A 144179-nucleotide genomic window follows, 5' to 3' on the forward strand; every position below is an offset into this window, starting at 1 on the left:
TTTTCAATCTGAGCATGTTCAAATTTACTTCAATATAAATCCATCTTCCATGGGACCTGTCTATATAAACCGCTATGTGTAATTTTGTTGTAAGAAAACAGTTGCAGGTTTCGGTCTCCTGTCCTCTCTATTACTATAAACCCTAAATGCCAGGTCCACTACCTGGGACGGACTCATCTCAGTGACGCCGTCCACCTTAGCTAACTTTTTTTTTTATGTCTGAAAGCCATAGTGATTAGACAAGTATTTTCTGGGGCATCTGGGTTTATATCCGTGTGGTTAGTGTAAGTTTGAATAATTCTCTCAAGGAACTCTGACAGATCCTCATTAGCTCCTTGCTCGAGTTGCAATATTTTGTTAAAGTTTTTTTGTTTGGGGATCCCCTGCTTCAGTCTACCAATAAGCATTTTTTATACAGTTCCTCCATTGTTAGGGTCCCATCCAGGATCTCTCTCTGGGACAACAACCTCCGGCTCTGGGGACTGCCTATCCTGTTGGTGGAGATGGTCAGCCTCCTCCCTGGCTTTTTTGAATACCATCCTCTGCTCATTCAGCGTTAATAAAGTATGCAGCATGGACTGTATATCTGCGCAGTTAGGGCGGTGGGAGACAAAGATAGAGGCAAACAAGTTCGCCATCCTCTGAGGAGCCTGCCGGTACGAGGGAACAGAGCTCCTCCAATTTAGGAGGTCCGCAGTACTGAACGGATGGTGCGACCAAAAGTACCCAGGTCTCCCATGTTCATTTAAGCCACCCATTGGCATCTGGCGAAGGGGAAACCTCCCTGCCTCAGGTTGATCCTTCCTGCCAAAATGGGTGCCGAGTCTAGTGTGGGGAGGAGACGCCATTTTAGTGTCCTCCCCAGAGGGCAGTGGAGGCTGTGCAGCCTCAGGGGTCCGCACGGGAGGGGCTTTGTCACGTGGAAGAGGATTTTGTCCTGGTGTATTTAAAGTATTTAAAATATGATGCTCCTCCTCTTTTAACTCTGCTCGCTGGCTGTCCTCATGGAAAGGGGAAGGTCTATCCTTTCTCTGCACCATTAGCCTAGCCTTCGCCTCCGCCATATCTAATTTATGGAGGGCGGCCTGCATCTGGTCCTGCATACCTTTAAAAGCTGACTCAAAAGTCCGATTTTGTTGTTGCACTTGATACAGCATGCTTTGATAAGCTGACTCAAAGATGTTACGATTTTCATCCCTTATACTCTTAATAGTTAAATTAAAGGCCTGATTTTGTTGTTGTATGGCCACGTTAAAAGCCTGAATTTGTTGTTGCATGGCTATGTTAAGAGCCTGAATGTGTTGTTGCACATTTTCAGTATGTGAAGTAGAACTTCTGCCTCTCACAGAAACAAGAATATAGCAAATTGCACTTACACATATTACCAAAAAAACACCCAGAAGCACAGTCTGTAAAGGGATGGCTTGTAAACCACCCATGTATGTATACAATAGTAAAATTGTTATAGGACAGGGAGAGGGGTAGCCCAAACCCCGCAAACCTGCCTATTCTAAATGGGTTCTGCCATCCGCTGCATCAACACAAAACATAGGAGACTTTAATGGGAAGGAACTTTAATAAAACTAGGAAACAATACAGGTAAGGCAAAGAATCTAGTTTCTAGATCAAGCACCCAAAGTTACCCATCCCCTTGTGGGTAAAAGTCCATCCAAATGGGATTGGCCCAGAGCAAGGCCCCAAGGCCTGCCACAAGTCTAAAGCATCTTCCAGTGGGGACCCACAGAAAAAGGGTCACAAACAACTGGACAAGCCCGGAAGGAAAAGAGCAAAATCAACATCAAGATAAAAGCTGCCATTGTCACCTCCCCACGGGTCTCACCCACATCTGTGTCACCCCGTCCATGACCAAAAGACAAGCGCAGCTTCTTCACGTGTCTCTAGGCTCCATCCTGCCTCCAGGTCTCCTGGCTCCATCCTGCTTCCTTCCTCAGTCTCTTCTGCAGCTTCTCCTCTTCCTGCTCAGCTCCACCCTCCCTTGGGTGGGGCAGGGAACCCCCCCCTTTCCTGGGGACCACCCTGTTACAAAATCACGTGCCATACACCAGGCTTCATCAAATTATTTATATTAATGAAACTGGTGGTGATATTTAATGGAAGAAGGCTGCTCAAATTCAAGGCCGGAAGGAAACTGAAAGAACTCAGGCTAGGGATGAAACTGTATAGGCTCATGGTTGAGGCCATATTTGAGTCAAAAATGCACCCACAAGGGCTGTATGCACAGGGTTAAAAACAGGCTTTTCAGGACTAGAGACAAATATTATACTGCTAGTCCTGCAGAACTAGTGCGCTTATGGTGACCAACGCAAGGAATGTTACTTTGGGCTGGTCAACCGCGGGTGTAACTTGGAAAAAACGCTGGGCTCCAAACTGTTGTAGAGCAACCCCGATACAAAACGGGGTGCCTGACTGTGGGTCCTCACCCGCGCGCTTAAAAGGACTTATCAATGCTCTACTGCAGGCACACGTGAAAGGTTAATAAAAAAGGTTTATTTACAAGGGAAGGGGAAATGAGGAAATGTACAGCTCTGGGAGAAAAGTGGGAGACAAAGTTTTAAATGAGTCCTACCCGATCCACCGATCAGGAATCCCAAAATGGTGCTCTCAGAGTTCGCCGCCAGCCAGGAGCGGTGAAGCCAGGAGGCGAGCGATCGCGAGCCAGAGAGAGCCCAAGGCCCACATGTTTGGTTTTTTATATCCAACCTGGCTGCCCAACTCCACCCTCAGGTCCCAGCCACCCTCCCTTGGTGGTGATGGGATTTGTCTTTCCCAGAGTCTTGATGGCTTTAGTCTGGAGTGGGGGTGGAGTCCACAAAGCCTGTATGGGATTAACTCAGGACATCACTTCCCCCTAACAATTTCACCGTAAAATAACAACACGAAAACTTAATCAGCTGAAAACCAAAATATTTGGGAAAACTTGGCTCATTATTGTTTCTCAAGGACTAAATCTAGTTGATTAAAACAGATTTTTTTTTTTATTAACTTTGTGCTCTCCCAAATACTGACTTATGTGGGTACTTGGGTATCAGAGGGTGGAGCACAGAGTATGAAAAGTAAGAAGAGGGAAACCAAATGAAATTATAAATAAACATAGATAAATATGTAACTGCCACTGCTATTACTGATAACGATACTAATATTAAGCAGATAACCAGCAGTACTATGAACAATAATCACCATTTTTTTAAGTTTACCTGAATAGATATTATGCTGGTTATTTTATGCATTGAAAGTCTTATTTGAACTACATTAAACAAAAAGAATAATGTATTTCTTAGGGGGAAAGGATGTCCTGAGCTAATTCCATGTAGGCTTTGTGGACTCCACCCCCACCCCAGACCAAAGCCATCAAGACATTAGGAAAGACAAATCCCATCACCACCAAAGGGAAGGTTGCTGGGACCTGAGGGTGGAGTTAAACAGCCAGCTTTGGAATAAAAACCAGACACATGGGCCTTGGGGATCTCTCTCACTCGCCTCCTGGCTTCACAGCTCTTGGCTCGCGGCGCTCTCTCCAAGTGCCATTTGGGATTTCAGATCGGTGGGTCAGGTAGGACACATTTAAGACTTTATCCCCCACTTTTCTCCCTGAGTTGTACATTTCCTCATTTACCCTTCCCTTGTGAATAAATCTTTTATTAACCTTTTGTGTGTGCCTGCAGTGGGGTATTAATTCCCTTTTAAGCACACGGGTGAGGACCCACAGTCAGGCAACCCGTTTTATATCGGGGCTGCCCTGTAACATATTGAATAATAACTAGTAAATAGGATTTAGTCAAGAAAATCAGGGATAAAATTCCACAAGATTTTGTTCATCTCTCATAGTTTAGCTGTTATTTTATTTGCTGCCTTCTTTCTCTATGGCTGAGGACTAATTTTTCTTCACGGGGCTGAGGGAAAAGATTTCCTTGAGGCTTACATCTCCTGAGATTTTGTTACAGGGCAACCACAATATAAAATTGGTTGCCTGACTGTGGGTCCTCACCTGTGTGCTAAAAGGGACTTACTAATACTCAACTGCAGGCACACACAAAAGCCTTATAAAAGGTTTATTTGCAAGGGAAGGGAAAATGAGGAAATGTATAACTCAGGGAGAAAAGAGGGAGATAAAGTCTTAAATGCATTCTACCCATTCTGTGGACCTGGAATCTCAATGGCACTCTGAGAGCTGTTGGCAAGCCACCAGCCGTGAAGCCAAGAGAGGAACCCCAAGGCCCACTTGTCTGATTTTATACCAAACCTGGCAGCTTAACTCCGCCCTCAGGTCCCAGCAACCCTCCCTTTGGTGATGATGGGATTTGTCATTTCCACTGTCTTGATGGCTTTAGTCTGGAGTGGGGGTGGAGTCCACAAAGCCTGTATGGAATTAGCTCAGGACATCCTTTCCCCCTAACCATTTGACAACAGGTAAACAAAACAAAAGGATTTACCATACCCCAACTCCACTGAAATGGAAATATTCTTAAGAGGGGCTACATCATTTTGTCCTAAAGTAGCTATTGTTAGGAGAATGCCAGAATGCTTACAATATTAAGGACTGGATATCTACCCTTAGAACAACTAACAAACTAGCATAAGCAGAATACAGCTCAGGTTTGTGTGTTTTGTTTTGTTTTTAATGTCAAGGTAAAGTATATGTATACCTTGATAGGCATGAGACAGTGAAGAATCCCATCTGAAACACTGGTTCAGGCCTGGCTACTGTGATCGAAGGCACATCTAAATTGGTTACTATTTTGATTTCTGAATCTCATAAGAATCATTTAACTACATATAGGATTTTACTATATGAAAAGGGAAAATAATTAATAAGTGAGTAAGTTACATCTGTTGTCTACTGCTGTCTACAGTGCCATTCTTTTTTTTTTTAAAGATTTATTTATTTATGCATACAAGAACTGGGGTACAGGCCAGCGGTGGGGAGCTGAGAGGATTCACCAGAGACAGTAAGGAACAGAACAGGCAGATTGACTGAAATACACTGCTGAGGGGAGCAGCGGGCGAGACAGGAGATGTCTGCTGCACCATGTGTGTAGCTCCCTGGGCAGGAATCAAACTGGCGCTTCAGTGGTTGCAGATAGCTTCATAGGTTGAGTATTTCCTACTTGCGCCACCAGGGAGGCCCTACAGTGCCATTCTTAAGCCAGAGCAAGCTTGGGTTGCTTCAGGCTATGCCTCAGGGCATTCCTGTACCTTGTTTTGTACTGAAATCTTGGAAGCCAGTATTCAAAGTGATGGAAAATTGTCAAGTGTTAGTAATGGCTATAACTTGATCTTGAACTGGTTAAACACTTTTGTTAATTCTATCAAGTTTTATCTGGATCTATGCTTTTAATTTATGTCTTTTTTATAGTATTTCATATTTCAATTAAAAGTTAATATAAAAATTTCTGATGTTAAGAGTGTTTATCAAAATTAATATATATTCATTATTTTGAATAATGGTGTTCAATATATGCAGTTTTGATCAAATGTACTACTAATAAATGTAATGGGGACTCTTTCCAGAATATTTTAAATGCCTACAGACTTATAATGATAGGAAGTACATTTTTAAAAAGAGAAGGTTTTATGCAATGGGAGACTGTAGATTGAATAGAGAAAAGAGACAGCTAGATGCTGTCTGTAAGTTACCAAATAGAGTTTTGCCAGGGAAGGAGAACACTGCATTTTCAACAGAGGATGCATCAAGAGCTAAGTATGGTGGTTAACAAAGGTGAACTTCATGATGTGGAATTGCTCCTGGTACACAGATGGACTCAAGAAAGGTTTGGAATAGAATAGCAAGTAGTTCTGAATCCCTAAGCCACATGGGAGGAAACTGATAAGGAATTAGGCACCAAGGAACATTTTCAAGTTGTAAAGGATATATAAAATAAACTTGAGAATTTGAGCATGGTTCTGAGATACCAAAAAAGAAAATTATTGCTTTAAGCTTTGCTTAAAATTCACTTTTCCTTTACAAAATGATAGACAGAGAGAGTCTTCTTGGTTACTGAAGAAGTAGAAAATGGAAATTTAATGGATATAAATGAATAAGCAGGATTTCCTTCTTTTTATGGGTGAGTAATATTGAATTTTATTGGAAATATATATCACATTTTCTTTATTCATTCATCCATTGATGGACACAGGTTGTCTCCATAACTTGGTTATTGTAAAAAATGCTTCCTGAACATAGGTATGCAGATGTCTTTTTGATTATAAGATAAAGTCAATCTTGATCTTTAGACGAGTCTATGCCAAATAACTTCTTTTATATGAGAAGTTCATACATAAAAGAAATTTAGAATCAACAAATAATTTTGAAGGACTGACTATGATAAGGTAGTCATCTATGAAATTTTGTAATCTCAATCCTGTGATAATTCCCAGTGGTAGTTAATAATGACCCCAATTCTAAATAAACTGTTGATTCTTCATTTCTTTTTGTAATGTATATGTACTCACAAAAGTAGTTAGTGATAAATGCACGAATGAGATCTAGATACAATATTTTTATTATATTATTCGTATTAAAATGTATTGATTTAAGTAAGTGGTCAATTAGTCATCAATCCAGTCTGATACATGGTTGAATTTCTTCATAACCATGGAATAGGAAAACTTTCCTGTGACTCAAAATTGAGAAGCCAATATAAAACAGTTATAGATATTTACTTGTATAAAAGTAAAAAAATAGGGCCTCCCCGGTTGTGCAACTGGTTGAAGCTGTCGCAGCCTCTGCAGCACCGGTTTGATTCCCCGCTGGCCAGGGAGAAACCCACATGGTGGGGCAGACCTCTCCTGCCTCGCCCACTGCTCTCCTCAGCAGTGTCTTCAGTCCGTCTGCCTGTTCTGCTCCCAACTCTGTCTCTGGTGAATCCTCTCACCCCCTGCACCTCTGACCTACACCCCAGTTCTTGTATAAATAAATAAATCCTTAAAAGAAACAGTAAAAAAATAAATTGCATGACAGAAAATTCAGAGGCAAAGCATATAAAACAAGCTGCAAGAAATATGTAGTTTGTAGTATAAGTTAATATTTAAGGACTTTAAAATAGAGGAAAATATTAACTATCTTAGAAAGAATGTGCTAGAAATATGAACATGACCTTCACAGAAACATATGCAAGTGGAACTTAAATACATTAAATATGCTAACCCTCAATTATAATAAGACAGATGCAAATTAATACTTCACTGATATAGCATTTCTCACTTATCAAATTTGCAAAAAGTCAAAATCTTGACAATTTACTCTGTTGGCAAAGCTGTGAAAAAACAGACTCAGATATTGCTAGTGGGAACACAAAATGGCATACTGCTTTTATGGAGGGGAATTGGCAATGTACATATAAATTACATGAGCAAAATTATGAAAAGGCTGTTCAGTAAACCAATAGTTCAAATTAAAAAAAAATTCTGAAGACAACTCAAAAGCCCACCAAATGGAGCCCATTGAAAAAATTATAAACCCATGCTATGTAGCTACAAGAAAATACAGTTGGCGGGTCTCCCCAGTGGCACAGCAAGTTAAGCACATTGCTGTGAAGCTTTCCGCAGCCCCTGCAGCACAGGTTTGATTCCTGGCTGGCCAGGGAGATACCCATATGGCACGGCAGACCTCTCCTCTTGTGCCCCCTGCTCCCCTCAGCAGTGCTTTTGGTCCATCTGCCTGTTCTGCTCCCCACTCTGTCTCTGGTGAATTCTCTTACTCTCCGGTGCCTCTGGCCTGTGCCCCATATATTGCATAAATAAAAAACAAATCTTTAAAAAAAATAAAACAAAGCGAACTATCTTAAAAATAAATACAGTTGGAAAAATAGAATGAGGTATATTTATGTATACTAAAATTGAAAGAAATTCCATATATAAGTGACACCATCAGTTATTTGTCTTTCTCCTTCTGACTTATTTTGATTAGCATACTCTCCTCCATTTCCATCTATGTTGTTGTAAAAGGCAAGATTTTTCTTTTTCAATAGCTAAGTAGTATATATACCACATCTTCTGATCCACTCTCATGTATTTGGGCACTTAGGTTGTTGTCTTGGCTATTGTAAATAATGCTGAAATGGACTTAGGAATGGACTTGGCAGAGGAGTGCATGTTTCCCTTCAATTTAGTGCTCTTGTATTATTTGAGTAGATACCTAGATCCTAGAGTACATACCTAGATAATAGAATTGCTGGATCATATGGTTGATCCATTTTTAATATATTGAGATACTTCATACTCTTTTCCATAATGGCTGGAACAGTCTACATTCCCACCACAGTGTATGAGACACAATACATGACAGTTAGCATTTTTTCATGAGGCTGCTGGCAATTTTATGTCCTTTTTAGAGAAGGGTATAAATTTAGCTCTTCTGCCCATGTTTTATTGGGTTTTTTCTTTTCTTTTTATTGAGTTGGTTGTATGAGTTCTTGTAAATCTGGGATATCATTCCCTTGTTGGATATAGAGTTTGCAAATATTTTCTTCCATTCAGGAGGGTATCTTGTTTTAGTGATAGTTTCCTTGTGCAGAAACTGATTAGTTTGATATAGTCCCAGTTTATAGTCTCTGTTTTCCTTGGTGTTGGGTATATCCTAAGCAGTGTATCCTAAGCAGTATATATTCAAGAACAAATATAAGTGCAAAAAATATTAATAAGTTTCCAGTAGCATTGGTGCTAGTGGTGTTTGTTTTTATTCTGAGACAATAGTAACTATCTTGTGGAATAAAGAAAATGCTTGTTCCTTTTGGCACCGTTAAGAACTGTTTTTTTACTTGGAGGAAAGAAAATACAGATGAAAGATGGAAAAGGTTAAGTGAAAACTCTGAAATCCAAAACTTAAGTTTGAAGCATCAATGTGATTTTAGAAGTCATTTCCCTGGGGGTAAATAATTCTAGCTCTCTTCCTGAAAAGTCTTCTAAATAATGACTAACTCAATGATAATAAATAACCCTAGTATCCAGATTTTGGATACTTATTATCCACTAAAATGAACCAGGTAACTTGCAAACATATAATTTGAGTTCTAAAGAAGGAAATGTATAAGATGAACAAGGAATATCTTGTCATATAGGAAGCAAGGAAAAATTCAAATTCTATTTTAGCAGAGTTGAGAGGATTCAGGAGCTAATTAAAGGAAGCTTGCCCTAGCCCAGGTTGAGATATTCTGATTATTATGATCAATAACTATGGTGGATTTATGCATATAATCTGGTTTTAGATCATTGAGTAAATAATAATATGAATTTTTAAAAAGCTGCTTTTTCTATCTCTGAAGGATGCAAGGAAAGCAACTTATTTTGAAAACCAGTAAATGAAAGTAAACTAAAAGTTACATACTTATCTTGATTTGCTGCCAAAAATGTAACTCAGGTATCCAAACTATTGAGGAGGGAGAATTGACCTGAAAGAACCATTTCAACCTACAGATAAGAAAGGCATGATTGTATTGGATAAGCACCCATATTTTTCAGAACCTAATGAATAAGTGGATCTAGGCAATGATCACCATTGGCTGATCACCAAGGGCCATGTCGCTCCTGCTGGAACTGGAACTATTCTTGCAAAAAAAAATCAAGTCAAACTCTGATTAAGTCTGGAGATCTAACTACCAATTTACAGGAAATGTAGGGAACAAACAAAAGCATAGTCAATACCACAGAGATGTATTCAGCACAATCTAGATTATAGGAATCTGTAGGATAAACTCAATTTCATCAATACATTTCAAGAAATAAAAAAGCATGGAGGTAGAAACTATGATTTAAAACATTATTCATGAGACAGCTCAACCAATCATAATAAATATTTTTTTTGGGATTGTATTTTAAACAAGAGGAAGTGTATGTACAAATATGTGTGGGAAGGGGAAAGAATATGTGGTTGGGTATGTATGTGTATGATTATTTGGGAAATTTGAATACCAACTGAGAAATTGATGGCATTAAGAAATTTTTAAGGTCATATTAGCGGCAAAGTACAATGGCTAGTTTAGCAAGTGTCCTTAGCTTTGAGAAACACCAATCAGGAATATTTATGAAGTGATATAATATTTTGGATTTTTTTAATCTTCCCTGAGTCAGAATACTTGGGAGTATGAAACAGTATTCGCCATGAGTTAAAGGAGAGTGGTAAGTACATGGGGTTTAGTGTACTGCTCCCCACATTTTCAAATATATTTTATATTTTTCACAAGAAATAATTTTTAAAAAATGCAGTTTTATTCTAAGGGTGACTGCACTAATGCAGTGACTCTTTCATAGCCATGGGGGTTAGAGGCATATCTCTTATGGTTCAAGGTCAAATGTTCCTCTACCCATTATCTTGCGAAGTTATAATGTATGCCCTGTGAATTTCTTTTCATTTGCATTTACAAAGAAACAATTGCAAAACTGAAATGAGAGCTGCCTCGGTCATTCTTCAATTTAATTTTATAGACAGTGTCTTTCTAGGTCTGAATTATAGGACTATCAGACACATTCTATTTTATGAGATCAGAAGATAATCCCATCTAAGAGTCAGACAGTAGCCAATGTGGCTAGCCATGACCTTAAATTAGAAGGATGCACATTTCCATTATAAAAAAGGAAATAATAGAACAATACCAATATGCAATTGTAGTCCAAGTCATTTATGGGTCAGCCATGTTTTTTCTCTAAGAAGCTTCTTTACAGCTGACCCTTTAGGATAAAGCTGTGAATTTCAAATAGGAACTAAGTGAGTCGCTCACACATAAATATACACTCTATCAGATTACCTGGTAAACTCAAGCCTCAAACGTGTCTTCTTTTATAGGAATTAAAGGTGAGAGTGTTTGACATTTATTGCTAGAATGATTGATTCCTTTGTGGAAATCTAAAAGCACCATCTTTGCTCCTTGTTACTAATTTAGAAACCAGTGGAGCTTCAGATGTGTTTGGCTTTTAATACAATATTTAAATTTATTTTTTAAAAACCCCTATATTTAAAAAGATATGACCCCTATGAGAAATGAATTTCATATCAGAAAGTAGCCCTTTGTTTAATATTTTTAATATATTCTGGCTTAAAACTAACCTGAAAAGTATCTCCTCGGCCTTTTTCATATACGTCAATTTTTTTTAGGAACTAAGTATATTAGAAAATCTCACTTCTGGGCCTCCCCGGTGGCGCAGCGGTTGAGTGCTGGGTTGTGAAGTTACCTGCAGTCTCTGCAGCGCCAGTTCGATCCCCGGCTGATCCCCAGCCACCAGAGGAGGGTCCCGCATGGCGCACAGACCTCTCCTGCCGCCCGCTGCTCCCCTCAGCAGTGTACTTCAGTCCTTCTGCCTGCTCTGCTCCCCGCTCTGGCTCTGGTGAATTCTTTCACCCTCCCGCGCTTCTGACTATACCCAGTGCTTGTATAAATACATAAATAAATAATCTTAAAAAAAAAAAAAGAAAATCTCACTTCTTTCACTTCCCAAATTTTTGGAATGACATATTGATACATGCAAAATTGAGTAAAGCAATTTACAAAGAACTAATATGAGTTTAAATGGTGGCAATAAGTTCAGGTTTTTTTTTTTTTTTATTGTGGTAACAATGATTTACAAAATTGTATATGATTCAGAGATACGGGATCACCCCCTTCAGGGTTTGTTACACCTGTAGTCCTCCACCACAGTCCATTGTGCTCCCCCTCTCTCACTCTTGGTAGCCTCAGATTTCTAAGATTTGTTATTGGTTTGACTTTATCTTACCCTTTGTTTTGTTTCTCTATATTCCACATATAAGTGACACTGCTGGTATTTGTCTTTCTCCTTTTAACTTATTTCACTTAGCATAATCAGGTTTTAAGATGTAATGTTACCTTTTGGATTTTATTAATAATCAGATTTTAAGGTATAATGTTACCTCTTGGATTTTATTAAATTTATATTGCAATTTTAAATAAGGAAAGCTAAAATATGACACTTTTATTCATAATTTTCTTTTCTAAAACATCAGACTTCTATCTTGATTATTAATTTAAAGGTAACCTGTTTGCTTTCCTACTGTAAGTTTCACCACATTAACAAATATATTAAAAAATTAAGAAGAAATATTTCTCTATTGATAAAACATAAGAAACGAATAGATTTATCTACATCTATGCATTGAACAATGCAAATGTTATTCAAATGCAAATAAAACCATCAAATTAGTGTGTTTAAAGTTTAAAATGGAAGGAGAAATAGCCTGGTATGGCTGTAATCCTCAAAGTAACCATGAGTGTGTGTATGTGAAGTTGCTTCTGACTGATTAATATACACCTGACCTTGAATAGATAAGTAATCCTATACATCACCTGTTTATTCATAATTGTTCACATCTTGGAAATTTTATAAATTAGCTAAAAGTAAAACAATTATTATGTCTATGGTACTCTGCTGAAGATTCCTAGAGCCCAGATGTTCTCACATCTCACTGTGCTTGAGAATCAACTGGGGAGTTTTGACAGTATACCTATGCCCTGGCCTACATTTTCCATAGATTCTCACTTTGTTGATCTGAACTGAAGCCAGAAATGTTTTAAATATCCCATGTAATTCCAGAACCTATGAAAGCCTCCAGCATGGGAGGCAGGAGGTAGTGTTCATGCAGTGGATAATAACCTGCTGCTGGTTTCAGGCTCCACAGGTTAATCTCAGATCTGCTATATATATCAATGCTCTGATCCCCATTTTCCTCATCTGAGAAATGGGGATTTTGAATCAACCTTGTAGGACTGTTATGAGAACTGCATATTTATGAAGTGCTTGGAATAGTGTCTGAATATAGTAACTGCTACATCAGTGATTTCTTGAAAAGACAAGGCCTGGAAACAGAAATAAGTTGGTTCAAGTGGACCTGACTCTGCTGTTGCTTTTGTGACACCGAGTACATTGCTTCTCTATGCCACAACCTTCTCACCAATAATGAGAAGAACTGAGGCTCTTCTTTACCTCTCTCTCCTCCTCCCCTTCCTCCATTTTATTTGAGTTTAATATTTTTTGTATAAAAATAATCAGCTACAGTGGTATATTCTGTTTTATTTTTTAAATATTTTGAGAAATTTGAACACTGATCTTTGAAACCCAAGATAAATCCTACAAGTTTTAACATTTAGTGTAAAGCCAAAGATAAATCCTATATGTTTAACAGTTAGAGTCATTTTTAAGTGTCTCACTTCATCTTCACTACTCACAAATCATAATTGGGGTTCACACCAAACTTTTTTTTTTTTCAGATTTGGTAATGAATTGCATAGTAAATGCAGGGGGATGTAGAACTTAGGATCCCTTGAATTTTAATCAACTCACTTAGAAAACAGCACCCGAAGAGATTGTAGCTGAAAAATGATAATTCTGATCTTCAGGGAAGATTTTTATTGAGTTGTATAATTTTTTCTTATAAAGGAAAATACAGGATCTAATATTATTCATGTCTGGGCAACTTCCCAGCAAAAGTTGCTGAGACTAGAAGACTTGTGATGGCTTTCGTTGTAGTGGAGGTAGAATAATTTCAGTTTGCAAGTATCTGCAAATATGGGTGGAGGGAGCAAATTATTTCCAGATCCAATATGAAAGACAAAAACTTTATGCGCTATGCTTTCTCTAGATGATCTGTTTGGAGTGATCCAACACAGATACAGGTAATCAGTTAAAACTTAGGTTTTGCTGTATTTATTTCAGGAGTTATTTTTCTACAGACCTCCTAGCACTGTTTTGTTATGGCCCAAATTTCTATGTCACATTATGATGCTTTATAGATATTTATTCAGATAATGTTTCCCCCAGGAGACTACAGCCTTTTTGAGGCTTCTGTCTGTGTTTTCCCCAGATATAAGCTAATGCATATGTGGATTTCTGTGCTGTGTGGTCAGATAACACATTTTTTTCTTCAAAAAGATAAATTATTGATATGCAAAGCTTATTTGCATTTCAAGGTGAGTGAGAAGGGAATGGGTTGATGTCATGAGGAAATCAAGGAAAGGAAAGGATATAAACTTTTAAACTGTTCTACCAGTAAGTCTTTCTGAAGGATTCAGGTTTTCCTAACCAAGATCCTTATGCAATGTATGGCAACAGGCTTCTAAAATAACAGCACCACCTGCCCAGGAAGAGTCAGGACCAACATGTAAGATGATGATTCCATAATGCTGCAGCAGTAAGGAAGCAGAGCCCTCTCCTGCCACACCTCCTAGGTACCCTGGGAGAACTGACTGCATGAATGAATAAAAAGAAATATAATGCTGAAGAACATTCTGGAATGAACCACTCTTTACTGAATGTTACCCTAAGGGAGTTGTCATATATCTTCTTCCTTGAGGAACTACAGTAGTAAGACAGTTATCCCCAGGAATTTACACTGAAAAGAGCAAAGATAGGCTCATGATCAGACATGACACATAAGAACTGTCTCTTAAACGTATTTCCCTTTTGGTGAGTGTTTTGAACATGAAAAGTTCACAGAAGAGAAATTCAGTTGTTATAGTCATCTAGCCATAAATAGATCATGAATATAGATTCCAAATTGATAGTGTTCTTCCAAGTTGAAAGTTCTTTCCTCTATGCTGCAGGGATTGCAAATGCGTGGTTTTGACTGGAATGCCTTAAAGTACTTAACCACTGTGAGCAGCCATCATCCTCCAGGAGTTCTGCCCAATCATCTGTCCATCCAATCAGTCAAAATTGGTTGAACTGCTTCTTTGTGCCAAGCAGAGTACTAGTCACTAAAAATTGAATTTGCATGTTAATTAGGTGGCATATCTGAGAATAGACTTTATCTCATTGCCTTTAGGGTAATGATGGACAAAGTCAACTTGAAAAGTTCAACATTAGAATGAAGGATTCTACATAAAGCAAAGCATATGGTGTGGTTCAGATGTTAATACCACCGCGTTAACCTAGCATCAAGTGAACAATGCTTGGATGCACATGGCCAGATCTGGAATCACCCTGATGCCAGCAACAATGTAGAGATAATTAGCTTGGGAGCACCGGCATATCCCTAGCATCACAGTGGCTGCTGTCAGCCTTAGAGATGGTGCCAAACTTGACTAGTCCTGCAGCTGCCTCTGCAGGCTGTGTCTTTCTGAATGTTCACAGCTTTTTCTTTTGGAACAGGCTTTGTAACATGTGGAATTGGAATTTGGGGGAACCCAAAAGTTTAGGGGAGTAGATCCAAGCACTAGATAGGCTTGGTACATCTGATGTTAATCAGCAGATTGTACATAAATCAATGAAGACTATGGGCAAATTTGTTCTCTCATCTCTTACTCTGTGGTTTGGGGCAAGTTTTAAAATTTCAGATCTCTTCTAGATGAATGAGTATAATCACTTTCTGACTAAGGTTGTACTAAAGATTAAATTGATGTAGTTGTGAATGATGTATGTATAACTAAGTAGAAGAAAATAAAAAAGCAAATTGTTGATTAACCTTCTCCTGTTTTGTTTTAGGCGAGACTATAAGGAAACAGAGTTGAATAGGTGTGCTGTATCTAAAAGTCTTTAGGAAAAGTCTTTAAGAATTTAACCAAAATGGGGGTGAAGTAGAATTGAAGGAACCACAGGAAGAGAATTTTACTTCATATTTTATATGCATTTTGAATACTGGTAATTTTTGAGTGGATTTTTACTCTGTGTGTGTGTTTCATATAATTACACAAATAGCCTATGTAAAGAGCCTATATCATAATACATATTCCCTAGCCTTTTCTTTAAGATCATTTAAAATGCTGAAACTGACATCCCTGGTTATGGTCTTTTCTAAAAGAGATGCCACAAAGTCATCTAATGGCCTAAGAAGTTAACCATTCAATGGCAATAGGTGTAGGATTTTGAGGAAGAACACACTCCTGGAAAATAGGTGCATATTCAAGGCTGTTTAAAATAACCAAGTGCAGAATTCCTGGCAGTGTATTGAGAAGCCTTCGAGCTATTGCCCCAGTAAACCTCAGAGTAAAATGGAAAGAGGAGCTTTCTAATCAAAATAGCTGTGCTCTAGCCTTGGCTCCACAACTGAAAATTCACAAGTCACCAAACTTGTGCTTCCTAACATTCTAAGCTAAACAGCTGACTTAACCTTCTTAAACTTTACATTACAAACATTTGTGATGGGGTGAAATGAGATGGTGAATTTGAATTATCTGTCAATTTTTAATTATTGACCCCTCCTTAAATTCATTCATTCATTCTAAACATCTTAAGAGGGTGGGGGCAAGGTAACAAAAGCCCAGTGAGGAAGGAAGCCTCCTTAAAATACAGTAAAAGCCACAGGGTTTGGGGGCACATAGAGAATGCCTACCTAACAGGAGTTTTGAAAATTGTAAGGCATTTTACAAAACCTAGATTCTAATCTCTTCTTTCTAATTAAACAAAACTTGGTTTATGTATCTACCAAAGAAAGGTATACCTCTTAGTTAACAATTTGTTTGTTTTACTTTCAGCTAAGAAAAAAAAATATTTTTATCCTATAGTTCTTTCATCGTTCCTTATAAACAGTTCAACAGAGGAACTATTTCCTCCACTTTTCCCATGAACACAAGTCTATATCTCTTGTATTCTTTATTCTGTTGTTTGAAATGTTCCCGCATATGTTGGCCTACAATTACCTTCCAATTACTGGTGTGAGGTGATATTTTCTAAACAATATTCTTTGTCTATTAGAGGTCCACCATACCAGCTTCAGATAATTGGGATGATTGCTTAGCTGCCAGGATTTTGCTACCAATTAGGTTTGACTTTACTGTACTAGGTATAAGATGGAGTTTCTCTGTCAACTCATATCTTTCTGCTAGGCAAGATCTGAGACCAAACAAATTACCATGGCAATCGCTGTTAGCAGATTTTCTGTCCAGGCCTTGATCAGACTCACAGATTTCTAGGAATACTCAAGAATATTTCTCATTTCAAACAGCAGCATGTGTGAAGTAAAAATCTACATCTTCAAACAGAGTCTCTCAAGGCAGAGTTAGTTAATACTCCTTTAATATACCTTAGGGAGTGAACTCAGAACCCCTGATTTTAGATGCTACAAACCTGCTGGCTTCTAATTGCCTGGATATATTATAGCAACCCCTTGTAAATTAACAGTTTTTTTTTTTTTAATTCAGGGAGAAAGGTTTCCATTCCATTAATCACATCTGACAAAGCAAAGGGGGGAGCCACCCTTCCTTACAACACACAGGCAATAAAAATCCATTTTGGTCTGGTTGTTTTATGTGTAAACAATTTTTTCTTGTTTTTAATTCTATGGAGCTTACAGCTGAAATGAATACCCAGATTTAACCATCTGGAGCCAAAGTGACATTGCTATATGATTTTTCTGTTGCTTCTGCCCTCATTTTTCCCTTTAAGCATGTGACTAAATTATCATTTTTTATTTGGATGTGGAATTGGAGTGGATTTTAGAAATTCAACCTCTAATAAGCTTTTTATTTAATGACATCATTATTTATAAAGTGCCACAGTTTAATGATAAAATTATCAAGAAATAGACATCTTCTGTTTATATGTGTCTTTCGCGTTTATGTTAAGTGGTAAAATATATTTAAAAATTTCTCACATCAGTCTGGAACTAAATGTGAGATGTGGGTGGAAATGAAATTGACATAATCTCAGTTCTACCCTGCTCCCTTCTTTTCCTTATTTTTGAAAATGGCATGACCATAATTGGAATATGATATAATTGGAATGCCACAAAAATACTACTCAGTTCTTCAGGCCAAAATTCTGGAAGTTTGCACTGATTTCTCATTTTCCCTCCCTCTTACTTCATCCAGTCAATTGTCAATTTCTTGCACAACATATCATGAAAGCAACCATATCCTCTATCTCTACTATCAACAAATCACCATAATCTCTCACCACAAATGCTCTAGAACCTCTAGTTGTAGAACCACTAGTTTAGAGGCTTGTCCTGCTTGTCTCTTCTCTCACTAAAATTCCTTCTGCAATTGCAGGCACTGATCTTTTAGAATCTCATTATTCTCAAGACTGACTTTGAACCAACAGCATCAGCATCACTTCGGAGCTTCTTGGAAATGCAGAAATCTCAGCATAAACCTACCGAATCAGAATCTGCATTTTGACAAGGTTTTAGGAGATTTGTGTGTACAATGAGCTTGTGAGTTACTGGTGTAGAATATATGCCACTCTTGCTGCCTTCAGATTGAAAGTCTTCAATAGTTTCTCATTTTGCATAAAATAATGTCAATAACCTGGAGTCTTGGCTCGTGAATCTGATTTCCTTTTATTCCAGTGCCCCCTACACTATACTCAACCACAGTACTCAATGGCAAGGACATTGCGTATTGTCTTGAGGGTATTTACACTGGCTATTCCATCTGCCTGGCATGTTGTCTCATGTTCTGGCTAGTTCCTTCTAGCATTTTGATTTTAAATTATATCTTATCTATCAGAGAGACACAAGAGAGTGTTCCCCACTACTAACTGCTCTCTTTTTTCATTCTCTAGTTCTCAACTTAAACTGTAGGGTTATATGCATTCACAAGTTCATTGATTGCATACTCTAGAGGAGAGCATCACTTTTTACCTTTGTGAGATGAGGAACTTTGATTCTTTCACTTTACTTTTCCAGGGACTGGGACAGAAAATGGCATGTAACAGAATCTCAATGAGTATTTATTGCATGAGTTGAATAAAGGTTGACTATAATTCTTGAAAAAAATTCCTAGGAGAGGCAGAAAGTGCTGGAATAGATGTTATAAAGAGAAAGGTTTTTCTCTTCAATGAGACAAAATGGACTTTTCAAAGTAACTATTACTCTACTACTGCATTTATAAAGGTCCATTTCTAATTTCTTAGTAGAAAAAAGAAATCTGCTAGAAACAACGCACATTCCATTTTAGCATGCACTATATGCCTCTAGCATAAATACACTCTGCAGGTCAAACTTCCGACTCTTAATTCCCCAAGATGTCGATATTCCTGCCTCTTTCAACACCAACTTTAACAGGTAGATGGAAATAGAGATAGGTTTCCTATTGGCAAGAGCTCAGTGGAGTCTTTATGTAAAAACTAACCATGGAGCAAAAGCTTGCCTGTAGAATTCCTTGTCTTAAGTGTGCCTGGAGACTAGAAAAGAAATCAATGGTTTATCTAAATGGCAAGTTACTGACAAAGACAATGTTCCAGCAATCTGGATCCTTGCCCTTGGTAAATAAAACTGTGTGAAAACACCATAAAAGTCTCCTAGGACAATGGCTTTAGATCACTGGAGATGCCATTACAGGTCACTTCTAAAAACAAATGAATAATTAATTAAACAACACACCTTAATTTGTAAATGTGGTACCAAGGCAAAGAGAAGAGATTAACCCATTTACTAATAAAATCAGTTTCAAGAAACTAAGAGGTTTCTTGGCCTCCTTGGTGATACAGGGGTTAAAGTCTCAGCCCTATTGCCTTCCACTGGGGCAAGAGTTTGATCCCCAGCCAGGGAGCTAACTCACATGGCGCAGCAGACCTCTCCTATCTCACCTGCTTCTCCCTTCAGCACTGTATTTCAGTAGATCTGCCTGTTTTGCTTCCTACTCTGTCTTTGGTGAATCCTCTCACTCCCTGCACCTTTGGCCTACAGCTCAGTTTTTGTATGTATAAATAAATAAAAATAAATCTTAAAAAAAAGAAATGAAGAGGTTCCTTAGACTTTAAACTTAGAACATAAATATTTACATGCCCCCCAATATTGATTATAAAATACAAGAGATGATTGTCTCTTCTATTCCAACAGCTTTCTGAAACAATGTAAAGGCAATAGGATTTACAATAGGACCAAAAGAAAAAAAAAATATATATATATGCATGTAAGCATTAGTTCTGGGGAATAAAGTCTAAATAAATTTAGACTGATGTCTCTGGGCTTTTGATTCCTTATTTTTATATAACATAGAAAAAGATAATTATATCATTGTGTATTAGTGGGGGGCAAGTGAAACATTATATGAGTATATAAGAGAATGAGAGAGAAAATGTGTATCAAAGCACCTCACACCTGTGAGAATGATCCATATGCAAAATATTAGAAACCACAGTGTTGGCAAGGATGTGGTGAAGAAGGAACTCTCATCCACTACTGGTGTGGACCTGTCCAGCTCCTGTGGAAAACAGTATGCAAAATGTTCTAGCTCTTAACCTGAAATGTAGGGGTGTGTGTATTTACAAGTTCATCGGTTCCCTCCTCTGGAGGAGAACATAATTTTTTACCCTAAGAGTAGGAACTTTATCTGCATAAAATAAAGTACTCTACCATGTGATTTCAGCAAATATCCTAAATATCTACATGAAGAAAACAAATCCACTTAATTAGAGGGATATATGCATTTATGTCTATCTATCTATAGATGCATATATGTTCATTGCTGCCCTATTTACAAAAGCTAAGCTATGAAAACAACCTAAGTGCCCAACAAAAGATGAATGGATCAAGTAAATGGTATGTGTGTGTGTGTGTGTGTAATACTATTCACCTATAAAAGAAAATTAAATCTTGCCATTTGTGACAGCATGGATGAAACTGGAGGGGATTATACTGAATGAAATAATTTAGAAGGAGAAAGACAAATACCAGATGCTTTCACTCATATGTGGACCATAAAAAAGCAAAGGAACAGACCAAAACAAAGAAAAACAAACCCTTGAAATCTGACTGCAGAACTGAGGCTACCAGGAGGGGAGGATGGAAGTGGGGTGGAAGCAAATGTTGGGAATTGCTCAGAGGACTATGTCGAAGGAATATTGGTGCTTTGGTGCTGGGTGTGATGTGATAACATACATTTGTAGACATATATAGTGTTGTAAATCAATGTTACCTTAGTAAAACTAACATAGAAAATATGCATCACACCCACAGTAGGTACCTAATAACTCTTGAATGTTGCTTTTGTTATGATTAAGTAAAAGTAATTCAAATGAAGTCAGTACTATGGTAAATTAATTAGTAGATACAAAGATACTGTATAATACATTAAAAAGACATGATTATGAATATCATTAAATATTATACAAAATTTTTGCTGTGTTTAGTATTTTCCAAATAAAGGAACAAAAGTTTTTAAAATCTAAGGGGGTCATAAACTCAGAAGTTATATTTGGACTAAATGAGAGAAAGATTGGCTATCATTATTTTAAATTACAATTCCTTGATATTTTGATTCATTGCATGAAGTTATGACTTTTGTGGACCCATCGAAATCTAACTTGGCCACATTATCTGAGTGCATTGGCCATTATTGTTGCAAAGCATATTACATTTTCTTCTTCCATTTTGAAAAGAAACTTTAATCTTGATAATTGTTGTGGGTTGAATATTTGTGTCTCCCACAAAATTCACATTTAAAACCCACCCATGGAAAGATACCCATGATATAAGGAGGGGGATACTTTGGGATATAAATAGAATTAGTTGAGGTAATGAGGGTAGAGCTTCATGAGTGAGATAAGTGTCTTTATTAGAGTCAGGAGAGAGCTTGCTCACCTCCTGCACTCTGCCATGTATGACACCACCTTCCCTAACACTCCCTTCAAGATTTATTTTCCAACTTGATTATTGCCTGTTCGACTTTTCTGATTCAAGGTGCATATTGCCTTGTCCCTGAAGCCTTCTGAGTTTCACCCAGACATCATCTAGCCCAGAATATCTTATTGTCACTTATAATGAGATCAGCCATAGTTTGCCCAGCCTGCTCTAAGTGCTTAGAATAGTAGGAAGTTTATTTCAAGAAATTATAACCTTAATGCTTATTGGAATAAGGGAGCAAAGGTCAGGATGATGACATTCAGAAGGTCCCCTGAGAACATATAATCCATTGTCTCTTCTACCTGAAGTGCTCACAGGGCAGTGCTCAAAAGCCTGTGGTTTGGTAGGGAAGTACAAACTGTACCTGAGCAGGAACTGTCTTTAAATTCATGAGGCTGAGAATCCTTGAGGTCACCATATCAACACCAAAGAGCAACTTCTCACCCCCTTGTTAGCTGTACTTCTGAAGGTAGGGACAAGTTTTAAATAACCCTATGCTGTAGTGATGACTGGAAAAAATACTTGGAGTATCTTTCCCCATGACCAGATTAACCTTGGACAATATACTTTCAAGTATTAACACATATTAAAAAATTGATACACCTTTTTCAATAACAAATGTATATTTACCTTCATTTTCAGTAACCAAATTAGACTATAATTCTCTTTAAAGTGATCTCAATTCACAAACACCCTGCCCTCCATTGTTAGAGAAAACAGAAGTGGAAGTTTTGATCCGTAATAATAATTCCTCCTGAGTATTTTTCTATTGAAATGCCTATTATGTAATTTTTATTCTGTTCCCCTTATTTCTCCTTTACATTACATTTCAGAATAGAAAAGAGAACTATCAGTCTACTTCTATAGCAAAGTAGTTAGTAAGAAATAGTAAGAAGACAGATTTTATAATGGAAACAAGCAATTGGATTTGAAGAGGTTGCTTTGAACCCTCCCTTAACTGGTAAAGAGCTATCTTTTTCATTGGTATACTTGTTCCTGTAGTATGCTTTCTCTATCACATTCACTCAGCATACTATTTTAAAATTATGTTTATGGGCTCACTTTCTCAATGAGATTTAAGAATCTTGATGGCAGAGATATTATTATTATTTTTATTATTATAACCACTTAGTACAGAAACTGGAATGTATTAGATGCTCAATTCATACTTGTTTATTTTTACGCATTTCATGGATCTGACAGCATCACGAAGTTTACTTTCAGGCTATGCCATAAGGAATTTTATTTTCAAACTGTTTCTTGGCAGTAGACAGAGTGTTAACTATCACGTAACAACAGGTATTCCTAGTTGAGATTTTTTTTTGAGATAGTTCCATGAGAAATGAATTCCCTAGAATATTAATGAGATTTATGAAAATACGGGGGTTCCCAGAACAAATCATTTAAGGAATCATCTAGAGGGTTTATTTCACAAAGGTCTATAACAGTCACATCTGAAATAACAGTCCCTAAAATGGGAATGTGGTAGCCAGTTTCCCACATGTTTTGACATAATGTGAAATGAATATGTTGTAGAAAGTACTATTGAAAAATGATTGCTGTTTATATATTAGCACAGTGTCATCATGTCAATGTGTTACAATAATCATCATTTCATGTGCTTCTCTGTGACTGGTGTTCTTCTTAATGTCAGAAACCAAGATTATTTTTCTTCCCTGCCCCCAGTTTTGAACATGGTTCTTATCATACAATCAATATGCCATAAATGATTTTGGAATATATGAATGGAGGAATCGATAGATAAATAGGTGGATAAATATAAAGCCCACTCAACAATTGCAAATTAAATATATATTCCTTGGAATTTGGACTGAGTACAATCCTGGTTCCTACATATATGAACTCTGGGTTTATAGTGTTCTTTTTCCTCAACTTCAAAACTGAGATAGTATTCTCTAATAGATGGAATTACTATGAGCACTACATAAAATATTGTACATATATGTATGTGACACTTAGCACAGTGTCAGCTACACAGTTAATATGCAATAACCTACGTTAAATGCTATCAATATAAAATAATTTTCTAGATTAGGACTCATAACAGTACTTAAAAATGATATAAAAATAAGTAAACAAGTTTTTGTTGACCTTGTCCATTTTTTAATAGGTTTAAGTACATTAATTTATAAGCTCTGTGTAAACTAGGATGTTCAAGAGTTAGATGAGCTAGAAGGGAAAGTACTAACAGTCTTTAATATGGTGCTTTGTCAAAATGTTTAATCTTGGTAGTATTGATATTAAGTAATAGTACCAGTTTCTTCTAAGGAAGAATGTTGTTGATTTAGTAATGCTCAGTATTACTCATTGCATTAAAAGGAATTTATTTAAACTTGAGAAGTTTAATACACAGCATTATGGGAAGAATTTTGAACTGGAGAAGTTAGCTTAGCACCTTCAAGGTTTCTTTTTTCCTAATTCTTAGAATGGGTGCACTTTTTCCCTCATGTGGCCTAGAATGGAGTCAGAGATTTTAAAGTAGTTTGCACCAGAAAAGATGTCATCTGTAAGTCATTGCATAAGTGATAATCAATCCAGGGCAAAGTTTCGAATCCTTCTGTCATTAACTAAAATGTGTGAAGACTTGGCCTCCTGAGAAACCCTTTATAATTAAGGGCATATATTTATAATGGTTCGTCTGGTAGCTATTGAAGGCCTAAAAGGTTTTCAACAACAGCACTACAAACAAAATTTATGTTTAAATTGATATTATAAAGAACGGTATGATGTATGACTTACCAGGGGCTATTAGAAGTTGATGCAGAATGTGACACTAATGCCTTAAGTGACTCAGAGCTCCTTTTCAAAATTTTGCCATCTTTCATCCATGGAAATTAACTTAGTAGCTTGTATGTATGTGTCAAAGCTGGCATTTCTTCGACCCTCATTCACAAGAAATTTGAAACTAAGTGAAATGCAGCTTTTAACTAAACTGGCTATCTGAGGAATCAGGAAAAATATTTTAATTTAATTCAGAGGAAACAGACCTGAGTTTGAATCTTGGCTCTACCATTATGTGGATGTGCCATCTGGGAGATGTGACTAACCACTTGCTACCTCAGTTTCCACTTCTATCATAAGAAGCTTTATTGTGAAGAGATTAAAGAATGTACCAAACTGCCATCATTTGAATCCCAGCTGTTGTGCATCCACACTGTGTATGTTCTGTGCATAGGCTACTAACCATGTAAGCTGCACATGCCACTTCGCTGTGCCACTACTTAATCGCCTGTTGCTATGGTGTGTTGGCACTGACAAAACACAATTCCACAGAGAGGTTGGTTTAAAGAACAGAAATTAATTTTCTCACACTTCTAGAGACTAGAAGTCCCTGATCAAGGGGTCATCAGGTTTGGTATCTTCTGAAGCCACTCCCCTTGGCTTGTTGATTATCACCTTCTCACTGTATCCTTCTTGGGCTGTCTTCTCTGGGCATGTGCCCAGGAGTGTCTCTTTATGTACGGCTTTCCTCTTATGAGGACATTATATTGGATTAAGACCTACACTAAGAGTCTCATTTTAATTCAGTTGCCTCTTTAAAGCCTTTGTATAGTTCAAATACAGTCACCTTCTAAGATACTGGGGTTTACAGTTGCAACATAATTTGGGAAGGGACACAATTCAGCTCATAATACTTGTAAAATGAGAAAAACCATAGACACTAATAGTAAGAAATAAATTATTTAACATATCTAATGACTTAAAATAGTGCTAGGTACTTGAAACGTACTCAATATATGTTGGCCACTATTATTGTTATTCCATTTTACTTTGTTAAAGTACTTTTTAAGCACTATTAAAATAGAGCTAGTAATAATACTTTCTTAAGGGTATTTGCATGGCTAAGGATCACACATTTAAAGTACATAGCTCATGGGCCTCCTCAGTGGCACAGCAGGTTGAGTGCAGCACTGTGAAGCTGTCCGCAGCCTCTGCAGCGCCAGTTCGGTTCCTGGCCTGCCAGGGAGATTCCCACATGGTGCAGCAGACCTCTCCCGCCTCGTCACTGCTTCCCTCAGCAGCATGCTTCAGTCCTTCTGTCTGTTCTGCTCCCTGCTCTGTCTCTGGTGAATTCTCTCACCCTCCTGTGCCTCTGGCCTGTACCCCAGCTCTAGTGTAAATAAATAAATAAATAAAATCTTTAAAAAAAAAATAAAGTACATAGCTCAGTGTGTGGCATAAATGAAATTCTCGCTAGCGATTAGTCGTTATTATCATCATCCTTCCAGAAAATCAGACCCAATTGAACTCGTAGTACTTTTTTTTTTCTGAATATACCTACATGTTCTAATCTATGGTGAATGTTTTCTGTGGATTGTTACTCACCTTCTGATTTGCTTTTTACTACCAGCTGTTTCACTGTTTTATAATCACATGATTATCTGTTTCTCCCAGAAGACTGTGAAAGGGACTGTTCTCCTTTGATTCTAAATTGCACAAGGTAGTCAACAGACATTTGTTTTGTTAATAAGTAGATGAATTATGATTAAAACCATGATATGCATTAAAATCTCTTAATCATGTTTTTGAGTTGAGTGTCTGTTATATGAGGAGTGAACAAGATTATGTGGTATCTTTACGCCTGCTTAGTATTTTTGATGCCCATACTCAAGCTATGATTGGAATAGGGGCTTGATCTGAGTAAAGACGGAATTTAGAAGTGAAGTTTTTCATATTCAGTAGCTCTTTGATAAGCCTGCTTATACTACTGAACATCAGATATATCATATTTCTCTTTAGATCAAGTTCACCAAAGGCATCACTCTTACTATATCTTTCACCAATACACTGTATACTATTTAGTAAATATGCTTACTATCCAAGACCTCTTGCCAGAAACTTAAATTGTAAAAGTTTTGCCTTGCTATCTCCAATGAAATCAACTTATTAAAGTCATTGAGAAGCAGAAAACTGATATAATTTTCATGTGTTCTGGGAAAAACAATGCTATCTATGAATCTTTTGCTAAAAATAATTTATTTTAATATGAATCAATAAAACTCGTACTCTTAAGTAGTTTATTCTTATAAATGGGGTTCCCAAGAAGAGTTATAGCTAGTGGAGAGTTAACTTTAGTAGATGCACTCTATGTGGAATATATAATGTTTATCCTTCTTAAGGAACAAAACACAGAGTTCATTGCAAGGATTTGGTGCCTGAAGTATTGGAAGGTTGGCAATGTTTTGATCAGATACAACCAGAAGTGTGCCAGCTGCTCTGTAAGCAACAATGAAGTTGGTATACAGTATATCTGTGAAAGATGCAGGAATAATGATGGTGTTAGTGAACTTGAATCACTCATTCAAACAACAGAAACTGATGATAAACTGATCCTTGCAGTGATTTCAACAGGAACATCTCTTTAGGAAGATTTAGTGGCATTGCTTAGAGGCCATTATTAACTCAAAATGCTCAGAATTGAGTTATTATTGTGACTACCTCTATAGATTATTGGCTTTGTCCAAATTCCATAAATAGTTAAAGGACCTCTCATCCCAAAGTAGTTCCAAAAGTAATGACAGTAACAGCTGCATATGGAGTTTTAGAAGACCCTTTGCTGCCTCATTCATAAATAGAATGAAATAAGAGGCCAATAATGGGAACATAGTGCTACTTTTTATGAAATATAAACTATATTTCTACTCCAAACTCATTATATATCCATCCTGTGGTATACATTTGGTAAGAAAAAAATTTATTACATTTTGACATAAGTAGCCCCACACTCAAGAACCCTCTTAGGTCTAGTTCTTTCTAACTTGAAATTTTTCTTTTCCTATGAACAAAACTCATAATTTCTTCTAAATATTATGCCTACTATAATATTTACTATGTTATTTCATGTTTGAAACCTCTTTAAAAAGCAATTTGATTTTGTCTCTTTAATCATGAAGAATATTTCTTGTGGAGAAATAATTGATGAACGTACATATTTATGAGTACTGTGAAGTATTTGGCTCTTTGGCTTAAGACATAATTACAGATACAAACATATTTAAATATTGCATCAATAAATATTGAGTCATATAGGCACACCCTGCACATAAGCAGTGCATGATCAGAGGAAGAGCTAAACTCCTCTGAAGCTTTCTCTTTTACCCTCACGCCATTGTACCTAATATTAACTGTATTTAAGTCTCCTCTGGCAGCTGAAATAGCACCTCCAGAAATCTGTTCTAAAATATATATATACAATACCTATTTAGGTAAATTTAAAGATGTCCTTTGTTTATTACTATTCATAGGAATTATTTTATTATCTTTATAACTGAAAACAATGTTACATAAGGGGTCACAGGATAATTACTTTTGATAGAGAAAAGGTAATGGAAAAGATTCTGGAGCATGACATGTGTTTATGGCAGAGAGGCAAGGATGGAAGCAATGATAGAGAGAGGATTACTGTCTGTGATGCCCACACAGGAAAGAGAAGGTTCAAAGTAGATGGTGGCATGGAAATAAATGTTGTATATTTTGCAAATGTGTCTGGAACTGTTTTGAGACCTCATAAGATAGCATATTAGGTATTTTCATAGCATAGAACTTAAGGATAGTACTATAATAAGCTCTAGCTTAATAAGATCCTAATGCTGTTGTTTGAATATATGATATCATCATGTTTAAAATGTAATATTCATTCCATTTATGTAATTTCTTTTCCCTGGATGTTTGTGCTTTCCAAGATGATATAATAAGAAAATAAACAGCTCAAATGGCTTTTCCTCTACACTTTTATCAGTTTAGAGAAATAGGATGACAATAAATGAAGAGATCTAACATTTATAAAGGGATAAACAGGGAGGAAACATTATGCTAGGTGGTCCGTATACATCATCTATTATATCTTACACCTCTCCTTCAAGGTAAGTATAATTATCTCCATCTTATAGATGAGAAAATAGAAACTTGAAGGTGTTAAATAACTTGCTTGCAGTCATATAGCTCATAAGGTAAAAACAGAGAATCAAATCCCAGACTAATTTCATAATCTTGTTCTTTACACAATGCTGCTTTTGGAGAATCATAAAATTTTAGTGTCCTAAGAAGTCATTGACCTTAAATCCCTTCCTGTGAGTAATTTTCTTAAATATTGCCATCTGTCAGGTTCTCAGAGGATGTCCTTTTTACTCAACCAAACAATAAAGCTGCAACAAAATAGTCCCACTTACCTTTCCCTATTACTAAAAGTTTTAAAGTATGGGGCTTCCAAGGCATAACCTAGCTAATGTGTTGCCCCTGGTGAAACAGCAAGAACATGAGAAAAAAGAGCTTCAATGTCTGTCAGACTAGAACAGCAAATCATCTCATCTGCCTCACCCACTGGAAATGAGCATGTGGAAGAGAGACTGTAGTCTGTACTAGATGGGATGGAGGTCAGACAACCACTGGTACCCATCAAACCAGAACATGGCAATTACACATTGTACTCAGAGATCTGGTAAACCATTTGGAAGCACTTCTTTGTTTTGGCTGGAGATACAAACATCTTCCTATTTAAGTAACTATGTAGTGTAGCCCTGGGATGAATTTACAGCAGAGCTTGTGTCAAAATTTGCAACTCTTGAAATATGGTCTGAGATACATCATTTAATAATCCCATCATACAAGTATTCCTTAAACTTCAGTATGTGTAGGACTCACTGGGGCATCTTGCTAAATTGCAGATTCTTTCTGGATTTTCTATTTGATTCCATTGGTCTGTGTGTCTGTTCTTGTTCCAATACCATGCAGTTTTGATGATTATGGCTTTGTAGTATAGTTTGAACCCACAGATTTATGGTCAACTAATATTTGACAAAGGAGCAAAGAATATGCATTGGAGCAAAGAAAGTTTGTTCAATAAATGGTGCTGGGAAAACTGGGTCGCTACATGCAAAAGAATGAAGCTTGACTACTACCTCACACCATACACAAAAACCAACTCAAAATGGATTAAAGAACTAGACATAAGACCTGAAACCATAAAATACATAGAAGGAAATATAGGCGAAACACTACGGGATATGCACATCAAAGACATCTTTACAGACACATCACCCAAAGCAGTGATAGTGAAGGCAAAGATAAACAGCTGGGACTACATCAAATTAAAGAGCTTCTGCACAGCAAAAGAGACAATAACAAAAACTAAGAGAAACCCCACCAACTGGGAGAACATTTTTGCACACAACACTAATGATAAAGGACTGATCACAAAAATCGGCAAAGAGCTGATGAGACTCAACAACAACAAAGAAAATAATCCTGTCAAAAAATGGGCAGAAGAGCTAAAAAGAAACTTCTCTGAAGAGGAAATAAAAATGGCCAACAGGCATATGAAAAAATGTTCACCATCATTCGTAATCAGGGAAATGCAAATCAAAACTACCATGAGATACCATCTAACACAAGTGAGAATGGCACATATTAAAAAAACTAGCAACAACAAATGTTGGCGAGTTTGTAGAGAAAAAGGAACTCTTCTGCACTGTTGGTGGGAGTGCAAACTGGTCCAACCACTATGGAGAGCTGTGTGGAGATTTCTGGACCTACTAAACATAGAGCTTCCATATGATCCAGCAATTCCACTCCTAGGTATTTACCCAAAGGACACAGACACATCAATTCCAAAGAGCACCTGCACCCCTATGTTTATAGCAGCACTATTTACAATAGCTAAGCTTTGGAATCAACCCAAATGCCCAAAAATAGATGACTGGATCAAGAAGATGTGGTACATATACACCATGGAATATTACTCAGCATTCAAAAAAGATAAACACATGCAATTTGCAGCAACATGGATGGTGCTGGAAGGGATCATGCTCAGCGAAATAAGCCAGAAAGAAAAAGAAAAATATCAGATGGTCTCACTCATAGCAGGAATCTAGAAAACTTAAATAAAGGACCAGGAAAATGAATATCTATAAGAAAGTGAAAATCATAATCAACAAACAACTATGAACCAGAGACACTTTATGAGGGGAGGGGGGCGGTGGGGAGGGATTGGGGTCAAAATAAAGGGGTTGCGATTGTTTGGGGAATATAAAAATAAAATTAAAAAATAAATAAATAAATTGCAGATTCTGATTGTATAGTTCTGGGCTTGTCCTGAGAGCTGCATTTGTCACAAACTCCCAGGTGATATCAGTGATATGAGTTCTCACTCTAAATATGAAAGACTAAGATTATTTTGAGCACTTTCCTGTGGTTCACTGCTTATAGAAGTTGTGATATCTTTAAACCAATTTGTCCATTTAGCACCAAGGTAAAAAATGGCACTTTCTGAAATCATCATGAAAATACTTTAGCTCACTACTGAACCACCTGTTTTTTGTTTGTTTGTTTGTTTGTTTCTTATGATGTAATCTAACTTACTTGTGTTGATCCATTGACTTTCTAAGGTCACAAAATGCATCCCACTTATGCCCTTACTCTTTTTTGGTGAGTTACATTCTGAGACACCACATCACTTTCTTTATTGTGCTAGTCCATACAAAGATTCTCGCTCCCAATTTCACAGGGAACAACACAAGAGTTAACAAAAAAAAAGAAGAAAATATTGTGTCAGAAAGTTTCAAAAGTTTTGTATGAAGCCATTGAAAAGTATGGGCAGCTATTCTAAGTGGAGTTGAAGTAGAATTAGGTTGCTGTGTTTTAATACAAAGTGTACTGGTTGGGGGCCTCCCTGGTGGCTCAAGGGGTTAAGTCTTAGCACTATGAAGCAATGGGCAGCCACTGCAGCATGAGTTAGATCCCCTGTCAGGGAGCTAAGCCCATGGTGCAGCAAACCTCTCCTGTCTCGCCTGCTGCTCCCCTCAGCAGTGTATTTCAGTAGATCTGCCTGTTCTGCTCCCCACTCTATCTCTGATGAATCCTGTCACCCCACCCCCTACACCTCTGGCCTACATTCCAGCTCTTGTATATATAAATAAATAAATAAAATAAATCTTAAAAAGTTAAGAAAAGTGTACTGGTTGTAGAAAAAAATTAACTCATATCTATTAATACCTGTCTGTCTCTGTCCTTTAGAAAACAAGCAACTTGAAAGAAGCAACTGTATCATCTTCATCTCAATATCCAGCACAGAATCTGACCTGGGAGAATAGAGGTACTCCATATATTTTTATTTGAATGACTAAAAGAGAAATAAATGGCAATCTAGGCTTGAGTTGTGACTAATGTGACTAATGTTCTCATTTACAGAGGAAGTGATGTTAATGCACTTGTGCAATAGGGTTCTTACGTAGTTTAAGTAATAGAATAGTTATTGAACTACTTAAAATTTTTAAAGCACTGTGCATATTCAAGCATTTTTATTACATCTATTACTAGCCATATTACTAGTGTTTCTTAAAAGATGGAGGGTGAGTTACACTTCTGAGACACCAGATCACTTTCTTTATTGTGCTAGTCCATACAAAGAATCTGAGATGGAAAATAGACACCATGTACTACAAGTTCAGGGAAGACTTCCCTTTTTATCAAAATCCCATATATACTGTTCGCTATGTAAAATATAGTGATGATGAGAAATTATTGTATTTTATGTAAGATTTTGCCCTATTAAACTTTCTTTTTTCTTAATGGAAAAAAATCACAATCAAGTTTTATCTACTATTGTCTGATAACATGTTCAACTCTTTTGGGCAATGTTACTTTATGCCCCTTGTCCTAGTGCCCACATTCAATCTCAAAAGGGCCCTCATTTACATGATATATAGCCACCCTACTTATTAATTGTACATACAGCTTGATGTGAAATACTTAGTTGTATCACCAGTCTGAGTATGCAAGCTCTGAATGCAGAGGTGGAAGCAGAAAAGAAAAGGATATCTCATTGTGTCAAACATCATATGGTAGAGAGTGTGAAGTTTATATAATTAATCAAACAAACAACCCAGAAGAAATATAGAAGTAACAAAGGAAAAGAACTAACAGGGAAAGTCTAAGGTTAGTGTATACCCACATGGTCTTCCTCAGTTCTTGACTAAAAGACCACTTTGTTATTAAATACCTAGGGTAGAAGGCAGCTATTTACTTGAAATTGGTGAGAAAGGGGGTATTTATTTAGAAAGCTGGGAAATCAATATGTCTCTGAGGTTTACCATCAGAGTCATTCAATTACTAATACAGATAATTGCAGCATTAATCTGCTTTTGCAGTTTGGAGAAGAGAGCAAACACAGCATGATTGATTTTAAAGGAAAGGAATGTCAAAGGGATATGGCATTTGTTATTTTAGTAGGTAGACCACTGGAGTGAAAATCTTGACCCTGTTTCATTCCAAAGAAGTGTAATGAAATCCTCCAGTATGCACACAACATTTCTTCGAAGATATTTCAGCTCTTGGAAGAAATAGAAGGCATAAAGTGCTACATCACCACAATTCTTCCACATTAAAGACCCTCAGGGCAAATTGAATTTCAGATTTTTGTTAGTGTTGACTGGGGGCATCAGATTTTGTATTAAAACTTGACATCCTTCACCATTTGCATTGTAGTAGGTTACAGAACACGTAACAAGAATTTTTTAAAGTATTTTTTGTCTTTAAAGAGCACTTTTTCTCATATTTTAAATTTAATATTTACTGTTGAACTATTCTGTTTTATAAAAAGGACTGGCAGTATCAAATCCAGAATTATATAATTCAAGACAACCAACCTCTAGTGAATATCTAACTTAAAATTTAACAAGATTTCAACGTTACGAATCAAGTTATTTATGCTCATCTCATCAGAAAATGTCTTCACCCAAATATATCACTGTTTTTTTTAACCTTCAAGTTCTGATTCAAGTTGAGACACTGAGTACTTGATAAGTTTCTTCCAACAATGACTTGAAGGTTGACTAGACCAAGAGTGATTGTCTTCAGAATAAACCATCAAGAACACATTAGATTCTCTTTTGGAGCAAAATGTGTCATTCCATCTCAAAAAATACGGTTCTTAAAAATATAGTTCTTGGTAGCAGGTCGAGGAGAGTCTAGGTGAGGGTGTATTCCTGTGAGATTTTTGCATTGTAGTAGGAGCTACGTGCTTTATTTTTTTAGAAAGTGTTTTTATTTTAAATACATTTAGGTTTATAGGAGAGTTTAAAGACAAATAATCCAGTTTCCCCTAATTTTACATCATACAAAACCATGGTATATTTATTGAAACTAATAAATTTTAAATTCTGGTACAGTAATAATATATAAACAAAGTACTGTATTTGTAATTTTCCAGTACCCTTTGGTTCAAGATATGACCTCAGATACTATATTTAGTTATCAAGTCTCCTCAGTCTATGGCAGTTTTAGTCTAGCCTTGTTGTTGTTGTTGTTGTTTAATGTCCTCAATTCATTTTAGTAGTGGTCAGTTATTTGTAAAGTGACCCTATTTTTCATTTTTTTTAAATGTTTTTTTATAACTATATTCGGTTTATTGATTGGGGGGGATGTATCATGAAACTAAAGTGCTCTTTTATTACATCAAGTTGGAAAATCTAGTATCAACATTACGTACTGCTGATTAGTTGAAACTGATCACTTGTTTAAAGTGATGTTTACCAGTTTCCTTAAATGTAAAGTCAATATTTTTTTCACCCTCTATCTGCTAAGCAAGTTACCAAGTATAGTTCACATTTTCATGTTTTTTGAGTAAATGACAAAGGTCGCACTTTGAGTCCATATTGTGTCTGCCACCTTACATGCCTAAGCTATGGATGAGAACTAAACTGACAGGAGTGTCTTTGAAAGAAAAAAAAATTAAAAATTGTATTTTGTTTACCCAGTTCCCAACCAATAAGTTGTCTGAGTAGTAATATAGAGGTGGGGAGACCTATAAACAAAAATATAATAATGGTGTAATATGACTGTTATCAGACATTGGAGGACAAGCAGCTCTGGTTTGCCATTACATTTTTGTGAGTATAACTAAAAAGAAAAGGAAAATAAACCTTTGTATTACCAAAAAAAAGTCTGTGGACAAACTGAAAAAATCTAATGTATCAGTGCAGGTATCAGGAATCTGCATACTAAGCAACTTATGATGCCAGTGGAAGGGGTGGAAGAACACAGTGAGTGCGCAGCAATGAAAGTATGTCTGTTAGATGGGGGTCAAGGGAAGTAATGACATTAATGATAATAAAGTTGCAGGGGTCTTTAGTTGGAAAATCAAGGAATGAGAGAGAGGAGGATCATTACTTGAGTTTTTCAGGGAGGAGGAAGGATAGAAACAGAAGACTCTCCCAATAACGAAAACCTTCTAAATGCTTCCAACAATAAGGACATCAAGCATTTCTTATGCAACATAAGTGTACTTGTTAGGTCAACTCTTCTCCTCTCAGTCAGTGGTACAAACTTTCCATGTGATTGTCTGATTACTTTAATAATGAGTAGCTGACATATCTTTTTAGCTATTTACTTCATCATGGATCTCTCAGTATACTTGTGAAGAGTCTCATATTGAAATGGTCCAGAGTCTTGACTACCATGCCTTTTTCATTAGCACTATATATTGAAGGGCTTGGAGAGAAATTTCCCTGGAATTAAATACCAGAGGGATGCATGTGCTACTGCTATGATGTCTGGAGTCTGAAGTAGAGACTTGACAATAAATAAAATTAATATAATTAATTAATTATCAAGAAATTTTGTGCAGGGGGTTACACAGTAAATTATCAAGTATTACATATACAGTGCTAGCACTAGGTCAGAATACCCTTCTGGAGACTTCATAGATACCATCACATTTAGTATTCCAGAAATTTGATCTGTTATGATTTACTATGACTCTTTCCTTTCTGTACTTATTCTACTTTTGAAGTATTCCTGACTTTCTTCTTATCTCCAGTGCTTCCCAATTAATCTCCAGGGCTTATCTCCAGTGCTTCCCAATTAATGACTTTCCTCTAGAATCTAAAAGCAGCATATGTGTGCCCCACTGGGTCACTTGTGTGGAGCATTGTAATATATTCACTTGGGCGGTGTGTATTATCTTTTTCTGAACCTCTTTTCCCTGTTCTCACTGAAGGAGACTGTCACATTTGGTTGAAGAAATGCTTAAGCAGTAAGAGAAGACATGATTAAAGGTGTGTGTGGCATCAGTCAATATAACGTATTTGTTGCATTTCTACATTGTTATTTTAGGAACTTTATGTTACTTCCTTTAACACCAATAAATTAAGTAACCACATTTTACCAATGAGAATACAGAGGCCTCTAGTGGTCAAACTACTTGTCGCGAATTACTTCAAGTGTGTTAAAACTCAAGTCAGCCTGGATCGTAAATCTTCTTCCAAATTTCATGGAACTTGTTCAACATTTTTTTAAAGATCTATTTATTTATGCATACAAGAACTGGGGTACAGGCCAGAGGTGCAGTGGGTGAGTCAGGAGAAGTCTGCTGCACCATGTGGGATCAAACTCATGCTGGAGAGGCTGCAACAGCTTCACAGGGCTGTGCTTAACCCCTTGCGCCACCAGGGAGGCCCTATTCAACTTTTTTTTTTAATTAAATTTTGATTCACAAAGATATTGTGACTCTACGTCCAGTATTTCCTTTATTGTATTAGATTTCTGTGTATGTACAATCCTTGAGTAACGATGCTTTGACTTGAAATTTTCCGACTTTATGAAGGTGTGAAAGTGACTTGCATTCACTAGAATGCACTTCAAATTTTCAATTAGGGCATTCTGTTTTTCACTTTCAGTACACCATTCAATAAATTACATGAGATATTCAAAACTTCATTTGAAATACATTTTTTGTTTGATGAGTTTGCCCAACTACAGCTAATGTAAGTGTTCTGAGCATATTTAAGGTAGACTAAGCTTAACTGGATGTTTGGTAACTTAGGTATTAAATGCATTTCCATTTATAATATTTTCAACTTCTCATGGGTTTATTAGGGCACTTGTAGCATTGTAATATGTTCCCATCATAAGTTGAGGAAGATACATGTTTTGATAGTTTATAGCATAAGAACAGAATATAGTAAGCAATTATTTAGAATCTATAGTCTAAAGAGGCCCAGCAGAACACAGGCTAGTAGAAGTTGAAGTCTTCTTTGGTAAATGTGGAAGTGTTATTAATGTTCCAAATTTATTTCCTATATTTCTCATATTCCCTACTTACTTTCGTTGTCTGTGGCCAAATGTTGTTAGTGAAGGTAAGTATGTCACTTCTACATCAAAGAATATGAAAATAGTTTGAGGACTCCATGTATGATTCCCTCTCCTCCCTCCCTTGTTTCTGCAGTCAGTATATTCCCCTTGGCGGAATATCAATCAGCTAGGGTACGTGAGAGACTGTGTGGAGCAAGGACGTGGTGGTTGTGAGTTGGACATTTAGCATGAAGGAGAACACACTTTATGTGTGAAGTCATTGATGCTTGGGAGTAAACTTGTTACTGCAATATAACCTAGACTATCATGACAGTGGTAGCAATTGTGAAATCATAAACTCTTAAAAGTCATGCATTACTAGTAACATGAATAAATATAGACCTTTTCTAAGGAGTAAAACATGTCAAGCATCTTCCTTTCTCCCTGTTTCATGTAATGAGTCTTGGTTATAGCATATACCTTATTTTTTTTCTGACATTCTAAAATAAAAGACTGGATCAATTCATAGTATGAGGTGTAATGCCGGTTAAAGAGGAGGAATTTTAACTATCATAGTTTCAAGGTTTGAACAATTTTGTCTCAGGAACCTGGTGCAAAAATGACTTTGTAAAGAATTCTGGTGGATTCTAGAAATCAGAATTGAAACTATGACTACAGATGTATTTTAAGAAATAGGCATATGAATCTCCATTATTTAAATCTCCATTATTTATCAAATGCAGATTTCAACAAACTATAACATTTGACAGTATTTCTATGTCTTGTGATACATTCTATTTTTGTTAGCTCGATTTGATTCGTAAATAATTTAATTGAGCATCTATTCTGTGTTGGGAATATCACTATAGATAAGACACGATAAATTAATGATCTTCTTTTTCCCTCTAATAGTGTATAGTCTAGAAGAATTGTGATCAGAAAATTATTTCAAAACAAGGAACACATATGTAGGGAACATATATGAAGATAAACATTTGTCAAGACATGTAAGAGGGGGTGGGGGGAAAAGAGAAAAAGTCATTGAGATGGTGGCATTTAAGCTGTGAAATATCAGTAGGTATTAGCCAGACAGTCCAGAGGGGGAAAAAAAATAATGTTTATAGAACAACATGAATAGTAGCAGAGATACTCAACATAATGTCCTGTTCTGACTCTAAATAATTCAGTACAATTGGTGGATTATGGCATGAAAAGCACTGTAGGGAGATAGGATTATAGAGGTCTCCTATCATCCTGTCATAATACACAGCCACTAAGAGGTTCCATGAAGAATAGTAATATATTAAAATTTATATATTAGGCAAATCACTCTGGTGACAATATGGATAAATCTTTGAAAAGCCTATTTTCTTAAGACAATTATCTGGGGAGAGGAAGAAAAAAACTTCATGAAACACTAAAAATCCTCATAGATTAATTTTGTACCATTCAGGGTTTGTAGTATGATTTATTGAAATCATGTGTTATTCTCAGAATGGAATCACTGGGTTATTCAGCCCAAATTATCTCATTTACTTTCAAATCTAATAACCAGTAAAATCTTTATCTATACATATGCAAATATTTATTGAGTCAAAATTGATGAGGGGTTGGACAATGTCAACATAGGAAAAATGTAATAGGTAAATCCTTTGAATCTGATCATTGTCGAAACCAAGCTGAATAATTCAGTCTTCTACCACAGTGTTATTCTGGTCCTTTTTTTAGGGTTTGAATTATTAATCCTTTCCTGTTTTTCTAAGTAGGCACCACTATGTGGATACAAATATCTATAATAAGAACATTTTCTGAATGAATGACTTATAGCAAATGATACATTCCTAATACAGTCTTTAAAATATAACTTAGCAAGCGATTAGTGACTACACTGAGCTCACAGATACATAACTTGATATGAAGGACTTAGAGGTAGTAGAGTATAAATCCATTGAGGAACTATTTTGAAGGAAATAGTGGGTCTACAAAGATAATCCCCAAGTCTCAAGGGATGTAAATAGAGGTTGAAGTTTAAATGGAAATTATGATGTAAGAAAATATGAGATGGTTGTCTGAACACAATTTAGGGTCCAACCCACTGCTTTCCTACTATTGCAGGCACTGGCTAGCTGTCCTCCAAATGTATTCACCTTTCTCCTTGATACAAACCAGATAACTCTTGCCAGCAACTGATGCAGTTTATGCTAATTTAATGTTCTAGATTTGATTTGTCTTATTTTTAATCTTAAAAAATTAAAAATAAATTATTTTTAGTAAATAAATTCATTATAAATTAAATAAAAATCAAAACGCTTACATGCAATCAGTCATTCACACTCCCAAACCCCTTATTGTCTAATGAATTCAAATGATACACGGAAGTCTCTGAAGTCCTTAGTTTATCAGAACTACCACAGAGAAAGAATCTGTATCACCTGCTGAATTCCCTGATGGATTTTGCATAACCAAGTAATGAACTTCAGTTGGATGTAAATCACCAAGATTTGGGGATCTGATTGCTAAAATAGCTAGTGTTATATGCCCTGAATAATGCAGTTAGCATAACAAGAGTGGATAAGTGGATCTATATCTCTCTCAGGAATGATTACATATATAAAATATTTATACATTTGTCATATGTATGACAAATGTATAAATGGAATATCAATGAATAATTTATTGTGAGAATCCACCATAAATTATTCATTGATATGAAGACAAGAATATTCTTGTATGATTAGTGCATCTTTTCCCTGAAAATAGATATATGTGGGAAGATAAATTGTATTCAGATGTGTCTTTGGAGAGCATGGAATAAGAATGAGAGGGAGTACAAGAATTGAAGTTAAAGAGTGGTTTCAGGTTGTTAGGGAGGCATAATTACTGAGATCTTTCTGGATTCAAAGAAAGAGACTTTTGTTTTGAAATAGCAATTCATCACATTCAAAAATGGTGTAAAATGCAATGCATATGTAAAGTTAAAAATAATAAAATGTATTACTATGTTCCCCCAAAATAAGAATTCATTGTGATTTTTAAATGTTGTGAATTTGACAAGCCTGAACTTTACTTGTTAAGCTCTTTTTAAACACTTTTTCTCAGTTCTTTCATATTTGTAATAGTAACAGGGCTTCCCCCCTTCCCCCACTAGGAGGTGAGTAGGCTACATCTGTTACCAGGATGTACTCTGCACTGTCCTTATTACAATTGTCTGATGTCTGAGAGTCATTTATGTCTGGAAATAGAATATTTACAGTAGTCATTTAGAGAATTAAATGGATTAGAAAAATCAGCTATAGACAAAAAAAGCATAACTTGGTAATTGAATGGATCAATGGGAAAAAAGATACAACTTCCAGGTTTTTGACATGGTTACATGATGCTTGGTAGTGCAATTTGTTGAGTTAGGGATCATAAGGTAAAGAAGAATAATTCTGATGAGAAATGATTTCACTTTGGGATAAAATTAAATCCCATTGATTGTGAGGTGTCCGAGTAAGGTTGTCAAGAAACAATTAAAAATGTATAGAAAGCTTAGAGCAGCAAATCTAAGCAGAAAATATGCATTTATTAGTCATAAACATATAAGCAGTAAGTATAGAAATAGGAGGAAATTTTACTATCTGTGAATAATGTGAGAGTGATTTTTTTAAGTCACTAGAAAAATACCAGCACCTGAGAAATGAAAAGCAACCATGAATCAACAAAGATTTAAAAATTCAGAGAATACCTAATGTTGGTAAGGATGTAGAACAGAAAATAAGGAACTTTTACATAATGCTAGTAGGAGAAGTTCAAACATTCAATTGAGAATTCTTTTGTAATGTTGAAAGTATTCTTATCATATTATTTAACAATTGCAGTTCCAGTTATATACATCAACAAGTGAGGGAGATGACAGAGAAGAATACATGCAGTACACTCCCAACAGTATAAAGCTGAAAGCATGCAAAACTTTCCAAATGTTGTTACAGTGACATACATAAATAAATAGAAAAATTATAATAAAAAAATAGGACAAAATTAAAATGATTATTTTTTTAGAATAATTAGCCTTGCTAGAAGAAAGATACACATGGAGAACATGCTTCTTTATAAGGAAGAAATATTTTATATGGTAGAACAATTTTAAATATGATTTGGGAAATTTAGTTCACACTTATAAAGGACATTTAAAAAGAGTAATTAGAGGAATAAGAGAAGAGGGTTGAAGAGCACTACTAGGAAAGCCATGTCCAAAGAATGACAATTATTTTGAGATGAAAAGGAGGAGTTGGCTGGCCAAGATAGGCATGAGCTGATTCCTGGTGCAAGAAACAGAGGCCAAGCAAAACTCAGCAGATTATGATTGCAGCAGCCCCATTAGGCTGAGGATGCAAAAGTTAGAGTTCAGAACTGCTGAGCCAAGATTCTGCAATGGAGAAAAATGTCCAACATTTTCCCGTTGAGGTATGGGACCAAGCATATGTCCATATGTAGTGCAAAACACATAGGACTAGCTGGGATGCTAAAGAGCTGAGCAGATATTCTGGAAGCTGTGTAGTACTGGGGAGACAAAGTCAGAGATCCAGAACAAATAGGATGGGTTTGTCTATGGAAACTCAGACCAGCAGTAAGATTTATCTTAGGACTAAAGGCAAACATGTATCACATTCTATTTCCTCAATATTTGTTTTCCAGAAAAAAATTATCAACCTGACCCTCTACAATTACCTTAATGTTAACAATTATACAATTATACTCAATGTTAACATTCAATAAAAATTGCTAAGCATGCCAATAAAGAATGAAAGGATGATCTCCTCTCTTTACAAATTAACTAAAATAAATAACTAGTAAGTGATTCAGATATTGGAGTGATGAGTTTAGGAATATATTTTCAAACCATAAAACATTTAAGAATATAGAATATAGTTTATGAGAGGATGGGGGAAATCGAATCAATGAAAACATATAGATATGCAATAATTTATTTTAAAACTAAATTAGCCATAGTAGAGAAGTGGATTATTAAATAGTAGAGAAATGACAGAATGTCACTCAGAGAAGAAAATAGACACTAGAGACATAAAGTCAAGGTGGGAAGGTATAGTACACATGTAGCCTTGGCTTCTTATGAAGAGGGTAAAGGAAGTAGAGCACTAGTTCCTATATTAGAAGAAGTATGGCCTGGAATTTTCTAAAATATGTTCATAGATGTCAATCCACAGATTTAAAAAGTTTAGCAAAAACAAACCAGATTAAATACAAAGAAAAACATACCTTATATTCTTCATCCTTTTGCTCTAAAGCAAGCAGACAAAGAACATGATAAATTGTGTGTGGTGACAGAAACCAGAATAGTAATTAACCTTGATGGGGTAATCTTGACTACCTATGGCACAAAGAAGACTTCCTGCATGCTGGTAATAGTCTATTTCTTGATATAGATAGTTGTTAAATGAGTATGCTTAATAAATTCCCCTAATTGGATACTTTGCTCATATTTTTTACATGCATCATATTTCAATGAAAAGTGTTTCCAAAGTAAAAGCCTATGGATTTTTTTTATTTGAAACTTAGCAAGGTGATTTAAAAGAAAATTAGATATCCCCAAGAGTCAAAATACATTTGAATAAGAACACGGTGGGAAATGTGATCTACCAGATACCAAGTCTTATCATAAAATTGCAGAAAGTAGAATAGTGAGGTATTGTTTAGTAATAGACAAATCAATCAAAAGAACAGAATAAAGGGTCCAGAATAAATACCCATCTACATACAGCTACTTGAAGTAAGATAAAAATGCCATGGCAAAAACACTTGGGAAAATCAGTCTTTCCAAAAAAAAAAAAATGTGCTGGGACAATGCTACATCCATATAGAAGAAAATAAATGACCCTATCTCACACTATATAAAATTTAATTTTGGATTATTACATATCAAAAGTTTGAAAGGAGAGAAAATTAAACATCTAAAAGCTAATATAAGGAATATTTTAATTATTTGGAGGGAGGAAAAAGCTATTAAGCAGGACAGAAAAAAAACTGTTAAAACACTAAATGAAAAACACAATATTGGTTAATTTGACCATGTTAAAATGTTATCCTCTTTATTTTAAAGAGCTGCCATTAGGAAACATAGCTGGCAATTCGCGTAGTGATAGAGATACGTAAAAGAATTGCTTCCAGAATATAAAACCATCTCCTGCATGACAATAAAACGACAACCTCACAGTAGAATAGACAAGATATTTGAATTTCCTTCATGAAAGAATGTATACAAATTACCAATAAATATAATTATTCAACCTCCCTTGAAAGGGATATATTGGAAATTAAAAGCACAAGGGAACATAACACTGGATATTCTTCAGAATGTGGACCAAGAAAAAAATAGTAGCATGTATTGGTGAAGCGACAGGCCAATGACAATCCCTTACAATTCTGGGACAAATATACATTTATACCATCACTTTGGAAAATCATTTATAATATCTACCAATGTTGAATAAATTCATACCCACAGAGGAATAGTTCCACTGTCAGTATCTACCTAATGTAAAACATACATGTGTACAAAAAAACATAGACAGGAATGTTCATGAAAGCATTATTCATGATATCCTCAAACTGGAAAGAACCAGCCTATCTTTCCATAGTAGACTGTACATAAATGATGCTATATTCATATAACTACATGCTATATACTGGTGCAAATTAAATTTATGAAGTTCACAAATGTAAGTGAAGGAACCCAGACACAATTGTACATGATTTCATTTATATAAAATTTAGAGAATATTTTAAACGATAGTGTTCAGAGACCCATGCTTATGTGGCAAAAACAAAACAATGCATGCAAATGATTGATCATATGAATCAAATCTGACACTATTTTTGGAGGAAAGGAGTAGGAGGGAAGCTCCTGGAAACATTCTTTCTTGACCTACATCATAGTAGACATTGTGTCAAGTCATTGAAATGTATATATTTGTTTCGCTAACTTCATTTTTATAGTTATTGAAGTACCATTATTTTCTAGCCCTTAGTGTTTTCACAACATAGGATTCCCCCTCCATGTATAGTCACCCTACCATATGCAACTCCCTTCCCCCAATCATCCATAACCCTCCACCATAGTCTACTGTGTTCTCTACCACCCATTGTCCTGTGCTCACCCCTCTCCCTCCCCCTTCCCCTCTAAATTCCTAAGATCTGGCCTCCCCTGGTGGCTCAACAGTTGAGCACTGGCCTGGAAGCTGCCTGCAGCCTCTGCAGCGCCAGTTCGATCCCCGGCCACCGGAGGAGGGTCCCACAAGGCGCACAGACCTCTCCTGCCGCCCGCTGCTCCCCTCAGCAGTGTACTTCAGTCCTTCTGCCTGCTCTGCTCCCCGCTCTGGCTCTGGTGAATTCTCTCACCCTCCCGCGCTTCTGACTGTACCCAGTGCTTGTATAAATAAATAAATAAATCTTTAAAAAAAAAAGTAAATTCCTAAGATCACTGATCAGTTTTCTAGGGTTGGTCTTAAAGTTTGTCTTTGACCATTTGTCAAGTTTTTCTATATTTCACAGATGAGTGACACCATCTGGTCTTTATCTTTCTTCTCGCTTATTTCATTTACTTTAATCACTCCCATCTCTATCCATATTATTGCAAATGGCATGCGTTTATCTATTTTTGATTACTGAGTAGTATTCCACTGTGTATATATGCTTAGCTGTTAGCATTATCTTAGCTTGTTAGCATTATCTTGGCTACTGTAAATGGTGCTATAAAAATAGACATGCAGTTTTTTTTTTTTTTTTTCAAATTAGTGTTTTCGTATTTTTTGGATAGATACCTAGGAGTGGGATTGTTGGGTCATATGGCAGATACATTTCTAGTCTTCTGAGAAACCACCACAGTTTTCTGTAAGACCTGTTTTCTGTAAGACCTGGACCAGTCTACATGCTACATAGTAATTTTTCACATGCCTGTTGGCCATCTGTATGTCTTTGCAGAAGTAAATGCACATATTTGTGTGTCTGTATGATTTCCCTGCATATGTTGTATGCATTAACTAGTTGAATGGAAATTTACAAATAATTAAGTTAGTATGTGTTGGAATCATTTTATGAGTTATAAAATCTACACAGCGATGTCTATTTTTATTGATGTTACTAGTTGCAAAAAGCTTATTATCACCTAATAAACATTTTCATATGAATTTTGACTAGATGACCAAATGTAAAAGACAAATTAAAAAATATATGAACACAATATCTTTGGTGGACAGTATAATAGAAATCATTGAGGAATGTGAATTCTGAGAATGAAGTCCTAAATTCCTGCTCCGGTTCTGCCAGGTTTGCTGCTTTGACCATTACAAAGTCAAATTAAGCAACACATGCCACTTATACTCAACCTGTTAAATCAGCATATAACATAAATATCTATAATTTACTCTAGAGATTGATCTAAGAATACACAATTTCAGAAACACTTTAATCTTTTGGAACCAGAAGGTAACAGCAGCATAAATAAATGATGATTATTAGAATGTTTTCCAAAAGAGTTATTGAAACTTACCCTGGGAGTTAAGAAATAAGCTAGGCATTAAAAAGGCAGAACCATAGCTATTAAGTCACAAGGTGCTAATTACAGTTCTTAACCAGCACTAATTTAGGGAGAATTTTTCATGTATATATTTCAAAGAATGGCAGACAAAACTTGGAATCCACCGAGTGAACCTCTTAGAAACCATTCTTTGTTGTTTGATCTATGCTGACACATATTTTACTTAAAATATATGTGCGTGTGTGTATGAGTGTGTGCATGTGCACGTGCACGCCTCACAACACTCCCCCTAAAAATATATTTGGAAATTTACAACAAAATATATACACAATATAGAACAAAGGTAAAGGGGAGTTACTATTTAGAGGAAGGAGGAGGGAAAATGTTTAAACAGGACTGAAATAATTACTGTAATTAAATATTAAATGTTCTATTGTCATTCTGAGTGTAACACTTTGTAAGAACACTTGTTTCCAAAAGTTTTTATGTGATTGCTAAGCATACTATCAAAATCCTTTATAATTTGTTATGTGAGAAACCTGGTGTATTCTCTGCTACATACATTAGAGCACAAGGGCTAATCGATCAGGCAGTTAGGAACTGGCTCAGAGTCCAAGCATTGTCTGAATAGTTCTGTATCTCTGAGCAAGTTCTGATCTTCCCGAGCCTCTGTTTTCTCTTTGGTAAGTTGAAGTTGTAGGGCAAAATAACTATTAAGTTCTTCTCATCCCTAATTATCTGATTTCATCAGTCTTTGAGAAGGGTCAGCAAACTATTTGATCAAGTTCCATGGGACACTATTTCAAGCTTCATAGACTATGCATGTAGTATCTGTGACAGCTGCACTACTCTGACCTCATAGAAAGGAGAAGCCACAGACATTGCAGCAACTAATGACTGCACTCTGGCAACATTTTATTAGCAAAAACGGACTATTGGCCGGGGTCATTACTTGGCTAATACTTGGCATATATTGACTTTTTATTAGTCTTCTACCAGTGCTGGGTCAACATTGGATACAGACACACACTTGAAAATAGTGGCTAATCAATCTAACTCTAATGGTGCTAACTGGGAGGCTTATAAAAAAAACTGTGTTTGCTTAACTTGCTCATTTATGTCAAAATGTTCTGCTTCTAGCAAACAATTAATAATCTTTGGTCTGTAAATTAGATCTAAAAATTAAAGGAAAAATTAACAAATTATCACTACAATGGCAGTAAAGATTTTTCCAAATCATGAATAAGATAGACTCTTGTTAAAACTCTTAAACAGTTTACTCAAAGCTAGATTCTGATTAAAGAATACTTATAGGTTATATACTTAAGAACCTTTTTTACTATAGTTACTAAATGATTTTCATACCTATCACCCATTGGCTTTTCAAAAAACCGTTCCCACAATATAAGATGATGATTTTGTAAGAATTATTTCTCTCAGGTAACTTCATCGTACTTGTAAAGATTCAGGATATTTAATTTTTATGGCATTCTGTAAGCAGGCCCATTAGTCTATGTGCTTCTCTGCAATACTCACTTTCTCTGTCCTACATAATTTATACTGTTGTTAAGTATTTATTGACTGGTATTCCTTCTCTCAATTGATGATTTATAGTGCCAACACTCAGAAATCCAGCATCCTTAAAGTAATGGTAAAGAATAAAGTTAATGCACTAGAAAATTTTACAAGAAATGTACATCACTTCTGCACAATCAGTGTTTGGGGGATTCTTCTTTTATGAAGTCCTATCTTATAAAATTCTCTTTGAAGACTGGTTCTCAGAAGTTGCCTATTTGATATAAGAGGAGGCATTTACATGTCACCTCCCCCTTTCTCTTCTCTCCTTTGATTAGTTAGGCTTTTATTTCCTTGCAACTACTTTAATCTAGGCAATGTATTCACTCACTCCTCAATTGTGGTCTATAGGGTCTACAATTAACTCCAACAAATGGGTTGTTGGAGTTCTTTTACAAAGGAACATGGAAACAAATGCAATAACACATGTGCTTTAAAAGGAGACATCCTTTCAAAACTGATCATAAAACCAATGGTCACCATAAGTCAACACAGCAATGTATGATATAGCTAGACAATGAGAAGCTTAACAAATTATGTTTAAGTATCACATTTTGCCCAAAAGATGGCACTATTTCAAATCAATATATCAAAGTTTGACAGCTAGATCAAAGTAGATAATGTGCTCAGACAGTGATGAAATATGAAGACCAATAATCCCTATATAGGTTGCCTAATCAAAGAAAAATAATTTCAATAATATAGTGATAATTATAATGACAACAGTAGCAGTAATAATGATGCCTTACCACCCTTTAGTTATCGTATGCCTGCCACCCTGTTGTCTTTGTATATATATATATAATTTTATTGCATTCTTATAATGATGTGAAACAATACAATATCATGATTGTTTTTTTGTAAGTGGAAGAAATAAAGATTAAAGGAGGAAAAGTAATTTGCCCAAGCTCACATACAGAGTAAGTTGCAGAGATGAAATCTGTGCTCTGGACTTTGGGATTGCAAATTCAATGTAATTTTCCCCAATTATATAGAGCAAAAATTAACTAGTAAAGTGGTATGTATTTTGAATTGTATGGTGTGATGATTTGATATATACATGCATAGTGAAATTATTACCCCAGTTAAGTCACATAGCCATCTCCTCATATAACTACCACTGTGCATGTATGTGCATGCTGTGTAGCAAGAATGCTTATGATCTCGCTTAGCAAATTGTGAGTGTAGTCACCACGTGATACATTAAATTCCTCTTATGACCAAAAATTTGTGCCTTTCGACAAAATCTTTCCATATTCAACCTTGCTCCTCTCTATTTCTTTTAGATTTTAGAGTGCACAGGACTGTGCATGAAGTAGGCTTTTGTCAAGTATCTGCTGAATTGGTGAAATGATTTTTTCATTTATATTCCACATACAAGTAAGATCATATAGCATTTGAGAACATTAGGCTAATTAAAATAAACCAGACAGAGAAGGGCAAAGTCTATATTCTTAACTGCTAATATTCTATGTAAAGAATGAACAAAAAAGAGAATCACACAACTTTTAGAATTAATGAGCTAGAAGTAGTGTGACCAGAGGCTTTGTGTAAAATAGTACTGTTTTCTGACCTAGTTTCTTGGTGTAATTTCTAATGGCACCCACTTTCACTCTTTAAAACGTCCCACTGTAGGCAATATATTATATGGACAGTTTAACAAATGTACCCTTTGAGAGTATTTTGTGTAACAAATGAATTTTACAAATAAAATTCAGCCTAAGAGAGATGATTTCTCTGTGATCTCATATGTAGCTCTTGGCAACACGTTTTGAAAACTTGGTCCACTCAACCTCCCAGAAATAGGACTGAAATTCATTTCACCAATTCAATGCATACTTGATAAAAGCTTCCTTAATGTGTGGCTCTGTGCAAGTCAATTTGAAGAATACAGAAGAGTAAACAAATTCCCCATTGCTTTAGGCAAGTGGCCATAATATTGGAGAAACTAGATATATGTCAAAGGCAACATGTGGATAATCTCCTGTTAGACTGATAACTAAGGTATTGAAGATGAAGCAAGAAGGTAAGCCAGAGGAAAATGTCATCAATAGTCAAGTAAGCATAGCACTTCATGGGCATTAAATTAAGAAAACAAAAGCTAAAATCCGATAGATCCCTTCAGTATAGGAACTAGATCTAATCTTTGTAACATTTGCATTTCAGTAATTTAGTCAATCCATTTCTCAACTATCTCTAGAAATCTTTAAAAAGTACACCATGGATGATCTCTCTTTACTAAGCAGTAAACTCCTATTGTCAATGAACATACCAATGTATACTTTCATACCATTAAGGTATCTATTAATTTATTTTCCATGTATGTGTTTATATACACAGACATACATACATACACAATATAAAGTGGCGAGCTACATTAAGGAAGCAGGAGACAACACATTTTGGGGTACAGCCCAGTACTAAGGTACCAATTAAGCACATTGATCCAAGAAGTATTATTATCAGAATATACTAATATCTAAGTGCAGATTATACTGATTGAGGGTTCCAATGAGATTATACTTGAACCAATCGTACCCAGAAATTCAAGTAAAGCAGAATATTAAATAATAAAAAAATTAAAAGTTTGTTTAGCGGCAGTTTTGCAAGGGGTTTAAAATCAGGGTCAACTAAGTTAGTCTAATCTGGCTTTGAAATTCAAACTAACTTCCTCATGCTCCCTAATGGCTTACTTTGCCATTAGGCAAGTGAGATAATTATAAGCTTCAGTGTCCTTTGTTTTAAAATGTAGATCTTAATGTGGATTCTGTAGATTATTGTTAAGATTAAATAAGAAAATACAAAGATAGCCATTATAGAAATTTTGGGGATGTAAAAAGTAAGTGATGGCATATTTTTTAAAGACTGGTCAGTAAGAGCAAGATCAAATTTTCTAAAACACCACTGAGTGTCTTACAGTAAAATAAAATAAAAATGTAGCTAAGTTCCTCATAATTTGCTCTATTATCCCAAAGTAATAATAAACAAGAAGGTAAAAAGATATGATTATTAGTCATGCTGAAATTTACTGTTAGAGAAAAAAAAAAAAAGTGTAGGAGAAAGAACAGCTTTGGCCAAAACCAAAAAGCAGATTGACCATCTTGGGGTCCTCTGATCAGAAATAACACTAATTTTGGGCAAAGAATGAAAACTTGGTATTATATAGCCAGAGCTACACTCAACCTCATGATATCCCCAAATAGCCACAAAGTGTCACACTACTATGTGAAATTGAAATCCTGGGTCAACCTCTTTTGCCAGTGTCCTTTTCTGCTTGATAGGGAATCAGAGGTGTCCAATTTCCCTGCTCATTTTCACAGAGGCCAAACACTAGCAGCATTTTGATATGGTGTGAGAAACCAGAAGACAGACTGGAGTCAGCTGGAATGGTAGAGTGAGAGCTTTCCAGAAAATGAGTGAAACAAAGGAGGTACAGAGGAGCAAGCACTAGAAATTCCAGCTTTGGCATGCTGACTTCTATTATGAAATTTTATAAATTCCTAGTTCTAGTCTGGAATGGAAAGCTAAATCTGTATATGTACATACTTGCTTTATCCTTTAATATGTGTAGTTTGTATGTTTTAATATTTCTAACAGTAATTTAATAACTTATATGCATACTTTATAAATATATGCAATATTTGTTAGAGACACCTGCTCAAAAATTTTAATGACAGCAGTATTTCTTCAATATGCTTTGAAACTACTGCTATGAATGTTATTTAACTCATCTACATTGCCACCATAGTGACAAATACATTGACTATCTTGAAGAACTGTATGTTCTTTAGCAAAGATTATGATTTTTTTTTCGTGTTTTGGTATTTTTTTTCTTTTTCACTGCATACAGACACTTAAAAAATCAGATTGTGCTATATAAATAACGTTATATCCTGTTTTACTTAGTGCATTGTAAGCATTTCCCTATGTCATGCAAAATTCCTCATAAATGTAATACTGGGGAGGGGGAGCAATATGTCTAAAAATGGATTTGCCATATGACCCAGTAATTCTACTCCTAGCTCTCTACTAAAGAACATAAAAACACTAATTCGAAAGGAAGACTGCACCGCCATGTTCATGGCAGCATTATTTACAATAGTTAAGGCTTGAAGATGTTTCATTGGCTAAACACTGTGGAGTTCATCCTTCAAGTGCTCTAGCACTGTTCCTCAAACTCTCACCCCAGTGTACTTTGCCATACAGTCCTCGTACTCCTGTTAAAATTCTCACTATGGACATCAGGTTACTCTGGCTGATTACTTGCCTTTGATTTTCTCAGAAGTCTCAATATATCTCTTATTTCCTTCTGTTTTCTTCCACGCACACTCAACTCTGCTTTTCCTTCATCAATAACTTAGGAACACTGTTGTAAGACAAGGCAAAAATTTTTTTACTTCATTCCTTTTATCTCCATCCTGCACTATACACATGCAACCTCTCCTTCTCTGCTTCTTTTCTTCCTAACATTGATCTTCCTCTTATTCTAATTATTATCACTACACTAAAGGTGTTACTTATATATGTCCATGGCTCAGAGAACACAGTTAATGTCCAACATGTTTTAGTGTTTCCCACAGAACCTCATAACCTTCCAGCAGAGAAGACAATGATCCTGTACAGGACAGTTCCAAAGATTGCAAAGAAAAGAAGCCAGAGAGATGTACAATAATGAGAATTGTCATACAGGCCCCAGTATAAAGGCAGTGGTTAAAAAAAAAAAAGTGAGTAAAATATTTCTTAACTTGTACATAATGCATGCTCAGACATAAGGAAAAAAGGAGAAATTTTAGAATCCTCTACTTATGCTCGACAATTGCTTCACTAACAGGTATAGGAAGAAGGACATAGGTAATGTGGCTTTATGGCTTTAGATGAAATCCCAAACATAAGGAATGCAAACTATGGTTTGTGGCTATGCCTGTGACTGACAGATCCTTGTTGCCACCATCCATTCAAAACAAAACCCTGCCTGGGACTTTTTGTCAACCCCTGGCACTCCAGCAATGCAGCCTGCCAGAATGCTCACTTGCCTGATCTGTCTGGCCTCTGCTGACTTGGGCCACTGTGTACAGATTTTGAAGGGAGGGTTTAAAGTGGGGTTTTGCTCTGTTTTATGTTGGGCAGTATAGTTTCCTTCCAGTCTTCCTCTCAAACAGAAAAAAAAACCAAAAAACAGAAAACAAAAAACAAACAAACAAAAAAACAATCCAATTGATACAGGATCGTTCTTCTGCTGCCACTCTAACCTGGCTGCTGGCAGGCAAGGTGTATGTCTCTGTCATAGGAGTCTTCATTTTCCACCATTAATCATGAACAAGTTCTTAATAAAAAGTATCAAAGCCACTAAAGATTATTTTCAAGTTTTAGTTCCAAAATAAGTGAGTGATTTCCTGGAGAATCACCTTTGACCATACATTAGGCTTACTGTGACTAACCATTTTCCAAAATAGAATGAAAAGTAACATAAAGCAAATGAACTATACACACACACACATTTATGTGCACATGAACCCACAGACAGACACAAATACACAGAGCAGATCCTAAATCAAGAAAGGTTATGTTGCTAGAAACAAACACAAATGTAGGATTTACATTAGTCTTACTCCACTGCCAAATTCATACCTAAAAGACATTGAAAGTTTTTGGAAGAAAACACAAGTTAGAAAAGGGGATAACCAAGGCTTTGGCCCTGTTTCCAGTGAGAAAGCCTGGACAAAGCAGTTATCCTCTCTGGATGACTCATTTTCTCATCTAAAGAAAGGGTTGATGGTGCCTCTCTTGAAGTTCTATTGTTCTGAGGCCATAAAAGAAAATCTTTTGTGTTTTTCTCATTTTAATGAGTATGAGAGCTACCAGGTAAGTAATGTGATATGAAATAGTACTTTTCCCGTCATTTCGGAATTTTCACTGAACCCTCCAAGCTCTCAAAACAGAGAGGAAAACACCCCCATCCCTATTTTTGAAAAAATGTGCTAGACATATCCAGGTGAGATTTACTAGAAGAGAATAAAAGCAGCCTTTCAATCACTGGTCATGTCATTTATCCAGACTGTGAAAGAATGAGATAGTTAAAGAGGAATTAATCTAAACAGCAGGATGTTAAGAGGCGAGAATCTGTAGTCTTTCTTCCCTTTGCATGGGGATGGAGGTCTATCCCACTACCACCCCCAGCCAAGTTTCTTGGGAAACATTCGTAGAGATAGAAGTGGTTGCAGGAAAGTGAGACCATCTTATTTCACAAATGGCTTATTGAAATTTCTCATGACACTAAGGGGGTGGAAGCACAGTTGAATGACTAAGGTCCTAGGACAAAGTAGCATGTCTTTCAGCTTTCAAGAAGTTCTAGCAGAGAGATACATGAGGTAACTGCTTCTCACCTAGAGAAGACTGAAGTCTCAGGCTGGCTGTAGTCGATCTGTGGCAGTGTGTGACAAGTTGGGAAGAGAGCAGTAAGAACAAGCAGCCAAATATTGTATAACATTGTTGGGTATTTTCTATAACCAAGGAGGTGCTGAGGAACTAGTTATATGAGGTCTATAAAAGAGCATCCTCAAAATAGGGCAACTTGACAGGTTAAGGTAATAGCACAGAGAGAAGCTCCAGATGGTCCCCAGTGTGCAAAATCAAAGGGTGCTGGCTAATAGAAGGGATGCAAGGGGTCAGAGGTGGGTGCTCCTTCCACCAGAGAACGATGCAGCATAACAGGAGATGGGGTCTTCAAAGAATCCTCTGAGACCTATGGAAGAATGAATAATGATATTAACAGGGAACATGATAGCCAATGTATTTATGCCAACTAAATAAATGTTTGACCCTATTTCTTCAGTTGTCTCTCCCCACCTCTCCAGCTCTAGTGGAACATGGAATGGAAGGTAGAAAGAAGTAGAGTAAGAGGGAAAAACAAATCTCCTGCAGACACCCACAATCAGGCCTGAGCTGAAGGAATGTAAAGGTCACTGAATCGGATGAAAAATGGAAGTGATGATTCAGTATAATTTAAGTTGGGCTTTAAAAATTTAAAAATGAGACTATTCTTATATTTTAAAGGAACTAGAGAGTTATGAGATTCTCTCCAAAATGTTGAGGGACAGGAAAACATTTTTAACAGTGCCGATATAAAGGAGTTCATAGAGGACCTCCCCAGTGGTGCAGCGGTTGAGCCCTGGGTTGCAAAGCTGCCCTCAGCCTCTGTAGCGCCTGTTCAATCCCCGGCCTCCGGCGAGGGTCCCACATGGCACGCAGACCTCTCCTGCCATCCACTGCTCCCCTCAGCAGTGTATTTCGTCATTCTGCCTGTTCTGCTCTCCGCTCTGGTTCTGGTGAATTCTCTCACCTCCCGCGCTTCTGACTGCACCCAGTGCTTGTATAAATAAATAAATAAACAAACAAACAAACAAACAAATAAATAAATAAATAAGTAAATCTTTTTTAAAAATAAAAATAAAAAAATTAAGGAATTCATAGGGAAACAATGAAGTTGTATCCTGATTACACTTTAACAAGTTCAGTCAGACACTATATGCACAGAATATTTATCAATAATTGTATCATCTACTTATCTCTATATAGGAAGAGAATTATATATATACATATGTATATATATACATACACTCACAGATAGTGTACATGTAATTGAATAGCTTAGTATAAAATACTTTTAATATTTTAATGTGTCCCTTCATTCATCACTGCTTTCTCATTTCCATGGAGAAGCAACCCTTATCTGCTCTCAGTCTTTGTAGTTTCATAGGTAGAATGCCTTCCAACTTCAGGATTGAACAGTGTCCCAGACCGATCCACTCAGTATATTCCCTATAATCTTGTCCATAGTTATGGTTTAGTAATATGCCTGTGACCCAAGCAAGACCAATCATAGACAGTAAGATTCAGTTCTAAAAATTTGGGAAAATAAGCTCTCATTGTAGGGCTTGTTTTAGCTTAGTTTTCTGTCCCTTTGTTTCATTTCTCTATATTTCTCATGTGAGAGAAATCATCCACTATTTGTCTTTCTCCTTCTGACTATAGAACTGGAGCTACCAGAGAGGGAATGTGGGGGGAGGCAAGCAAAGGGGAGGGGCCCAGTGGGCTATGGTGGAGGATTATGGGGGCTTTGGTGGTAGCTGTGATATTATAACGTATATTTAAAGAGATGTGAACCTATACCCCTAAATTATATACAATTTTTTAAACCATTGTTATCTAACAATAACATGATAAAAAGTTTTTGTTTACTGGATACTTAAAGCAAATAGAATATCTACATAGAGCTGCTAAGAGCTTCTTGTGACCATGTGAAGCTAGCAGGCCAATGGACCTAACAAAAACTTAGGAATTATTTGACAGAAAAAAATTCTTGATAACTGACAGATTCTGAGTCCTTAATTTCACCTATCCCTGAAATCAACACTAATTCTGTAGTTACAAGGTACCAAAGCTAACAGATACCTTTTCAGTATAAGTCTTGAACTTTGAACTTCTTTTTTCCCACTTACAGTTAAAATCATCCTTAGGAATATTCTCTTTAAATGTTAAGGATGTTCTTATGAAGATGGTTTATTTTGTCAAGAAAGAATATTAAGGGCCTCCCTGGTGGTGCAGCATGTTGAGCGCAGTGCTGTGAAGCTCTCCACAGCCTCTGCAGTGTGGGTTCGATCCTGGCTGGCCAGCGAGAATCCCACATGGCATGGCAGACTTCTCCTGTCACGCCCACTGCTCCCCTCAGCAGTGTATTTCTGTCATCTGCCTGTTCTGCTCCCTGCTCTTCCTCTGATGGTTCCTCTGACTCTCCCACGCCTCTGGCCTGTACCCCAGCTCTTGTATAAAAATAAATAAATCTTAAAAAAAAAAAAAGAATTTTTTTTTTAAAGATTTATATATTTATTTATACAAGCACTGGGTACAGTCAGAAGTGCGGGAGGGTGAGAGAATTCTCCAGAATCAGAGTGGATAGCAGAACAGGCAGAAAGACGAAGTACACTGCTGAGGGGAGCAGCAGGCGGCAGGAGAGGTCTGCGCACCACGTGGGACCCTCGCCCGGTGGCTGGGGATAGAACCAGGGCTGTAGAGGCTGTGGGCAGCTTGGCAACCCAGGGTTCAACTGCTGCACCACCGGGGAGGCCTGAAAGAATATTAAGTAAGGGCCTCCCCTGTTGGCGCAGCAGTTGAGCACTGGGCTGCGAAGCTGCCTGCAGCCTTTGTAGCACTGGTTCTATCCCTGGCCACTGGTGAGGGTCCCACATGGCGCACAGACCTCTCCTGCCGCACCCGCTGCTCCCCTCAGCAGTGTATTTTGGTCCATCTGCCTATTCTGTTCCCCGATCTGGCTCTGGTGAATTCTCTCACCCTCCCGCGCTTCTGACTGTACCCAGTGCTTGTATAAATAAATAAACAAATACATACATACATACATGCATACATACATACATACATAAAAAAAGAATGAAAGAAAGAATATTAAGTAATGAAAATAGAGAAATTTTAAGCGGAGGGGGCTGGTCAATCATTAAAATTTCATTCCAGTTAAATGGACACTATATTATCAGGCATTTATAAGAATTTATTTTATCATATATATAGTTTATATATATAAACTATCCATGTTTGACCATTTCTAAATTTCATAATCTCCAGGTTTATTCATTAAAAGTATGTATCTTATGCGGCGAGGAGATATCACTGGGTTATGGCTTACTCCATAAGCAAAGTTAGAGTTATTCAATAGTTTTCTAAATTTTAGTGTGAAATATACTGAACCTAAGCAATTTGACTTTTATTTTCTGGCATTTTTCAATATTGTGTTGATGTTTATTAACCAGGAATATCAATAAATGTCATAAACTGATCTATAAAACTTTGATGCTGATTTGCTGGGTTATGTAGCACTTGCTGGTAGAGGAAGTAAACATGCCACACAACTGAAGAAGGAAGCACTCGACAGTTCTGTCATGGTAAAAATGAAAGTTATAAATCATCTTAATTTACTCAATATTATTTTGTAAGCATTTTTAAATTTATTACATGGACTTTAGAAACATTTCAATGATTATATTATACCCAAACGATTGTGTGAGCCAATTAACTATTGACGTATCTTGCGGCTAAGAGATTCATTTGAGTTTTCACAATTAAAAACAGTGTTGCTACAACAAACATATCTTTGGCATAAAGATTTTTCTTTATTTCAGTTTATTTCCTCAGGAAAGATTCCCAGGTTGTGAATTGTTAGATCAAAGAATTAATACTGGTTTGAGTCACATACCGCCAAAATGTTTATTTCAAAGGAATTGTCCTAAATCACACTTTCACAATCTGTTGACATTTTCTTATCATTATTTCAAGGAAAGTATAATCTAAACTGTTTCATAGAATCCCTTTAATGATTATTGGAGGTAACACAGGTTTAATGATATTTCAAAGGCTAACAATGACTACAATTTCTATGAATAGCTCTTGAAATTATTGAATCTATTTTGAAAATACTACCCCTAAATGAGCCATACAATGCTAAACAAAACTAACTCAATAATAAAAATAAAAAGCTCAAAAATTCTTATCTGGAACTCTGAATATTCTTTCCCAAATTCTCCCATCCCTTCACTTAAGGTAGAGATAATTTTTTTCTACATTACTAGCTAACAATATTTATTATGTTAATCAATTATTTATTTTAAAAATGAGCCTGAGTGAGTTTTAGATAGTTACATTATTATAACTTACATTTATAACTATATTATCTGTAACTTACATTTTATATATGGTATACACGGTTCTTTTCTAAGAACTACATTTCCTAAAGAAATGGAAAGTACAAAGAAAGTGAGATGAAGCATACAGCTATAGAAACAAGTTAGATTCTCTTACTAGAATACTTAAGACTCCCAAACTGGGTCAAAAAGTAGAAAAAAAAAAAAAAGAGGGCCTCCCTGGTGGCACAGTGGATTGAGCACAGTGCTGTGAAGCTGTCTGCAGCCTCCAGCACCAGTTGGATTCCCTTCCGGCCAGGGAGATACCCACATGGTGTGGCGGACCTCTCCTGCCTCACCCACTGCTCCCCTTAGCAGAGTTTTCGGTCCTTCTGCCTCTTGTGCTCCCTGCTCTGTCTCCAGTGAATCCTGTCACCCTCCCGCGCCTCTGCCTGTATCCCAGTGCTTGTATAAATAAATATTTTTTTTAAAGTAAAAAGAAAACACTAGTTATTTGAACTCTTAAGAAAAAACTGTATATATACTAGCTAGCACATAATTTCAAATACATAAAATGGAATTTCAAGTGTCAAAATTAGATCAGTACTGTTATGTGAAAATACATTTTATGTTTATTTAACACATATCCACATTATACAAATCAAATGATTATGCTTTTATACTTCAAATAGCAATATAATCTGCCTCACAATATTTTATTTTTTTATTTTTTTTTCAAAGATTTATTTATTTGTTTGTTTGTATAAGCACTGGGTACACTCAGAAGTGCGGGAGGGTGAGAGAATTCGCCAGAGCGGGGAGCAGAGCAGGCAGAAGGACCGAAGTACACTGCTGAGGGGAGCAGCGGGCAGCAGGAGAGGTCTGCGCGCCATGTGGGACCCTCCTCCGGTGGCCAGGGAGCCACCGGGGATCGAACCGGCGCTGCAGAGGCTGCGGGCAGCTTTGCAACCCAGCGCTCAACCGCTGCGCCACCGGGGAGGCCCGCCTCACATAATACAGCTAATTCCCCTGAAAGGTATCAAGTAGAGAATAAGAAACTCACATATTTATGAAGGGAATTTGAATTGGTAAAACACAGTAATTTAACATGTACCCAAAACCTTTAAAAATTGTGTGTTATGTTTATAAGAGCAGTTATCACTTATGTAATCAGAAAAGCTTGCCAAAACATATCTCTAAAATGGTTAGTTGAAGTAATCTCCAAAGTGGGAAAAATATCTTGAAAAATCTAAATGCAATGGTAGTGTAAGTGTAAAATGTAATAAGATGGGATACTAAAATCATATGAATCATATTCTGAATAACACTAATAATGCAGATATGTGCATTAATAATTAAATTGAAAAACAGGTTATAACACAGTTATTCAAATTATTTATGTAGGTTTATACATGCAATCACATACATACCCCAGTTAACTATGGAGGATACTTAAAGTATTTGGAATCCTCTGTGAGGAGAAACTGCAAACAAACTTGGAAATAAACCCATGGAGATAAACTTGGTTCATCTTTTACAGAAGACTGTTTTCACTTATACCTTTTTAACAAATCATTTCTCTTCTAACATTTATGTAGAAAGTTATCATAGTATTAATTTCACAAAATATTAGAAACAACCAAAATGATTAATAATGAATTATTTGAATTATATTATGTATGATACATGAGTAGGCATTTGTTACAAATAACTGAAAGAAAATATGTTAAAAAAGAAAATTCTAAATTTATATTATTAATTAAAAGCATATTTTAATATGCATTAAATATAGTATGATCTCAGATTTTTTGAAAAATCATTTGAATACATTAGAAAAATTTAATGATACTTATTTCTAACTAGTGTTCTGGGTGAGTTTATGCATTTTGTGGGATTTTTGTTATTATGCATATTTCAACAATAAACATTCATTAATTTTATGAACATTATAGAACCAATAAAAACGATTTTCTTAATAAAAATACTTGCTTAGTATTCTTCCTCCTTTTTTCTCCTTTGTTTACTGGGTGGATTATAGTGTATGGTGTGTTTTTAATTTAATGTAATAAAAAGTACATGCCTTGGGGTATTTCCTTTTATGATTTTCACCCATGGGGCCATTATTTCCTTGTTAAGTGTCCTCACTTAGAAACAACAGTCAGCAAATATACTGAGAAATGCCTTCCCTAAGTAAACAGAATGAGAGCATTGAAAGTAGCTACCGGGCAGAAAGACTCATTTTGGAAATTCTGCTGTTAGGTCTCCAGGTTCCCATTCAAAGATGAGGTGTAACACTTTTACAATTGAAATCCAAATAGTAGAATAATATTTCTGTGTTCCCTCAAAGGGAATAGCATAGTTTCTTACCAATGTCAAATTTTGTATGGCATCAGCAAACAATTTTTTTTAAAAGAAGAAACTGTGATTGCTGTATTTGACAGCTTGACTGCCAGCTATGCTGATGAACAACTGTGCCACAGCAGGCCAGCTAATGGGGCTCTCTGAACCTCAGTTTTCTCATCTGAAAATACATGAGCACACTGATCTGTATTTTGCATAATTTTATGAAGATTAAAATTAAAACATCGAAAACACCAAGCTTCCTCTTACGCTTCATTGTGATAGTTCTTATGAGATGGTATTTTTCAGCAAACCTGAGACTATGAAACCATGTTGTTTTGCAGGATACTGCAGTAAGCGTTTGTACTCCTGCTCCCTACTAAACATGTACATGTAAATCCATGAGCATGTTTTATTTTGGTGCCAAAGGAAGCAGTCTTGTCACTTTTGAGCCATTTGTATATGCTGTTAAAATGGTACTCTGAGTTTGCATTACAGTTTAATATATCTCCTGAGATGCTTCTCCATTAGCTATTACATTAGTAGTTCAGATTAGACATTCCTAAATATATTCGCTAAACAAATTTGAGAATGGCACATAATGACATCGCCACAAGCTAAACCTTTGATTGATATTTCCATTGTACTGATTTTCTCTTATTTAAATCACCACTTTTTGTTTATATGATGTTGGCTTTGTGATGGAAAATTAAAATTTAAACATAAAGTGATGAGTCTGTCGGTATATATAGTTATATATATATATTTTTTTTTTTCTGTGTGGGTCTCAAGATCATGATCCACTATGAACACTTGAAAGAATAGATTGGCACAAACTTTCACCAAAAAACACATTAATTTTTACACATTGCACACCTTCCATCAACTGTCCACTCTAGGCTGTGTGGTATGCGTAGTCCACAAAAAGATAAAACCATGGGTAAGTCATAAGCTAGAGAACACATTTCCCTTTTTAATGCTCATCAGTGTATCTTGTTTAATAGGACCTTATTGAAATGCTTATGTTGTTCGCTTGTAGTTAGAATGTACATCAAAATGACAGCTAACTAGTCCATGAAAGCTGATATGAAGAGATGCACACCAGTGCTCTCCCCAAGAAATGGGAGGGAAATGTGTTTATTTGCTTTTGGTTGCAGGGTATGAAGGACAGATACCTGGATCCAATCATTCTTTAAAGACACCTCATTAATTAATTCTTTGACAATAATTAACACCTACTAAATTCCAGACTGTATAGCACTTTCTTAGTTACATAATACACAAACTGCCCTTTCAGAAAGAAAACTCTGTCTTTGTTTACTTAACCTGGTGCCTAATGACCCAAATGTTGTATAAGATGGATTTTTGCTTACCCCAATGACAATTTTGCCATGTGGAGAAGCAGAAAACAAAGGTAAGAAAGAGTAAGTTAAAAGGATTATAAGAGGGCCTCCCTGGTGGCACAAGGGGTTAAGCACCACACTATGAAGCAACCCACAGCCTCTGCAGCATGAGTTTGATCCTGGCCAGCCAGGAAGAAGCCTACATGGCAAGGCAGACCTCTCCTTTCTTGCCCGCTGCTCCCTTCAGCAGTGTATTTCGGTCAGTCTGCCTGTTCCCCACTCTGTCTCTGGTGGATCCTCTCCCCCGCCCCCACATCTCTGGCCTGTACTCCAGCTCTTGTATGCATAAATAAATATATCTTTAAAAAAAAAGGATTATAAGAAACAATTTCCTATAATTTCTCCACCTAATGAATGTACATGTATATAAACACAAACATATATTTTCCTAAATATTAATATTAGTAAGGCTTTTTTGTACTTTGCATCAGCCACTCAGGTCTGAGTCTGTTTACATATGAATACAGATGCCATGAGAAACAGTTTTCATGATCTGGGCTGTAGCTACTGTTAGTAAAGAACCCCTCGAGCTCCCTGGGCTCCTCTATTCTGAAGGACATCTGTTTGATTTAGACCCAGCACACAAACCACAACACTGTTGGGAAGTTTGCAGAATCTCTAAGATTGAGAACAATCTGGTGCATGAATATCTGCATAGGGGTAGCTCTTTATTTTTGGAACCAGGTGAATCTTTCCTCTGCTTTCCATGCATATTTAGGGACCTATATTTTGTGATGTAAAGGCCCAGGGTGGGAAGGAAATTTTGAAAGACAAACCCAACCTGGTATATCTTGCAAATTTGACTCTTTTTTTTTTTTTTTTTTTCAGTTTTCCTTGTGTAATGATCCTTATGATCCTATCTTTTTTTTTTTTTTTCTAAATGCTTTTTGGGGAGCCTCCTCAAAATGGAAGACAATGTTGTGGATAGGTATGGAATCAATAACTGCCAGGGTGACCACTAATGTCCAGTCCACTGTAAGTGAATCCTTGTGTTTCTTTAAAGCATCATGTTAAGGGCCATGAGTACTCTTACATTTTGCATCCATTGTGTTTTTGATGTAGGCAAAAGTAATTACTAAGTCACATGCTTTCCTTTTCACTGTTCCTTACAATTTTAGCAGCTAATATGAAATGCTAAACCACTGCTAATTGAAAATTGATTTTGGAATCAATTTTAACAGCCAACTCAGTTGAGAAGAACATGTGAGGAAGTTTTATCAACTACCTCTGTCCCTAATAGAAGTCTCTGTAAAATTTCTCTGACCAGGCCTAAGAATTTAGAAATTGTCAACCCTCTTAAAATTCAAAGAACAATTTACAAATTTCGTTATTGAGCATGGAGAGGCAGGTTTACTAGGAGGGCTTGTTACCGTAAGATGAAATTAGTTACATCATTGGAAGGATGATGCAAGTCAAATTTATTAGGTTACGGCCAAAGAAAAATAAATATGTCTTTCCATTCCTAATCCTGTGATACTTGAATGTCAGACTGGATGTTTTACATAATAATCTTAAAGTATAGACTTTATCATTCTAATTTACAGATGTGAGAAATTGTTATAGGGCAGCCCCGATATTGAACGGGTTGCCTGGCTGTGGGTCCTCACCTGCGCGCTTTAAAAGGGACTTATTAATACTCCACTACAGGCAAACACAAAAGGTTAATAAAAGGTTTATTTACAAGGGAAAGGAAATAAGGAAAATGTACAACTGAGGGAGAAAATAGGGAAATAAAGTCTTTAATTCGTCCTACCTGATCCGCCGACCTGGAAACCCAAAGGCACTCTCAGAGCTGGCCCAACGCTGCTAGCTGGCGGAGAGCCAAAATTGGGGGGGGGGGCCAAAGCCCACGTGTCTGGTTTTATACCAACCTGGCTGCTTAACCCCACCCTCATGTCCCAGCCACCTTCCCTTTGGTGGTGATGGGATTTGGAGTTCCCAGTGTCTTTGGCTTTGGCCTGGGGTGGGGGTGGAGTCCACAAAGCCTGTATGGAATTAGCTTTAGGACATCCTTTTCCCCCTAACAAAATGAGAGGGGAAATGTGACTACAGCTCAAGTCTAGAAAGATCTATCTCCTCCTGGTATACCAGTCTGCTCATGACACTTACCCTTTGTCAAAAATTTTTGTTCCCATTATCTGTACTAAGTGTCTTATATGCAGTATCTCATTTAATGTTTACATAAACTCTGTGATGTAGTTACAATTACTTCCCATTATTTTCTAGATGATAAATCTATACTTTAGAGAAGGAAATTAATATCGCCAAGGTCACATAGATAGTGGAGGGAGAGCTAGATCTCTTAGCCAGCCTTTAACTCTGAATTTTTCATTTTCATGTGCTAGGTCATCCCATTGCCACTATTTTATCTGTATTTGAAAATAAAGGTCATGCAGATTATTATTAAGAATGGGTGTGTGGGGCCTCCCCGGTGGCGCAGCGGTTGAGCGCTGGGTTGCGAAGCTGCCCGCGGCCTCTGCGGCGCCGGTTCGATCCCCGGCTGCTCCCCGGCCACCGGAGGAGGATCCCACATGGTGCGCAGACCTCTCCTGCCACCCGCTGCTCCCCTCAGCAGTGTACTTCAGCCCTTCTGCCTGCTCTGCTCCCCGCTCTGGCTCTGGTGAATTCTCTCACCCTCCCGCGCTTCTGACTGTACCCAGTGCATGTATAAACAAAACAAACAAATATAATAAATAAATAAATAAAAACATGCCTCTATAAAAAAAAAAAAAAAAAAAAAAAAAAAAAAGAATGGGTGTGTGAGTACTGAGAAGCAATACAGTAGGAAAAGTGGATGATAGTGAATGAGTATTGCAGTTCCGCCTTAAGAAAGCCAAACACACAATAGAGTTTTTCAGAGTTCAGGTGTCGTGTTGGTAGGAATCTGATTTCATTCCCAGAGTCGGACAGCATGCTGGCTAAGATTTTTTTTAATGACCCCCCCCAACTCATGGTTTACTGGCTTTTATTCTGAGAACCATAATTTGCTACATGGAAAGAGAATTACTTTGTTACTGCTACTACAGCTAGCTCACTGTTTTTAGAAATTCACTGGTCTTCAGGAATTGTAATTTTACATTGTCTCATGAATATTTTAAACCGCCCCCCCCAAAAAAGAAAGAAAACCAAACAAACAATAGAGTTTTTCAGAGTTCAGGTGTGTTTTATTTTTTATTTTTTTTTAATTTTTAATAACAGTTTTATTTTCTTAATAATAAATTTTATTTTTATATTCCCCATACAATTGCAACCCCCTTATTTTGACCCCAATCCCTCCCCTCCCGCCCTCTACCCCCCATAGAGTGTCTCTGGTTCATAGTTTTTTGTTGATTTTGATTTTCACTTTCTTATAGTTATTCATTTTCCTGGTCCCTTATTTAAGTTTTCTAGATTCCTGCTATGAGTGAGACCATCCGGTATTTTTCTTTTTCTTTCTGGCTTATTTCGCTGAGCATGATCCCTTCCAGCGCCATCCATGTTGCTGCAAATTGCATGTGTTTATCTTTTTTGAATGCTGAGTAATATTCCATGGTGTATATGTACCACATCTTCTTGATCCAGTCATCTATTTTTGGGCATTTGGGCTGTTTCCAAACCTTAGCTATTGTAAATAGTGCTGCTAAAGACAAGAAGCTGAGATGTCAAGAGTACTAGGGATACTCTGAAATGTTAAATTAACTGATAATTTTTAGATAATCTTCCATATTAATTTTTTGAAATACCCTTTAAAAATTTCCTTTCTTCCTTTCTCCTTCTGGCTGCAGCAGCTTCTATAAAAAGAGAAATCACAAAACAATTCTTCCATTTCTTTTGATGTATAGTTGATAATTTGTGGTGAAATAAAGTAAAAGAGTGAGGGAAAGACTTCTCTCTGTGTTGGACATATTAGTGAGATATTTATGAAAATAAGTTGTGACCTATAATTTTTGCCCAAGTGCATAAAAGGATGAAGAGCCTATTCGAAGGGAAAAAGCAATGTTAGCAGGTCTTTTACTTCATGCATCAAATGCATGTAGTTTAATCATGCTGACTTCAGAAAGATTACATTCTCATACTAAGCCCCTGCCAGGTTGGCATGACACAGAAACACAAGAACACTAAGCTTACACTGATTTAATTTTCCCAAAATGTACTATTAAGAATTAGGCTTTATCACATACATTGTTGATAACATGATTTACTTGGAGGAGTGCTTGCATGGAATTCATTCATCATGTGCTATAGATAAGTCAGATGAGAACCCTTCAAGGTTCTGTTGGGTGTTCTTTATTTTTCCAGAACTCAAGTAGTCATCAGAGTGCAAAGAAATAAACTTTAAAGTCTGCTGAGATTCTGATATCAAATAAAAATATTTAATTTGATGAAATACAATATAAAGAATCTATTTTGCTATATCTTTGTTTAGAAAAAGTCTTGCACCTTGATCAAAGTCTTCCCAAAACAATTGAAAACACATTAACCTTAACATACCCAAATAATATAATTAATATTGATTTTGATATGCTATAAAATTGAAACAATAGCAATTTTTTTTTGTTATTGAAAAATAACAAATATTCAATACTGCATATGTACCAAACACACAGCCAGTGTTTTCAGAGCATTCATTTATTAAATCGCACAACACATCTGTGTTGTAGGGACTCTCCCTTGTCTTGTGTCCCTGGAGAAAGTGAGGCTTTCTCCAAAGGTTAACTGCCAAAGTCACACAGCCAGTAAATAGATTTAGGACTGAATCCAGGTACATCAGCTAAAGAATTCACAATCTTACACTATAAGCAGATTCGAGTCTATTTCCTCATTTGAGAAGAAAATTCAGAAAAACATCCTGTTAGCCCCAGGATGCCAGACCACCAATTCAATTAAAGCATGCTTGAAAATCATCTGTAATCAAAGGACTACTGAAACTAAGATGAGAAATAGACAAATTAATATGAATTATTATACCCTGGTAATATTTCAAGGGGTTTTATTTATAAAGTGTCAGAAAACTATGTTGTGATATAGATTACCCTGTGATAGAGTAGGAGTCAGTGTGTTTTCAAACTCTTAAATGGCATTCTCAGAAACAAATTAAAGTCTTATATATAGAGCATGGAATAAGACATCTGTTTACTAGGTATATATAGTATCCTGGGAAAACTACTTGCCCTTTCTAAACCTATGCCCTTGTTCACACACGCACACATGCACACACACACACACACGCGCGCGCGCGTGTGTGTGCCCCTATCTTATTCTGCTAAGTGAGAGCATTTTGAGGAAGGCATAAATGATCCACTGCTCATAATGGTAAACTAAGTCCTTTGAACCCATCCACCTACTGAAAAAAATGAGAACATTTAAATTTAAAACCTCTACTCATAAGCATCAGATTGGTAAAAAGACCATGAAGAATGACTGGATCACATACCAAAAACAAGAAAACCCAGAGAGATAAGCTCACCAGATGTGTTTACTTTTGCCCTAGGGGGTCTATACATTACTACCTTCCAGAAGCAGCAGATGAATAGCCAAGAGCTTGAGAAGAGTTTGGGACAAGCCCTTGAGGCTCAGGGGATGAAAATTCAAGCTCAACCCTCACCCTCCCTGCCTAGACACTGATTAAGCACCTTCAAGTTTCCACACCAGGAGTCAGTGAACACAACCAGACTGGCCTTCACAAATGGAAACACAACTGGATGCAGGACATTAGGGGGTTGTTAGTGCATCAAATGCAGGGGGTTTGACTAGAACAGGACATAGTGGGAGATCTGGGGTGCTGTAAACGCTTTAATTTTTGGCCTGGGTGGTGTTTACAAGTTACCAACTTCATGACAGTTTATTGATCTGCACACTAAAAATTTGCATACTTTTCTCTCCAGCTTTTTATTTCAATAAAAGCATTCTGAAAACATTTATTTTTAAGGTTTAAATAAAAAAACCTTTGCAATATTATCTACTATGTTGGAAGTTTATTTATTCTTTGTGTGAAATTTTCAAGATTTGCATATTCTCACATGGGGTTTAATGTTATAATTTCACTTATAAGTACATATTTTCAATGGATACATAAATATATTTTCTCTTATGATTTTCTAAATAATTTTATTTTCTCCAGCTTCTTCATTAAAATACTGTATATGATAGATTCAACATACAATATATGTGTCAATCAGCTGTTTTTCAGTAAGGCATCTGTTCAACAGCAGAGTATTAGTGATTAAGATTAGGCAGGAATGACAATTAACTTGGGTTTTTGACTGTGAGCATTACAGGACAGGGAGAGGGGCATCCCAGACCCTTCTGCTTCTCCTATTTTACTTGTGTTTGCATGTTTGCAGACTATATGTTTGTCAGTCACCACACTGTAACATTTTAAAGCAACCAGTTAATTTAGTCAAGGTAGACTTTGAATTGCACTCAGACAATGTCACATGTTACATATCAGATCAAACAGAATACTTGGTGTTTTGGAATCGAAGATAGGTGGGCTTTATGGTGACCAAGACAATTTGATTTTCTCTGTTTGACTAAATACTAGAAGACAATTTTATCCCCTGCCTCTATACCCATGCCCACCCTCTTTTCAGAGCATTTACTTTAGAAACAATTAGTTGCAAATCTTTTCTCTACCCCTTTGAGATATAGCTCTTTTTAGAAACTTTCTAGTTATTTTTTATAACTCAGGCATTCCTCTTTTTCAAGGACCTAGGAACCATTTCTTTGAAATGTAATCATCCAGGAACACAGTGCACTCTATCTCCCAATTTCTGTGGAAAGGTATGAGCTTAACTTGATTCGAGTTGTAAAACTACCTCTTACAAAGACATAAAAAAGGAGAAAATTCACTTTCCCTATGGTTAAGGCCAATTAGCAACTCATATGCTCTATGACCTCCCTGTGGAGCTGGAGAAAACTGGGAATTTGGGCTTGGTCTGTGCTTGCTCCCCTTTTACTGGCAGTAGAGTTGGAATAAAATCAACTTGTATTTATTTTGTCTGATACGATTTCCTCCTTAGCATTGATATACATACATAATATAGCTGTATATATGCACATAGTATTTGCACATCAGTAGCTCTCATGAATAAATATATGCCTGTAATGATTTCTACATATATATAAACATATAAACTTAACAGAGTTCCTTAGACAGAAAGACTGCAAACAATATTGAGGGAAGAGTACAAGGTAATTGTATTAGTAAGTATCAGAAAATATTACATAAATCCAGAGAATTTGTAGATAATGTCTTTTTTTTCACCTTGATTCAACCTCCCTCCCTCCACTTCCTTCTTCATAGCTCTTTTTTTTTTTCTTTCCATGTGCTTATTTCCAAGGTTATATGTAAAGGGTATTGTACAATAAATAAACATGTACCAGCATGTACCATGTAACCACATTGTGGTTGATGATGAACTGCATATACAACGATGGTCACAAAATTCCTATTTCCTAGTGATGTCTTAGCTGTAACATCATAGCATTGTAAATCAGCAGCAATATATCATATAGCTCATATTTACTGCATCTCTTGATAGCATCATTTTCCCCGTGTTCACTTTAATCTTGTGTTGTTTGTTCATCATGGTCACTACATGCACAAAGTTCTAGGTAAGGTGAGGATCCATTTGCCTAGTAACTGGAAGCCACAATTTCAGAAACCAAGTTCATTTTAACAGAACAAGAACTTCATTGCCTGATAAACAATGGAGAAGGGAGAACTTGTGTTCAGAAGCACCTTCTCCCTGAGCCTCAGGGAGGGGTTTCATTTGACTTGGGGAGACTAGTGTGCCATGAGTTCAGGGTTGCATCTCAGTGCCTCTATGCAGGAGGTTTCTTTTGGGGATATTATCACAGATATCTGTGGCACATGCTACTTATTTGACTGTTTAGGTCCAGTTCTGTGGCTTCTACTTTTCCATTTGACTTCCCATAAAAGAACACAGTTTGGTGCAGAAGTATTCCATTAGCCTCGCTACCTTATGATTATACTGTGGTTGCCAGTAAGAGGCCTCATCTTTGATTGACTTGAAAGTGATGAAGGACAATGAAAGTGGAAAATCAATGATGTTTATTGCTCACCAGTCAGGCATGTACCATTCCTCCATAGCTACAATCTTGAAGAACAAAATAAAGTGGGAGAAGCTATTAAAAGATCTGCTTCATTGAATGAAAGGAGGCTAATGAAGAGTTGAGAAGGGCCTATATCAGAAATGGAGAAATCATATTTTTTAATGACCTGGATAAAAGACCAGACACAGAAGTATGTCCTCAGCACCATAATGATAACAATTAAATCAGAAGGTTTATTTGTGGTTCTAAAGAAAAGGCCAGACTGGACGAAAATGTCAAACTTACTCTCAGTGTTTTTAAACTATGTGTAGATTATTATTCATTAGTAGTGATGAATCTGAGTGCTGATATAAAGGTAGCTGGAGCATTTTGGGGAACTCTATACTGATTGTAGAGGAAAAATACTTAACAGAGCAAATCTTCCATATGCATGAAGTCTTGTGATTCTTGAGATGGATACCTGAAAGAATTTTCATCCATTAGGAAGCCAAGTCAATGCCAGGTTTCAGGGCTTTAAAGGGCAAGAAAATAGTCTTCCTTAGGTACAATTTTGTGAAATATAAATTAAAATCCTTTGTAGTCTGGCATAGTAGGAATCCCAAGACCTTCAAGCATATCAATAAGCACACACTTCCAGAATACAATAGGAGCTTTAGGAAGTCACAGATGACCCAGCTAATCTTCCAAGATGTCCTCCTGAATTGCTGTACCAGCAAAATGGATAAGCACCATATGGATAACCACATACCTATCGTGATTTTGCTCATTGTCAATTATACTCTGGGGGCATCCTTCTTTTATTGATAGTCTTCATACTAATGAACACCTAAAGTAGTGTTTCTCTCTCCAGATGCCACATCTTTGATTTGACCAATAGGTCAAGGAGTTATGGCGGCTTTCAAAATCTACTACCTAAGGAAGACCTTTGCCCATGTTATTGCTGCATCTGAAGAAAACATTGAAAAGACACAGATGAGATTCTGAAAGTATTACATTATAACTTCATCAAGAACCTTCCTTGAGCTTGAGTTGATTTCATCCAGGAGTGTAAGAGAGATCTCTGGAAGAAGAGACTCAATCATCCATTATCTCAAAGTATTTGCCAAGCATCAGGAAGTTACAAAAATCAACAAGGCTGTGGTTGAGATGGCAAGCAACTTTCACCTGGGTGTCTTTTGAGGATGACATTGAGGTGCTCTGAGAGGCAGTTCCTGAGAAACTGACTCATGAGGAGTTGGAAATGGAACATCATTGCATAGATGAAGAAGAGACAAGATAAAAGAGGAGAAGACAAAGGAGAAGAAAGAAGAAAAGAAGAAGAAAATGGGTAAGAAAAAGAACTCCAAAGAAAATTCAGTAAAGGGTTTAGCAGACGTTTTTGTAGACTTCAACAAGCTCTTAAAAGTTGTAAGAACGAAACTCAAAGCCAAAAGGTCTTCATTATTAGAGAGGAATAGTCTTGGTGTATTGTATGCTTACAAGCAAATCTATGATCAAAAAGAAATAAACCAAACTACTATGGACATTTTTCTGAAAAGAGTGACACTTCATTAAGAAGAGCCATTGGCAAGCCTTTCAGGAAGTCTTCCAAAAGAAGTCATAGTGATCTGACAGGTCCATGCAACTTGTTGCCCCTGAAAACCTTCCAGTGGGTAAAAATGTGGAGGTGAAGGCATTGATATCTGAATCATGTGTAGGTCTATGCTAATGTGTATGTTTGTATCTTAGTGCTTAACAGAAGAGTTTAAAAAAAAAATTAAGTAGCAAAGGCCTATAGAATAAAGACAGAAAGAGAAAGTAGTTTTGTACAACTGTGCATATGATGTATTTGTGACTTAAGCTAAGTGTTTTACAAGTGTCAAAAAGTTAAAAAAATAATGTCTATCAAGTTAAAAAAATGAGGAAACTAAGGCTATTATTCAAGAAAGAAAAAATATTTTCTTATCAAGTTAGTGTAGTTTAAATGTATATATATTTTAAAGTCTGCAGTAGTAAATGGTAATATCTGAGGCCTTTACATTCACTTATCACTCACTCACCCAGAGCAACTTCCATTCTATAAGCTCCATTCATGATTAGTGACCTATTAGTGTACCATTTTTTAAAATCTTCCATACTAGGGATTCCCGGTGGTGTAGCAGGTTGAGCATAGCCCTGTGAAGCTATCAGCAGCCTCTGCAGTGTGGGTTCGATTCCTGGCCAGCTAAGGAGATACCCACATGGCGCGGCAGACCTCTCCTGCCTCACCCATTGTTCCCCTCAGCAGTGTATTTCAGTTCATCTGCCTGTTCTGCTCCCTGCTCTGTCTCTGGTGAATCCTCTCACCCTCCTGCACCTCTGACCTGTACCCCCGCTATTGTATAAATAAAATAAATCTTAAAAAAACTTCCATACTATACTTTTACCGTACCTCTTCTATGTCTAAATATGTTTAGATACACAAATACTATTGTGTCCAGTGGCCTACAGTATTCAGAACAGGACCATGCTATTTGGGGCACCAGACTACAATGTGACAGTCATACAACTACAAACCTAAAGATGCACTTTCAGAATGAATCCCCATCATTTAGTAACACATGACGGAATAGTACATTAGGCCCCTTATCTGTGTTTTTTGCTTTTTTTGTTTCTGTTGCCCATGATCAACTGCAATCTGAAAATAGTACATACAATAAGATATTTGGAGAGAAGAAGAGAGACCACATTCAGATAATTTTTATCAGACATATTGCTATAATTGTTATATTGTATTATGTTAGTTTTAATTTTTGTGCCTAATTTATAAATTAAACTTAATTGTGTATGGATAGGGGAAAAATTAGTCTATTTAGAGCTCAGTAGTACCTGGGGGGGTGTCTTGAACTGTATCCCCCAGAGATAAGAGCGGGCTGTACTCAAACAATTCAAGGGAAACCCATAATTTTAAATAGATATTAGTGACAAACCATTTAATATGCAGCTCATTTGATGTTCAGCACCTTAAGCAGCATCAGTCTGACTATCTTTGACAGTGATGTATAGTTACTTTCCCATTTCTTTAACTCATTTCCTATGGAAGCGCCAATCTTCACCCAAAAGAAGAGTCCAGTTCTGCTCACTAAGCTCAGGTATCATCTGACACCTTTGATATGTCTCTTTGCCCATTTTCTTTCAATGGTAATATTGTCACAATTCCCTCCCAGCACACTTTTCACCCTAGGAAGCTACATATTAATAATTAGTAAGTTACACCTGTTCCGTCTGTCACATCAAATTCATTATTTTTGTAACAGGAATCTACCTACAGTCTGTGCAAAACCACAGAGATTTTTTTTTTTAACATGACTCTCAGCTCAGTCTTTCCTTAAGCAGGCAGTATCTTATAATTGTGGGATGTTGCAGCTTTAAAAAAAAAAAGGCGATAGAAATCAATTCCTGTTTGTTCAATAACAGGGCAAAAGAAAAGAGAACACGTTTGCAAACAGCAGGTGAGGCTTTCAATTTGAAAATCAATCAGAGTATCTGTTGTCTGCCTTCAAGGGCAGAGCTCATAGCTATATGCCAATAGAGGGGAGGAGATCCAAATGCAACTCTTTATTTTGAGATTTACACATTTACAAACAAAGACATCCCTGACACTCCTACTTTTATTCTGAACCTGAAAGCATATGGGATGTGTTCCAGTTTTAATTCTTAGCATTCTGCCTAGACTTGTTGCTTGCTTCTCTATATATATCTTGTCAAATTTCAAATTTTTATTAATATTAAGAAGTATAACTTTTAAAAAATGGGCTGTGTTGCCCATAAAAAGGAACAAAACTTCCACTTATCCCTGAAGTTCAGTGAGCATGTATAGTGAGAGTGCCTTGCTCTTTGCCAGGCATTACAGAAGGTATTGAGAATGCAGGGATGTTTGCATGGAACAATGGCAATGATGTATTTTTAGAAGTTAGACTTAAATGTGGCTTACAATCCAGAAAATATAGTATTATAAACAATGTTAGGAATGCCATACTTCCCAACATACTAAACCTGCAAACTTACCTGTGGCTAAAAACAGGAACATAGGCCCAGAATGGAGTCACTTATTCTAAGTCCTATATCAGCACACTGAGATGTAACTAAATCACAGTTTGGGCTCTCCCAGAAATGGAACATTAAACCAGTCAGTCAGGAATCACCTGATAAGCTCTAGTTAGGTAATTTGCCTGATAGACCCCTGCCATCCCCTAAAGGAAAGTAATCTTGCAATAACCAACCTCCTTTTTTGCCTAGTATGACATCCTTGTATCTGCTGCCTCCTGCCAATAAAAGTCTTTCATTTTATATAGCTCCTTGAAGCTGCTTTTCTATCTGTTTGCTCCCCGCTCTGGCTCTGGTGAATTCTCTCACCCTCCCGCGCTTCTGACTGTACCCAGTGCTTGTATAAATAAATAAATAAATGTTTTCTATCTGTTTGATTGGAAGCAACCTGATTTGATTTTTGTTCAAATAAGCTATGAAAAATTTTAATATGCCTCAGTTTATCCTTTAACACTGTTAAAGTGAATGTATATGAAAGCAAAAATGGGCTAAATTGTATTTAGCACATTATTGATTTTTCACTGGAGACACATGAATTATATAAGCAGCATGGGAGCCAGAAGTTAACTTAGTGCAGAGAATGCAGAGGGGCTGCTGTATTTTTGCAAGCGTTCATAACTGTAAGAAAATATCTGGTTGGACCCAGAATAAAATGTGAGAATTGGACATTGATTTTCTTCCTCCAACAATGTGAGGGCATTATTTTCAACAGTTTGCCAAAGGCAGTTTCGAGTTTCTTTTGCTAAAAAGAGTCAACTTTAGGATCGGAACCAGGAATTCTGACACTGATTTCTACAGTTTCTGACTATGGAATAGCATGCTAGCACAGCTCAGCACCTCTGCATGTTCATGCCTAATAAATATTTGTGATGGGATTTACTTGGAAAACTCCTATTTCTCTCTTACAGTATCATATAGAAGATGAACACTTTCAAGTAAGAGTGGACCATAAATATTCAATTTGCTATGTAAGCATAACCGAGTGTATAAACCCTTCTTTTTAAATAGGTTATGATAGAAAGGAATGCAGAGAGAATTGAAAGAAAAATGAAAATTTCAGGGTCTTTATTCACATATTGTATCTGTGGGGGATCCTGAAAAGAAACAGAAGGCATAATAGCATGGAGGTAATTGAGAGGAGTTTACTAAAGACGTTATTTATAAAGAGTGGGCAGAGTTAAGAAAATCCAACAAGATCCACTGGAACTGACAATAGGGAGGAGAGAAAGAGGTGGAGGATAGCATCACCCTGGATCTGAAGGGACACGAGAAAGGGGAGATTACTGCAAAGGATGGCCACTAAATAGAATGGAAGTTTCAAAAGACATAGCCAACTTCTACCAGATAGGGACCAGGGGGTTATAGGTCCTATCTGCATGCTTCTATTTCCCATAAGATTCTGTTTCTCTTTTCCATTGACTGAAACCAGCATGGAGGGTGCCTGCCTTTCAAACCTGACTGGCCCACTTTACTTCCATGGAAGCTCCAATCAGATTGGCCCTTTGCAATCCCGGCTATTTGACGTCACATACTGAGGTTGGACTTGGAAAATGAATACAAGGAGCAGTGGAGGAGGTGTATGTGTGGTTGATGCTGGTCATGTGCCCATTAAATCAATGCATTTCACTGCCATTCAAATCAATACAAAGCATGCTGGCTTTCGCTCCACTTCTTTTGCCCTCAGAAACAGCGGTGTTGTAAATGTATAATGTATCCTACAAATCTACAAATTATGATGTCTTTCGGATTGCTGTGAGCAGAGAAGCATCTTAGTACCCGAAAAGGATCTATCCTTATATAACAAATGACTGCCATCTCCAAGATGAAGAGGAATGGAGAAAATCTAGGGCTTAGGATTAGCTTTTGATTTTCATTTTTTTTAGTCTTTATTTTATTTATTTAATTTTTTAGCTTTAAAATTGATCTATGCTTTTTAAGCTGAGTATAAATATATATAATTAAATTTATTTATTTTCATACATCATTGTTCATTTTGTACAGTACTTAATTTCTCCCCTCAGGCATAGTTCCCCTATTACTCCCACCACTATAGCACCCTTTAACCATCACCATAGTCCCTTGTGTTCTTCTCTCTCCTGTTTTGACATATTTCCCACCTCCTCCCTTGCTGTATGCTTCAGATATATGGTCAACTCGCAAGTTTTCTCATTTTCCTGACTCATTTGGTTTCTCTGTATTCCAATATAAGTGAAACCATCTGATCTTTATACTTTTTAATTTTGACTTATTTCACTTAGCATAATCCCCTCAGCTCCATTCATGTTGCCCTAAATGATTGACATGAGTTTATCTTTTTGATTGCTGTATAGCATTCCACTGTGTATATATACATCTTCTTGATGCAATCATTTGTTTCGGAGCATTTAGGTTGTATCCATTTCTTAGGTATTGTAAATAGTGCTGCAATAAGTAGGAATGCAGGTTTTCTTTCAAATTACTGTTTCTATGTTCTTAGGATAAATTCCTATGAGTGCAATCACTGGATCATATGGTAGATCCATTTTCAGTGTTTTGAGGAACATCTACACAGGCCTTTATTTTGTTAGTCACTAAGTACAGTGGTCTCTTCTCTGTAACATGTATTTTTCTCTTCACTTCCTTTAGGGGTTTTTGTTTTCTTTTTCCTTTTTTGTTCTTTCTTTTCTCATACTTCTTTATTACTTGAATTCTTTTAAAATATCTTTAAATTAGGGAATATAATTTTTCTTAAACAAATCACTAAAGTGACCATTCTTTTAAAATGTGCTTATTTTACACAAGGAAATGCAAACATTGCTTCAGCTACTCAATTAAAAAAGTCAAATAGAAAGGAAAAAGATTGTAGCAATCTAGACTACATTTTTTTTCTTTCTTTTTTTCTAGAAAAGCTCATATTGATCCTGAAATGTCTAATAATACAATCAAAGAGTTCATGTAATTTTGTTGTTTTAATTTATGGTGAAAATTCTCTTCAAAAGCAGTTAAGTCCTTGGTAATTTCCAAAATAGGATACAACTATCCCCTTAGGGGGCCTCCCTGGTGGCATAAGGGGTTATGCACCGCACTATGAAGCAGTCCACAGCCTCGGCAGCATGAGTTGCTCCCCAGCCAGGGAGCAACCCACATGGCGAGGCAGACATCTCCTGTCTCATCTGCTGCTCCTCTCAGCAGTGTATTTCATCAGTCTGCCTGTTCTCCTCCCTCCCACTCTATCTCTGGTGAATTCTCTCATCCCCCACATTTCTGGCCTGCACCCTAGCTCTTGTATGCATAAATAAATAAATCTTAAAAAAAAAAAAAACTCACCTTAGGGAAAAGATCAGGTACTCTTTCAGACCAGAAGGATGCCATTTAGTCTGCTGAATTATTAAATTATTTCTGATAATATAATGGCTTAAAAGAGTTACGGGATCTTCCCAAAATATCAAATTGCTCTTCAGTAGAAACTTAAGATAGTAAAAGAAATTGATTCACCAGGTATATAAATGATTTTTTTCTATAGTTAATTGTTCCTTGAGGCAAATTAAAGGTAACCCTGTTTATATTACCCCAAATATAATGGCTCCATTTTTAAACATTTTTATAAAAAAATATAACATTGTCAACATTTAAACAATTCTAAATTATTTTCTCATAAAATTATATTTCTATTATGGAACATTTCTTTTAAAAGGAGTCATAAAATAGTCATTCAAAACTAACAAATACAAATGAAATTCAAATAGTAATTTTAGTATGTAAGGGGAATCTAAACACATAGTGTAAAGAAAATTATTTTTATTTATTTACTATTGTATGGGTTTATGTTGCTCCAAAATTGGTATGTCAAAGGCCTAACTCCCAGTAAATAAGGTTTTGTTTTGTTTTTTGTAAATAGGATTGTTGCAGAATTAGTTAATGAGAATATAATGGAGAAGTGTAGGTTCCTAGTCCAATAGGACTACTGTTCTTATACAAAGGAGAAATTTGAGTGTGCACAGACACACACACACACACACAACACCACCACCACCACCATCACCACCATTTCAAGATTCAATTTATACTATCACAACCAGAGAGGGAGGCCTGGAACATGTTTTTCTCTTGTGTCTTCAAGGGAACATGGCTTCATTGACACTTTGATCTAGAATTTGTAGATTCCAGAATTGTGAGGCAATGCCTATCTATTGTTTAAGCCACTCAGTTGGTGGAATTTTGTTATGACAATCCTAGAAAATGATTTCAAGTACTTAAAGATGTTAACAATAACATGTGTGAATATTTTGTGACAGATATTGCATTGTATTACTATTACTACTCATCAAAAACTCATTTAAGGGAGAATATGGAGAAAGAAACTGAAAACAAATATAGTAACTGCACGAAGAAGATTCATAAAAAGTGTATTGTCACATACTTGTCAGGTTTCCAGTCAAAAGTGAGACCCTAAGGACTGATTTCTATGGGGAACATTATCATGAAGGAGTCAGCAGATGGAGAAAATTGAGAAAATATCATTAAACTGAATGAAGATGAGTAACAACACTAAACTAGATCCAAGGGCATGTCTCAGTAAATAATATACACATCTTATCTGAATATGAGATTTAAATATTCAAGTACGTGAATTTTAAGAACACTTACCTGTGCAAGTCTCATCAGACTTCCCAGGAAACTACTTCTTTACATTTCTGGGCCATCAGGAGGCTCAATCCTGCATATTTATCATTAAAATGATAATCAAGTCCAGATAACATATAACTACAAAGATATCCAGTAACCTCCTGTGAATTACAACAGCAACCAGTATGAAAAAAATAAATCCAATGTTATGTCAACACAAAAAGGTACAAATAGCTTTTATTTCTACAATTATGTAACAGAACACAAAACTTAAAAAACACATACAGTTGAGAGAAAACAGTGTTTTATACAAGATTTGTTGGTCCTGTGGCACATCTACTTCTGGCATATTGCTTTGTACAACTTAGAATATTTGTATTTAATGTTGAAAAGACCATAGTTCATCCATTTTAGAGATAGTGCACATTGTGCCATCTATTATTACGAATTATCAGAGATCCATGCACAAAAGAGAATCATTGTGTTTGGTGAATTACCCTGGCATTGTGCTTTTACCCTCCTTCTAGGACATTACAGTAAGGAACTGGAGAGACTGGGTATTATTTTTGGGAGGAAAGAGATGATAAATCCAAGGAGGTCAGTCTCCAAGGACACAGAGCAGGTGAAGAGTGGAGAGTGCCTCTATGGAGTTCGATTGGTTGTTCCATTTAGTAAAAGAATATTGTTACAAATACTCCTCACTATAATGCTAGCTTTTCTAGGGCCCACTGGGAGGAATTTCCTATGGATTTTATTATAAGCAATGACCCTACTTCTCTTACATATCATGTATTACATATTATGACATCAGATAGTTATAAGCCTTGTCTTTGGGCTTCATTTTCAATTATTTTCACTTTGTTTTCCCATAATTTGTCACTTCTTCTGATGTGCTGTTTATATGTTATAAGCAACCTGAAATTCTATTTTTAAACAATGTAATATTTAGCCTGAATTCTCTATATACTGTATGCTCATTTTATCATGACTAAGTTCAACAAGAAGGATTGGGAATAAAAAGTGAGGAAAAATGATAAAAGACATAATAAATAACTTGAATAAAATTAAATTTCTCAACTACCTGACCAGACCCTCAAGCCTCCTGACTAGTGTAACTTTAATGAATGTTTGACAGTAATTTAGGGGAGCTGTAATCTTTTTTGGAGTCAGTTTATTTTAATTCATCTCAACAAACATTTACTGAGTTCCTACTCTGAGAAGGACATTGAAGGATACTGGTAAACCAGAGACAAAGAATATTTACTATTTTCAAGTGACTTTTCTAACAGAGACCCCAGAAAGAACTGTGTTAAAGACAATTTTATTTATTTATTTATTTATTTAATTTATTTATTTATTTTTATATAAGAGCTGGGGTATAGGCCAAATGCGCAGGAGGGTGAGAGGATTCACCAGAGACAGAGCAAGTAGCAGAACAGGCAGACTGATGAAATACATTGCTGAGGGGAGCAGTGGGCAAGACAGGAGAGATCTGCTGAACCATGTGGGATTCTTGCTGGCCAGCCGGAATCGAACCCACACTGCAGAGGCTGCTGACAGCTTCACAGCACTGCACACAACCCGCTGCACCACCAGGGAGGTCCCTACAATTTTAAAAATATTAAAATATCAGCTAGGTCAGGGCACAAAGTCTTCATAATTATGGTAGTTTGTCAAATAGTATAATGCCTGACATGGGACACGGAAAACTTTAAAGGCAAGTGTTTGAGAGTAAACAAGATACCACTTTAAGGCAAAAATCAGGAAAAAATATCTGGGTGAAAGCTGAATTTCTTACTCCTATTTGCGTTGTCACTCTAACTGCCTATCTAAAACCAGTGTACATGGTGTCTTAAAACACCTATGAGGCCAGAGAACAGCAGCAGTGAATTAATGTTCTTGAGGCTTTTTTTTTTTTTTTTTTTAATCATCTGCTCAGTTTGATCCTGGAAGGGGGTGGGGGCGGGGTTGAAATTTCTAGGTAACTTTCTAGGCAAACTTTGTAGATAAGTGGGAATTTAAATATCCCTTGGTAGACTTTGCTCTATATTTGCTTTCTAGATAGTAAAACAAAATATATATGACAACAATAACAAAACATAGAAAATATAATTTTTCAGAGCTTCACATCTTGGCCCTGTTACCTACCAACTGTGATCACATCAATTAGTTTCCTTTTTACATTAGCTTCTCATGTGGAAATGGGAATAATTATAGTACCTATATCATATCATAGGATATTTCTGAGGATGATATACATTCTTCATATAAGCCATGTAGAAATTCCCTAGAGCATAAACATTCAATAAATGCTTTATTATTATTATTATCATTACTTAGCGAATAATAAATTCTTTTGCATAATGTGTGGTATTTGGTGACAACTTAATGTAATTACTTATAATAATATTCATGATTTTATTTTCACTTTAATTAATAATGGTTTTTATTTTTTTAACTTCAGCTCTGTCTATGATGTCTGGTACAACACAGTCAACACAAAAAATGCACATCATAAAAATAAATTGAACTTGTCAGGGGGCCTGCCTTTTTTTTAAAAGCAAACCAACACCTTTCAGAACAATCTCTGGGGATATAATTAAATGCTCCGCAAATGACAAAAAATTGAAAATGAAATACAAACAAACGCAATTTATGTGGTAAGAAAAAGGAAAACATTCTCATGCAAAATGGTCTGAATTGATCAGGTGGAATATGGAACAGACAATCCTTTTAAAAAGCAAAAATCAATACTCTGATGGAAAAATTCTATAGTTCATTTTAAAGTGAGAAAATGGACAGAAAAAAATAACTAGAACTTATGTGACCGTGTTAGAAAACAAATCAGGACTTGTCAAAAGAAGAAAATATCAGCAGTTGAACTTGTAGCACAATGGTTTCTCATTTTTTCCCATACATTTTAATGAACAGCAAAATGGCATAAGGGAGTCAAGAGAATGCCAGAACAGCCTAAGAAGACACAAGTTGCAATGGCAGGCATATGTAATGGAGTAATGGAGATACAGTGGGGTTTGTTTGAATGCCAGTGATCCCATTTCAGTTATTGATCTTGACTGTCTAAAACTTGATTTCTCTGTTTGCCAACTGATTCTTGCAAGCCACATGTGTGCACAAGTGCATGAAGCCTGGCTCCAGCCGCCTTTACCATGCACAAGTGCTGTTTCGCAGGCTTCATCCTGGGTACTGTATCCTGGTCATAACACTTGATAGCTGCAGGCCTGGAGGAATATTTTCAAACTTTCCAAAGGCATGAAATGTTATGCAAACTCTGCAACTGTAAGTGTCAGTGAACAGAAATGCAGAATTCCCTCTGGGATGAGGGACTGAGGACAGAGAAATCTGCCCTGGAATACTGATTGTGTCACTTAATAACCATACGACCAGCATGAACCTACCCTACTTATTTAGCCTCACAAACATTTCCTCTTCTGTAAAACAAGATCACACATTTCACTTGAAAGAGTTGGAAGTTTGTTTTTTTTAATAGATTCTTTTTTTTTTTAAGATTTATTTATTTATACAAGCACTGGGTACAGTGAGAAGCGCGGGAGGGTGAGAGAATTCACCAGAGCCAGAGCAGGGAGCAGGGAGCAGAGCAGGGAGCAGAGCAGGCAGAGGGACCGAAGTACACTGCTGAGGGGAGTAGCAGGCGGCAGGAGAGGTCTGCGCGCCATGCGGGACCCTCCTCTGGTGGCCGAGGAACAGCAGGGGATCGAACCGGCGCTGCAGAAGCTGCGGGCAGTTCGCAACCCAGCACTCAACCGTTGCGCCACCGGGGAGGCCCAAGAGTTGGAAGTTTTAAGCGTTATAAAACATGGATCAGTTCTCCACCCACAAGGTGCCATGTGTTTTCACATAATATGCAGAAGAATTTATTTGCATTATTTTCACAAAGAATATTACAATTATTTTTTTAGAATTTCTACCTTTTAAAAAATTACCTTTTTACTACTTTCCATAGTACCTCCAAAAAGAAATCACCAGAGAGAGTAGAGATGTGTAGAGGGAAGAAAGAGAAAGAGGATTATTCCAGGCTCTCCAATATACATGTAGTTGTCTGTCTCATTTGTGAGCAGATCATGGGAATATCTATAGGTTTTAACCTCAAAACTCTTTGGAATGGCCACTAAGTACTTTCCATTAATGAACGCAAAGACAATTGTTAATGACATTTATATTTTTTGTGAGTGGAAATACTGCTTGTCATTTCTCGTTTCCTCTCTTTCTGTTTCCATTCCTTTTCAAAAGTGGTTTGATTTGTGCTCCTTATTTTTCTACAAATATGCTAGACATCCACATACCAAAAAATAAATACATGAATCTAAACACAGACTTTATATTTTTCACATATTTTGACTCAAAATGGATCATATGCCTCTATGTAAGATAAACTATAAAAGTCCTAGAAGATAACCTAGGAGAAAAGACAGGTGATCATGAATGATACTGGATATGGATTGGACCCCAAAGGCACAGCCCATGACATGAAAGAATTGATAAATTGAATTTCATTAAAATTAATAATGTCTGCTCTATGAAAGACACTGTCAAGAGAATGAGGGGGGAAAGACACACTGGAAGAACATATTTGCAAAACATGATAAAGAACTGTTATTTAAAATCTACAAAGAAATCTTGAAACTCAGCAATGAGAAAACAATCAACCCAATTAAAAAATGTGTCAAATACCTTAACAGTAAGCTCACAAAAAAGGCATATGCTATATGTCACCAGGGCAAAGTTTCATGGATACATATAATTTTTTCCAAATCCATTAGAAAGTACGTTACCAAGTGTGCACCCTCATGTAAGTTATGGACAACAGATGATCAAGATGTTTCAACTGAAACAAAAGTATCTCTCTGGTCTTCGGTCAGTGATGTTGCTAGTGGAGGAACCAGCCACTCTGTAAATGAGAACAGTATCTACATAGGAAATCTCTGGGCTTGGCACTATATTTTGCTATGAACCTAGATTTTCTCAAATTTAAAAAAAAAACTATTTTTTTTAATTTAAAAAGGTGAAGAGATGAAGAGAAACTTATTGTGATATTTTTATTATGTTCAAGTGGGTAGAAAGTCCCCCTCCACTTGATAGCAAAGTAGAAAAGGCAGAGATTAATGAGTCAAAGCTAATTAAAGAAGTAATTGCTGCTGGGGATGTACCCTAGGTAGGGAGGTAACTGTTCTGTAGGCTAAAAATATCATAGCTTAATAAAATAAAACTGTACAACTGAAAGGTAAGTAGAACAATAAAATGCCAAATATATTAAAATGTACTGTTTATTAGAAAAATAAATTGTATTCTGAAGTTCAGTAAAGACCTAATTAAGGTTGATTTTGACTGGACTTTCCTGTTTTTGCAACTATTGTTACTATTAATTGTTCTCTGGGGTCCAGACATCTCTTCACTGTTGGGAGTATTTGAGACCCTGTATTTCCTAGAATATAGTAATTGGATGTATGGTTTTAAGAAATTTTAAAAATGTCTAAAATGCTAATGAAAACTGTACATCTTTATTCAAGATCAGGCTGTACAAGTTAATTAAAATATCAGTTTCCTTTGCTTTGGCGTAGAATTATAGCTAATCACCTTGGAAAACTGGCTATCTCAGATATTTGTATTATATGCCCTCTATTAGTAAAAAGAGAAACACATTAGGAATTACCTGAACGATTGGAAGTCAAAATTTTTTAAACCTGGTATCCATTTTTTAAACCTGATACCTGGAAATAACAAAGGAATTATTAAATAATGAGACTATTTGTAAAATTCACTAAAAGCTGTTCAAATTGTTGTGTAATCCAGACTCTTCCAGGTACTTGCAGTCCCTTTGGTTTCTTCCATGCTACAGAAATTTTGTCTTATACTAATTACATGGGTGATATTTCAGCAAAGAAAAATTAGCTAATCATTTTGGTTACACAAATGTTACCACAGCAATTACTCTGTCATCGTATGAAAGCAGGCTTTTAGTTCTAAATTATTTGAACTGCTTTGGTTGACTCACTGAAGTCATCTAACCTTTTGTCTAGTTCTGTAAATAAGTTTACAAGAACTAAGAAAAAGACGGATGAATAAACTCAGTTACCAAACACAGTAATAGCTGGTCACTGGTCACTTCCTTCAAAGTTATTCAGAAGTTCCCATTGATTTTATTTTAGATAAATTTGAATCAACTTCTTTTGTAGTTGCCCTTCACACTTGCACCAGAGAGAATGAATACACTCACCACAAAACTTGTGTTCTTCATAAAAAGCTTAAGCTAACATTATGTACTCTAACGAAGTCTTTACTAGAAGGGTTGAAAAAACAACAACAGGGCCTCCCAGGTGGTGCAGCGGGTTGAGCACCGCACTGTGAAGCTGTCCACAGCCTCTGCAGCACGGGTTCAATTCCCAGCCAGCCAGGGAGATATCCACATGGCGTGGCAGACCTCTCCTGCCTCCCCCATTGCTGCCCTCAGCAGTGTCCTTGGTCCATCTACCTGTTCTGCTCCCCACTCTGTCTCTGGTGAATTCTCTCACCCTCCCACGCCTCTGACTGTACCCCACTTCTTGTATATATAAATAAATCTTTAAAAATAACAACAAATAAAGGAACAATTGCATTATACCATGATCAACTAATTCTTATTAAAAAAAATCACTTTTGAGTCTAAAGCCTTCTCACCATACATCGGCTTTTTGTTCCTTTGAAGATGGTGAAGTCAATTTTATTCTGATCTTGATAATCCTACTGCTCTGAACATGAGGTCGCTGTCTGTCATATTACTTCATCTGGTCTGTGACTTTTAATCAGATGTTCCATTAATTGATGATTATGTGAAAACCATAGATTCACCCTCTGTTACTTCGTAAAGCTTACCCCCAGCCCACTGAGAGTTATTGGCTACCATCTTTATATTCACCTGTAAAATTTCTGGCCTCCCACTTTCTAAAATGCTTTGTAAGTTCTACATTTGTTCTTTTACTCAGTCAAGAGACTAGATAGAATTTCCCTGTTTTTGTGACAAAACATCACCAACTGCACACTGGGATCTTTCTTTTTAATTTACAGTAGCTTCACCAAAGGGGAGGTGTTTTTCCCACATCATTTGTTTTCCAGGGGAGGACATGTTTTGTTTTGTTTAACTTCAATCCTTTGGTGTAAGTTTCCTCAGTGGTTCTGTGTGAAGGAAGAAAAATAATTCAGAACATGCATCACCTCAAAACTTACAGTTCAGTTTCGGGCTCAAAGTATGATCTTTTACAGCAAGTGCTAAATTGGAAAAATTCAACTCTCCAATCGACAAAACAAAGAATTTCTGATATTCCCCAATGAAAAAGAGACTGGGCCAGCAAGTGAGAAGTTAAGAAAATTGCTACTTGTTTTTTCTCTCTGCAAAAAATTTTTGCGGTAGAATTCTGTTATTAAAAAGAAGCACTGGTGTAAATTTCTTTATGATTCAGCTTTCCAACCCCATAGTTATGACAGTTTTCTTTTTAATTTAATATTTATTAAGCATGAATACTATGTAAATAGGACATCCTAATTTTGGTTAGAACGATCGCCAATAAGGAAATGATAGATTGAAACCCTGTAAATTCTTTTGTTTTTGTTTGTTTTAAAGTCTGACTTTTCCCCAGATTTATGGAGATGTAATTGACATATAGCATGTAACAACGTGATGATTTTATACACTTAAATATTTACAAGGTTTTAATATAAAAAGCTTAGTTTATATCACATGATTACCAGTTGCTGTTGTAATGTGGAACCATTAAAATTGTACTCTTAACAGCAATTTTTCTATCACATGACAACTTTCCCATTGCTTTTTAAACAAAAGGGTAATACAGGATCAAGTCATTTCTAGGTACTTGGGTAAGAAGAAAATCTGTCTGTTGGTGGAAAAATATAGAAGGATACTCAGAGAGGTAGGACTTCATGCTTTCTAACAGGGATACAAGGAAGATGAGTAAAAGAATGAGGGATGATGCAGTGAAATGGAAATAGGGGAGGAATTAAATATAATACACCCCAAATCAGGAATCTTGTTGGCCTCTTTATGTTCCTTCTCCCTGAAACAACTCTACACAAGAGCCTAGGATATTATCTTTCAATAATTGAGACTTCCACCTTCCCAAGTTTCACTAGAAAGAATTGTTTCAGTTTATTTTATATACTTAAAAAATAGATTTGGTGGAACTCTGCAAGTTTTTGCAATTGTCAAATAAGTTCCCTAGCCCATTTCAAATTCAATATACAGTATTTCTCGAAAGTATTAAGTATGATAATTATACTGCTCATATATTTCCCTTTAATGTTTGTAATAACCAAAGGAAAATTAATGCAAGAAAGAAATATAGGTAATGATACTTTTCTTCTTAAGATATATCTCCCTAAGAGAGATATTGTGGTACCAGCTATAAATTACTATACCCATTTAAAGTGTTATAAAAATAAAAAACTAGTAGCTAGCAAATGGAGATTTGTGCCATACAAACTCTACTGCAGAAAGAAATAGCTTCTCACACTGAGGACATTCCCATTTAGACAAAATAATTTCAGCTTATTTTTTTCTTTGATATAACAGTGTTACCATGACCTTCATCCACATTGAGAATTTGGAAATATTTTCATTTAAATCTTCTCTCCATACAGATAAATGATTTTAACCTTGAAATCTCAGTTCTTTTGTGAAAAATAACTTATAAATATTTCAAACACTTAATATTTGTAGCAATAAATGTTTCAATATGAGTACAAAACTATGATCAGTGTCAAATGCAACAATACATAAGACCAGAATCCCTCTACACATATAGTTAATTGTAAATTCTCAAAAATAGTTTACATATTATTTAATCATGACATGATTTATATATATATTTCTCAGATTATAGTTTTGTTATAACTGTTTATTGGCCATTGTAAGCATTTGATTCAGCTACAGTTTTTTATATACTTATTACCAATATTGTGAAAAATATTGATTTTATCAATTTATACATTAATTTCACAAACATTCCTCGAACAACTATTACTTGCCAATCATTCCCTAAGGACATGAGTTATAAAGATAAGTTATACTTTATATTCTCTGTCCCTACAGAGCTCATGTTTGAGTAAGTAAAATAAATATGTGAAAATACATTTTAATTTAAAGCACACGTTAGGAATAGGTCTGTGTGTGCTCACTTAATCTAAGTACATTGCCTTAATTTGGCAAAACCCCACAGAGATAGACTATGGACATGACTCCCTGGAGTCCACAAGCCCACAAGCCTGCCCTAACCTGAGTGCACACTGGTCTGGGCAGAGCCCAGGATTTTTCCTTTTATATCTGACCCCAGGATCCTAAATGGACCAATCAAGTTTGAGGAAAATGAACCAATCAGGTTTGAACTCTCCAGCTGTCACTCAACCTTGAGTTAATTATTCAAATTAAAAATAGAAAGTAAGCTGATTGGTGCTAAATGGTCCAATCAGATGTTTATTATTAAAATGGTCCAATCAGGCTTGTAGGGTGGGTGACCCTGAAGAGGATATAAGGCAGATCAAGGGCCAGCTTGAGTCAGTCAACAACTAACCTCAAAGTGAGAAGGATTCGTTGGACCACCTTTGAAGAAGGATTCAGCAGATGGCCTCTAAAGAGAGAGAAGGATCAAGCAGGCAACCTCAGTGGGATTCACCAGACCTCCATAGTCTTCAGATGTCCAGATTTCCATAGAACTTTGCAGAAACCCTGCTGCTCCACCTACCTCTGACCCTGACTCTGAGATTGCCTGCAAGGAGCATAGTTGGCTTTAGCCTTGTGTCTCAAAGTTGTTCACTATTGGTGTATTCCAACAACTCTCAAAGAGCTGTACACAGCCTCTGGTTCTCTGGCAACACCACCTGGTGCTGTTGAGTCCATCAGTGTCTGGTCCAGCTCTGGACCAATCTTTGGACTGTGCCTATGGCTGCTGCAGTGTTAGTTCATGTTCCATGAACAACCTTTGTTTAGGACTTCTGGGTACTGCAAACACTCTGGGGTGAGTCAGTTGGCAACTTGTGGCCTCAGAAACTAGTTCATTTTCCTCAATCTCCTGTTTGTTAAATAAACCCTATTATTGTAGGTCCCTGAGCCTGAGTGATCTTGCAATCATGTGCATGGGTGAGAATGAACTGACAGTGACCTGTCCCCCACCTTGGACACTGTTCATTGGCACTATCCTGAGTTCTATTTTAGTATTCTTTGTTCACTGTTTTATTTTTTTTTTTTAAATATTAAATTTTATTTTTATATTTCCATACAATTGCAAACGCCCCATTCTGACCCAATCCTTCCCCTCCCGCTCCCCACCCCCCAAAAGTGTCTCTGTTCATAGTTTTTTGTTGATTTGATTTTCACTTTCTTATATTCATTTTCCTGTCCCTTATTTAAGTTTTCTAGATTCCTGCTATGAGTGAGACCATCCGTATTTTTCTTTTCTTTTTGCTTATTTCGCTGAGCATGATCCCTTCCAGTGCCATCCATGTTGCTGCAAATTGCATGTGTTTATCTTTTTTGAATGCTGAGTAATATTCCATGGATATATGTACACATCTTCTTGATCCAGTCATCTATTTTTGGCATTTGGGTGTTTCCAAAGCTTAGCTATTGTAAACAGTGCTGCTATAAACATAGGAGTGCAGTGCTCTTGGAATTGATGTTCTGTGTCCTTTGGGTAAATACCAGGAGTGGAATTGCTGGATCATATGAAGCTCTATGTTAGTAGGTCCAGAAATCTCCACACAGCTCTCCATAGTGGTTGGACCAGTTGCACTCCCACCAACAGTGTGCACTGTTTTAAAAGCAGGCCTAAGCAGGGATTTGGGTCAAATGTATTTATTAAAGAGGTCTTTATAGGAAGTCCTCTGAATTACTGACACGTTCGAACTATCTTTAGTGGCCTCTGGGGTGGGACTAAAGCATTGGTTCCAAATTTAGGGCATCTCAGAATTGGAGTTCTGATAGCACAGGTGGCTTGAGCCTACACTTAGAACTTTTCATTCTGTAGGCCCGCTGCAGAGTCCAAAGCCTTGCATTTTTCATAAATTCCCCCTAGATTCTAAGGCTGCTGCTCTTGAGACTATATTTTAAGCACCACTAACTTAGTAGGTGAGAGGACATAATAGCATAAGTCACCTGCATAAATATTCACATATCTTTAAAGTCCTTACTCTTACCTAAATATCACAGTTTTCTCATACTTTCAACCATTTATTTCATCAACAATTTAATTTGTATTTTTTTTCATGCATGAACCTAGAAAGGTCTTTCCCTTGCATTAACTAGTTATTTACCAGGTGATTAAATTCAGGTGTTAAATTAGAAAATATTGGACTGGTAGAAGGTACAAAGTTTATTTTTTTTTTTCTGGAATGCCTACTGCTAGAAAATAAATGTCCATTTTTGATTTGAAAGAAGTATGCAAAGGTTGCCTTTAGTGTACGAAACAATGTCCTCTTGGATAATTCATGTGAAATAGCTTTCAGCTACTTATCTAGATCAGGATGTGTAAGTAGTGAGTGTGTGAGTGTGTGTGTGTGTGTGCATGAATGTGTATTAATGATATGTGGATGTATAGCTTGAATAACTTTGTGTATATAAATATTTGATAAAATTCTTCCAAGCATAAAATCAGGGTTTTCTTTACACCAAGCAAAGTATTTTCATGAAGTTCATGGAGATGGAATAAAAACATAAGTCTTGTAAAACAGTGTGGCAAAATAACTGCATATATACCTCATTGCCTTTGAATAAAGAACATTTTGTGGAGAAATCTTTTCACTCTGATTCTCGCCTATACTATAGGTTTAAAAAAAAAACCATTTATGGAGGGATATTTTTAAAACAAAATTTATGTTTGTACTTATGCGGGAAATATAGTAACAAAGAAATGTATTTAACTGCAAGATGTTATTTGTTTCCACAGAATATACATGCATTTTCTATTCTGAGTATACATTTAAATCCATATAAAAGGGGCACTTTATTTTCCAAGGACACTGAGTAGAATAATGAAAACTGACTGAAAAGAAATGAGCTCTACTACTGCATATACTTGGGTCTTTAAAGGCATCAGAATTACAAAGCTAAGAAGATAATATCAGCTGCATAATGTGTTCATCCTAATATGCAATTTTAGATGGTAAGGGTCTGAAATAACTATACGAAGACTCTCATTTTCTGAATATTTATCTCAATAATATATATATATATATGTACATGAACTACATGTGATAAAAAAATTGAACAAGCATATTCCATTGGCTAAGAAGCTATAGAGCAAAATGTATTTTCTCTTATTATAGACATTTAAATAAATGCACTGTAAGTATCTAGTCTGCAAGAAATAATTATTAAAGGGTCATGATACACACATTAGATACAACTTTCCTCCCTCCAATGTCTTATTTTTAAATCTTTGTTGTTGTTTTTTTTTAATTTTTTGCTTACATAACTGAATTCCTTTCTTTTTGCTGAAGTGCCAGTTATTTCAGTGTTCTGTTTTTCAATGATTTGCTATATTTCAATTCAATCCCATGCTTCAAACCTGGTGTTCTTTAAAAGAAGCCTTTGTGATTTGCCATAGCTTCTCTGGTTTTACCAGGATTCAATTTAAGCCAGGTCTTTAAAGACTGGGTAGATCTAGAATTTCACTGGCCCTTTGTTTAATATTGAGAACTTATAGCCTGAGGAGTTCATGGATATGGGAAGAAGCCAGACTTGTGAATTTACACCCATATTCACTCATCCTCTTCTTTGTACCAATTGCTGTAAAGTGGCCTTTAGGGCCTTTTAACATATGCAATCCAGACAGCAACACTCCCAGGTTGTTGTTATCTTCACAGAGTCTATTCATTAATGTATTAAAGCCTGTTCACACTGCATCCTCTCTCCAAACCATTTTCTTTCCATGCTTCCCATGTCCATTGTCGGCCCTTTCACCCCACCAAAAAGCAGCTTCAACTTCAAAGTCCATCACAAATGACTTCTCTTTTCCTTTTTTAAAATTCATTTTAATTTATTTTTAATTATTATTTTTTAATTTTATATATTTTTTACATCATTTTTCATTTTTGCACAATGTATGCATTTTCATCTTGGTTATAAGTCCCCATACAATTCCCACCCCTCCTTGTTTTGATCCTACTCCTTCATCCCCCCAGTAGCGTGTCTCTGGTTTATAGTTGCTTGTTGATTTTGATTTTTTTGATTTTTGTTTTTTGTTGTTGTTCATATTTTTAAATTTTATTTTATATATTTTACATCATTTTTAATTCTTGCACAGTGTATGTATTTTCATCTTGGTTATAGTCCCCATACAATTCCTACCACCCTTCCCCCATACCCCACCCACTGTAGTGTGTCTCTGGTTCATAGTTGCTTGTTGATTTTGATTTTTACTTTATTATAATTAGTCTTTTTCCTGGTCCCTTATTTAGGTTTTCTAAATTCCTGCTATGAGTGAGACCATCTGGTATTTTTCTTTTTCGTTTTGGCTTATTTCACTGAGCATGATCCCTTCCAGCTTCATCCATGTTGCTGCAAATTGCATGAGTTTATCTTTTTTGATTGCTGAGTAATATTCCATGGTGTATATGATCCAGTCATCTATTTTTGGGCATTTGGGTTGTTTCCATAGCTTAGCTATTGTAAATAGTGCTGCTATAAACATAGGGGTGCAGGTGCCCTTTTGAATTAATGTTTCTGTGTCCTTTGGGTAAATACCTAGGAATGGAATTGCTGCGTCATATGGAAGCTCCATCTTTAGCAGGTTGAGGAATCTCCATACAGCTTTCCATAGTGGTTGGACCAGTTTTCACTCCCACTAGCAGTGCAGGAGAGTTCCTTTTTCTCCACGTCCTGGCCCAACATTAGTTGTAACTAGTTTTTTTTGATATGTGCCATTCTCACTGGTGTAAGATGGTATTTCATTGTAGTTTTGATTTGTATTTCCCTGATTACAAGTGATGTTGAACATTTTTTCATATGCCTGTTTGGCCACAAATGACCTCTTCTATGGAAAACATGCTTATCTCATCTACTCTCTGTTAGGAATCATCCCCTGATCTCTGTGAACATTGCTTAGAGGCTCACATCTACATTATAGGATTGAAAACTTGGAATATAGTTCCTAATGTATGTCCCTGCTACTCCACAAAGTCTATGAACTATTGGGAAAATGCCAACAGCTATGCCTATTTATTATTAGCTATCAAGGTATATAGCATTTCCAGAATTGCCATCTTAATTGTAATTTCTGTCCAGTTCTACCAACATGCATTAAGTAGCCACTGTTTTCCCAAGATTTGAGATAATCCTGAAGACTTTTAAGATGGATTGATATTGAAAGTTTGGGATAGAAATAACAGATATGTATGGAGGCTACTTCATACAGCAAAAATATGGTAGACTTTTCTTGAACAAGAAGTCTTGTATTATCTTAACACAAGAAAATGGGGAATACTCTGAATTGGAAGAGTATTCCAAAGAATATCAGGAGACACAGAGAGAAAAAGGGTTACTACTTGGAGAGTGTGTGACTTTTCTGCACCCAGAAAAGGTGTGTGTGTGTGTGTGTGTGTGTGTGTGTGTGTGTTTGCCAACAGAACTGGATGCTGAGATTTCATGAAGATTTTATAACTGAAAATAAGTGCTTCCCAATGACAAACTACTATGTGGTCAGTGAAATAATTGTAGTGAGAGGCCACTGAAATGCTTTTATCTGGTGGAAAGCAATCAGAGTAGGTAGACAACTTGCCATGTCTCAGGAAATATGGCCATCTGGGGACTATTCAGTCCAGCCAGCGATGGTGATCAGAACACCTCTACACCTGAGAATGGGGTTAAATGTCTTTTAAGACAAATTTATTTTGTGTTAATCCTTGCTCCATTTTCCAGTGTTGTTTCCTCATCATCAGTGTGATTAAGTCTAACCACTTGGATTGAATAAGTACCCTGAAGCATGGGTAGTAGGAATTCTTATGATAACATACCTTTAATTTGAACTAGAGAAAACTCAAAATATGGGCAATGAACTGGGCCAGGTAGTTATGTAATAGTACTAGTGATTCATTAAACTTGTAATTTTCAAATGTCACCAAACATCTGCCCACTGTTATTCCAGAATCCTTAATTAAATGGAAACATTTCTTAGGGTTTTAAAAATGTGTTTTTGTTACGGAACGGAACAGTGATATTCTCTATCTTTGTTTCTTCTGGTCTCCAAATTAGGTTCAACTTTGTCTCCTTTATTATCCTCCACTGACCCACCTGCTCCACCCCCCCATATCATACTATGTATTTCTTTTTTTTTTAATGAAGGGAGTGGAGAAAAAGCATTCAGAATATAGATAAAAGGAAATATAATTACAATAGAGTAGCCAGCAAAATAGGGAGCGATAAAAAGCAAGGAGTACATGGCTAAGGCTAGCTGGGATTTTTTGGGGGCTGGAGTCATGAAGACAGAGGAATCAGAAAGTTGCACAAATGAAGTAAATACAAAAGGAATGTGATTTTTATTTATTTTTTTAGATTTATTTATTTATTTATACAAGTACTGGGTACAGTCAGAAATGTGGGAGGGTGAGAGAATTCACAAGAGCCAGAGCAGGGAACAGAACAGGCAGACCAACGAAACACACTGCTGAGGGGAGCAGCGGGCACAGCAGGAGAGGTCTGCGCGCCATGTGGGACTCTTGCCCAGTGGCCGGCAGGGATCAAACCAGTACTACAGAGGCTGCGAGCAGCTTTGCAACCCAGAGCTCAACCGCTGAGCCACCGGGGAGGCCCAGGAATGTGATTTTTAAATGAAGCCTATGTGTCCCTTCACTATGTTTGAGAAACATGGGCAAAAAACTTGTTTTTTTTTTTTGTTTTTGTTTTCATTTTTATGTTGTAATTGCTGGGCTACTTTCTTCATCCTCAGTAATGCTATGAGCCTGAATAATAAGGGTCATGGTTTCAACAGAATTATATTTTAATTTTCTTTCCACAGATATTCCATATTGTATATATAGCATCACTCAGCCACCAATTTACTGTGAGTGGAAACTTCACTGTAAAAATGAGGGACTTCCAGGGCCTCCCCTGGTAGCGCAGTTGTTGAGTGCTGGGCTGCGAAGCTGCCCACAGCCTCTGTAGCGCCGGTTCAATCCCCAGCCACTGGCAAGGGTCCCACATGGTGCGACCCAGACCTCTTCTGCCTTGCCCGCTGCTGCTGCCCTCAGCAGTGTATTTCGTCAGTCTGCCTGTTCTGCTCCCCGCTCTGGCTCTGGTGAATTCTCTCACCCTCTTGCGCTTCTGACTGTACCCAGTGCTTGTATAAATAAATCTTTAAAAAAATTAAAAAATAAAATGAGGGAATTCCAAAAGAGGCACCTGAAAAGAAAATGAGGAAACTGGTAATAGTTCTGTTTATTGGAAAAGTGAATTAATTATTGACATTTAAGAAGTGGTAGAATGCATTCTGCCAGAAACTCATATATACTAGTAGAATTCTTGGTGATCTGAAACTGGAATTAATTAGCAGTATGGTATTAATGAGAACATGTTCAGTGGTCAAGATATTTATGATTTATTTAACAGAATTTATTGATAATATATATCATGTATTCGTAGCAAAGATGAATGGAAAGAAAGCTAATCAGAAATAAATCTTGCTCTAGCTACTAAGGCTACCATATCTACCCTCAACTTAAATAGTTAAATATGTAATGAAATTTAATATATATCTATGCTTAATATATATTTATAATCTAAGTTCTGTTGATTTATAAATACCACTTAAATCTATGCTTACTTTGACCTCTAGAAATATGAGTTATGAGAGCTAAATATATTATTTTGTAGTCGGGATGCTGTTTTGTCTATCTTTGTATTCCAAACACATGTCAACATACCTGGCATTGCAAATATTTGGAAAGATATTTGATGTGGAAGTGAATGAGTTACACGAACAAGTGAATGAGTAAGTGAATGCCTTAACTCATTTTTGCTAAAGAAATACACAATACCACCTGAGAGGATTTGCAAATGACCCTTTTGTAGATTATAGACTCTTGTTCATAGAAAGTCTGAACAGCTATGCATGACAGGGAGAGAAATACCTATCTGACGTTGAAAGATTTTGGAAGTTATCGTACCCTTAGATGTCACATGTCTGATGCTTGAATTATGTCTGTAGTGCAACAAATAGAATTCTTGAAATTAATTAACCTACGTAGGAATCCTAGACAAAGATGCATGAGGGAGCACTTGGGACCTGAATGCCCACACCCATCTGGCTGGAGGGGTCATCCCTAAATAGAATTTCTCATAAGACCTATCACTTGCTCTCATTGAAGGAGATTCAATATTCTTCAGATCCAAAGGTCTCCTGAATATGGAGTTCAAACCTCAACCAGACAGACTGTTGATGCCCAAGTAGCCAGCTTATGTTCTTGGTTTGTTTTTTTTTTTGTTTTGTTTTGTTTTTTTCACTGACAACATCATCACCTTATGCTTTTACTAGGATAGCAGAAAAAAAAGAGAGAAAGAAACAGAGTATATCCCCTTCTCACCATGATTTACCCACAATATAACCAACAGAATGTGCCTAGAATTTCTCTCTCTGGTTCTACAGGGATATGAGGAACCATTTCTTTTCTCATTTTTGTTAATCCTGGCTTTATAGAGATGCCCCAATAAAGGATACCTCTACATCATGTCGTGGCTTTCTGAATTATGTCCCAATGTTCCAACTCCTACTGCAAGATAGACATGACTTCCTATTGAATTACAAAGTCATCCCTTAGATACAAACATGGCCATTGTACTTCCACTGGACTGTGCAGGATAGGGGAGTGGTTTGGGAGAGAGTTACATCTTGAAATAAAACTCCCAAGAGAAGTTGCTTCTTTCCACTGAGTGAAACATTCAAATCATGATTTTCCCCCATGAGAGGGAAATTCAGTACACATGAGGCTATTCAGAAAGCAATATGTAATCATTGTTTCCAGTTGCATCTTCACAATAACACTGCATGATAGGCAGGCTCAACTCAGAGGAGTTAAGTAAATTGGTCAATGCAACAAAATTAGGATTTGAACTTGAAACTATCTGACCCTAACTTTGATCTTTCCATTTCTTGCTAATGGACACCACTTAGGGTCCAACAGTCATTACACAAATAATGATGAATGGTTCCTGAAGGTCAGGGACATTTTCTTCATGACAGCAAAATTTGTCTTTTTTCTCCATTGGAATAGGTAATGGCATAAAGTAATAAGGGCTCATTAATATATGTAAAATATGTAAAACTTTGCATGACCTCTTAGATTAGGTGCTATATCAACTCTCGTGGAAATTTCACTGATTTACAGATTTTTTTTTGTTAAGGTTTTGTTCAGAGAGGTAATGTGGCACAGCCAATATGAGTTTTCCTCTGAAGTCAAAAGATGACTTCAAGTTCTGTCTTAAACCCTATCAGTTAGATAACCTTGAACATGATTTTTTTACCTTTCTGATGCTCATTTATTTTCTGGTAATATCACTATCTTCATGGGGTTTGTATAAGTTATACCAAGGTAGACTTGTGTGTATCAAATTTTAATGTGCAGGCAAATATCTAGGGGTCTTGTTAAAATGCATATTCTGATCCAGAAGCTTTTGGGTAGAGCCTGAGAGTGTCTATTTTTTTTTAATACTTCCAGTTAATGCTGATAGTGCTGGACTTTTTGGACTACATTTTGTAGCAGAGGTAGGGTCTTTTATTGTCAGCACTAAACAGTTTAGTCCAGATAATTTATTGTTTTGGGGGACTTTTTCAGTGCATTGTAGGATGGTTCATTGTATCACTAAAATAGTTTCTTACATACATATATAGAAATCAAATTAATGCATGTTCCTTTCTTTTCACAACATTTATTGCTTTAACAAGGTTTGACTCCAGGAAGATAATATTCCCTGGATCAGGAGTTATCAAATTGCCATTCCTCAGGGGCCAAATTGACTTTACCATCTAATTTTATAAATAAACTTTTACTGGAACACATACACAGTCATTCATTTACCAATTTTCTATGACTGCTTTTGCACTAAAACAATAGAGTAGTTCAGGCAGAGACTGTACAGCCCACAACATCTAAAATATTTACTATCTAGACCTTAATAGAAAAGTTTGCCAAGTCCTATTCTTGATACATGAAAATCCTACATCTTTAGTTCCTTTAAGCTACAGAAGCAGAGTTTCATAGCAGTCCTCTGGGTATAATTCAATAGCTGCTAAGTCAAGAACATTTCCTTTGGGTTGGTCCCAAGGAGAGAGGCTGGATTCTTTCCGTTTTTGAAATGAACCATTGGTTTCCACAACTCAGCATTGTGTAACTGCTTTAGAAAGAATGGAAATAAGAACATACCCCGGGTGCAAGGGAACATTAAATATATATAAATATTCTATAAATATATACACACACATTCAAGCACTGAGAATTTACATACCTAATTATTGTAATGACACTAGTCAGTCACAGGAAAAAAAATGTACCCCTCCCATGGTTGCCAGCTTTACTTAACCTGGTATGTTTGTGCTGATGCTAGCAATTTGCATTTGTACCAGATGCTGTAGGAGGCTGATTGTTTTTAAAAAACAATACCCAAGGATTTTGAATGGAAAGCACATAGGAAGAGATTTTTCTGAATGGAGGTAAAGAATGTTTTGTTTATGAAGTAAAGTTCTGTGGAAAGTATATAGGTAAGCTGCACTTGTTGCCACTTGTAGGAGAAATTTGAACTGTGTAGCTTAAGGTACAATTTCATTCTAGTGGAACTGATCATCACAAGTTATGCCTGTTATAACTGATTCACACACTCTTAGGCTTATTTGAAACAACAACATGTTAGAATAGGCTAGTTCAGGGTGTCTCAATCAGCACTGTTTGGACCAGATCCTGTTCTTTGTTGTGGTGTCTGTACTGTGCATGATAGAATGCTTGGATGCATCCTGGCCTTTACCCATTATATGCAGATGTTAACGCTTTTCTCATTAATGACAGTCAAAACTACCTCCAGGCATTGCTAAGTAGCCCCTGGAAGTAAAAACTACTCCTGTTTGACCACTTCAGGGTTATATTATTCTACAAGAAGAAATAAATCCACAATCCGAATGGCTTAATACCCCCAAAATGTATTTCTTGCTCAAATCAGTTCTGCTGGGCAAATGTGTGGTGGCTTAATATCCTGTACTACTTTAATCTTAGAGTACATCCATGGAAAATAAAGGGAAAGTGTAGAATTTAGTATAATCAAGTAAATATTTATGCCAGGAAGTAACACAGTTCATGTCTGCTCATATTTCATTGATCAGAGTGATTCAGATGACCATGTCTATGACAAGTAAAGAATGAGGATTAAGATCTGTCCAAGAATATCTGTATACATACTGTTGACTAGACAAGAAGTATATGTTCATCTCCACATTGTTCAATGAGCTTTTGCTGTTGCTGTCAAGGGTGGAGAGGCAGGATAGTATTATAGAGTGTGAGTTCTGAAACCAAAGAACTTACCATTAATATGTCTTCTTCAGTTTCTTCAATTAATGTCTTATAGTTTTAAGTGTACAGATCTTTTGCCTACTTGATGATATAATAGCTCTCATCTTACACAAGTTACATAAGTTTACTATGCCTGAGTTTCCTCATCTATAAAATGAGGACTAAAAACATACCTTACTCAGGGAGATTGCAAGAATTAGATATGTCAGTATATGTAAAGCCTTTAGAGAAATGCCTGGAACACAATAAGCACTTTGTAAATATGTTTAAATGAAAAGAAATAATATATACTTTTAAAATAAAAAATATTGAGAGACTGAGAAAAAGTACACAAAATAGTGTGTATTTAGAGGTATTCAGCAATTTTCAAATATGACACCTACACATGTGTGCATTAGAAATATATTACATAAATTAAAGTCTAGAAAGGCATGTTTTCAATAGAAGTCAGTTGAGATGCTACCAAGTTTATAAAATAAATCAATAAACAGGGCCTCCCCCGTGGTGCAGCAGATTGAGTGCCACACTGTGAAGCTGTCCACAGCCTCTGCAGCGCTGGTTCGATTCCCCGCCGGCCAGGGAGAGTCCCACATGGCACTGCAGACATCTTCTGTCTTGCCTGCAGCTCCCCTCAGCAGTGTATTTAAGTCATCTGCCTGTTCTGCTCCCCACTCTGTCTCTGGTAAATTCTCTCACCCTCCTGCGCTTCTGGACTGTATCCCAGTTCTTCTATAAATAAATAAATAAATCTTAAAAAAATAAACATATTGAAAGTATATTTTAAAATTATATTTTAAAACATTTGAAAGTATATTTAAAAGTTCAACCTAGGCAAAAAAAGAGAGCCATTTACTTTCTGTCCATTAAAGCCCCACTACCACTATAAAATGTTGACTACAGGGTTGTCCCTAGAGGCACAGGGGTTAAAGTCTCAGAGCTATCAAGTTATCACCAGCCACTGTGACAGAAGTTTGATCCCTGTCCAGGGAGCTGACCCACAGACCTCTCCTTGCTCCCCTCAGCAGTGTATTTCAGCACATCTGCCTGTTCTGCTCCCCAGTCTGTCTCTGGTGAATCTTCTCACTCCCCCGCACCTCTGGCCTATACCCCAGTTCTTGTATGAATAAATAAATAAAAATAAATCTTTAAAAGAATGTTGATTATGGATGAAAATACCTGATCTTGCTTATTATTAGAATTTTACTAGACTCCTTTGAAAATATAAGTGTCATTTTAAATGTCCACATATTGAAAATGTCATGTAAATATTGTGTACCTTATTGTTCAGTCTGTAGTAGCATCTGTTCATTTATGAGTATTCACTATATTTATTCATGTAGTAGCATTTTTTTTCAAGAGAACATGTTAAAAATGTTCCATTACCTTTCAAAGAGAGCAATGCCCCTCAGCACCACTTACCTGTGGGGTAAGACTGTAGAGCTCACACATTGATATAAAATAATAGTTACAATACACTTTTCTCCCATGGTAGTTGTGTTTACTTTAGAAGGCATTTGAGGAACTATTTCATTATGATTGTATAAAAATAAATGTTCTTTCATATGTACTATATTTATAACCTGATTTCTTGGATTTCCCAGATTCACCTGCTGTACAACTCCCAGACCATTCAACATACCTGGACATCGGCTTCCATCTTGTTCATCACTTCATCTTTATGTCACTTCTTCAGTAGAATTCTGGTCTAGTTTTTCTGATCTTGATTTCTTTTTGTCCCTTGACTCTTTGATCCTTTTAATCACATAAAGTTTCAAGTGATACTTGCAAATTATCACCCACTTGCAAGTATCTTATTAATGGTTTCCTTGAGCTTAGAAGAGAGAATTCAGAAAGAGTAAATAATATATCTCATTAGATCATGTTCTTTCAAAGTGTGCATCAAGGAATACTTGTGTCAGAACCATGTGATGAGCTTGTTGAAAACGCCTCTTTCTAAGCTTCAATTTAGATCTGGTGGATCAGAATGTTGGGAATGAAGCTGGAAATCTGTATATTAAAAAATTGTCCAGCTTATTTCTAAACATACCACATCAATATAGCCAAATGCTTTTAATAAGAAATCTTATAATAGGATTACAATATATATTCATTATACATATAATTTATTTGTAGAATTAGTAAAATTGATCAAAATAAGTTATTTGTATTTGTCATATGTATCATCATGTAATGAAAAATCATAGTCCCTTGCAAAATTACATACATGTGTTTTGTAATGATTAAAGTTAGGTTATGATTTCACCTGCTGAATTCTTTTACTAGGTTTAGAAATATGATCAGTAGAAAAACATCAGGAGAATATATTTAGAAAAAAGAATAGTAATGTGTGTGTGATTGTGTGCATGGGGTTTTTAGTATATTCACCCCTCTCCTGTGACTTCATCTTCACAAAAATTTCAGAAACATTTCTAAATAATAGATTATAGGATCTTGGAGAGCAAAGGGAGTGCCTCTTTCTATCTCTAAAATATCCTAGTGTGATGAAATATCCTGAATTCCCTTTAAACATTAAAAATGATAAGCAAGCTTTTCTAAACAGTGTTATTCCACACCATTGTTACCAGATCTTAAAATGATCATCTATAATCAAGGAAGAAGAAAAAGAACTCTAATATCAAACTTTGCTTTTTATATTGTGATTGAGACTCATTTCTCTTTAATTGTTAAGCCCCCTCATTGGGGTATAGTTATCAGTATAAATACCTTAGAGGGCCACCCTGGTGGCACAAGGGGTTAAGACAAAATCTATGACGCTGTCTGCAGCCTCTGCAGCATGAGTTCAATGCCCTGGCCAGCCAAGGAGCAACCCACATGGCGCAGAAGACCTCTCCTGTCTCACCTGCTGCTCCCCTAAGCAGTGTACTTTACACTTAATCTGCCTGTTCTGTTCCCCACTCTGCCTCTGTCCCCCACACCTCTGGCCAGTACCCCAGTTCTTGTATGCATTAATAAATATTTTTTTAAAAAAATAGTTTTAAAAATACCTTAGAATAGGAGTAATCTATAGTTTCAAGGTCAGTTTTTTTATTGCATATTTTTTAATTTAGTTAATACATTGGTTCACAATACTATATGTGATTTAGGGGTATAGGGCCACACCTCTTCAGATGTGACTATTTTTTTTTAATTTTTATTTGTATATTCCCCATACAATTGCAACCCCAATTTCGACCCCAATACCTCCTCCCCCACCAAGAGTGTCTCTGGTTCATAGTTGTTTGTTGATTTATTCTACCCCACCACCTAAACATCTCAAATCCCTTATCAAAACCTACTGAGCCCCTGTCTTTGCTCCTCACTTCACACTCAGCCCTGGTAGCCTCAATTCTACAGTCAGATTTCAAGGGTCTTTTTTTTCTTTATATTCCACATGTGAGTGAAATCATCTGTCATTGGTCTTTCCCTCTTGAATATTTACTTAGCATAATCCCTTCCAGTTGTATCATGTTGTTGCAAATGACAGTAATTCATTTTTTTAATAGCTGATATTATTCCATTGTGTGTGTATATATATATATATATATATATATATATATATATACATACACATATCTTTATCCACTCATCTGTCATGAGCACTTAGGTTGTTTCCCTCACTTTGCTATTATGAACAAATCTGTATATTTTTCCCTTCTTTGGGTAGATACCCCAAGATCAGTTTAACCAAGTAAATTTGAACAATGACATCAGATTATGATCTTTTCCTATAATAAAGCATTTTCCACAATCAACCTTCCTTTCTATCAGCATAACAATTGCAGCCCATAAGAAGCAGTGACCCCATTATTAGAAGTAGGAAATAATTAAACCTTTCTTCAAAATTTGAAGACATTTGCCCATATATGTATCATGCATTCTCAGCAAATAGCCTATTAAAGGAAGATGAAATTTTAGGCAATTTTATTTACTATCATTTTTCTCTCTCTCCCACTCACTCTCTCTCTCCCCACTCCATCCCTTCTACCCTTCCACTACCTTGATTGGGGTTTTATCTCTTTTTACTAATATTTCCGTAATGATCTCCAGTCTTTCAACTTGTCTTTTCTCTATGTTGCTGCTATGTGTCCCGCACTATTTAAAAACTGTGTGTGTGTTTACTTGAAGTCCATAGCAAAAAGTTCCAGCTTCTTAATATAGATTAGAAGATAATGAATAATCTGATCCATCCCCAACTCCATAGCCACACTCTTCTATCCTTCACAACTTACCAGCCACACTGCTCACATGCATACAAAAATATACTGTGTCCTGGCTGGTCAAACCAAGCTTTCTGCTTGAACTTTACTTTTTCTTTTCTCCATGCTATGTTTCATGTCTTTTTCTGCCTGGAAAACTCTATCTTCTCTCATCTATTTGGTGAATGTGACCTGTCATTTGCCATTAAATGAGAACCGCTTGAAAACTTGTCCTTAAGCAGGATGAATTAGGTGCTGAAGGTAATCCTTTAGGGCAGTGCTTACTCCTACATAGCATTTATCACATTATATTAAAAGACTTGGCAGCCCTGTCTTTCCTTTACTTGATTGTGGGTTTTACAAAGGTAGGGAATGAATGCTATTGTGTTGGGGGTCTCCAGTGTTTAGCATAATGCCTCCCAAATAATAAACTCAGTGAAAGCTTACTGCATCAGTGAACTTGAAAGTGTTTGATACTTAGGGGAAGGGGGGAGAAGCCATGATGACACAGCTGGATTTGCAAAGGCAGTGTCCTTTACTTCTCCCCAAAGCAATTTAGGTAGCATGATAAATGTTTCCTGGAGCTTGTGGGAGTAACTAGTCTCACATTTATAGTGACTGTCAGATCAAGGCTGTTGAGTCACACACAGATTTGCGATCTACCTCTTTCAAACCTCTCTGTCCTATTTAAACAGTATAAGAGATCCTGTACAGTGTGTCCCTTTGCTTAAGATAATTATGAATGCATCAGAGTAATAAATATCATGTGATTAATTTGTTGACCTTACATTTCTGATATTTTTTTCCTATGCAATACTAGCCTGTGATGCTGTAATTATTATAAGACGGTAAAAGATTCTATGATGAAATATATTTGAGTAGTTTTATGAGTTAAACACTATTAAAAATGTCAGTCACGTGCCACATAACCATGTTCATGTCAACAACAGACTGCATATATAGGAGGGAGGTCTCAGAGTGTGTATTACCTACTACAGTGTAGCCCATATAACACAGCATTTCATAGCAGTAGCCTCATATAGCTCATGTTTACTGCATCTCTTGAAAGCGTAATTTTCCCTTGAGCTTGATTTAATCTCCTGTTGTTTTGTTCATCATGGTCACTAAGTGTGCAAAAACCTCTGCCAACATTGCCAGTCAGCGTTTACATAGAGTGATTGACCTGGAAGCAAAATTTAAAATGATGAAGCACTACAAAAATGAAACATCAACCATGGCTGCTGCCTACCAGTCAGGCATGTCCCATACCACCACAGCTATGCCCTTGAAAAATAAGAACAAGGAGTCAGAAACTGTGAAGGATCTGCTTCACTGAAGCAAGGACACTAACAAAAACTTGAGACGAGCCTATATCTGATATAGAGAAACTTCGAATGCCTTGGATTGAAGACCAGTCACAGAAGTTTAGTTCCCTCAGTTACAGAAAAATTGATACCAAATCAAAAAGTGCGTGTAATTTTGAAAGAAAAGACTGGACCCCATGAAGAGGTTGAATTTACTGATAGCCCTGGGTGGTTTCAACCATTAAAGAATCATCATTCGTTATATAATATGAAAGGCTGTACAATTAAGTCCCCCACCAAGGCATTTCTTGAAACATATCCCTATTCTTTAGCAACCCATGGCTGCACTTTATAATATGATAGGATATAATAAATCTATATGCCACTTCCAAATAAGATCTCTTCAAAGGTTGAAATGTGAAATATGGTCTATCTTTCATGAAAACAATTTTAAAAATATACAATTTCATGCTTGAGATGATCACACACAATTCTCAATCCAAGAGTCGCTAATTCTCTTTGAGATCTTCAATAACAAGAGAACGTACTTCAGAATTTTTAATTTCTAATTGTCAAAGTAATAAAGAACTTAGTGAGTTTTTTTTTCCCATCATGGATCAACAAAATTATGAAAATGAATGTAATTTTAATCTGAAGACTTTTATCCAAGTGAAGTCTGAAGTGGTAAGGAAGCTCTACAGTGGTCTCCCTGCAGCCAGCTAGAGGCCACACAGGTCACAAATGAACATATGAGTCAGGTATGTGTGAGATTGGGGACAGGGGCCCACAGGGCATCTGGGAACCTCCCTGGGCTTTCCACACTGGCATCTGGGCTGTCCACACTGGCAGCTTCATCTGCTCTGGGGCTCTTGCTGCTGTGTTTTTGCATATGGGACCAGGAGCCTCCTGCTAGCAGGAAATAGTGGTTAGATTTCCTGGGGACATTGTAAGACAGAATAAAGGAATTATAATGTCTTGGAGAATAAACTAATTTAACTGCTTGGTTTTACTGAAAACACACCATTTCAGCCCTTTGTGCTTTTTCACATTTGGTATGTGTTCAATTCCTTGATAATTCTGCAAGTCATTCTGAATGATATACAGATTTCAAAATTATGCATCTTCTGTATAGTTAGTGAACTTTGTTACACTTTGCCTTTAGTATAATATTATTATTTAAAGGTTATATGAAAATATAGACCTAACAAAAATGATAGCTTTATATACTGATTAATATCTTTAATTGAATATGGTATCTTTTTGAATTTGGAGAATTTTTCAACTTGGGAAAATCTCACTCATCTTTCTATGTTCAGATGAATGTCCTGCCTACCTGAATTTGGAAATACTATTGGGTATTACAGTTTAGGGAGCAGGGGAGAGGGGATGGGCTGTCTCCAGCACAATGGAAAATGAAACAAGTGGCCCTTTACAAAATAAATCACAGCAATTTTCTTGCTAAGTGAAGAGCTTAGAACACCAGCTGGAAGAAATTTAGAATGATATGGAATTCATGTGACCTTGATTGTTACAACACATTTTAAACTGTATTTCCATGGAAACACTGTGGGAAAAAATAACAGAGAATTTGCTGGATCTGAGAACAAGGGTGGTAAGGAAGGAAGCTTTCCTGCAAGTTCTGCATCAAACCTGTAGCAAGATCAGATGGGGCCAAAAGTCCAGTCTTACATACAGTGAATCATTGAAAAATTAGATATTATATGTCTCCTACAAAAATCCATCAACTCTACACCCACCAAGTCTTATGATCCTGTCCACCAGAATGACAGTGAGAACAAATCTGTTTTTTTTTTCCCATCGATTATGTCATTAACTCTCCCAATTCTAATTCTAAATTACTCGATATATTCCCTTTATTCACCAAACCTTCCCTCCCTTCCCACAGTCTTCCTGGGGGATCTTTGTAACTCCTACCAATATTTAAATCCTTTGTACCTTTGTACTTTTCTTCAACTGTTCATGACATAATTCAGAGTATCCAGAAGACACCATTTTCCTTCTATAGAGTTAAGCTGGATTTTTTCCCTTATCCTGCATTTATCTAAAAAAACTAGAAGTCATGTCAGCTTCCCCCAAGATCCCAATTTCTGCTTCTAGACAGTTAACCACTCTCACCTGGGCAAAAACCTTTGTGGCTTTGAGGCTCATTTATCTATAACTCACTTATCCTCTTCATAGCAATCATCTGCAGACCTGCTTGCCACCACTTCTTCCCCTCATTTATTCAACAATTGAGCATTTATCTTACAGCAGCCATGTCCTCTCTGACTGCTCTCATATTTCTAGATTTCTTTGATGTAAATCCAACACCTGACATCTAGTTCCCAGGTGCCCTCCCCTCTAGCATTTCCCTCCAGTCCCCTTACTTTCAAGGTCCTCCTATAGTATTTGTCACTACCAAAAATATTTCTTCCTCTAAAGTTAATCACAACATTTTGCCCTCTGCCTTCCCCAAGCACCCGATGCAACCATTATTAAAATGCATACGAACATCAAATTCAGGACCTTGATATCTTCCTTTGTATATTCTTTTGCACAGCTTAGAATGTATGACTCAGAATTATGCCATCCCATTGTAAGCAGTTACATTTAGCTTGTTACTCTTATTTCTTTAAACCTAATTTTTTTTTTAAAAAAAAGCTTACCCTCAAATAAAACCTATTTAGCAGCATACCTGCATCTATGAGCCTAAAGCCATAGAAAAATTACAAAACCAGAAAGATTAGTATTAGTAACAAAAATCAGAAAAGTTGAAGACAAGTGTTAAAAGTTTTTCTCGAGGGATAGAGTAGATAGTCGCAAACAGCAGCAACTACGAGAACTGCAAAGTGCCTGCTCCATTTTCCAGTGTTTATTTGACAACTTGAGCAAAGAGTTTGTGTGTAGTGCCACATTCCCTTTTGGGAGACTGGTGATTGGGTTAAAATACAACACGTGTAGGAACTTAATCAGTCGTTTTAGCTGTGAGTTTGCTGGAAGCTAACTTACAGGGGTATGAGAATGAGGGAGGGTTTTCTTTTCCTTGTAAATGACTTCGCTTGAATGCTGTTTCAAAGAGTGACATTTGAGCACTAATGGGAAAAAGCCATTAAAAATGGGGAAGTTTGGGGCCTCCCCGGTGCGGTGGCGCAGCGGTTGAGCGCTGGGTTGCGAGGCTGCCTGCAGCCTCTGCAGTGCTGGTTCGATCCCTGGCCACCGGCGAGGGTCCCTCATCTCATGGTGCCTAGACCTCTCCTGCCGCCCGCTGCTCCCCTCAGCAGTGTACTTCGGTCCTTCTGCCTGCTCTGCTCCCCCTTCTGGCTCTGGTGAATTCTCTCACCCTCCCGCGCTTCTGACTGTGCCCAGTGCTTGTATGGATGAATAAATAAATCTTAAAAAAAAAAAAAAATGGGAAGTTTGGAAATCCGTAGAAAATGTTGGGGTATTGAAAGAACATTTCTGTTGAGGGACAAAGGGGGATTGGATTCTAGCCGGGAATTATTAGACCAGTGGTCTCTGAAGGAGCAGCCTCAGCACCACCTGGGGCTTGTTAGAAACAGGAAAGCTCAGGCTCCGCCCCACTGTGGGGCCAATAAAGCCGAGTCTGCCCAAAGCTTCCTGTGACTCTGGAGCTGAACACCTTAGATTTGAGACCTGCAGGATTCCAGAAGTGAAGCTACTACTTCCCCTATAATAGAAGGGAAGGGAAGCCAGAGTGAATGAAGGTAAGCTGATGGTGAACTGGGTGAGGGTGGTCAGGAAGTGGTGTGGGTGGAGGGGGGTAAGGAGATGCAAACTTGCAATTATGGAGCAAATAGGATGTGGGGATGGGATGTGCGGTGCCGTGGCTGGTGGAAATGCTGTGTTGCATATTTGAGTTCCTAAAAGAGTAAACCTTAAAAGTTCTCATTACAGGAAAAAATGATACCTAGTATTAATTGGACTTATTCTGGTGTTTATTTTGCTTTGTGTTCAGAAGATGTCAGATCGTTATGTTGTGTGCCTAAAACTGATGTGATACTGTATGTTGATTGCGCCACACACAAAAAAATGTTCCATGAAGTTGGACGTTTCCATAAGGAGGCTGCATTTTCTCAGTAAAATGTGTGAAAAGGTTTGTATTCTGAGTGAAAGGATAGCATTGGAGTTTTAAGCCTTCTGGAAAATATTTATAATAAATACTTTAGATGGGGAGGGGAGGTTAATTGTGAACATATGGTGAGATTCTGGGTTGTATGAGGACTTAACCTGTGGTAAAAGCACGTGAATTGAGCACAGGTGATTTCTACAGGCATGATTATTCTTCCGTGTGTTCAAGAAATGTGAGTATAAGAGAGTGCAGACTGTTTCTGAGTTGCAAACTGATACTGAGTTGAAAGTTTTCTAAAGGTGTATCTGAGGGAAGACCAGTACATTGGAAATAGGAAATATTAGCCGGAGAGTGGTTCAAGTGGTCGACTTATATTTTTTGCCTTGTTAGAGAAGACAAGGTACAGCATGGTTCTAATCTGAGAGAAAACAGAAGCCCCTCTGTCCATTTTTAATTGGATTGTGTTCTGCAGTTGAGCTGTATGAGTTCATGCTACATTTTAGATGGTAACCCCTTATCTGATAGATGAATCCCAAATAGTTTCTCTCACTCAGTAGAGTGCTTTTCCTTTTTTGTTGATGATTACCTTTGCTGCACAAAGCCTTTGGAGACACAGACTCTTGTATAGTTTTGTTGTTTTTTTTTTTGGTGTCAGATTAAAAAAAAAAAAATTGCCAAAACCAATATCAAGTGGCAGGCCACCTAAGTTTTCTTCTGAGTTGTTTGGTTTCAGGTCTTACTTTATAGTCTTTAATCCATTGTCAGTTGATTCTTTTTTTATTCACTTTATAGTCTTTGATTTGTTGTGAGTTGATTTGTGTGTGTGTGTGTGTGTGGTGTGTAAGATATGGCCCAGTTTCACTTTTGCATGTGTCTGTACAATTTTTCCAGCATCATTTATTGAAGAGACTATCCATTCGGTTCTGCATTGTATTTTTGGTGCTTGTGTCACAAATGAATTGACCCTATTTCTCTAGGAATATTCTGTTCCATTCATTTGTGTGTCTGTTTTTATGCCAATGTCATGCTGTTTTAATTTACTGTAGCTTTGTACTGTCATATAAAATAACATTGCATTATGCCTACAACTTTGTTCTTTCTCAAGATTGATTTGACTATTTGGGATATTTTGCGGCTCTATACAAATATTAGGATTGTTTTATTTCTGTGAAAAATGCCATTGGAATTTTGATGGGGCTTGCGTTGACTCTGTTTATTGCTTAGGGTATAATGGACATTTTATCAATATTCTAATCCATGAGCATGGAATAGCTTTCCACTAATTTGTGTCTTCCTCAATTTCTTCCATTAATGTCTTACAGTTTTAAATGTACAAATATTTACCCCACTTGGTTATATAATATGTAAATTATACCAAAGAAAAAAGGGCTGTACAAAGCACACTATAGTGAAGACAATAGAAAATGGCTGATGAAGATAGTAGTAAAAAAAAAGTTTATTGCAGAGAGAATGGTAAGAGGTTGGCCTGAATGATGTATATGATCAGTCAAAACATTAAACATGTATTACTTCGTGTTTCTCATGAAATTGGGTTTCCAAAGGGGTGAAATGGAAATATTTGGAGAGAAGAGGACCATATGAGTTCAGGTAGGAAGAAAAAGGGATAAAGCAGTGTGGGAACTGTGAAACAGATGGTTGTGGGTGTGTAAACAAATGCAGTTAGGAACCTGAACCAGGATAGGAACCAGGTTAAACTGGAAAACAATTAGATCAACAAATTAGTCAGAATAAAATTATCAAATCGATTTCTGGAATTGACTTTTTTTTTTCTTTTTCAGTAGTTATGTTTAATTCTGATTTTAAATTTCTGAAATGTTTTATTCTAGTATAACTACTGTCTTTGCTTGATATGTGTCATATTGAATTTTCAAATGGGTCTCCTGTACTAATCGAGTTATTTGAAATCTAATTGGTCAAAAATAAGCTTTTCCAATTCTCATTGTACACCATAAAAACTCTTGTGAATTGTCAGGAGTTTGCATCTGTTTTCTGGTTTTATAAATCTGTATACTTTAAAGTTTTTGCTTTTCTATCTTTAATTATAGTTGGCAGTAAGTTACAGTAACTTAGCTATACTATCAATGTATTCAAGTGTAATTTACATTATATGTTGAATGCTTTGAAAAAACTAAGTGGGGAAGTATCTCTTTTATAGGTAGGAGGACGTAATAGCATTAAGATATTTTCAAGGACAAATTAATCTATGAATATTAAGTAATTGAAATAATCCTAATAGGGTTGAGTTTAAACAAATCTGGACAAATTAATCCTAAAATAAATACAAAATTGTAAATAGCAAGAAATCACCAGTTCTTTATTTTATTTATATGTATTTTACATTGTTCTTTATTTTTGTACAGTGTATGCTTCCTCCTCTCATGTGTAGTCCCCATAAAATTCCAATCACCAGTTCACCAATACACCATCACAATAGTCTCTTGTGCTCTTCCCGCCCCTGTATTGATCACCACTGCTCTTAAAGAAAAATGAGAACAGGCTTAGATTATTGGGCATTAGGAGTTAGAGAAGGCTGAAAGAATTAAAAAAAAAAAAGTACATAAAGAGATTAATGAGAAATCGAGCAAGTAAGATTAGTAACAGACTATACAGATATGAGAATGAGTACTTGATAACTGGTAAGGTTTTGATGTATGACCAAAAAGTATAAAAGTCACAATTGGAAGATTTTCTTATTGTCCACATTTAAAAATATTTGTGTATTAAAGGATATCATAAGTTAAATTCAGAGAGAATACTAGTAAAACATGAAATGTATGATTCATAAACAGCATCTATAGAGGAAAGCAAAACACAAATGATATAGTAGAGAGAAACTGGTTACATATATATAAACAGGTAACACCTAGGAAGAATGTTGAATTGCTAAGAAATGTAGAGATACCAAATATTTTTCTTAATCAGGGAAGTGCAAAAATAACATGTTATATTCAAACTAAAATAACATGTTATATTCAAACTAAAATAACATGATATCTATGGTGATGTTAAAAATTAATATATCTGATTAGTGTTAGTAAGTTGACAGGCCTTGCTGATGAGGATCTAAATTGGTACTATCACTATCAAGCAATCGCTACAAAAGGAATATATGCATACTCTCTGATCAAGCAATTCTATTTCTTTCTGCTTTCCCTCAGGACAATTTTTTCAGCTTGTGTCCAGGGATATTTATTGCAGTACTTTTTAATGGCAAGACATTGTTAGTGATAAAACTTTTTCAGTAAAAGAATGAATAAGAATACTATAATTAGTATAGAACATTCTTCAACAATTAGTATTAGCTTTATGTAAAAACATGGGAAAATTTAGATATATTTTAGTTAGGAAGCAGGTTGCAAAATGATGGTAATAGAATGATATCATTTATATAAAGTTTTGAAATATACATTGTTAATATCTATGGATATATAATTACTCAATGAAAGTATAAAATATGTGTAATGTGTACCAATAAGAGTAGTACTTGTCTCTGGGGGAGAAAGATTGGAAAATGGATGGGAAGGATAGGGCTTTGGTTTTACCTATAAAATGCTATTCCTTTAAATAAAAAGTGACAAAGAATAAAGTAAAATAACTATTATTTGTGGTGAGTAAATATTTATATTTTCTGTGCTTGAACTGTTTGATAACTAAGATAAAATTGTGCAAAATAAGAGCCCTGAAAATACAATATTAGTTCTCACCCAAGTTGATGCAGATCTGACATATCTAAAGTGAAAGAATAAATAGCAGCCCACCTCAGTGATTCTTAACAGTATAATTTGTGCTTAAATACACCAATGTAGAAGAGGTCAGATAACAAAGAAGCATTGCATTGGTTAAGATTCTGCATATAAAATTTTGGTGGTGTACTTCTTATCACCTTGAGACATGATCTCATAGTTAGAATGATGATTAAGCTAATAACTGCAAAGAACTAAAAACAGCACCAAACATCCTAAACACTCCATAAATGTTGGTTATTCTTGCTATTATAAATAAGAAAGATTACAGAAGTGATCAGCTGTCAAAATCATTAACAAGCCAATAATATAATGCAGCTAAGAATTGAGTTAAGACACTACTCAGGCATAAGCATTCCATATATGACTGTCATTTAATCTGCATATTTTAGGCAGAGAATTATGTTGAACAGGTTCTTGCCTTTATTGTCTTGTACATAATTGAAAGGAAAAGGAACAAAGGCGTCAACATCAGCAAGGATTCAGAACCAACAGAGTGGTGGATTTTGCTTTTACAATTACTGTGCCTATTATCCCTCCCAACAATGGCAAAGTGGAAGTATGGATAGCCTTGAAAAAAAGGAATGGAATTAACTCTGGAACTGATCATTTTAGGATCCAGATCATGGTACAACTTTCTTAACTAGATAATGAAAAATTAGGTAGCTAATCTGTGCTTCAGAAATTTTATCCCCTAAAAAATAATGCCATGGCCCACTTCCTAGGAAGTGGAGAGGTCTGGGAATGCTCAAAAATGATTCCATATAAATTTAGCGATCATAAGATGAGTAAGTTCCAAGGACCTAAATTGCAAGGATGAGGTACCGTAGTGTTACATCATGATAATTGACTACACTGTATACTTGTATACACTCTCACATAACATTGATCATGACAACAGTAAAATGGTGATTCTGTGAGATGATGGATGTATTAGCTGAATTTATTGTGGTAAATATTTCACAATATATACATGTATCAAATCATTGTGTACCTTAAACATGCATAATATTGTATGTTATTTATATCTCAATGACGTTAAGTATGAAAGTGATCATGCACTAATGGCTTAGCAAAGTACTATCAGTTGTCTTCCCTCTAGCCCCATACCTGCTCTCTGCCCCTCCGTGTCATTGTATAGGTGTAAATTAGAGGAAAGTGGTTTCAAAGTTGTTGACTTAATAGAAATTTTTGTTCAAACATATGGGGGTTATGCTTTAGAGCCTCAAAATAAGGCATTTTAAATGTGAATTAAAATTAAAATTTTATTTATAAAATTTATTTTATAAATAAAATTTATCAATATTTTTTTAAATTTTAAATTAAAATTAAATTAAAAATAAAAATAGAATAATCATGAGGAATCCATGAGGAACTAGGAAACAATGAAGCTGCCTATCACACATTTGTCTTCCTTTACCTTGCAGTCTGGAACTATCACATAAACTTTCTTTCATTGAAATGAAAGGTGTTTTAGATACATTTGGATGCAGCATAGTTTTTTCCTGGTGAACCTGTGTATACCAATAAAATGACTAGTTAGTTAATAGCTGTGTGTAGTTGCCTTCATCATAAGGCAGTTCTTACGTAAGTCTTGTGAAGAACATATCAACTTACTGGTAACTAGAATGTTATAAATTTTTAAATGGGGAAGGAAGTTTGAAGGGCTCCTGATCCTAAGTCCTTGGCCTTGCCAAAGGCATCGCTCAGTACGGCAGCAGTGTCTCTACTGGCTCTTGGCCCCTACTGGGTGTTTAAAAAGTTTTACCTCCCTATGATCTCTGTTCTGAACTTCTGCTACAATGATTTAGTAGAACTTTCAAAAAGGACCTGCAGAGAATTGGACCTGTTATTTATTTATTTATTTTTTGACAACTTCTACCAGTTGGTGGACCAAATGGCTCCTTTCCTTACTAAGAATTTATCACCTGGATGTTTGATAGTTATTTCTGAAACTTAGACACCTGTGATTACCAAGCTAAGCCAAGAAGTTTCATTTTTCCAGTCAATGTCTCCTCTTTCTCATAATAGTTAAATGTATCATTAAATGAAAATACAGTTAAAACTCTCCCATGCCTTCTACCAACCATAATCCTAACTCCCTCCCCATTCACACTAAAACTTCATGACCAAGTTGATTCTCAGCCTCCAGTTTTTCACTGACTTGCATGCCTTGTTCTCACATATGTTCATCTTTTGATTAACACAGAATATATATGTGGCAAGAAGAGCCTCAGAAATAGGTAGAAACTTGCTTCCATGTACTTCAAAAAGTTTGAAATTAATTTTTTCCTCCTAGGTGAAATAGTAAATCAAAAGAAGTATTGCAACCTTGATGCAATTGTAAGATAACTTACAAGATTTAATGATACAGAGCTGGCAGTTGAGTTCTAGGGGCTTTATTCTCACTTATTACTTGAGTTTTTCCAGTGTATATGATTGACATTTCTTAAGAATAATAGGATTATGGAGAACTTAATCAGGTGTTGATTTCAATTGAAATGAGTGTTCCATATGTGAACACACTAATGGAGCAAATTAATAAAACCCCTAGACCTTAATAGGAAATTATTGATCTGGCAAATGAATTTTTCTCCAAATTTCAGAGTTATTTTTCACTCAGGCAGAGCAGCAGGAAACCATGACTTGGGGATTCATCAATTATCTTTTTTTCTATCATTACCTAGAAAACAGGGACACTGATATCTCATCACATAGTGAGTCCTTCTCTCTACTATATTAAAAGCATCATGACATCATACATGATCTAGAGAGTAGAAGGTAATAGACAGCCTAGATATCCTGGTAAGATAGAAATATCAAGTAATCAGAATATATATCGTTGAGAAACATTACCTCACAGAATTTCCTGTGAATCCAGAGTTCTTAGACATGTTAGAACATATTCTCTATATTCAAGGACATATACAATATATCAAGAGATAGTGTATCTTTCATGCCCTTAACTACAAAGAAATTGGAGTGCCTAAACCCTTGATTTTTTTGGAGACACAAAGAACTGTGTCCATATCCGTGTGTGTGTGTGTGTGTGTGTGCGCGCGCGCGCGTGCGTTTGTGTACATGTATTTCATATTAGGTCATCTCCCCATATAATTTGAATAGTTTCATTATGAGTTAAAAAAATGTAAATAATACAATACCTGGTGAATTGTAAGTATTGACAATTCAAAAATAAAATTGTTAAACTTTTCAAATGTCCTATGGAATCTAAATGTCATAGTAACTTGATACCTATGAGCAGCAATTTATAAAAATCCATGAAAACTTTCCTATAGTAGCCATAAATTGTACATCTGTCCTTATCCTCCTTGAACTTATATTAGCATTCTGCTTCTCTTACAGAATTGAATTCTATTATCTTTTATGCCTGAATGATTTTATTGACCACACTCATGCTTTTCTGCTACAAAAATATTTTTAGTATTTTTAAAAAAACTACCTGTGATCATAAGACACTAAGAATTAAACAATTCTTTTTGTATTGAGTCATCATAATTAATAAACAATTGGACAAATGACATAGACAAACTAGATATTTTGATAAATTATTAAGCATATGATAAATATATTGCAAACTCATCTTTTAATAAAATAAGGTATTTATTTCCAATGAATTTAGATATTTGTGGAACAAAAATGCTTATTGCAAAAGTGAGATAGGCTCAACATTAATTTTATGTGTTTTATGTGTTTTTTGGAAATGTTTCTGCAGAGAAACATTCACATAGACAAGTAGATTGGAATGGAAGGAATTTTTCTTACTGTAATGTTAATCAATTTTTAAAGAACTTCTGCATTGTAAGCCCAAGCAAACAAGCAAAATATGGAATAGTGATGTTATCAAAAATTATTCTTAATGATTCAAGCTAGCAACTCATACCCTCCCATTTTGCTAACATCTAAGAATTAAAAACCCCATTGCTTACAAAAGGTATTATTTTTTTAATTTTTTTTTCTTTTTTCTTTTTTTCTTTCATATTTTATATCATTTTTCATTTTTGCACAATGTATGCATTTTCATCTTGGTTATAGTCCCCATACAATTCCCACTCCCCTTATTTTGACCGTGATCTCTCCTAACCACCCCCCTCCTTTAGTGTGTCTCTGGTTTATAGTTATTGATTTTGATTTTTACTTTATTATAATCAGTCTTTTTCCTGGTCCCTTATTTAGGTTTCCTAAATTCTTACTATGAGTGAGACCATCCGGTATTTTTCTTTTTCTTTCTGGATTATTTCGCTAAGCATGATCCCTTCCAGCTCCATCTGTGTTGCTGCAAATTGCATGAGTTTATCTTTTTTGATTGCTGATTAATATTCCACTGTGTATATGTACCACATATTCTTGATCCAGTTATCTTTTTGGGCATTTGGGTTGTTTCCATAGCTTAGCTATTGTAAATAGTGCTGCTAAAACAGGGGTGCAGGTTTCCTTTAAAAATTCAGTCATTACAGTGGCTCATTTCTAAATATTGGAGAGAAAATTCAAAAAATATAAAATATATTTTCTTTAAAACTTAAGTAATACAAGGTTAGTTTATTCAATACATGGAAAGTCCATATAAAAACAGATATTTCATTGCTTCTCACATGCCTTGCCTACACATTGGCATTGTTCTAATTAGTTGATCCTTTCAATTAATTGGTGTCTATGCAGTCCTAAATATCTAGTGTTCTTAGGTATTTTTTTGATAATTATGATAAATGAGGCTATAAGTCATTCTAAAACTAATGTTAATGGGAAATATCATGTCACAAATCCAAATCTATCCAAATCTATCCAAAAGATTTTAAACTCCCCACCCTTGAATACATTGAACTAGGTATGTTAATAAATAGTGCCTACAGCTTTTAGTAGTTAAAACATTTAAAGTTGCATGGAGTATATATAACTTTGATATGTACTTGTTATCAATGATAAATTAGATATGATACCATCTTGATGGAATTACTCCAGCATGGGGAAAGAAATCAACATGTAGATAAACCATTAAACTTCTATAAGTAATGCAGGATCTATGATTTAGAGAATATCACTGGGCAAAATGTAAAGAATTCGTTAAAAATAACAAGATTGCAAATTGGAATAGTCATTTGGAAGTAATGCTTGAAAAATACTGAAGAGCCTTCTTGGCATATGTTAGATTGAGAGGACTTCATAAAAAACTAGGGTATAGAGGTGGAAAACAACATGGAACAAAATAAAAAAAAAATAAGAGAATCTTAAATAATTCAGTATGTTTGATGCACAGTTGATGAGGTTTGGAGTGGTAAGTGAGGAAACTGGAAAGGTAATGAAAGGCCAGATGACAGAGAGCATTTTGTACCATGATAATCCATCTGGGTTATATTCTGTAGATAGAGGCAAGTCTGTGAAGTGTTTTCAAGCATGGAGATAGCTTAAGATTTGGGTCTTAGGAAGATTATACTGGTGACAGGACAAAATAGATTGGAGGAGGTGGTAAGACGAGGAGTCAGAAATGCCAGTTAGGAGGCTATTACAATATTGTGGGCAAGGGAAAATGAGGCCCTGAAATGAGGCAATATTCTCTCCTGATGGAAATACATTCAGCCTAATAGCATCCGAAAGACTGAAGAGTGTCGAATTTATGTTATCAGTAGATCACTCATTTGTTGCTTTTGTAACTGGCCCCAGCCACTATTCTTGGAAAATTATATTTCTCTATTAAGTAGACACTTATCCATCTCCACAGGTAGAAACTTGACATCTCTATGGGCCATGGCAAACGCATCATCTCTAAGTTATCATTTTTTTATTGCATCATTTAAAGATTTATTTGGTCTTTCTACTTGACTGCCTTTGCCCTCTTCCTTTCATGAACTGTTGGTGCTATTTTTTTAATGCCCAGTCGACATCATTCAATTTAGGCTTAACTCTCCTCACCATCAAGTATAAAAAATAAAAGTAAACATCAAAACAAAGAACACATATTTCTTCCTGAAATAACCACCAGCCAAACTCAGATGTTAATGCCAGTGATTCTCCCTCTTTTTTAATCCCTGGATTAAATTCTCAAGCATTTATCACCAGGTCTCCATTTTTACATTTAACTATAGATTGCAATTATCAATTATACATTGGTGGTGTCCACTTTTATCATCGAAGACTACCACATAAGTCTTTAGATAGCTGCAGCTTTATAGTCCCTTGCAAACAAAAATTTCATTTATAATCAATGTCATGCTAATCTAATAGTTCAGCATCCAAACGAGGATCGAGGATCAGAGTCTCAACACTATAAAAGCCCAGTGTAAAATGGTTTAATTGAATCACAAAGGGAAAACACTGTAATCCTATAAATCAGCCTCAGGAATTTGACGTGCTGAGCATGCTTTTCTAGAACTTTTAATTGTATGACACAGCTAGCGTCATAAGTCTATAAAAAGGAATATATTTCCTATAAGCAATTGTGTTATTTAATTTAAAATGTCATGCTAATAATACTTGCTTTTGAGCCCACTGCATCATCCTTAGGCATCAATACAAACCCTTCAACCTTACAAAAATGTGTGTGTGAGCAAAACAACAAATGGTCATTAGATTCTGGTAAAATGTGCTGGTGAGAAGGTGAAGATTTCAAACTGAGACAAAGAACAGGGTCTCTTCTTTCTAGTATGTTTCTTTGGTCATTTTCTATGCTGTTCAGGTAAGCCAACCCCCAGACTTTCATATAAGCAAGGCATGAAGGTGATATAGTAGAAAATATAATCTAGGGAAATAGTCTTAAAGTTTTCTTTGCATGACAAATTTGTTGTTTTTTATTTATAATGGTTTATTTTGGAGGCTTTGTTGGAAAATAGAATGTGTTGGATAGTCAACCCATTCATTCATATCTTGGCTACAGGTCTTAGTTAAAAAAAGTTAACACCCACATGTGGGAGGTTGTGAAGTCTACATCAGAAAATGTCTATATGCCTGACATGGAGTATGGGTTCAATAAATCGTAGCCTCCTTTTCCTTTTCTAATCCCTCTTCTTTTCTCCTCATCATCAGTTCAAATTCCAGGTGAGACCGCCATATTGGTTCTTTCATTTGCCCAAGGACATGCTCCTTTGTTAACCATTCATATTGGAACTTGCATTGTCAGTCACCAAGGCAAACTGCACTGAGTGGATGAATTCCTTATGAGGGGAGCAGTGGGCAGCAGGAGAGGTCTGCAGGCCTTGTGGGACACTCGCCCAGCAGCTGGGGATGGAACTGGCGCTGCAGAGCTTCGCAGCCTAGCACTCAACCTCTGCGCCACCAGGGAGGCCCAAAGAGGCACATTTTTGATGGGATCAAAATAACTTTTGTTGCTTTGTTACTAATGTAGAAAATTAAACACAGGGCAAACATTAAAATACAATTTATCATTTGGTATTTATACCAAATAAACTAATTGCTTTATCTAAGGATTGAATCATATTAAAAATATTTTTAAAGAGGCTCAACAGTTATGAACAAAAACACTGACTTGCCCCTTTCTAGAAGTCTTTTTTGTAACGTTTAATAATTAAAGTGCTCTTGGGCCTCCCCTGGTGGCACAGCGGTTGAGCGCTGGGCTGCGAGGCTGCCTGCAGCCTCTATAGCACCAGTTTGTTCCCGGCTGCCGGCGAGGGTCCCACCAGAAAAAAAAAAAAATTAAAGTGCTCTTTAATGCATGGTTGATTGTTGAGTTTCCCCTGTGAGGAGCCTATTGTGGTAACCTGTTCATTGCAAAACCCTTTGCTTTGTTTTCTCACTTTCTGATCCCATAATTTCCACACCTTTTTTTTTTTTCTTTGTACTCCTGGCATCAACTGTCAGGTAAAAGACTATGCACAAGACTTTGTTAAGGTGTGATGGGGACTTCAGGAGACACAAACTAAGAATGAGAGGTGATCACACAAGGCACAGGACAAAAGTAAATATGAAAGACACTGTAAAATGCTTTTTTAGTACCTTGATCTTTGGTATAACTATAATCACAACTGGTACTAATCATTGATTAACCTTTGCGTGAGGATTTATTTTCATTGTCATAGTCTTCTAAAATACTGTCTTTTGGGCCTCCCCGGTGGCGCAGCGGTTGAGCGCTGGGTTGTGAAGCTGCCCGCAGCCTCTGCAGCGCCAGTTCGATCCCCGGCTGCTCCCCGGCCACCAGAGGAGGGTCCCACATGGCGCACAGACCTCTCCTGCCACCCGCTGCTCCCCTCAGCAGTGTACCTCTGTCCTTCTGCCTGCTCTGCTGCCCGCTCTGGCTCTGGTGAATTCTCTCACCCTCCCGCGCTTCTGACTGTACCCAGTGCTTGTATAAACAAAAAATAAATAAATAAATAAATAAATAAATAAAACAAATAAATAAATAAAAATAAATCTTAAAAAAAATAAAAATAAAAAAATAAAATATTGTCTTTTCCCTAATGGTATAGCCGGTGTTCTCCCTCTGTCTATAATGCACTCTAAGTGGCTTGTTTGGCACATGCCTTGTGGATTCATCTTGATATGGATCATTCAAGGTCTGAACATGAATGAAAGCTGGGGCTTGGGAAGAATAGGTTGTAGGTCATGGAGTATTTGCAGAAGACAACTTTATTTCTCTGAATGTTTTTGTATCATTTCACTCATGGGTCTTACTGCAGATGACTCTGGTCCCTTAGGCTACAATTCTGGTAATGGAAAAGGGGAAATGTTCTAGAATATAATAATTTTTTTTAGGTATGAGGACAGAAGTTACCTAAATCCCAAAAAGAAAAATTTTTTTCTGACATGATGAAGATATATTCAACCCAGTTAATGAATATTGACACCCTTTTCTGTGATTGTCTCTGTTGCCCAAACAGAGCACTTTGCTTTACCCTTTGGTAAGGTTATGTCTAGTAAATAAATTAGCAAATCTTGATTTTTTTTTTACATCATTAAATTCAACATTAAGTGCCTGCCCTTGTGCCTAACATCGTGTATAGACACTGTTCCAAGCAACCTCCTTTAAATTGCCCTCCAACCATGAGGTAGAGGCATCATTGTCCAGTATTAGAGATAAAGAAGGAAACTTAGAAAAGTTAAGGTGCCATAAGCTGGCAATAACAACCCCAGAAGTTGCTCTTCCGATCGTCTTCCAAACACTCCATGATTCAATAGATTTGAAGATGTGTAACCTGATGAAAAATCAATAGCCAACACAGTTGTTATAATTCTCCTCATATGGGCTGTTAAAATGTTGTTTCTCTTCTTAATTATTCCCTTTATCTTCTGATGGAGATAATAACTCTTTCATTGACATTTTGCACAAGAATTTTATAGTAAAACAAATGATGTAATTTATTCTCCCATAATCTTAATATACAACATAGCAGCATTCTAAGTACTAGTGTTAAACCTACAATTTTGCCTATCATAGGCATAATGAAACCCAACCAAAAACCTAACTGGTGGTTAATCATAGAAAATGAGGGCCATTCAACCCGATAGGAATGTAAATTCCCAGCATACTATCCAGATCTTCACCTAAATAATTGCAAATGCAAACAATTCTTACCCTGTGTTCCCTGCTCCCCAAATAGATTCAGAAGGTTGAAAAGAAAAGCTTAGATTTATGATTACGTACTCAATGATAACCACATCCAAAATAAGCATCTTATTTAAGAGCTTAATATGCTCTGCAGAATTTCATGACAATAGAAACCCTAAGATAATAACATTGTATCCAAAATGGTGTTGTATTCAATTTGCTCAAATATAACACAAGATTTTCTAGAACTCAGACTAGCTGTTTATTTTCTTGTTACTTATTAAAAAAACATGCAAGATATCTGAGTACATTGTAGGAAATCCAATCTTAGAGAATCCTTTTCCTTATAGTTTCATTAATGTTAGAAACATATGTTAAAGCTTCCTGGAAATTTATTTTTAAAGCCCTCAATTCTTCTTTCATTTACAGAAACAGGTAGCAGATTGCTGCAGGGAGACCAAAATTAGAGGAGTTTTCTTGATGCTAGAAGAGCAAGTTAAGAATACTCACTTACCTGTTAACCCTTTGCCTCCATTAAAAATAAATACACTGGAGATAATTAAGAGAATGGGTTAATGAATATAATTTGTTGATAAATTAAGGTCAGAAATTGCCAATTAGCAGCCACAATTCTATTTAGAAAATTGCATCTCTTTACTTTAGGATATAACATTTGGCAAGTGAAAGAGGTAATTCATATTGTATATCTTTGTGGAAAGGGATTTGCTACCAAAAAGAATTGGTTCCAGATGGCTAAACATTTTTGATATGTCCTTGAAGACTCATACCCATTGCTGATTTAGAAGAACGTGTTGGTTATTAGCATCTAAATTTTAAATGGATGGCTAAAGTAGATATGTGAGTGAGAAAGCTAGTGAAACAGCAAGAGGCATTGCTTTAAACATCAACAAAGATTCCAACACCAATAGATTATGTAATTCCAAATTAGCTGGACAACTTAAAATCTTACAAAGTCACAAATTTCATTTTAGGGTCAGATTTTCAAAACACCTCAGTTTAGTTTAGAAATTTCCCAGATCCTCACAGTATTGAGTTTCACAAATATAGCACAGTAGAGAAAATCTTCAGTTCTATAATAAGAAAGACTTGGGCCCCAGTATCAACTCTTTATTACTAGTGATAGAATCTACCTCAGGTTAATTACTGTTTTAGTCTCCTTATATCTTAAATAGTGATAGTTATAGTCATAATTTCATGGGGTTGTTGGAATATAAAATGAAACAATGTGCAATGAGGATTTAACACATGGTAAGCTCTCCATCTTGATCTTGCTTTTGTTATCAAATTATACTGAAAGAAAGGGAGTCTGAGGGTTAGATCTGATTGTTTCACCAAGACTGTTGAAAGTACACATATATGCAAAAAAAATCACCCACTGTAAGTAAATACTCTTATATCCTAATGCTAAAATGCAAACACTGAAATAAAAACAATTGGGGGGGGGGTGTGGCTCACTCAAATATGTAATGATTCAATGACATTAAGTGAAATTCCTAGATATATATTATGTGGGATTTACCAATTTACTTACATACTCAAAGTACTTTAGTGTTGAATATGTAATACATGCTAATTGCAAAATGTTACATGTTCTTCTCACTTTAATCTTCAGTGTCAATGTCATTGACACCACTAGTATTAGTTACACTTTGACTTATCAAATAGATCTCCACAGCACATTTTCTTCAACTTTACATAGTTTGATATATGCTATTGTTTAATTCAGTTACATAGCTATCACTGGAAAATGTATTCAGAGCCATAGGAGTGTTTAAATTTTATTAGGAGTTTTTGTTTGTCCAGTAGGCATATGTTTATGATCACAATATAACTATCTGCTTACTTTCTTGTAAAGCAATCTCTGTAAAGTCTTTTTAAACTATTGAATAAAGTGTTTTGTGACAATTAGTTTAATTCTGGGAGACATAAGAAGGCTTCCCCCAAGTGGTTAGTGTATGAATTGAGTATCTTACTTGATGTAGGTGTTTTGTGGAAGATGGTGACAACAGTATACTAATATAAAGGATACTGGCCAAAAGGCTTTAGCACTAAGGTAGGAGTTGACTGCAAATTACAATGATTTAGAAAATGAGTGAACACATCAAATCAGGTAGCCCATCAAAGAGGGAAGTACACAGCTCCATCAAAGAGAAAGAAAATACAGTTACCAGTAGCACATAAGAGGTGAAGAGACATCATAACAGATGCTCAATAGTTATCTTGGGAATGAATGAGAAAAAGAACAGAAATAAGCACACGATGTCAAGTCAGAAATTATTTAGTTGGCAAAGGAGCTTTCAGTGGCCAGGGAGGTCAGATACCCAAGAATTGGAGCACAGGAAACACGTAACTGAAGAGTAGTAAAAAGTGAAACAGTACTGACTGACACTTAGATATAGAATCTTCATATCTGGGGACAGCTGCAAAGAGAATGTGCTGCATCGAGGGGGAAATTGCCCATGCACAGAATGTCTAGGGGCTAGGTTTTTCTTCTTGAGTGTGCACACTGCAGTGGCTGTGTTATGCTTATGAAAACCATCTCTAGAGTAGTAGAAAGAGCATTGGACTTGATCAAAAAGAACTAAATTCACATCTGAGACTCACTAATTCACTGTGGGGCTTTGGCAAGTTATAAAATCCTCTTAGCTCATTTATTTTTCTTCTGTATATATCATTGCTGTTGAAAAGAATTAAATCAGATAATTTACATGGTCTACTGCCACACAGTAGACATTCAGTTAATGTCTAATACTAATCTAGAAGGGGGAAAAAATGGGGAAATACCTAACTCTATGAAATTAGAAGTTACAGAATCCAAATTTAGCCTGTCTAGGTGAGACAGGAAAAAGGAAGCTTCAGGGACTGGAGAAGCATCCAGTCCAGCCAGAGAGTCCTCTGTGAGTAGTGCTGGAAATCATCGCAGTGGCATCTCAGATTATGATTCCCTCATACTATGGTCTTTGCCTGATTAAAAATGTTTTCTTCTCCCCATAAGGGGAAACAAGGTGCATAGATTTATATATTTTTCCCATGCCTTTTGAAATGTCGATGAACAGATTCATTTCCTTTTTTTTTCTGATTATTTAAACAGTGTAACCCACTAGAGAAACAAAATGTTTTCTTACAGGCAAGGATAACTCAGATTGGCCTATGTATGGCATACTACAGTCTTAGAGATTTAAAGAGGAAAAGGGAAAAAGTTTGGCAATATTTTAGTAAGGCTGTTGATGTGCAGGCGAGACCATTACCAGGGGTAGCTATAAACTGCTATGGGTCATGTCTAAAGTGGAAAAAGTCACTAAATGGCCAGAGTCCAGGTCCCTGTCTATATTCTCACAGGGTCACTAAGCAGACTTATCTGGCAAACCAGTCAGAGCATTAGCACCGGGAATTGGCTCCTGAGGGACTGGCTTGCAGATTATTAATCCAAAAATAACCCAAAGAAGCAGAAGGACTGAGTGAGAGATTTGTGCATATATAAACCAGTGCTCCAGTAGCTCTACCTGAAAGGGAAGGTGAAAGATGCCTGTGGGAGTGCCTGGTAGACAGAAACCTGACAGGGAAGGGGCTGTGGCCAGCAGCTCCCCTGGAGGCCACTTTCAGCAGAGGGAAATAAAGGTAGAAAAAGCTGGCATTGTTAGCCTCAGACCTTCTCTGGGAGTCATCCATGGCAATAAAGTGGGTTCTTGGAACAGAATCAGAATGTCCTGTGGTGCTGCTAAAATGTGGTTTCCTGAGCTCTGGCTTGGACTAGATATCTTCTTTTGAACAAGTTCCACAAGTCAATCATTAGTGCTTAAGGTTCTGAAACTCTTGTTCTGTAGTTGCAGATAAAGGAAATAACCTAAGAGATAACTGGCAAGATAAGGACCGAATCTACTAGTTTCTTGAGGAAAGAGAACAGAGGTTGCCTTTCTCAGCAGAACCTCACTAGATCAGCTCTGTAAAGTACTGGGACAGACGCTGTGTTCTCTGGGGCCACAGACCATCAAGGAGTGCTGTCCTCTTGCCTTCTGTGAGAAAAGAACCTTTTCACTGTTCGGATCCAGTAGCAAAATAAATCTCATTCTCCCTTCAGCTGCATGGAAACTGAGATTTTTCTCAGGTTAGCCTGGCCCCTCATTGATTTACGTCCAAGAGGCATTAATACATACAGTTTAGCAGCTGGCCTTGGATTTTAACCACGTTTCCTCCCAGCAATCAAAACACTGCTTGTCAGCATCTTTATAATCTCCTGTTTCCATTCAGACAGGCATGAGACTCTTTTCTCTACCTGTCACTTAGTAATCGTGGACAGGCTGAGTGACAATCACGCCAGTCCCTAACCCTTCCTATTCTGACAAGCTTTCATAATCATTCCCCCTTGCTTCACACTCCTGCTAAAAGGTGAATACATGTTGACACATCACTTTTTTTTTTTTTCCTTCGGAACACTCTAGCAGCTGTCAGGATGAACTTGTATTTCCTGCTTGTTTTACTCATTCTGTTATAAAGCCCAGGAGAGCCCCTGCTTTCTGTATTTCAGGCAACCCCCACACTTGGCATTTTCTTGTTTCTTTCTAATACTGGTAATCTGGTCACTGAAAGTGCTTATACATTTATTGTAATTGAGGATTAACCGAGAGATATTTAGTGACTCCTTTATTGTTTAAAGAAAGACACAGCCAGCCAAGTCATAACCAACCTGTTGAAGATTTCATATAGTTCCTGTTCTGTGTTCATGCTAAACTGACTCTTCATTGTTACTGTTATTTGAGCAATGCATGCTTATAGGACAGTGAACAACTAGCTTCCTATTAATGAGGACTTCCTACCAAGAAAGAATTTAGAATTACAGAAGAAACAGATGAATATATGTATATATATATATATATATATATATATATATAAAAGATTATTTATATATACAAGAACCAGGGTACAGGCCAGAGTTTTGGGGGGTGAGAGGATTCACAAGAGACAGAGTGGGGAACAGAACAGGCAGATCCATGGAAATACACTGCTGAGGGGAGCAATGGGTGAGTCAGGAGAGGTCTGCTGCACCATGTGGGTCACCTCCCTGGCCGGGGATCGAACTTGTATTGTAGTGGCTGCAGTGAGCTTCATAAGTTGTATCTTAACCCCTTGAGCCACCAGGGAGGCCCCTGAATATATATATTATTTAGCATCAGGAGATGCCTAAAATGATACTCTAACTAGCAGGGATTTAGAAGCCTCTAAATATTAAACTAGAATTAACTTTAACCTATGCTAAGGATTAAAACTAGCTTCCTAAAAATAAGAATTCAATTCCATTATTCAAATTAAAATTTGTACAGAAAAGAGTAGTGGAGAGAACAGGGGAGAGCAAGAACACAGAAAGGAAGAGGAAAGAAAGAGGTCAGACTGTCCTAGAAAGAATGTTTACATGGACACGGATTTGAGCCCTGGCCAATCTGTTTTCTTCTTGCATAACACTGAGTGAACACATCGACAACATTGCTGAGCTGTTGGCTTTCTTATTCTTCAAATATACTTGGTAATTCCTGTAGGATCAATCAAAGTTGATGACAGAAAATGGAAATAGAAACTACTTTATATAAGTTAAATAGGAGAGTAATTTATTGGTGAATTATCGGATAACTCTCAGAAGCCTTAAGATAATAGGCAAAAAATGAGCAGAGATCAAGGAAAGGCACATGCCACTATAATCCTACCATATTGTCTTTTGCAAGTAGTGGATGGTTGTGAATGCCAATTCTCTGCCAAAGCCAGGGCAAGCAACCCTGCACCTATGAGTCGTTCCCTCAGGATTCACATGTAAGCAGGTGGACAAACCTAGTTACAGTGTCTTCTAAGGAACCAGGGGAAGCTGTACCTGACAATCCAGCCCCTAGACTTTCCTAGAGAGAAATAAGCCCTGCTTCCCTCCTCTGTTTTCAGTCCTCCAGACTAAGAAAATCTAGACAATGAGAGGAGTGATAATATAAATTTTTATTATGGTACATCACAAATTATTAAATATAAAACAGTATTAAAAATTACTTTGGTGAAAGTACCTGATATCCAATATATGTTCAATAAGCATATTTTGCCTGAGTTCTTTTCCTAGTCACCATTCACATTTTCATATATAGAATAAAGAGTGGTATTTGTATGTTAACTATTAGAATATTGAGCTAAAATTAGAGTTTCAGGCTTGCATCACATGGTAAATTGATGACAACTAGGCAAGAACTCCAGTTTCTGAACATTGACCTTGTAAGGAGAGGAAGAAAGAAAAAAATATTGTGTTCCTCCCATGCAAATACAGTGCGAAGGGAGTGAACTGTTTGATTCAGATTACTACTTTTTTTTTTTTTTTTTTTTTTTTTTCAGATTACTTCTTTTTTAAATTTCAGTCTTTACCCCCAATGTTTACTCAGCCGAGTCCCCTATTTCTTATAATGACTTGTGTAACAGAACAGCAGGAAGAGAAGGTGGGGTGATATTCAGACATGTGTCACTAACTGTTGAAAGACCTACAGTTTTGGTTCATAGGTGTACTTGTAAATCTCCATATTCCATCTGTTACCTTAATTCCCTTAGGTATTTGGAGATAAATGATAAAATTCAGCTCAACCTACTCTTCTTGAAGAATACTTTTTTTTAAAAGATTTATTTATTTATTTATACAAGCACCGGGTACAGTCAGAAGTGCTGGAGGGTGAGAGAATTCACCAGAGCCAGAGCAGGGAACAGAACAGGCAGACAGATGAAATACACTGCTGAGGGAGCAGCGGGCAAGACAGGAGAGGTCTGTTGCGCCATGTGGGACCCTTGCTGGTGGCCGGGGATTTGACTGGTGCTGCAGAGGCTACGGGCAGCTTCTCAGCCTAGCATTCAATCGCTGCACCACCGGGGAGGCCCTGAAGAATACTTTTACTCTTTGCTGATACTTAAAATGTCCAAGTAACTTAAAGACAAAGCATGAGAGCAAGAAAGAGAAGGGGGAATTACTTAAGTTATTCATCCCCATCATTGTTTAATTATACAACCATTCATATAAATAAGTGCCTGTAATTTTTGTACTTTAATAGAACATTGCCCTAAATTAATGTTACGTTATTGTGCCCATTTCAGCTATGCAGGAACAATATATTCAACTCTTTATATATATATATATATATATATATTCAATATATATATTCAATCTTAATGCATATGTTAAACCATGTTTCCTTCTGAAAACTGCAATGTATCATTCTATTCTTTCAGACTAATAGGCACTGAGCAGCAGTCAGCAGCTCCTTGTGGGGCATCTCTTCTACTCTTTGCAATGAGGGACCCATCACTGTACTATGTCTTTCCTGCTCTTTGTTTTCTCTGGTGCCTACTCCACCAGGTTTTTCCAGGGGCAGCTGCTAATGCCCCAAGACTGTTATGCCTCCTCGGTCACCTTCTGTTCCAAGGGACATCATATTCTCTCAGTAGATGCCATTGTTCCCCATGTTCTCATGAGCATAGTATTCCAGCTGCCCCAGTGCCAAAAGCACATAGAAAAGGAATCTGTTTCTTTTAGTTTTATTTTGTTTAAAGGATACCAAGGACATGTTCCTTGTGCTCCAGTGTTGTATCACTCTATTTAAACATATCTCCCTTACTTTATGAATGGCAAACACCCCTAAGGAGATTGCATCCAGAGACTTCAACTCAATGAATTTAAATTTCACTTTTCCAAATTTTTACCTCCTCAGCAATTTCTACCTTCTCTCGTGTACATGAAACACACCATTACTAATATAATAGTCCTTCCTAATTGAATCCTTGACCCCCTCATGAGAATAAGCATGTATAGAGACACTGGAGTTCCAGGGGTGGCCATGGTTTACACATAAACCAGAACCCCATTATTCCTATGCTATATAGTTCAAAAAATAAGCATCCAGTCAACCCGTTTCATTATAACTTTGCTTAGGGCTTTTATGATTGGTTGTTTTAGTTTATATTCCATTACAGCTTTTTGTGAAAAAAAAAAAAAAAACAATTGCTTCATTATTTGGAAGAGGCCTTTAAGCAGTGTTGTTCAGTAGAACTTTCTGTAGTGATGATGAAAATGTTCTTTATTTCTGTTGTTCAAAATAGTAGCCACTGGCCATACATTACCATTGGGCATTTGATGATGACCAGTCTAAGTAAGGAATTCATGTTTTAATTCTGCTCAATTTGAGTAAAATTAAAGGTGGAAGGGGGTCAAAAGGTACAAAATTCCAGTTACAAGTGATGAGGTCATAATGTACAGCATGATGACTATAGTTTTGCATATTTGAAAGTTGCTGAGAGAATAATAAAAGTTCCCATCCCAAGAAAAAAAATATTACAACTGTATATGGTGATATATGCTAACCAGACTTATTGCAGTCATCTCTCGATATATAAAATCATGGTATACACCTGAAACGAATATAATTTGCCATTTATACTGCAATAAAAATAAAGAACTTTAAATTGCTTAATTAACTACACAGAGTTTGGTATCTACCATATGGAGGAAAAATGCAGTCAAACAAAATATTAACAGCAGAACTTTCTTCTCAGTTCCATTAGGTGTAGGTTGTACATTTTGAAAATATATAGCTATAGAAGCAACTGTAAAGGATAAAAGAAACTTTAATTTAGGAAAGACCCTGACACCATTAAATTACAAATAAAAGCAGGAAAGAAAAGAAGTAGTAAAGAATAGTAAAGATTTCCAAAAAAAGACTGTCAACAACCCCTAATTCAAACCACACATTGTCACTAAAGCCAAAGCAGTGACTATTTCGGTTTAATGTCACTGTGCAACGAATGAAACAATTAAGAGAAAGTGTTTCCAGAAGTAAAATAATTTGGTCTTGAAGTTGTAATGGGTAGAAGTAATTGCCTTGGCTGGCAGGCATCTATCTAATTTCCTGATCTTAATGTCTTAAATACAAGGCATGCAAGCACTAAAGCCAATTTTAAATAAACCTAGGTCCTCCCCCACCTTTGGGTAGCAAGCACATGTACAAGGGAGAGAAGCAGGGAAGAAAGTGGTAAGCAGAAGTGGGGGACACCCTGTGATATGAAGAGAAAGCTTGAGTACAGTCAGGAAGCACATAAACTCATAAAGGCACTGCTTATCCTCAAGCACAGGATTTTCCGTTATTCCTCAATAAACCTGATTTGCTGGAATTGTGTTAAATTCAAAGCTCCAGGTCACACCACTTCTAGATCTTGAGGAGAAGAGCCACGAGCAATTTGAAAATTGAAAACATGTTCTCTGATGTGTACCTGGGACATGAGCTTTACTTCTGATGACTGGTGATGAGCTATGCTAATTTTTCTTTTTATAAATTCTGTCATTGCAACCATAATGGCTCTGGGGTGCTGTGAGGATTAGATGCTTTTGTGCCTGAAATTCATTATGCCTTCACTAATTTTTATGTGAAAGGGAATTATAGATGCAGTGCATCGTAAAGCTTTGTATGGAGAAAGTCGGCAGTGGGAAGGAAAGAAAGGGACAGATCAGTCGAGACAGGTGGCTTTGTTTGCACTGACATTGTTCTTCTTGACTTGGTTGCATTGCTCTGAATCCTGAGGGAAAGTAAGTGTGAGCAAGAGTAGAGATGGCAGAAGTCCCAATCTCAGCCCATGTGCAAGTATTCAGAGGGTAACGATGAGAAACACTGCAGTAGATGGAATTAAAGTGGGAAGGAAGCACAATATTTAAATCCTTCAAAAATAATGATAACCCGGGGCCTCCCCGGTGGCACAACGGTTGAGCGCTGGGTTGCGAAGCTGCCTGCAGCCTCTGCAGCACCGGTTCAATCCCCGGCTGCTCCCCAGTCACCGGAGGAGGGTTCCACATGGCGTGAAGACCTCTCCTGCCGCCCACTGCTCCCCTCAGCAGTGTACTTCAGTCTGCCTGTTCTGCTCCCCACTCTGGCTCTGGTGAATTCTCTCACCATCCCGCGCTTCTGACTGTACCCAGTGCTTGTATAAATAAATAAAAATAAATCTTAAAAAAAATAATGATAACCCTTCATTTTGGGGTTACACACTACTTAAAATGTCTTTCTATCTCTGTATATTATACATTGATTTTAAATTGATTAAAAAATTTAAAGATTTATTTATTTATACAAGCTTTGGGTACAGTCAGAAGCGCAGGAGGGTGAGAGGATTTACCAGAGCCAGAGTGGGGAGCAGAACAGGCAGACTGATGAAGTACACTGCTGAGGGGAGCAGCGGGTGCTGCAGGAGAGGTCTGCATACCATGCAGGACCCTCCCCGGTGGCCGGGGATAAGGCGCTGAAGAGGCTGCGGGCAGCTTCATAGCCCAGTGCTCAACCATTGCACCACTAGGGGAGGCCCAATTAAAATTTAAAAGAGCAGGCACTTGATACACAAAATAGTAGGCAGTATGGTAGAAAACAGTTGCTTCCGAGCAAAGCAGACATGGAATTTAATACCAGATTAGAAATTAATTGTTAAATTCTTAACAGATCTACTTCAGTGTTTTTTGCTTCAGTTTACTCTGCTGTAAAAGCGGGACCAAAACATCTCTGTCAAAGACTCATTATGGACTTTCAAAGATAAAGTCAAAATAGGCACTGCACCAAAGTTTAGTTTTCTCTCTTGCTCTAATCCCTGGGCCCTCTAAGCAGATTAGGTTGTTGGAGGAAAAAGTATAATTTGTATTTCTGATCCAAATTCTTACCCTAAAGACTTGCCTTCTTGCCTACCGTGGTGAACCAACTGATGACAACTGAAAGAAAGCTGAAGGTCTTGTTTATAAATTTCTTCTTAGGTAGGGAAGTTTGGACCAGCCCTAAGAACCCAGCCCATGCTCACTGCCCCTGGGGTCCCTTCACCTCAGGAAAGCCAAAAATGTAAAGCAAGCAAAGGGCATTGCAGGCCCCAGAAATATTACTCATGTCTCTCCACACCAAAAGTATTCAAAGGACATCTTTAAACTTTCGTAAAAGCTCTTTTACGAAAAAGTGCTCCCCCAAAAGGGGACTCTAGTCCATTCTTGGAATGAAGAATACTTCTGCCCAAAACCCCACCCCTCAAAGAAAACATGAAATGCTTCACTTTCCTCCAAATGGTCTGTGTATCAGTGGCCCCTGGATTCTCTGTAGCGTCCTTAAAACTCCCAGAGTGCCTTCATAATGGCAGTGTTTGTGGACTCTGCTACACTTTTATTTATTTCAGTAATTTATTTATTTCAGTGATTTCAGGGCACTGGGGTAGGTTATCTATGTACTTCCAACAGCTCTGTAACATATAGTCATGTTGTGTCCATTTTACAAGGGAATAAAACTGATCCTTAGAGTTTAATTTACCCATCCATACTAGAGTAAATGGCATTACATCTTAACTCTAAATCTGAAGTCTACATCTATGTTCCTATTACAATGTCATTTTTAGTCTTTTCCATTATTGTATTTGACTTCTGAATATAGATTCCATAACTGATGAAATGTAAACAGTGAAGGAGGTGTGACTTCCTCAGAAAAAATTATGCAGAGATAAGTTGGGACAGTGGAATAACTGAAAAGCTTTTCACAGTCAAGGCAATCTTGAAAATATCTTTTTTTTTTTTTTTTTTTTTTTAGCTACCCTGTCCTTATTTATAAATGGACTTAATAACCTCCTCCCTACCTACCACAGAAGTTTGTTGTCTCTAGTAAGAAGTTTTGTGTGGAAACCATAAAGCCTTAAGCAATATTGGTGTTACTATTAAAATTAGGTTTTATTAAATTTTAATAACCTCAGGGGACATGGAGGAGACTACCATCATCCACAAATCATATTGAATAGAAATAAAAATTTTTTATTGCTCCATTTTCATTCATAAGAACTGTATTTTGGCCATGAGGATTGTGTACCAGCTCCCCAAAACGTGCCCTATATCACACTGTTCTCACCAATCACATAAGCTAAGTCTCATTTCCCTAGGCTCTATCATGAGGCCAATGTTACTCATTCTTGTATCAAATTCCTATAAGTATGAATGAGCTGGCCTAGCAAAACAACTAGTCTGGTATCCTGTATACGATCCTCAATAGCTATAGAGTCTTCTCCAGTCTTACTCAGGTGACCCAGGAAGTCTGGTTTTTCTTTCCATTATGTTTATATTTCTGTCTCAGGATGTTGCTGCTTCTGCCACCAGTTCTCTACAAAACCAAATTTGGAATTAAATCCCATAATGACTTGGGTTTCCTTGTGTGGTGACCCTGGGGTTATCATAGATTGAATCACTGAACCAGCAACTGTCTTGACCCAGGTTCAGGACACTACTTTTTCTTCTCTCTATCACGTTAATATACATCTGAGTAGACACCACAGGCAACTGCAGGCACCTTTCACAGGTAAAGCAGCCCCACTCCTAACATCATGAAGGTTGGTTCTGAACTGAGTTATATAGCAGAAGTTGAACTCTAAGCTGCCTTTGCCTATTTCTGGATCCAGAGTTCGGAAAGCCTGAGACTCTCCTCTTTTCACTGCCATAATTTATATTTTGTTTCCATTCCCAAGAATGATTAACTTGTTTTCTTTGAAAATTCATCAAATCCATATATAGGAATGAAACAAAGACGTTACCTGTTTTTTCTTATAGATCAGAAAGGTCATTTAAAAGCATGAACCCAGTATCCCAGATTAAAATGGCCCAAAATCATTTTTTTTTAAGATTTATTTATTAATGGATACAAGAGCTGGGGTTCAGGTCAGATATGTGGGGGGTGAGAGGACCCACCAGAGACAGAGTGGGGAGCAGAACAGGCAGATGTACTGAAACACACTGCTGAGGAGAGCAGTGGGCGAGCCAGGAGAGGTCTGCTGCGTAATGTGGGCTGCTTCCTGGTCAGGGATCGAACTCATACTACAGTGGCTGCAGATAGCTTCATAGGCTGTGTCTTTTTTTTTAGATTTATTTTTTTTTTATTTATATAATAGCTGGAGTACAGGCCAGAGTCATGGGAGGGTGAGAGGATTCACCAGAGACAGGGTGGGGAAAAGAACAGGCAGACAGACCAAAAGCTCTGCTGAAGGGAGCAGCAGGCGGGACAGGAGAGGTCTGCTGCACCATGTGGGAATCTCCCTGGCTAGCCAGGAATCAAACCTGCATTGCAGAGGCTGCGGACATCTTCACAGTGCTGTGCTTAACACGCTGCACCACCCGGGGGTGGGGGGGCATAGGTTGTGTCTTAACCCCTTGCACCACTAGGGAGGCCCAGCTTCAAAATAATTTTTAAAGTTAGATATAATTTTGAGATCTAACTAACTGGAAGCAAACTTGCTTGGGTTAAACTAAAGGCCCGAATCATTGAATATGGTCAATTTTTTTCTGTAGTTGCTCCTAAAGCACCTTCGAAGACTCCTAATGCACTCTATAAAATAATGTTCAAAACCTTAAGCTGGAAACACATCAGTTACTTCAATGATTTAAATAAATTGCTCTTTAGTTTTTCCTGTTTTACCAGTTCCTATAAATAAATAATCCAGTTAAGGATTTATTGTCTACATTTTTTTTTTTTTAGATGTATTTATTTTATTATTTATACAAGACTAGGTACAGCATGTGGGAGGGTGAGAGGATTCACCAAGACAGAGCAGGGAACAGAACAAGAAGACTCACTAAGTACATGGCTGAGGGGAGCAGCGGGCGGCAGGAGAGGGCTGCGCATCTTGTGGGACCCTCGCTGGTGGCCGGGGATCAAACTGGCACTGCAGAGGTTACGGGCAGCTTCGCAGACCAGCGCTCAACAGCTGCGCCACCAGGGGGGGCCCCTGTCAACAATTTTTATACAATTATTGTCAGCTCATTTTTTTTTTTTTTTTCCTCAGTCTCATCTGGCTATTTGGAAGAGATCTATGGGAGTCATTCACATTTTAGAATGAATTGAATTTGGTGCATTCCTTTTCCAGTGGCAGTTGCATGCTAAATATTCCCTCTCTTAGGGTGACTTCAAAGGAACTTCCTCTTGTAATAGGGAATGCAAAGCATTAATGAATGGGATGGAGGGTAAAATGGAGGACAGAGACAGTCTGATATTTCTGAGATCACCCACCTTTATCTATTCACACGTATGCACCTAAGTCAAATCTATATACCAAATACATTGGTGTTCCCATAGTTTAGAGGAATATACAGGAACTTTTTGGAATAATATTAAAAAAAACTACAGCCAGATTTATTCTGATGACTGTTTCCTATGAATATCTTAAGTTGTATCATGTGTAAAGAGTTTCCGACCCTTTGATACAGACTTTGACTCATATTCTTTTAATATTTAACCTAATGTGTGTAACAAAATTACATAAAAGTTAGCAAGTATATCTACATGGTCAGCAGTTTTTAACGTAAACCAGGGTAATAAAATATTAATCAAGATGTCAGAAAACTTTTGATCTTTGAATCAGGTTCTTTGACTATATCTATGCTTATATTTGAATTTCCTAAAAGCAAAGTAATGAAAACCATTGATGTCCTCATCCTTTTAAATTTAAGCCTTCTAAATCTAAGGAAAAAAGAACCTCCTAATCTTTGTTTTTAACTTTTTAATTTTTTTTTAAATCTCACCAGTGAGAAAAGTACCTCTTGCTTACAAATTCCATGTAAATTATAACAACTTACATCATCTTTCATGTGAGAGAAAAACACATCCACTGATGTTTTCTCTGTGTGTAATAGACAATCAAATTGGAAAGATAAATTTGGAAAGCAGCAGTATTTTAAATCACAGACTATTTGAAGGGTGTCACCCTTACAAATAAGAAATTTCAGGATCAGTGAGATTACTAGCAGTAATAAAGGAAGTAATTTCATGATTGCTGAAATGTATGCCAAGAATATGTTCAGGAATGAAAACAATTCTGACGGGACCTTCTCTAGCCCCAATATCAACAATTTCTCATGTTATTATTTTTATGAAGCACTGATATATTCATGTCTAATGCAAAATTTGAAATATTAAAGCAAAACATCCTAATTACATAAAATAATTTGACTCCAAATCATAGCTTTCAAATGCTTTAATTATAACCTCAATGGCCCATCTAATTTGGTTGTAACAGAAAACTAACTCATTGACCCTGAAGTCTGTGGCATCAAGTTCTTCCTTTCAACTCTTTTCCATACACACCCTTCTCCCTTTCTACTTCACAGTAGTGTGATTTATCATTTCTGCTTATATGACTTTTAAATAGGGAACACTACAAGATTTACTTCTTTTACAAATGTATTAAATTATCTGTCATTTCATTCTGAGGATATCACCAATTATCCCAAAACCAAACAAAATCTGCTCTGAATTAGAAAGATATTTTTATTCCATGACGTGTTGTCTAACATTAGCTCAATTGCCTGTTATCATCAGTCTCTGGAAGATGAGTTGTGTGTATATCTGTTTTTAAAGATTCTGGAGCTTCTTGGCAGCAGGATGATTATTGCAAAGTAGGGAAATACTGCATACAGATGGAGAGTCATCCCCAGTTGTGGCTAGACAGATGGCCTGGAATTCCATTCCGTGAGCTATGAGACTTGCATGGAAGCTGTTGCCTGTATAGCAGTTGCTGTTAAGGATGCAAAGCTGCTCATCAACACAACAATCATGTCAGGACATTTCTGATTGACTTCTCTCTTCTCCTTTAGTTCCTTAGAAGTAGAGTGTATCTAATGTTACCTGGAGGATCACTGATAGAGGATACTTTTATCCCTATCTCTGTACTGAATACTCAGTCTAGAATAGGGAGTTATTAAAGTTACCTTGCTATTGAAAGTGTGGTCTGTGAGCCAGGTATAATAGCCTCACCTAGGAACTCAAAAGAAGTGCAGAAACTGAGGCCCTAGCCCATACGCACTGAATAATCTCATTTTAACAAGGTCCCAAGGTGATTTCCAAATACCTTTGAAGTTTTCTATTTACTCTCCTTCACTTTACAGAAGAACAAAGTTACTTCACATGTCCAGAGTCACACAGATGACAGAGTGATTGGCAATAAAACAGGGACTAGAATTCTGTGGCAGTAGTGTGAGCACTGACTTCATAAAAGAAAAGTCTCAGTTAAAAGCAGAATTCTACACGTAGGAGCCTTTCGGTTCTAAGCATGACATGCACTTTGACCTCACTGGGATCAAGCTTCCTCTTCTCTGAAGTGGGAAGATCTTTTGAGGCATCCAGAAAGGTACAATCTGACCAATCACAAAGTAAAATCATACAAATGAGGACATCAGAGAAAGACAATGTGGGATCACAAATCCCCCCTCTGTAAGATGCTTTAGTTGCCAAAGTTTATAGAATAATCCAGATACCTTCTGACCCCCTATCCATGATTTCTTGAGGTCCAGTTCACTTCCTTAGACTTAGAACTTCTTATGAACTAAATGTAATTACAGTCAGGAGAGTTCAGGGCCGAGAGCATCATAAGGGTGAGAGTATGAGGATGGATGGACATTGCCCATTGGTACTCCAACTTCCTTGAGAGAAATAAGGGATTCCAGATGTTGGATTGTGTTTGCAACTCCCTTTTTTTTTTAAATTTTTTTTTGTAAGTGAATGTTTCCAGAAGTAGATCTTGGCAACAATCCCAATATCCAAATGGGAGACAATTTAGAGGATTCCATAGGAATGAGCAGTCACAACTCTGCAGTGGAGGATACTGTTGAAGATCCTGGCATGTGGCATTCACTCAGATTTTCAGCTACTCCACACAGCTATCCAACATCTGCTACATGCCAGACCCTCTGCTACATGCTATATATACAGTCATCAATAAAATACACTCTTTGCCCCCACATGCTCATATGGGATAAAAAAAAAAAAACAGCAAAATAACATTCATTGGCATTATGTAAAAAATCAAAGATGTGTACAGAGTGCTCTATCCATAGAGGGACAATGAATAAGGAAATTTTACAAAGCAAAAATCAAAATTATGGTGAAAACTGGCTCTGAATGAAAGCTGGATCTATAGCAAAAGTCAGCCCAGAGCAATATCTGAAATAGCTGGTTCTCATCCTCCTCCTCCTCTTTTTCTGGTTAATACCCTTAGAGATTTAATCCTAAGTGATTTCATGAAATATTCTGTCATCTCCACCTTCTAGTTGTGCTCTGACAATAGTAGGGCTGAAGGCAGAAATTGAGACCCTGCAAAGTAGGGATTAAAAACAATGAAATAATGACCTCATTGCAGCCTACTTCAGGTTTTAACTGCAACCATGTTCCACTGTTCAAACCACAGCGAAGGTGAGGGGCTCTGTCTTTGTTTTACCTTCCTCCCCAACATGAAGATATCCACATACTACTTTCAGAAATGCAATTTGCGTGCCAGACATAAGAAGCATCTTTAAAGGATGAGCCAGAAATTTTAATTCAGAGCAAAAAAGATCATGTACACAGTGGCAAGTGGTGCATTTTGAAATATCTGTCATTATACAAGCAAAACAACTCTCTGGTTTGCACCAGAATTCTCACCTGATTCACCTTAACACACTCTGGCTTCAACTTCTTGTTCGCTACATGCAGATGCTTTCTGCCTTATAAACAACTTACAGAAATTAATATTATTCCTGTTCTTTTTAAATTTTTGCTTGTGATATTTGAATCTCCTTATGCCTTATTTTTCCATATCTGATATACATTAAATACTTTGTCACTACGAATGATCTAAATCCAAAGAAAATACATCGTTTTTTAAAAAAGATTTATTTTATTTATTTATGCATACAAGAGCTGGGGTGTAGGCCAGAGGTGCAGGGTGAGAGGTATCACAAGAAGCAGAGTGGGGAGCAGAACAGGCAGACTGACAGAAATACACTCCTGAGGGAAGCAGCAGGCAAGACAGAAGAGGTCTGTGCACCATGTGATTCAGCTCCCTGACCGGGGATCGAACTCATGCTGCAGTGGCTGGAGATACCTTGTTTGTGTCTTTAACCCCTGCACCACCAGGGAGGCCCAAAATACATCATTTTAAACAGATTACTGATGGGAATTATTTCCTGGTTTTGCCTTCCTCATAGGAAAACACACACTATTAATATACAAGCTTTATTTCCTGTATATCATAATTTCATTTATAAATGCAGATAAAATATCAGTAAGCCTTCCTGTAGTACATAAAACTATTTGGGCCATGAACCAGTATTAATTGATTTTTTACAAGCTCAATTCTTAGTGCTATTTTTCATATTCTTTCACCTTCTGTACTCTTATAAGGAATATCATCAGTAATTTAAAATAGAGTTGCACCTTAGATGCCTCCTTGCTTTAACTTAACCAGATGAACAATTCAACTTGTAAAATACATTTACATTACACTAATACATTCCTTTTTTTGTCAATTGGTGAAGATATTTTTTAACATTTCTGTTTATTTCATAATTTCATAAAAATTCTAGAGTAACAGTTAAAACAGACATATAGTCAAACATATAAATTATTTTAAAATAGAACATAAAGGAGTTTTCCCAATTCCTAAAATTATATTGAAAGAAATTAAGTAAAAGGCAATTAATAACTTTATAATATCATTAAAACATTTGCTCCCAGAGAACAACAGTTGTGTCTGCACATTGGTTCTGGGAAAATCAAAGCAAAAGGAAAAAAAATGAAGTGAGCATCAGCCCATCAGGAAACCAATTAGAAAACAATGGAATGAGACTAATGTAAAATACTGTCCCTGTTAAATCAATTAAATAAGCCAGTAATAACTGTCACTTCAGTCCTTTTGACCACATACACATAAACATATATATGGTTTGTATTTAAACCAAACTTCACTAATTATGTACAAATGTACATGCCACAGAATCAAATTAGTGCACAGTTTTAAGTACCCAAGATTTAATCAGAAACATCTGAACTGGTCACCTGATATTCTTGCTTATACTGAGTGACTTTCTTTTCATTCTATGTTGAAAGTGTCATACCTGGAGATAGCACTCATGCCTATGACACACCCACTCACCCTCCCCCACTGCAAAAAAAAAAAAAAAAGCCTGAAGGAAGAGCAATACTCCTTGAGCAATGCAATACTCCTAGAGCAATACTCTAGGACGCTGGGACTTAATATCCACAAACCCCAGTCAGTCTCAGCTTCCTGCTACTCCCCCACTTCTACCATATCACCTTCCACTTCATCATCCACTCTCTGGGTTAGAATGGGTAACTCTTGGTTCTTTGAAAATAGCAAGCTTACTTTTATACTTTTTCCTTTACGTGTCATTTCTTTGTTGAAAATACAGCCTTTATTTTCCCTTATTCCTTAATGTCCTAGAAAATTCCTTCTTAGGCTCAGTTCTTTTATGGAGGGTGTTTGCTTTGGTCTCCCCATTGATGAGCCCCATCTCAAGCAGAAGACACTCTTTCAGTGATATTTTCCTCTTCCTTGTGTATGAACCCTTCGAGTGGAGACATTTCTCCTGTGTCTTTAGCCCTATTCATCTTTTCCCTCCCTATTACCTTTCAAAGTGATTGAACCATAGTCAAAGATCAATATATGCTTGAATGTGAGTTTTGAATCAACTCACTAAATTAAAGTTGTCTCCTTTGGGATGTTTTTTTCCTACAAAAGTAGGCAGATTTGAAATAGCTTAAATACTATCAGAGCATGAACTGACCACAAGAATGAGGAGTAGATAGCCAATGTCTTTAATAGGTAGTCCATAGACTCGATAAGCCCATTCCTTTTTAAAGTAAGCATTCTATAAAGAAAATTCTGGTAGATGAAATTCTAAAAAAGTAACTAATGTGTATATACATATAAAGAAACTCTAGTCACAGTAATTTATAACTATTCCCAGCAAGATATGGATTCATTTACCTTCACAGTTGAATCTGAGCAGACCTTGTGACATAGGTGGACCATTAAAATGCATCAGAAGTGCTATTATATTTGCTTTGAGCCTGGACCTCAAGAAACCTGGAAGTTTCTACTCCAGCTCTTGGAATTCAGTGAGCATAAGCAAATGAAGTTATGGTTTACTGCTGAAGGTTGAGAGATTACAGAGAAATAGGTCCTAGCTGTACCAAGATAGGCCATCAAAAAGAAGCCACCATTGTCACTAATTGTTAACAAATGCACAAACAAACCCAACTGATATAGGCCAAGTCTAGCCAAACCAAAACAAATATCGAACTCGGCCCAACTCTAATTGTTGACCTGTCGCATCAATCCTGTATACATAAATGGTGGTTGTTTTAAGCCACTAGTTCTTGGATATGTTGCACAGCAAAAGTTGCCCATGTAAATTCTATACAGGCCGTTTTCCAAATTTAATGCGTATTATACTTAATATATCACAAATACTTTTAATATTTTTCATTCCATCTGAACACTGAATTTGAGTATTTGAGTAATATATTTTAATTGATCTTCATTAAAAAGGCAAATTTCCTCTGAAGCTGGGCCTGCATTTTGTAATTATGGATCAAATGTTATTTCAGCATAAGAATTCTTTTGAGTAGAGTTCTAGAGATACAATGTTCTGTAAACATCTCCATTTTTTGTCTCTGCAAATCTCCCTTCAGGTCAGTTCTTCCTAACTTTGCTTGAAGCAGAAGCATGTTTACAAAGCTCTTATTCTCTGCCAGAGGATGCTTATAGAGAGCTTTGCTTCAGGAAATAAAGTACACCCAATACTCAATAAAATGTGACCTGTTTCAGACTTTTCTTTTTCCTCTTCTAGCATCAGCTTGCAAATTTTTAACCTGTACCATGTGATCCAGAGTATGTACTTATCCACAAATAGTTGATGCTATGATGCTATCATATGATTTACGGCTTCTAAACTTTGCAGAAATAAAGGACATCAAGTAAAAATCTTTGCTCTTAATGAAGTTCTCCCTACACACACACAACATTGTATAATTCTGACGAAGATGACTTAACCGGGTATTCCAATGTCACACTTGATCTGAAAACTTTAATTCTCCCATCACCTGTCTACCTTACTTAACATCACTGTACTCAGCTCACCTTAAACTTTCTGTAACCTAACTGCTTTTATAGTTTCTTTGCTCTTTGTCAAATTTTCTTCATCATGCTATCACATTAATAGCCTGATTAATTGCAAAATCCTAGATTTTGGCTTAATGTCCTCTATGGCATATTTAATCCCTCTTGGGATTTTACAGTTTTGATATTTTAATCATTCTTGGAACACATATTGAGCTGCTGAATGGTTTGGGCATGTTTGGCTGTAAGTAACTGAACTCTCGATGCTTTCACAAAAGTCAGCAGTGAGGCTTCTTAATCATCAAATCCACTGGAATTTTTTCAATTCTTTTCACTTCTTTCTTTCATTGCCCTATATATGTAGTCCATTTGGTCTCAGTAATACATTACCCTGTTAAGTTTGGAACTTTGAAGTGACTCCTGGTATGTGAACAGTGGGTGGGCATACATTCCAAGAACAGAGAGTGGGGTAAGGAGTCTCTAACTGTGGTCAGATTATGGTCAATGTGTGGTCCTTTAAACACCCTCCAAAAGTAAGCTGAAAAACTTGGAGTCTTTCTGCCACTTACTGGCTTTGTGAACCTAAAACAGATGTTTAACATGTTAAGCTTGTGTTCTGGGTTATTAGTTGTGCAATAATATGGTGCTTGTTGGGGCTTCACACATCCATTCCTCCCTTTTCATGTTTCCACTGAGGGAAGAAAATCTGATCTATAATTTCATTAGAGGGGAAATTATGGGAGAAACACTCCAAGTACCCTTGGCCTCCTTATATACTCTTCCTCACAGAGGAGAGTCTAATCTGATTGGAAAATTTGGAAATATAAATAAGCTTGCCCAGCTCTGTCCCTTCTCTCTGAAGAGAGTCAACCTTTGTCCTGAAGACATGCATTCTGGGCTGCTATCTAGACTGTGGTTAACATAATAGAGAAGGCACTGCTACTTTTGGGAGAGTGTTGGGTCATCTGGTGCATCTATTAACAGAGAAGTTTGTTTGTATTGACATGAAGCAGTAATTATCCCTTTTGACTACAAGTCTAAAGCTACATTATCCAATAATCTTTATCAGTAAATAACAGGGATATTTTGTTTTCCATCTGCTCAAGTCCTATCTACTACATCTCAATTGATCCTGAACTTGGGAAAAGCAATGTGTATTGTTGATTAATCCCCCCATGTGCTTGCTGCAGTACTGATTGCATGAGAAGATATAGATAAGATACCTAGGGCAGGGTATAACTCATCCTGCATGCTTAATTAATGTTAGTTATTATAATTGAATATAGTTGAGCTACATTTTTAGGAGCAGAAAACGCTCCCGATATGGTAATAGAGATCAATGGAAACATTGCATTTATGTTAGCAATAATAATAACAACTTCTTAAGAAGGCCCTGATTTCATTTTGTGATAACAGTCAGCATTTGGATCTAGTCATATCTAGGTACTTGACGTCATATGGACAAAATATTAAAACAGTGGGCTCGAGAATTTATTGTCATGTAGATTAGTTGGCATCACGGAAGAGACATAATCCATGAGCCTCCACCTTTAAGATAGGACAGAATTAATTTCATTTCTTCTTGAAATCAATATTTCTTAATCAAGACCTGCTTTTTAGAGTTGCCTTTGCATTTATTACCTCTTCATCTCACTCTGCAATTTTTATTTCATTTTTTCTGTTGCCCTGAACTTGGACATATTTCGATCATTCAGAACTATGAACATCAAGTGCCTCTGGCAGTTATCACTTCTAAGCAGCCTTTCCCATAATCACCATCAGGAGCAGTAAACTCATAAAAGGTGTCAAAATGATGGATGATTCTCCGCAGTGACCTTTGATGCTCAACATACTGGGCTGTGTGGAGATGGAAAATGAAGAATTACACATAAAGCAATC

General features: G+C 36.5%; 2 long non-coding RNA genes across 4 annotated transcripts; one reads left to right on the plus strand and one right to left on the minus strand.

The window, feature by feature from the left end:
• Positions 1 to 27035: 27035 nt before the first annotated feature.
• On the plus strand, positions 27036 to 100288 carry LOC119232338 (uncharacterized). Of its 3 annotated transcripts, none has more exons than XR_008549542.1 (4): positions 27036 to 27229; positions 31559 to 31637; positions 35541 to 35598; positions 100053 to 100288. It is a non-coding gene; the product is annotated as an uncharacterized LOC119232338 (long non-coding RNA). The 3 variants fall into 3 exon arrangements; XR_005122048.2 differs by lacking the exon at positions 100053 to 100288 and adding an exon at positions 80348 to 80421; XR_008549541.1 differs by lacking the exon at positions 100053 to 100288 and adding an exon at positions 51293 to 51438.
• A 36351-nt stretch (positions 100289 to 136639) lies between these two features.
• Positions 136640 to 137343, minus strand: LOC119232700 (uncharacterized). The gene is made up of 3 exons (XR_005122179.2): positions 137232 to 137343; positions 137092 to 137137; positions 136640 to 136980 (listed from the first exon to the last, which is right to left on the minus strand). It is a non-coding gene; the product is annotated as an uncharacterized LOC119232700 (long non-coding RNA).
• Positions 137344 to 144179: the final 6836 nt, after the last annotated feature.

The sequence above is a fragment of the Talpa occidentalis genome, unplaced genomic scaffold (assembly GCF_014898055.3).
Source record: "Talpa occidentalis isolate TD23 unplaced genomic scaffold, MPIMG_talOcc4v2.1 talOcc4.7, whole genome shotgun sequence".
NCBI classification, from domain to species: Eukaryota; Metazoa; Chordata; class Mammalia; order Eulipotyphla; family Talpidae; genus Talpa; species Talpa occidentalis.